Source organism: Barbus barbus, assembly GCF_936440315.1.
Source record: "Barbus barbus genome assembly, chromosome: 27".
In the NCBI taxonomy this organism is placed as follows: domain Eukaryota; kingdom Metazoa; phylum Chordata; class Actinopteri; order Cypriniformes; family Cyprinidae; genus Barbus; species Barbus barbus.
The window spans coordinates 24,258,208-24,378,132 of record NC_136755.1 but is presented as its reverse complement, the minus strand read 5'-3'; the positions used below and the strand labels follow the sequence as shown (position 1 = coordinate 24,378,132).

Here is a 119,925-nt window from a genome sequence, read left to right as displayed (position 1 = left end):
GTGTACATTTGATGATTACTAAAATTTGGGATCCACCTCAGTTTTCCAGCGGCCGGGACGTGTACCCTTGTGCCTCCATCCTGATGCCGCAGATCCAGCTTTTAGAAACCAGGGGGGGGAGACTTTCTGCAAAAACCTACAAACCTACCTTTTCTTTCTGAGTCTTTTCCTGAGAAGACTCCAGAATTATCCTAAGTTTATTTAAGTAAATTATAGATATATAACCATGAATAGTGTATATAACCATAAATAATGCGCTAACTGCGTGACGGCGTCCCCCATCTAGGTGAATGGTACGCTCCAGTGGATAGACAGAGAGCGTCCCGCATCGAGCCGCTGTATTCAGATAGCGGCTGCTGTGAGGTGGGCAGGCCCCTGGGCCCCATCTTTCTCTATTTAGTTTTCACAGCTGAGATCACACATTTCAGTGGGAATAGCGAATTTAATAAATCATCGATCGTATTACTCTATCAGTTGAGCTCAACTGTTTGTTATTGACCAGATTTAAAGGGCCACTGCATTCGGGTGTGTTCACTTCTGGGAGTTCCTCTTTTTTACGCGTGGACCCTGTAATGGAATGACCGACTGCAAACCATGAACAAAATGGAGAACAAGGCTCTAGAAAGCAGCTTTGAAGAAAAACTTACGCTGTCAGACAAAGGTAACGTAAGTAGGCTACAACTGAATTTAAAAAAAATGTCCATGAAACCATGGATAAACGCACGGGTGGTCAACGGACGCAGAATATATTGCTAGAGTATTAATATGTGCGCATATTTTCAGTCATGTCTTAGTGTTTATATTTTGTATGAACCTATTATTATGTAAAAGCTTGTTCATTTAGGTTTCTGTGCCACCTGTCATTAAGAAAACAACAAAAGTAATGGCCCATATGCGCGTGACCTGGATAACGGGTTTTCGTGTTTCAGTGCGCAAAATCTGGCGTTTAATGTCAACACCGTTAGTTTGTTGAAGCTAACACGATTCGTACATTATAATAGTTGTTTTGTTTGATCATTACTATATTTCCATGCGAAAAGCACCCGAGCGTTTTAAGAGGTTGCATGGATATAAATGCAGTATACCGGTGCGCGCGCGCATGTCTAACTATCCGCTACCTGTCTATTGCAGTCCTTATTAATAAGCACCAAATGAAAGCCCACTGATTTTTCGTTGTTGCATGATTAATCCGTCTATTGCAATGAACTCAATGTGATCCAGCAATTAGTCTAGAAACTACAAAAATAGGCTATGTTTTTAATCAGTATTTTATATTGTTTGCCAGTAAAAGAATATCTAAACATCCTTAAAACAAGATGAAAATGCTTTGTGAATACATTTATGCTACTTCTGAGCAGCATTAAACAAACACATGCCACTTCAGCATTAAACAGACACATGCCACTTCTGTGCCACTTTAGTAGTGCAAATTTAACGTTGCTTTATTAATTTTTCATGGGATCATATTTGAAATGTATTCTGTAGTATAATGTTCACAGATCTAGGTTTGAAACCCAGAGGTAGCCCCATGAGGCATAATTTATGATCTCCAGCTATTGTGTCCTTGAGCAATGCATTTAACCTCAGGCTAGTTTTAATGCAATGCAAGCTGCTTTGAAAGAAAGTGTCTCTGAAATAGGATGCAATCCCTTAGGTTTTACTAGAGTCCTCTAATAAATTAACTTTAACGGCAAGGTCAAATGCTGCCTCCAGATGTGTGATTGCAGGTAGAGCAATGACAGTACATCAGTGTGTGTTATGCTAAGTAAACCTCTAGTCATTATCTTACGAGATCTTAGACTGATGATACACTGGGCAACTTTTTGAGCAATGTTGCCATCAATGACACCCAGGTGAGACACAGGACCCACAACTGATCTAAAATATCCAGAAAGATATTTGTGACCCATACTCAGTGGGAAAGTGCCCAAGCAACATTGCTCAAAAAAAGATGCCTCGTGTATCATCAGCCTTAGTCTAAGCACATTCCTGTCTCTTGGTATTTGTAGTTTTAAACCAGGTTGTTTTGAACAGGCAGAATGCAACAAAAGAGGAGGAAACTTGTAAACACATTCCTATGTGATGACTGTGTTAAAGACAGTCTTCCTTCTCAACTCTCTTGACCCGGGCCAGTAAACTACAACCTAGCAAACCCACAGAACACCTTAGCATCATGATGACATTGTAAAGCCTTTAATGTTATATTAATCTGCCCTGCCATTCTTGTGGCTCTTTAATAACCCCATTCCTCCTTTTTAAAAAGACCTTATTAAGTTCCTTCCACATTTTTTCCCTGTGTCAGTTATTCACATCCTGTGAATGCAAAGCTGATTTTAGATCAGTGGCAGCTGTATGTCTCACACCTTGGGCCATTTGAGTCATGGACACCAGTTTGGCATTATTATCAGCTCTGATGGAGGCCTTGTACTGTAGCCCAAGGCTCAGAGAGACAGGTCAGAGAATCCTCTGTACAGCAACATTGATTGCTTTGTAGTGACTAGTGAGTGTTTTGGGCGCAGGACCAAGATTCTCCAAGACTGAACTTGTTCAAAGGGACACTGTTTCCCCATCACAGATGAGTCTCTACAAAGACTATCAGGTTTTCTCTCTCACACACTGCGATATATTTTCTGTATGCTGCACAGACTATAGGATTCTGCCTGATAACATAGAACTTTATTTTGCTTTCTTGTTTATATCTAGTAAATATGCCAAAAAGAACCTAGAGGGTTTTAGAGCCTTTTGCCATACGAGAACCTTTAGGTCATGCAATGATTTAATTTTATTATTTTATTTCCAATACTAGTTGCTAATGTTGTGGCTATAACGTCATACTGATTGCTTTGTAGTTTTTTGTTCTTGCAGTTTTCAATTTCATTATGGTGATGACAGATTTCAAATCAGCAGAATTTCAGTACAAATGTTTATCCACATGTAAGTTTACACATGCATAAAATCTCCAAAAACTAATTTGCCAAATGTCAAAGAAAAGGGTGCCTTGCTGAACCTAAAGTGCTACAGAGAAGCATTAAAGAGCCTTTTTTAAGACCAGGCCATAGATGAGAAAGGGTTTATTTCCTGTGGGATGGGGTTATTGTTCAAGCAAAAGGCTCTTTTCTGTGTTAGTAATGTATGACGTGGATATTCTCATTCTCAGACACTCAGAGCCAATGACGGAATATTTCCTGCTTTTTTTTCCAAGAGGTCTTGGAGGATTGGAAATTTCGATATCTGGCCAAAGTGGCCAGCTCAGCAGACTGCGTGGGATTATTGCGACAGGTTTTAACTAAGAATTTTGTTATAATATTACCCAACAGACTGCTATAAAAAAAAAAAAAGTTTCCTATAAAACTAATAACCTACAAAGCTTCCAGAGGTGATCTGTGCTGTCTCCTAATCATCTTAATCTGCAAATCATACAACTGTTGTGAAAAATATAGAAAATATAGATATAGGTATAGATATAGAAACCAAGAAACCTCATTTTCACTTCTGCTTTCAGTGGAAAATATGAGTTGTTTGTGGCATGTGACCACATTTGTATGATTTTGTGGTTCAAACATCATGGCAGTCGGTGTAGTCCACGAGTAATCGTGACTGTTTTCACCATAATGTCGTTGTATACAAGTAGACTAAGTAATGAGAGAGGATGACTTCTATTTTTGGAGGTATCTTTGGCAAGAGCTGTGTGTCATAACCGTGTGGGAAGACGGAAAAGGAAAGGGAGGAGGAAGGAATAGAGAGAGGAGGGAAGCAGCAGCATGGAAGGATTTCATTTGGATGTGAGATGTTTGTTTCCAGAAGCTTGAATCTGAAGTTTTATGTGGACGGAAGAGCAACAAAATGAGAGAAAAAAACGATCACTAGTGCTATAAAAATCTGCCTGGAAACAGCTTGGATTGTAGTAATAGATGGGAAACAATATGTTTTTAATATTATTGACAGTATGTGCTGAATTGATATCAGACATTGAATTTCCAAGAACTTAGCTGTATAGTTTTCTTGAGTTGCTATATTGTTCTTCGGAGATAAAATATTAGGTAACACTTTATTTTAGGGTCTCTTAACTAGATACTTATTATCATGCATATTACTAGACTATTAGTCATTTATAATATATAATGCCTTATTCTACATTACCTTATTCTACAGCCCTAAACTTAACAACTACCTTACTAACTATAACAAGCAGCAAATTGGGAGTTTACTGAGGGAAAAGTCATAGTTAATAGTGAATAAGTCTTCCTTATTCTAAAGTGTTACCAAATATTATTTTTAATTATAGGATCTTCAGTATTTTGGTTTCTGGGTTCTTCAAAGCACTAATATAAAACAAAAACCCTTTCTAGAGTGTTTGGTGGAATTTTTCTTGGTTAAGAAGTTATCTATATAGCGATGTCCCAAAGATATCCACTAATGATGGATTTGTTTCTTATAAATTTTTTCGTTTCACAATACGTTAGTTGATGGACTGGAGTCATGTGGATTACTTGTAAATTATTGTGATGATTTTATAAGCTGTTTTGAATCTCATTCTGACGGCACCCATTCACTGCAGAGGATCCATTGGTGAGCAAGTGATGTAATGCAAAATTTCTCCAAATGTGTTCCCATAAAGAAACAAAAACTCACCCTCAGGTCATCCATGATGTGTTTCTCATCAGATTTTCATTTTTGTGTGAACTATTCCTTTAAGGAGCAATAGACAGACGATGAAGTCATTTCAACATGGAGAAACACCATAATTTGGCCGTTCTTTCCACTCCAAGCTTTATTTACCCTAAAGCTCAAAATAATGGTGTGCGCTGATGTTTTAGATCTCAGAGGCATTTCTTTTCAAACCGACAGTGTGCACCTTGAAATTAGAGAGTCATCGTCTTAATCTGCAGTTTTGCTTCCATAATGACGTGTGGCGTCTGCAGGGCCGTGGAAGTCAGGATTCAGTTTTTGTTGGCAAAACTGTTTTGCAGCTGAAATGTAAACAAAGTGAGAATTTGCGTGATTAGATCACGTCTTCACTGTTGCACAATGACTCGGCGGCAGGAAAACAGTGGAAATCAGTCTCCGTCTGTGAATTCCTTTTGAGTCGAAACATGAGAAAACAGGATCCCCTCAAGGACAGAAGATTTTAAATTTAGCTGAATGAATATGTGTTTACCAACATACAGATCTGAAAATGAGGTCAAACTTTGAATAATTTCTGAATAATGAATCTCATTGTTGGTGTGCAGAGAGGATGTTTGTAAAGGGTGATTAAATGTGCTAATTTGTGCAGAAATGCAGCTAATTTTTCTGTAATTAGACACAATGTTACATGCCCAGGGTCTAGTTTCTATTATATTCTAGCTTGTGGCATTCTAGTAAACTTTACTCAGCACTTTTAGTTTATAGTTTCATCTGTGTGATTTCTTCCATCCTTTCCACAGACTAAAAGAGATTTTAGAAGTACATTTTTTTCTGTAAGTACATTAGACAATCTCCTAAACCTCTGCAGAAGTTGAAGAGCTTTTAAAGGTCTTGCTGGTATTTAAAGCTTAAGAAGTGCTATATGAACCTTTTGGGCTTTCTTGAAGTTTCTTCTTTGTAAAAGAAGAAAACTTTTAGAGTTTACTCCAATAATTTTTTGACTCCTTGTCTAGGGTTGGTGGTCTCAGGAAGTATGAAGAATCAGCAAAGTGTGGTTGGTGAGGCCCCAGTGTGTTTGGACTATATTTGTGAAAAGAAGATGTGTTCTGTTCTTCATATAGCTGCAGTATTTTTTCAAACAAAAATTATTTTGGTCGCAATATTAAAATATTTATCATTTTTCTAATTATAGTGTCCTGCAGTATTTTACTGTAATGAAACAATAAGCTTAAAAATTATTTTACCAAGTAATGAAGTGTTGTTTGGAACAACATAATGCCCATATTATTATTATTATTATTATTATTAATCATATTACAAATAATACATTATTTTATTAATCAACTGGGTTGCACTTTATTTTAAGGTGTCCTTGTTACAGTGTAATTATACATATAATTATAGTAATATTAATTAACTACATGTGTCTACTTACTATATGGTTAGGGCCAGGATTAGGGTTTGTTTTAGGGTTACTTGCATGAAATTATGCATCATTTATTGTTATTATAGTAAGTAAGTTTAGTGCAAATAATAAATTATTTATAAATTGTATGGTTTTCAGTTATATGAAAATAATTATCTATTCCACATCCTTGAATGGGTTATTGCTTTTATGACATATTTACTTCAATATTAGACTTATATAATATTTACTTCAATATTAGACAATATTAAATTTGAAAAATTAACCAGGATTGGGTGAATTGTAGTGAATTCCTCTGTTTTTTTTTATATATATTAATTTGTGATATTTAACATTTTATAATTTAATAATCTTATAACCAATTGAATAATATATTAATATTTCATAATGTTTTTTCTTTTCTTTTATTTTATATAATCCTTTAGATTTGCTCTTTTTTTCAGTTGCTTTTGCATTTTAATGTTGATTTTGTAACAGCCAACATTTTTGAGTGGCAACATATATGGCTACAAAAATATGTTTTCACAAAGGTAAAAATGGCCCTTAAAATCAATTCAAATGTAAATATATCTGTTTACCTCTGACCCTGGTTTGTATATGTTGAACACAGTATGTGTTAGTGCCTGATGCTGTTGTTTAGTGTATGTTAATGCAGTTAGTATGAACTTTGTGTGGTGCACATATGAAGTCTCAATTTGTTTCCCCAGCAGCTGTAGCCATCAGAGTAGCTTTGACGAGAGATGTGTGTGTGTGTCAGAAAGAGAAAACAGTCATTAGCATGTGCTTGTGTGTGTGTTCACACACCCGTCCGTCGCCTGTCCCGCTCCAGTGTGGTCACAGGACCGGCCTGCTAATATTACACAGCTGCGCAGGCGGGCTTGGACCCCTTTTTCTCAACATTATTACCCCATAACACTGATCTAGAAACAGCTTTGCCACACCTTAAACTGTTTCAGCAGCCGTAATATAATCTAAAACAGATGCCGTGCAATTGCTAAAAGAAACATCTATTAGGACAAAGAGAGAGTTTGCAGCATGTGTTGTAATCACAGAAGGCGTTTCCTGCTGGGAATGAGTCACATGACTCACATTTTCTTGGATTCTTTCCCTGATGTTCTCACATCTGCTTCTGTTGACCTTCAGAATGAATCTTCTGTCGCTACAGCATGTGCCAGAGGAAGCCACATTAACACTTTCCCCCAAGTGTGTCTGAACAGACCTGAAGGTATTCATAGACACGGTCATATGATGAGAGTAATGTTAGATGCTCTTCAAAGGACGCTGCCTGCTCGTCAGTTTATATGTTTAAAAGCAGCTTATTGCACGGTGCGTATGGAGTAATTTGATGTTTCTTAAGTGGTTTGCTCAAGGTGATATGGTGGATTGTTCGCTTTATTCATCTTAAAGTTCACAGGATTAAACCCCTGAGGGTCAGGGCTCTAACCATTAGGCCATTTAATTCACATTCCTTTTCACTGGTTTTCATTATTTTTAAGATTTCTGACAGCTTTTTTATACTGCAAAATGTCAGAGAGCCTTCACCCTTGATACTTCTCTGCAGGATCAGCTCTAATGGCAGGCAGCATCAGTTTGCTCTGTTTTTCATATTCGTCCTCTTCAGCTTCAGTGCACACAGAGATGGCTAGACGTGACACAGACAAACCTAGATACCCTTTGCTATACTCATGTCATACGTTTTCACATTTTTGGGGGTTTATGTGAGAAAATTTTGCATGATTTTGCTGTCTGAGATAAACTTATTTTGTTATAGGGTAAAATATGCAGTAATAGAATTATACTAACTTGGATAATAACATTTAACTTTTTGTTTTGTCTATTTATTTCATTATTCTAAATGTACTCACCCTCAGGCTATCCAAGATGTAGGTGAGTTTGTTTCTTCATTAGAACAGATTTGGAGAAACTTAGCATTACATCACTTGCTCACCAATGGATCCTCTGCAGTGAATGGGTGCCGTCAGAATGAGAGTCCAAACAGCTGATAAAAATATCACAACAATCCACAAATAATCCACACCACTCCAGTCCATCAGTATGAAACAAAAGGCTGTGTGTTTGTATAAGAAACTAATTTAACTTTAACTTTAAACCATTGCTTCCAGCTAAAATACAAATCCATAGTAACTCTTCCTCCAATTAAAAAGTCAATCCCTTGTTGTCCTCTCACATCAAAATCCACCAACATAATTGTGTAGACCTCGTTTGGCCTGTTTTTGCTCATAAACAGTGCTTGATCTGTGCATATTTCTCACCTGATTCAGACGAGATGACGTTTTCACTGGAAGAAGCAATTTATGGATAGAAGACTTGTTTGAAGTTAAAAATTCCTACATATGTTACAAACACACACAGTGTTTCACTTCACAAGACGTTAAATGATGGACTGGAGTCATGTGGATTACATACAGATTATTGTGATGTTTTTATCAGCTGTTTGGACTCTTATTCTGGTGGCACCCATACTTTTTAGTCCACTTTTGTATTATGTTCACTTTATAAGATTACAAAGACAAATATGAATCATGCACATAGGCTTATAGCTCAGACAGTGAAGCATGGCACTAGCAAAGGATAAAAGCATGCAGTACACTCAGAAGCATGCAGTAAGAAAGTAAAAACATTTCATTTGATTTCCCGATGACATTTCATATGCTGCTGAAGGCAGCTGCCAAAACATGCGGACGGATAGATGTAGGTCACTCACTGCACATGTAAACAAAGTCACGGTGCCGACATCCTTCACGTCCACACACATAAACACTCACGGTTTAAGCATGCTTGTGTACATTTGGATGCTCTTTCCATTAAACCTACATTAAAGGCCAACTTTAATTTAGATTGATAAAATCCCTTAATGCGGCTTATCTCATTTTTACTGATCTGAGGCTTTTAGATGTTTGCTAAATAAAATCACCATGAAAAACCCAAACAACTGTTAATATTTTTTGCTTGTTCTCACTGATATCCTTTAAAATATAATGTCTCATTGTGCCCTGAATGAGCTGACGTGTTTATTGATGCTGATTATTTCTAAATGATCAATCTCGATAATCACACACCAAACAAACATGAAGCGTCTCAGTAGGAGACTAATTACCACATCATGCAATAAAGCGCTTACTGGCAGTTTTGTGGTTTGAAACGATTGCCGTTGTTGTGTTTGTTGTGTCTGTAATCGGGGCAACCGTTCAGGCCGTGTGGTTGTTGGACTGGGACTCATTTTTTGTGCTATGAGCTGTGAAGTCAGTATTGCTACTGTCCTACTATCTCACAACTGTATATCAAGATATGACTGTTTCCATTTTTGCAAATGTCTGACTTTAGTGAGTGGGAGAGATGCAGAGGGTTGTTCAAATATTAATGGTGTTTGGATGAATCGAGCACTCCTCTGGCGTACTGTGGGTGTCAATGCAGATGTGGGTAGCCCAGTTTATCCGGCATGTTGATCTGCGAGACAGATTGTTGTCACTCCATTGGATACTTCAGAAGAACCCCAAGAGAAACATGCAATTCTGTTGCTGTTCATTGTTCTGTTTTGTATTTATGGTGCTGTGAATGTACTTCATTTGTATTTAAAGATATCTTAAAGGTTGTGTTTAGTTTTGACACATGACAAAAGCTCTAGAATAATACAGATACTTGCAAAAATGATCACATTACACCACATTAATCACAGTAAATATTGTTTGTTCTTTATGCCAAGAAAACAAAAATCTGTAAAACTAATCAATAGTTTTTCATCCAAAGTTGAACTCTGTGGAGGTTCAAGTGTTTAAGCGTGTTTGAACCAGTCGGAAAAGATTTATAATTATGTAACTGCCCTAAATATGATGAGAAAAGATCCAACCATTATTTTTAATGGAGAATTTGAATTTCAGTAAAATTAGTTGATGTGGTACAGTAGATGCTAATTATCCGATGTTCAGATAAAAAGCTAAATAAAATGTTCCATTTCTTTTGCATTATTTGCAAACATTGTTAAATCTATCAAATGTTAAATGTGCCTCGATGCAGCATCTTGTTAATTATAGCAGCAGTAGGTCATTGGGACACAAATAGTGCACAAATAGCACAGTTCCTTGTGAATGACCTGTGTGAAATAATATGAAGTTTACTGCTTGCAGGACATTTGCAATTAAATTATTAGCAATAGGTATTTGTGGTTGTGGTGCTCTCTGACGGTCATGTGTCTGTGTGCAGATCTCAGGCGCCCTGTGCCATGTTGTGTTCTGTTGCCATCCACACAGACAGTAGAGATGCATGCCGCACATGCCTGAGGTCCAACTGACCCAGATCCACTGAGCCTTGTGCTCTTCTCTCCTCTGCCGACACACATAGACCTGTTATGGACGTGCCACTGACCCACTTCACACCATTGTGTCTGTAAATCCCTTCATCGAGCACATATGCTAATGTAGAAACCACAGATTTACAGCTGTATATTTAAATCACATCAGGGTTTTCAAAGGAAAACACACAAATAGGATATTTTTAAAATGCTAATTATTTCACCTAGATAGGAGTGTGATTGCATAGAGAGCAAATAGAAGTGTCTCCATTTTGTGCTTGTTTTCAATGTAAACACAAATATTTTTCATTAATTTAAAAATGAATCTCGAGTTATACATTTTATAGCCCTATAATCTTAGTTGTTGTTTGTATAAAAGTAGTTGTCTAATTTCTGTCTATATTTGTTCTTCTGATGTTAACTAAAACTATTAAACCCATTTTGTTAATTTAAATAAAGTTAAAATAAAATAGAAATATTTGATAAACTCAACAAAAATGTATGTTGCCTTTTCAAATAAATTGAATTTGAATCAATAAAATTACAGTATAATAAATTACAATAATAAAAATAACTAAATAAAAAAAGAACTGAAACTGAAAAAAAATCAATAATAGCACATAACAAAATTACTAAAAAATATCCAAAATATTTATATTTAATATCATATTTAAAACTGCTATTTAGGTCTTATTTATTTATAATATTGTTATTATTATTTTAATTATTTTACCATTATAATATTGCAATTCACATTTTAATATTGCAATTAATTTTTTTTAGTTTTAGTTTTTACTTATTTAGTAATAAGTTAAATTAAATTAGTAATAATTTTAGTGCTTCAACTTATTAATTTCAGTTAGTTGCCAAGAAAACGTTTCTAATTTTAGTTTGTTTTTCATATTTATTTTTTATTTAACATTTCACAAAACACATTTTAATGGTTTTAGTTTTTGCATAGCAACCCCTTGGCAACCACCCACAGCACCCTATCATTTTTCTTGCAGAAAATCTGCTTTTCTCTCATTGCATTTCATCTACTATATATTTTTCATCTCCTTTTATGGCTGATGAGGGATTGTGGGGTCTATTTTTACTGTTAGCTAGAGGTGAAACTCGATCTGGTTGCGATGGACCTGACAGATCTGTGTCTGTGGTGCAGAGCCCATCATGCAAACTTTTATACTCAAACACAGGTGTGTGCATGTTTAGCTGACTGCGGTCAGATGCCCTCTGCTGTGGCTACAGGACTGGTGGAAACAGGACAGGACTCTGAAACACCAAATGTACTGCAGCACAAAGCCTGTCAGAAAGATCTTTCCCTTTTTTATCCGAAATTCCAGACCTCTCGTCTCTGTATTGAGGTTTTCCCTTGCTGCATCTTAGATAATCTGCCCGGACACATCCTAAACCCTTTTTATGCTTTAGTCTCGGGTTTTACTTCTGTTTTTAGCTCTTTGTCCCTTTGCCCAAACGTTGCCTCATCCCTGGATCACATGCTATTTTTTTCTTTCTCTTTCAAGCTCACAAAACTTTTGTACTGACCTCTTTTTCTGCATTTTCCCCTAGTGCATCTTGGGAGGTTTTGTATTTGTTCCTGTTGCCATGCTGATGGGTAATTAAAGACAGCGTCAATATTATAATTAGTATAATTAATTATACAGTATAATTAATTATACCACAGCACTGTTAAGCTGGCATTACTACCTCAGGTGGTGCATTAATTGATTTTCAATAATTCAACAGTATGTCATCAATTACTCTTTGCATAATATTATACCTTAATTTTTTAATATCCAAAGAAACCCCACTCAGAATGATTTCCCACTCCATATTCTGAATCACTTATAAATGCATCCCATTATAGAAATTATATCGTTATATGTTTTTTTTAAGGTTTTTCTCCTGAAGTTACTAAGCCACCAAGACAAATCAAAGGAATAGAAAAACGGCGTAATTGTAATTTTTCTAATTTTACAAAAGCTCCAGATTTGCCGTGTTCCTTTGTAGTGCTTCACAATTTGGCACCCCCAAAAAAGTGATTATATTTCAGCATGACCATAAAATATATAATATAATAATAATAACAACAATAATAATAATAATTATTATTATTATTGTTAGTATTACATAAAATATACATAAAAGCTATTGTAATATTTAAATGTAAAATAAAAAATTGTATTTAAGAGAAATAATACAATGATCATCACTTTATTTTACAGTTGCACTTTAAAATGAAATGTAAATTTAAGATAATTATATTTTTTAAATATATTAAATAGAAATATTTATGTATTTGTTATATATATATATATATATATTAGAAAATTATATATATATATATATATATATATATATATATATACATACACACCACTTTTTGTGTATTTAATAAATATATGGGAGGGTAATTGCAGTAATTCTGTAAAAGTCGAAATGCAGTCAATGCATCATTAGAAATCATAACTAAAGAGTTTGCACGTTTTTGACTTTTTTGGCGGTCAGGGGGTGTCCTGAAAGATTTCCTAAATATGCTAAATCTCTGTCCTAAATTTGCCGTAATGTTCTGATAACATATCAATGTCTGCTTATGGTATCGCACATCTAACATGCTTTATGTACCAGCCTAATTGCTTCTGTGAAGAACTAATTAATTCCATCTCCAAATTAGAGTAATTTAGCATCTGATTAGTGTGAGCATATCTGTTTCTAAGCAGAAGAAAAATGGCACACTTCTGTGTCTTTCCCGGGACAGATGGCGTTTCTTTGTTAGAGCAGACAGTTTGTCCCGTTGGTCTCAGCAGTGAGACACTGGCCTGCTGCTAACCTTTACGGATGGAACATGGGAACTTGACTTCCTCTAAAAAGAGTACAGAGAGGAAGCTGGGACTTATCATTGGACTTTGATGTGTGGCTCAATGTTTGTAAGGGGTTGAATTGCCAACAGTGTACTTTATTTACTGCCATATGGTTTTCTCTGAGTTATTTACAGTAGCAAAGCTCAGCGATTGTCTCTTTGCACTTCTAAACAGCAGTAGCGTCTGTAGGCAGTCATGAGGTTGGCCCTAAGACGACAACTGCACATTCAAAGACAGAAACCTCATCGACCTCAGAAACAACTGGAGAAACACAGACATGCCCTCTAATCAAAACAGGATGTTTAGACCCACGCTGACCTCATGTTTACCCCTTGAGGTCAGAGGTCAACTGTTCAACATTTTCCGATTTTTAATGATTAGAACATATCAGGGTTATTGAAGTTAACCAAAAAATTAAGTAAAAACGTAAAATTATCATTAAAAATATTTTTGTTACTTAAAATAAATGCTAGCTGAAATAAAATTAAATATAAAACCTTTTTTATTTTTGTTAAATACCAAGGCAACATTCTCATTTTAATTTAGTTTGACTTGATGTAAATAACTAAAACTAAAACCAAATAAAAAAATTATACATAGATAAAATAGACATATTATTAAGACATATAAAAACAAAAACTACTAAAACAGACAAAAACACAGAACACAATCACTAAATCTTTAAAATGAAACTGGAAAAAAGTAGTATTGAAAATACTAATAAAACTATTAGTATCATATCTGCATCTCTTTAGTTGAAAGTTGAAATTGACCATATTGTTTTATATTACAAGTTTTATGAAATGTGTAAATATGGCATTATCTAATTAAACATGCACTAATTGTGCATAAATGAAGGCAGGGCAGGGTCAGAAAAATCAGAAAATACTGTCAACATCCAGGAAAATGTGTTATGAATAGGGATGGGTATCGTTAAGGTTTTAACGGTATTACTACTCTTACCGATACTGCTTATCGTTCCGGTACTTTAACGGTATTCTTATCGGTACTTTTTTTTTATATATATATGACAGATTAGGAGTTGAATTAACATTGCTTTATATTCTGAAATGTAAAATACGTTTAATTAAATGAATATAAAACATCAATTTGTAAATGCACCAGTGTACAGGCATTTTTAGTGTTTTATATACATAAGATAAGATACAGTAAGAACATGAACAAAGAAACAAAGTAAAACAAACTGACCAATACAATAAAACAAATATACAAATGAAATGAAATAAACAGTGCTTTCATTTTTCCATGAAGGTCTACTAATATTAATGTGCAGGTAAGTAATAGCTACAAAAGAAATCTAAAAGTAATCAAATGTAAATGAACACTGCATAGTTTTCACTGTATGTATTGATTAATTCTTATTAAAGCTATAACGTTATTCAGATTAAGAGCTGTGGGTGATTTTCTCTTTGCATTTTGTCTGTCACTTTAAGATAATATACTGACGCACATTGGATTTTCTCCCAACTGTTCTCGTCCACTTAAGACATAAACTGTGTTTAAGTGAATACTCTTGTAGCCGTGCATTTTGACATATTTTGCGCAGGCGCGCACGCACACACATTTGAGCGTGGGGAACATCTTCTCTTGTGCAGATTGTACTTTCAACGTTTTATTATCAAACATGTCCCGCAATTTAGCAACAGTAAAGACGGCATTTTACAACAATCACCGATTGAGCTGATTCTGATGTAAAGTTTTGGTTAGGGAGGAACGAATGCACGCTGCTGTGAAGGGAAGGAAGTTGTGCTAGAAGAAACGCGGCTATAATCCTTAGAAGCCAAAATCGAAGAAAAAAAAAAACTTACCTTAATATAACAGCCACAGGCCTAAAGCATAAGCAGATATTTGAATAGTTAGTTCTCTATCATAGTTAAACAGGGCTTTCATGTTGCGCGTGCTGAAACTCCTCCACGTGAGCGCGATCTCGCTTGTAAATTGCAAATAGCAAAAATGCATCATAGACAAATGTTTGAATATTATTGCACATAAAAACAGCTGGCGAGATAATGTATATATTGCAACAATAAATGTATGTGTGTTTTCTTAATTTCTCCAGTATCGACAGCAGAACCGATAATGTCAGAGCTTATCGATACTCCGGTCTTTCATAATTTAGCCCTGAGACCGATTTAATACCGGGTTTCGGTACCCATCCCTAGTTATGAACTGTAAAGCTTGGCATGTAACTTACAGCTTTTAAAGATAAGTATTGTAATTGAAATCTATAGATGCAAATAGATTGAACTCCTCATGAACCCCATTTTGGGAAATCCTAATATCAGAATCAGAAAGAGCTTTATTGACACGTATGCTTGCGCATACAAGGAATTTGTTTCAGTGATATAAGCTTCCAGTACACAGAGACAACAACACACAGACAATAAAAATAAGATGAGAATTAAAAATACACATATGTAAATATAAAAATAAATTGATAAAATAAATAAATTGTATGTACAGTTGTGCTATAGATGATAGAATGAGATACAGGGATGTGCTAGGATGGAGGTGGTTACAAATAAATATAAGGTTATTGCACATTTTTATTGCATAAGGTGGGGAACATTTAACTGTTCATAAGTTGGATTGCCTGGGGGAAGAAACTGTTCTTGTGCCTTGCTGTCCTGGTATTGGGGCTCTGTAGCGCCAGCCAAATGGCAAAAGTTAAAAAAGGGGGATGACTTGGATGTGAGGGATCCAGAGTGATTTTCTGAGCCCTTTTCCTTACTCTGGATGTATACAGTTCTTGGAAGGTGGGCAGGAGAGCACCAATAATCCTTTCAGCAGTCCGAACTGTTCTCTGTGGTCTTCTGATGTCTGATTTTGTAGCTGAACCAAACCAGACAGTTATTGATGTGCACAGAACAGACTCGATGATGGCTGAGTAGAATTGTTTAATCAGCTCCTGTGGCAGGTTAAATTTCCTCAGCTGGTGAAGGAAGTACAACCTTTGTTGGGCCTTTTTTACAATGGAGTCGATGTGAGTGTCCCACTTCAAGTCCTGAGAGATGATGGATCCCAGGAACTTGAATGTCTCCACTGCAGCCACAGTGCTGTTTATGATGGTGAGTGGGGAGTGCAGTGTGGTTTCTCCTGAAGTCCATGATCATCTCCACTGTTTGAACATGTTTAGCTCCAGGTTGTTAAGACTGCACCAGACAGCCAGCTCCTTAACCTCCTGTCTGTAAGCAGACTCATTGCTGTCCTGGATGAGGTCGATGACTGTAGTGTCGTCTGCGAACTTCAGGAGCTTGACAGAGGGGTCTTTAGAGGTGCAGTCGTTGGTGGACAGGGAGAAGAGCAGTGGGGAGAGAACACATCCCTGAGGGGCACCAGTGTTGGTGGAGCGGTTGTTTGACAATGATTTCCCCAGTCTCACTAGCTGCTGCCTATCTGTCAGAAAGCTGGTGATCCACTGACAGATTGTGCTAGGGACAGAGAGCTGGGTTAGTTTGGTCTGGAGGAGTGTTGGAATGATGGTGTTGTAGGCCGAACTAAAGTCCACAAACAGGATCCTCACATAAGTCCCTGATTTGTCCAGATGCTGCAGTATGTAATGCAGTCCCATGTTGACTGCATCATTCACAGACCTATTTGCTCGGTAAGCAAACTGCTGGGGGTCCAGTAAGGATCCAGTGATGTCCTTCAGATAAGCCAGAACCAGTTTTTCAAATGACTTCATGACGACAGACGTTAGTGTCACAGGTTTGTAGTCGTTAAGTCCTGTTATCTTGGGTTTTTTTGGGATGGGGATAATTTGTGGAGCATTTGAAGCAGGAAGGGACTTCACACAACTACAGAGATCTATTGAAGATCTGTGAAAAGATGGGGGCCAGCTGGTCAGCACATGTTTTCAGACAGGCTGGTTTGACACTGTCTGGGCCTGGTGCCTTTCTTCTCTTGTTATATAGGCTATAATTTTGGTGTGTCACTATAGATAATTGACATTGATCGTTTTGTTGTGATACAGTAGCATGTGATGCTTTTGCAAATGCTTTCTTCATATAGCTAGCATCCAGCTGCATTTGTTAGAGACAAATATGACTTTTTGCCAATTTTCAACTCTCTCTGTCCAGCACTGTCTGTTTGAAGCCAAGATGAGGCTGTTGGCTTGAAACCACCAGCCCTTTAATTGCCCTTCATTTTGCCTCTCCGGAGGGTCTCGCTGCTCCAGCGGACCTTCAGCGCGTCTGAAGCTCTTTTCTGCATCTGATGTGAAGAGAATAAACATATTTAGTCAGCTGTTAAATGAGCGGTCACTACTGATCCTGTTATCTAATAGGATTCATGCAATGATCATTATCCAAACTCATCTGAAAGGCTGCAGTCATGGATTTCTACAGCATAGCGTTCAGTTAATCCTTCAGAAGCCACTCAATCATTATGTTAAGGATGGGGGAGGGTTTAGCACTTGCATTAAACTAATGAAAGCACGAAGTTGGAAAAGCAAGGCCTAGGTACAGTCAACGTTTATCGCATGTGTGGTGACACCTTTATATTCCAAGAAAAGAGATACACAAGAGTCTAATGATTCTATGCTGTGTCTCTCATGTGAAAATCCCACGGGAGGGAGATCACATGTCGTCTTTAATGTATTTTACGTGTGAGTAAAATGTGAACAGGTTGCTAATGCCCTGCTAATGAGGTTGAAGTGCTTGGTTAGCGAGGAAACAGAGTAAGATAATTTATGTGGAGTGAATCTAGGTGAAAATCTGATACTGCATGCTGGAGCATACAAATGACTATATTAACAGTCCTAGAGATTTTGTGTTGATGGACACGAGTCCTTAAAATGATGCTTCAGTTGCCAGGGAATGGTGCTTGAAACCATGAGGCTGGTTAATATATATAATATATATCCAATGTACAAATTGACCATGGTAACCATAGTTTAAGTTTAACATTAATATTTTACAGATTATATAGCTATCAGTTTGTTTGTTTGCTTATTCCACAACATTAATAAAATTATAAATTTTTCAACACATTTTCTAACAATAAATAAATAAATAAAATAAATTAATAAATAAGCTGTACAGAAGGGAAAGTGTCATTATTCAGCTCAGTTTGTTTCAGTGTTCATTCAGTTCAGTTCAATGTCAGTTCAGTGTCAGTGTTGCAAAGTTAATCAGTTATGATTGTGGTTAGTGCCAAATTACCAGAATTATATATAGTATTTTATTTCTGTCAGTTTACTCTTACGCTGCCAAATCGATTCTAATTTGCAAATTCTGCTTTGTTTTTAATGTAATTTAATTTTCATTTTTCTCATTCTCTGTTTCATTTCTCTCACTCCTCCAGTTCTCACATCTCCTCCAGGGACGAGCGGCACGCTTCAGAAAGAGATTGAGTTGGACAGTGAGATCCTGAAAGCTGACGACACAACGGTCACAGACTCCTCCCTCATAACAGACCCGCCCTCAAAAACAGAACCAATCAAATCGAGACCCAGCACACCTGGATCCAACCCCAACCCGCCGACAAAAAAAGGTACAATACACCGCAATACAAGCTTTCAGATGTTGAATATCAATTTTGTCTATAGAATTTTTATCATTATATTGAATGAGAGAACTCAGCCACATAGCAACCACCATAGCATGTATAGATATGTATTAAATAAATATAATTAAACAAATTATATTTTATCTAATTATTAGTATTGTATTTATTTTGGTTTGCTTGGCGTTTTAATGTAATAAAATGTAATAAAAATAATATAATATATATATAATTGAATTATATTAAGTTATTTCATAATATTATACTATTATAATATTTTAATTATAATATTTGATTATATTTATACACTATTTGTAAGATTTATTTTATAATTTTAAACATATAACTTTTGTATTTATTTATTTTTGTTCTATTACTAGTAATTTGTTTTATTTTTATTCCATTACTTTTCATACATATATTAATATTTACCATTTTAATTAAACAAGTGAGATTTCTCAGATTTCACTAGCATTGGTATTAGTTACAAAAAGGTTGATTTTTTAAATTTTGTTTTATTTTATAGTTGCTTTTTCACATATACTCACTTACAAGAACCATTTAGAATATAGAGTAAATTCTAATTTTTGAAAATGTAAAAATTATTTTTTTTGAAAATACTACGTTTAAAATTTTTACAACATTTGTGATAAAACCTGAACAGTAAAAGGTTGAAAATGAGAAAACATATTGGATGAATCCATACACCTTCAGCATTGTAAACCGCATGTATGTTAACATCCATGTCATCAGACTGACCTTAAAAAGACCTTTTCTAAATTCATCCTAATCGGACGGTTGTGGCAGCAAGCCAAGTCATTGTTCATGAAGAGGGCAAGACGCTGAAACCCAGCATGACCGTGCATCAAAGCATCGAGCGAACCTTGGGCTGTGTGTGTGTTTGGGGAAGGTTTGCTGAGTGTTCTCGAACAGTCTCAAGTGTATAAGGCTTAGTCGCGTCCTTTTGATGGTGGGCGCGGGGCGGACTGGTTGCCATGGCAACAGTTTGATTCATTGGGAAAGCATTGCCTGTATATTGCAAGGAGGACACGCTTAACGAGAAGAACAGATAGATGAAACACTGATGCATGAGTCTTAATTGGATGAGCATCCTTTACATGGGACTTTGTGATCAGAATAATACCTGACTCACCACATTTCTCTTCAGTGCCTTGAGTTACAGCACCTCTGCGGTTAAAGAGCTGGAGTCACACTTATCTTGATTGAATCAATGCACTCCTGAGGCTGAGAAGAAAATGGAAAATGTCAGTTACAAGCTTCTAATTTGTCAAGAAAGAGAAACAAAGAAGAAGAGGAGCTTGAGAGACAAATTACTCAGTATATGTCTGTGTCAGAGAGCTCTCATCAGACTAGAAGCGACATACTTTATACTTTTTGTAGCATTTTACAAATCTTCCCCCCCAAAAGTTTAATTAGTTAATTTTTTTTCTGCATTCCCTCTGTATTCCTTAGTATGGAAGCCCATTTCTGCCACTGAATAAAACATTAAAAAGATAATTGCGACTTTTTCTCTCACAATTCTGACCTTTTTTTCTCATAATTTCGTGATACAAACTTGCAATTGCAAGTTAAAAAGTCATAATTGTGAGATATAAACTTGCAATTCTGAGAACAGTCTTTTTCCCCCCTCAAAACTGGACTTTACCTCGCAGTTGCAAGTTTATATCACTCAATTCTGACAATTATGACTTTATAAATCGTAATTCTGACTTTATAACTTGCAATTGTGAGTTTATATCATGCAATTCTGAGAAAAAACGTCAGAATTGTGAGATAAAATGTCCTTTTTTTAAATTTTGTATTCAGTGGCGGAAACCTTAGAATTATAGAGGTTGTTTTTGCTACTATACCTTTAAGATTACTATGTGTGTGTGTATATAAAATTGATATTTAATTTATGTATAATAAAAAAAATTGAATTTGTACTTAATTGCTGCTGCTGTCAAAGCACTGTTTATTAATTAGTATTTTATTCTATGTTAAGATTTATTTTCATGCCATTGCTTTTGTTAATATTTGTATTAATATTTAACTTTTTAAATAAAGATGTTTTTCCCATAAATATCAATCAGAATATCAATGGTATTGGTATTGGCTACTAAAATGTTGGTATTTCATTTGCATTTCATACTTTTGCATGGTATTTCATTTGCAAATGACATACTTATATCAATATTAATTTTACTGTAATTTAAAATGTATGAAAAGTATATTTTAAAGCGTTATCTGCTTTTCCTCAACAGATGGGATGAGTTCAGAGCAACGGCAGAAACAAGCCAAAAAGCGGCGAGAGGAACGGGCCAAATATTTGGGTGAGACTTCATAAACACAGCCTTTGTCCCGGGACACGTTCAGCCCTGTAGAGCTAATAATATGCTTATGCCACACAAAAATATTTATCTAGTAGCAACTGAAGAACATCTCAGTATAAATATATATACAGTTAAAGCTACTGGGACTACAGAGTCGGTGTGAGGCCAAATAATAATTAACCCAATTATATTACTATTCTCATGTGTAATTAGGTAAATCAAACTTTAACTGCTAATACAAGGCCAACCGGTTTCTAATGATGTTCAGCGAGACACATTTCTGTGAAGTCAGCAGCATCATTTAAAGGTAGAAACTGACGTGACTGACAGGTGTGCTTGTGATTTGTGTTTACTGCTGCAGAACAGCGAACCCAGGAACAAGGTAAGATATGTCGCGCGATCAATAATTTGATTAAGTGGATCGTTTCCATTTATTTCATGTCCTGTGCTCTTTGAGTGCTTTTGTTTTTCACCTTTGGTTGTGTCCAGTTTGATTCAGTATTTCTTTGTCCACAGTTTCATAAATCATGATGATTAAGGAATATTATTTTAATTTATATATATATATATATATATATATATATATGTGTGTAATACAAATAAAAACAACAACATTTTTTTAACATTTATTGCAGTACTGCAGAAACGCAGGCCGTTCCATGCTACAAGTGATTATGAAATACATGCATATTTTATCATTTCCATGTGCACCAGGCTTCATAAATCAATGCATGTGTCTCATATTCTCCATTTTTAACTATCTGATAGATCCCTGCAGGCACTGGGTGAAAAAACGTGCCATCATTACAGTTCATTTAGCCATGCCTCTCTCTCTCAGATTAGCTGTAATTAGGTTTGCCATTAGCAAGATTAGCCTGCTTGGATATCAGCTCACTTTCAGCTGTACAGACGCAGATAAACCACAGTTTCTGGCTGTCCAGCTGTTTATCGGTTCGACAAGTCCAGCCTTGCCCCAGAGCAGCAGACTTTACATAAAGGGGTTTATTGTAGCCTGGGACAAAATATCTTCGCTTGACAAATGCTGTGTATACAAAGACATAAACCTGGCTTAGCTGTTAGAACGAAGCGTGCGTTGTAATGCCGGATTGCTGCTACACTGAATTGCATTGCGTAAAATCTATCGCACTGTCATATAGCATATTGTATGAAACTAATAGGATTAGCAAGCGCTGTTTAGCTCGCTAGCGGTTCACTGCAGCTGAGACCCAGTGGTTTAAAGTGAAGGCTGAGATCATCTTACTTTGAAGGATATAAAACAGAATTGTTATATAATTTATAAAGGATTGGAGGATTTTATGTAATTGGATTTAGAGAAAGTCAGAATTACACATAAATGATTTCTAAAAAGATATTAATCAACACAGCACAGCCACATTTTCAAGTTTGAATTTCAGTGCTTCTCAAACAAGCTCATCTCATTATTGAGTCACTGCATTTCCTGTAGTATAAAGCGGATGTGCCTTTGAAATGAAACAGGTTAAAGTAAATACAGCGGGTCGCCCCGCACGGATCTAAAGCGATGTTGTGAATGGAAGCAGTTCCTCTGTGTTTGTATTCCTCAACTCAAATCCCATCTGGACTGATGTGTGTGTAGATTTAGTTATGGTTGAGGGACTGAAAAACAGGAAATTCCACAGTGTGATGTCTTGTGTGTTCCTTAAATCGGGCCTGTGAGCAGAATGCATCCAGCTGCTGCACAGTGTGCTTGGGGTTTAAAATGAAGAGCTTTGATTGGTTTTTAATAGTTTTTTGAAGTGAAACGACTGAACCCACATGAGAGAAAAAAATGCTGTTTTATTAGCAGTTTCATTTTCCTCAAGCACTGGATTTTATAATTATAAAAATCCAGTTCTCAGTGGAATGAGCTTTAATGAATGTAAAACAATCAGTTCTGATGATAGGATAGGAAATTTGCATAAGCGATATTGCTAAATTGAGACTTTTGCTGAAGTTTTTGCTGAAACATCTCAGTGCCTTTGAATATGCTCAGATTTGGTCAGACCAAAGTTTGCAATCAAAAGTCAAAGATGATTATAATCTTATATGTGTCTATTTTTATTTCTCCTAAGGATTTTTAAGAGTAACATATGAGGGAAAGACACTTAAACAAATAGTTAAATAGACAAAGATGAAAATTTGCTGAAAAATTTACTCACCCTCATGTCATCCAAGATGTAGATGAGTTTGTTTCTTCATTGGAGAAATTTAGATTTGGAGCAATGTAGTATTACCATTACATCACTTGCTCACCATTGCATCCTCTGCAGTGAATGGGTGCCGTCAGAATGAGAGTCTAAACAGCTGATAAAAACATAACAATAATCCACAAAAAAATCCACAGGATTCCAGTCCACCAACATCTTCTGAAGCGGAAAGCTGTGTGTTTGTAAGAAACAAATCCATCATTAAGACATTATTAATGTCAAACTCTTCTGGCTAAAATACAAGTCCTATATAATATCCTATCGATATTATTGCTTTTTAAAGTGAAAATTTGTCTAATTTAAATCAGGAGAAATATCAAGCACCGTTTACAAACAGTCCAAAAGAGTTCTAAAAAATATGTCAGAATTTGTCCAAATCTGTTCTGATAAAGAAACATACTCATCTTCATTTTGGATGGTTTGAGAGTGAGACAATTTCAGCAAATTTAGATTTTTGGGTGAACAATTCATTTAGATGAAATGTAATTGATACAGAAGGCAGCATCACTCAAAAACTCTCTCTGTTCCTCTCAGCGGCCAAGAAAGCTCAGTGGTTGGAGAAGGAGGAGAAGGCACGGCGTTTGCGCGAGAGCCAGCTGGAGGAGCGCAGAAGGAAGTTAGAGGAACAGCGACTGAAGGCGGAGAAACGAAGAGCTCTACTGGAGGAAAAACAGAGACAGAAACTAGAGAAGAACAAGGTATGACACCATGTGCTAGTAGTTGTAAACAAAATGTTCACTGAGACAGCATGACATAATTTCACAGAAAGGTCCATATATTATAAATATTTGATGCATAAATCATTTGTGAGCTAAACTCATTAAAAAGCTTATTAAATTTCAAATTATAAAACAATATTCATACAAAATTCACAATATCCATTCAAAAGTTTGTGGTCGGTAAGTTTTTTTGTTTTTTTTTAGAAAATAATTATATTCAGCAAGGATGCATTAAATTGGTAATTTCTATTACGAATAAATGCAGTTTTTTCTATTCATCAAAGAATCCTGAAAAAATGTATCACAGAAAAACATTAATCAGCACAGCTGTTTTCAACATTGATAATAATAGGAAATGTTTCTTAAATTAGAATGATTTCTGAAGGATCACGCGACATTGAAGACTGGAGTAAGCTACCAAATGAATTCCTGTACCAGGAAAATAAGTGATTCAGAAACTTATTAGGATGAAAAAATGAACCACAAGTGGTCTGCTGATTGTCTTTTTCTCTGCAGGAGAGGTATGAGTCTGCCATGAAGAGGTCAACCAAAAAAACGTGGGCTGAGATCCGTCAGCAGAGGTGGTCATGGGCTGGCGGCTTGAACCAGACCTCCCGCAGAGAGAGTAAGTGTCATTAGTCAAACTTTACACCCTCATACAACTTTAAAGTCTAGACTTATCATTACCTTTTAAAACTATACTCAGGAACATAAAGAGAACCTGATATAAGCTTGGAAGCTTTATGTTGACACGACATTGTATTTGACTTCAGCAGTGTTTGTTCTGTGTCCATATATAGTCAGTTTGTCTTCAGTGGTGAGATTTTACTGCTCTAGATGGTTAATAGGCATCATCCTCTGGTTTTGATTTTGTTGACCCGCTTTAAGTTCATCTTGACATCAAACGTGAAGGATGAAAGCCATCTTACGATGGTTTCGCCACCACAAAACTTGCTAATCATTGGCATCAGCATTATTTATATGGTTTATTTTTGTTTTTCTTTTGTTTTTGTATGTTTTTTTATTCTTTAAAACCATTTTTTGTCTGGTGTAGCTGTACTGGTTATTTGTAGGTAGAGGACTGTGATAATATCTCGTTAAGGTGTGATTTATTTCTATATTATTTGACTAAAGAGCTTAAAAGAGATGTTATATTGGGATTTTAAAGGGAAAGTCTTCCCAAAAAAAGAAAATTCTGTCACCATTTACTCCCCCTCATATCGTTCCAAACCGGTCTCACAAAGAAAGATATTTTGAGGAATGTTGGTAACCGAACAGACTTTGTACACTGAGATATTTCTCTAAACAATTATTTTGTGTTGCACAGAAGAAAAAGTCATACAGGTTTTCAATGATTACACAATTTTTTATTTTTGGGTGAACTGTCCCTTTGCGTTGATGTGTCTACTGTATGTATGACATTGATTATAACATTAAGACAAAAAGAAAAGTCTATTATTTTTCCTTATATGATAATGTGTCTACAGTGACCAGTGTGTTACAGGAAGTGATGTCTTGTTGGATCACTCTGTACAGTACTACCCTGTTGAAAAGACCAGATCAGACCAGTATGAAAAGCCTACATGCTGTTTGGAGTTGGTAATGATGGATGACCAACAGGGTTTTTATGGTTAAGCTGGTTAAGAAGCCATGCCATGCTAGAAACCATCATCCATAACACAACAGATGCTGGTGATAATGCTGGTGTTTTCAGTAGGCTAGTGCTGATTTACCTAGATAGTCTAAATATTCAATGCCGTTCAAATGTTTGGGGTCATAAAGAATATTTTGAGAAATTGATACTTTTATTCAGCAAGGATGCATTAAATCGATCAAAAGTGGTAGTAAAGATATGTATAATGTTAGAAAAATACAAAATAGTATCCACTAAAAAATAAGCAGAGCAACAGTTTTCAAGATTGATAATAAAAAAAGATTTTTTTAGCAGCATATTAGAATGATTTCTGAAGGTTCTTGTGACACTGAAGACTGGAGTAATGTTGCTGAAAATTCAGCTTTGCATTGAAGAAATAAATTCTATTTTAGAATGTATTCAAATAGAAACCTGTTATTTTAAATTATAATAATATTTCACAATTTTACAGTATTTTTGATCAAATAAATGCAGCCTTTTTTACAAAAACAAAAAAAATCTTATCAACCCCAAAACTTTTGAATGGTACTGTCTTGGTTAGCATTCACGTACTTTGAAAGTTAGTCATCATATTAAAATGGTGTCAATGGAATTTAATGTACATCTTAAATGTACCATCATCTTACAAGTTGATGCAAGAGTGACCCGCCTCCTCCAGCTCTCCCTCTGAGTCTGCACGACCCTTCCTTCGGGAAAACCAGTATCGCGCTCCCTCCCTCCCGCCGTCACTCAGGGGGTCGGTATGAACGCTCTGCTCTCTGTGTTGCGTTCTGCAGGCAGATGCTCGGCCTCCACGGTCAACCTGCCGCGGCAGACGGAGCCTGTGATTAACAACAGGCTGTCCAAGTCCTCGGCCACGCTCTGGAACTCGCCCTGCAGAAGTAAGAACGGAGCGGCTCCCGCGTTTCACCTCCAAAAACCCCTCCCTCCAAACCCTCGTCTGGTTTTTGGTTCTTCAGTTGTGTTTTCTCATGAACTACTTTTGATTTGCTCATTTCTGGTGGCCTGCTTGCCTGTGCTTGTGCCTGGTGATCGATGGTCATTCTCACACCTTTCCCTACCCCACAACCCCCTCGTTCTTGTGTTGCATCATGGGTAATCTCTTCTTCCGTGCACTTTTGATCAGTGCTCACATTGTTGCATCATAGTCTGTAATGGTTATTTATCTGTGGTCCAGTAAGTGGTGGAAATATCTTCGTTTTTATTTATTTTTTTCTTATTTTTGTGTTGCCATCATCACTTTCAGTCTGGTGTGGGTCGTGGTGCTGGTGGTGGGTTTTTAACCTAAGTGTGTGATTTGAAAGGCTGATTGTTGATCAGTGATAAAACAATGTATTGATAACTAAGTTAGGAGGTGCAATATAGCATGTGCTGCTTTAATTTGATCTTAATCATTTTAATTGGTTGGTTAATATATATGAATAAGTGATGTTGTGAAATGTATCTGGCTGTATTCAGAATGGAATACTTGCATACTGTATACTGCTCATTATGAACTGTATGCTAAGGATATAAACGTAATAGAATTTATTAACTTAACAGCTTCTGGAGTTTCTTTTAACATTTTTTTTTGTGCAATATTATGTCCTTACTAGACTACCATTCAAAATTTTATGATTTTTTTTTTAATGTTTTTGAAAAATATCTTATGCTAACCAAAGCTGCATTTATTAGATCAAAAATACAGTAAAACAGTAATATAGTAAAATATTATTTTAATTTAAAATAACTATTTTCCATTTTAATATATTTTTAAATGTCATTTATTCCTGTGATGGCAAAGCTGAAGTTTCAGTAGCCATTAATATTGTGTTGCTTAATTATGCCAGAATATTTTAGTATTATAGCATACAGTAGTATGCTATATTTTTATCAGTATGTGTATGTTTATTTCTACAACCGGTGTCTAGTCATTGGAAATAAAAACAACTATTTTCCACATTTTTAATTCACTCTTGTCTGTCAAATTAAAGACAAGAGGTCAGAAATCACAATATTCATCTTCAGCTCACATTGTATTGTGAGCTTACATACTTTACACAGCAAAAGTTAGTGTGCCATCCTGATGTTCAATATGGATAATTTACGCGCTATGCACAGTATACATGCTAGAATGCAGAAATAATATTCTGAACATAGCCTCATTTTAAGTTTCCTGTCCGAGGAAATAATGTGTTTTCTAGAATGCTGACATCCACATGCAGCAGAACGTACCAATGATAAGTCAGCAAAGCTGTGGCTATGCAGATGTGTATAAATCAACATAATAATGGCATTGTGCACCGCATGGTAACTGTGGAGCTCATGGTCTGTACTTATTTCCCTGTCATTAGAGTTGACCACTCATCTCAGAGTGCACATCATGCTGAGATATAACACATAATATTTGGGTTAAACATATTTTAGCTTATACTGTTCAAGGTGTATTTTTGCATCAAGCTTCCTGTAAAAATACCATATTCTGTATTCGTTTTTAAAACATGTAGTATAAAAAGTTTATATCCTAGATCGTGATCAAACCTTCTGTTACAGTAGTTTGGGCAACAGCACAGTTTGCCGCAGTGGGGGAGAAAAAAAGGTGGCTGTTGCCTAGCAACAGCCAGTGACCAACCATCACAAAGTGTTGTAAATTTTCTCATGTTGCTAAAGTGTTAGATCGGAGACCCACCTTGTTGGGTCCGTTTTTATACACAGTATCGTTTTAATGTTGTGTGATTGCAAATACGACATTCAGAGTGGGTTTCTGGTTGTTTGTGCCTGAGTGGAAAAGTATGGATGCATGTGTGGGTTTGTAGAAAAGGAGCATGGGAGAAAACGAGACCACAGATTCATTTCTTCGTCACGTCACTTGTTTTTCTCGTGTCTGTAGAGAAACGTCATTCAGTCATCTGTGTGACAGCATAGACTTCATTTTAATGTGCTGTCAGATTATTAACACAGCAGCATCCCATAATTCCCTTAATAAAACCAGTTTTAAACTGTCTTTGAACCCATGAACCGTTTATTTTGGTATAAGAGTTCGTCTAGACATGCCATTAAATCATTTATAGGAAAGAAAATTTATAAATAGTCTCTAAAATATCTAAATGTTTCTCCTAGAGAGCAATGAGATCAAATGAAGAGCAAAATGCCCAGATTTGTCTCCTTTAGAGGTGTATAATATCTCAAATTATGTTCAGAAAGATCTCAGTATGAACTCAAAGTTGTCTCATCATATTTCTTGCCATCTACACCACTATTTAGAAGTTTGGGGTTATATTTTTAAATGCTTTTGAAATATGTCTTATGCTCATCAAGACTGAATTAATCTGATCACAAATACAGTAAAACTGTAAAATATTATTACAATTTAAAATAAATTTTTTCTTTTTGAATGTATTTTAAAAAGTAATTTATTCCTGTGATGCAATGCTGAATTTTCAGCATCATCACTCCAGTGTTCACTGTCACATGATCCTCCAGAAATCATTCTAATATGCTGATTTTCTGCTCAAGGAACACTTCTTATTATTATTAATGTTGAAAACATTTAAAAACTGATAATATTTTTACAGTTTATATTTCAAGATTCTTTGAAATTCTTTACCTGAGTGTGTCCTCGCTGAATAAAAGTAAAAATTTCTTACTGACCCCAAACTTTTGAATGGTAGTATATATAAATTGTCATTCTGTGCTATACTAGTTACTGCTTTCTCGATTAAACCAGCATGAGTAACAGTACTGGTTAAATTCACTAATTAAATTGAAACTTCAACTTCTTTGAAGTTACAATGATCAGATGAGCAAATAAAGTGTTTGAATGTGTGTGTAAATAAGTACAGCAATCACAAAATTCACAATAGTGTCAGTTATGTGGATTAGAAGTCCTCAAACATGTCCAAGTCGTGAAATCACTCACTCAGTGAAGGGCTTGAGGATTCTGCTTCCAGTAGCAGCTGCTCTGATTGGTCAGACACACTGTTACTGGATGTTTCAGCCAGCGCTTCGGCCCTTTGTCGAGTGACCTGCGGTGTGTGTCCACATATGTCGATGCTAACAGCACCCTCTTGTGTCAGCCCGCAGCTTGCGTTTGAGCCCGTGGGAGAGCCGTATCGTGGAGAGGTTGATGACGCCCACCCTTTCCTTTCTGGCTCGCAGCCGGAGCGTCGCCACCCTCCAGAACAGCAGCGACCCCAGTGAGTTACACATCACACACAGTTAACATGTCAGGAGCCTGAGGTAACGGTTATGCTCACCACAAAATACATGCACACCCATATAATGAGTTAAACACACATCATAAATGGGCCTCACTGAGAGAAAACAAGCAGTTAATCTTGTCTGCTGAAATCAAACAAGTGAAAAAACCTTTCTGTCTATTCTATGTACATTTCATTAGCCTCAGTTTAAAATGAAGCAATTTTAATTCCCAAATGGAGTCTATTTATCTATTTGAGCTTAGTATGTACTGTTTTTATTCGATGAAATTGACCGTTTTCTTTTTCTTTCTTTGGGATCTCAAATGAAAGTTCATAATTTTCAGCAAATTTCTAAATGTGCTGATTTTCTTTTTGTTGTTCAGAATAGAATTATTAGCTGAATGCATATTGTTTTGTAGTACAATGAAAAAATTGTATGTAAAATCTTATGCACTTTTACCTTCAGTATACATTTTGAACAGTAAGATGCCCTGCCTCATTACATTACAAGTAAATGTATATAATATCCAATTATCATTTTGGATTATTTTGCATTATTTTATTCATTTTTGTGTGAAAATGCCTTGACTTTTGGCTGTTCAAGTCAAGAAGGATAAAAATCGTAGTTCATGTATTAGATTGGAATATATTATACCTTGTTCGAGGTGCTTTTCTTACACAATACTTCAGAATCATGCTTATATAAATGTTACTTAATGTTCACAGTATAAATACTACACACTGAAGATATTGTAGTATGCTAGAACATTTCCGAATATAACAGATCATCTGTATGTACACTGCTGTTCAAAAGTTTGGGATTCGAAATCATTTTTTCAGCAGAGATAATAATAATAATAATAATCAATGTTTCTTGAGCAGCAAATCAGCATATTAGAATGATTTCTGAAGGATCATGTGACGCTGAAGACTGGAGTAATGATGTGAAAAATTCAGCTTTGTCATCACAAAATAATATTGCATATTAAAATGTATTTAATAGTGCTGGGCAACTAAAAATGTTTACTTTAAAAATCTAAAATAAACGTTTTTGTGTACATAATATATGTGTATATTTATTATGTATATTTAAAGACACACACATACAGTATATATTTAGAAAATATTTACATGTATATATTTATATTCTTATAATTTATATTATATATTAAATATATAAGCATAACATATTTTTCTTAAATAAATAAATGCATGTGTATGTATTTATATATACACAGTACACATACATATATTATGTACACAAAAACTTTTATTTTGGATGCAATTAATCGTTGCCCAGTACTAGTATTTAATTCGAAAACAGCTATTTAAAATTTTTATATTTCACAATATTACATATGAAAATATGGTTTGAACAACAACAACAAGTGTCTCTAAACATGTCACTGTCTGATCTCAGATCAGTGTTCCCGCTCTGCGTCCGTATCTCCTCTGACGCCCTGCTCCCATCATCATCCTCACCAGCACAGCGCTGAACGCTGGAGGGTCTCGGCCAGCACACCAGACATCACACAACGCCAGCAGAGACGCAACTCTACACCAGTAAATACATGCACACAATAACCCACTCACAAATGCAGAATTATTCATATAATAATGCTAATATTCACTAATGTTCAAAAATTTGAAAAGATTTTTGAAAGAAGTCTCTTATGCTCACCAAGGCTGCTATTATTTGCTTTAAAAAATATAGTAAAAAGTTGAGAAAATTATTTGTAATTTTTTTGTTTATATTTGTTTATAAGACATTATAAAAGTCTTTGTCACTTTTGATCCATGTAATGTGTCCTTACTGAAGTTACGTAAATAACAAAAAATTAAGTTTGTCTTGATTTGACTTTGAAATGATCCATCACTGTGTTTACTTAGTTTGAGAAGAAGAAGAAAGAAAAGAAAGACAAGGAACGAGAGAACGAAAAGGAGAAGAGCGCTCTGTCTAAAGAAAAAGTGCAGAAGAAAAGACAGTCCCAATCTATAACCAGAACGAAAACAGAAGCCAGGTGACTCTCTCTCTCTCTCTCTCTCTCTTTCTCTCTCTCTCTCACACACACACACACACACAACACATGCTCTATAAGCTGCAGCAGGTTAAATTACTGTACGCTCATGAGCCAAAGAGAGGCTCTGATCAGCTCAGCAGGGTTTCTAGCAGGCTGTTGGGTCTTTTCAAACCTTTGTGTTCAGTTGCTTTGTGGAAAAGTGATGAATTAGACATTATAGAATTAAGGTTGTACTCTTATTATGGCCGGTCCATGTCCTGCCTGATTGCTTATTTACACTGTTTCTTAAACAGCCACCAATTTTCCAGCATAATTTGTGTATCCTCACTGTGACAAGATCCACAGTCACTACTATTATTCAGCTTAGGGTTAGTAAGTATAGTAAGTATTGTTTTCTGAAAAATTTTATGAAGTGACTTTATGCTTTTAAACAAGAAAAAGTATGTCAGTGGGCTAAGAAAAATAATATTTCATTCAAAGAGAAAATATATATATTTTTCATATCCTGCCGACAGATATTTTTTCTTGGTTTAAGCTTAAACTCAATTAATTTTTATTAGTTTTTCAAGAAAGCAAGACTAAATATCTTAAGTTATTTTTATTCCCAAGTAAATCTTGATTTGTTTTTTTTTTTTGTGGAAAATCGGTTAAGGAAATAAATAAAGAATTAAATAAAAACTAAATCTAAAACTGAATAAAAGAAAACTTGGTAACTTATTAAAATTAGTTGAATTTAAAGCACTAAAATTACTAAATGGAAAGAAATAAAAACTAAACTATAGTTAAAATTAATTAAACCTAAATAGTGATAGATAGATAGATAGATAGATAGATAGATAGATAGATAGATAGATAGATAGATAGATAGATAGATAGATAGATAGATAGATAGATAGCACAAAAGCACATACAAAAAATTGAAAGCTTATTACAAAGTAATGTAATAGAAATTCAGACAAAAATACTAAAGAAGAAAATCCTTCTTTTTTTTGAGATTTGTTGAAATCAGTGTATACTGGGTGTTTTCTTAAATCTCTTCTCTTTTTAGCCCAAATATCAGAGCTAAAAACAGAGTTTCATCACCTGCGACTCCTAGGAGTCGCCCCCTCTCCCCCAATCCAGCGGTGTCCCCCAAACCACCCTCATCTGCGGGCCGGCCTCCTCCTGGCACCAAGACCCGGCCTAAACGGGCTCAGACTCCTGCCCGTGTGCAGGCCCCCGCCGTTGCTGCTGTCGCCATGGAAACCAAGGAGCCCCGTCAGGCTGACCCTCCCAAGGACACAAAGAGTGAGTGTGATCGCCATGACAACCGGTTTGCTCCCAGATAAATCAGCGTGACGGCTCAATGGTTTTCAAGTACTTTTTTTCAGCTTTAATATGTATGAAACGAAACGTAAGCATTTACTCTTCTTGATGGACTTTTCTCCTGTTTTGTTCTGTTTAGCTGCTCCCAGTGTTCCTGACATCACCGTCTCATCTGCTCCGGCCACGCCCCTCACTCCCTCTGCACCAATCACAGTAGCTCCACAGACACCAGAGGCGGCCAATGCGGCAGCCACACCTTCCCGACCGCTCTCTCCTGAGCCGGGCCCTCCGATCGCCAAGCCCACGGCTGGGACCAATGATCCCGAGGAGGCGGCCCGTGTGCTGGCGGAGAAGAGACGTCAGGCCCGTGAGCAGAGAGAAAGGGAGGAGCTGGAGAGACGAGAGCAGGAGCAGAAGAGCAGGTCAGTTGGTTATAGACTGCTTTGGTCTTGCACAGCCAACATAATGCGCACTAGTGTTCCAATAAGCCACTTTGAAACTCTCCTGTTATTTTATTTTTTTGTATGCTATGAACAGAACTGTATGGAAAAACTGGACTTTAACTCGCAATTGCAAGTTATCTAACAATTCTGTGAAAAAAAAACAGAATTGTGAGATAAAAAGTTGCAATAACCTTTTTTTTATTATTATTCAGTGGCGGAAACGGGCTTAGAACTGTGATATTTCAAACATACTTAAAATACATTAGACGCTATTTCATAGATATTTCAAACATACTTAAAATACATTAGATGTTTATGATATCAGTGAGCGCGGAGCGGAGCGGAGCTGGAGCGGAGTGATTATTAAATTGTTGACGCTCCACTCCTCTCACATACTCTGATCGGACACCTCCACACAAATGTGGCTTTTTGTTAATGACTGTCGCAGGGTTTTACACAAAGTAACAGCTCACTACCAGTTACAAAATACACTGTAACAGTCAGTCACAGGCAATTCTGATTGCATTTTTCAATTAATATCTTAAATTATCCTTTGACCATGTTCCTTATGTAGCCGAATCTGTGCTGGTTTGAATTGGCCGCCTCCAGTTTTCGCTTTGTTTTGCCTCCAGCTAGCGCTGTGACGTAATTGTGATTTACATGATTTTATGAAAGATGATTTCCATGACTTTTCCGTTCGCCAGACAGCTCATAAATAATCCATAGGTGTTCTATTCTGAGCAGTGTTATTTTAGTATCGATTTAGGATATTTATTATATTATAATTTAGTATTCATAATTTAAATTTGTATTAATATTTAAAATGTATTAGTTAGGTGTTCTTTTCTGAGCAGTGTTATTTTAGTATCGTTGATTTAGTATATTTACTATATAATAATTTAGTGTTTAGAATTTAAGTTTTAATATTATAATTTTTTATTAATATTTAGAATTTATTAGGTGTTCTTTTCTGAGCAGTGTTATTTTAATATCGTTGATTTAGTATATTATAATTTAGTGTTTATAATTTAAGTTTAAATATGATACTTTTTTATTAATATTTAGAATTTATTAGTTGTATTAGTTGGATATTTTCTATTTTTATTTTTATTTTAGTTCAAGTTTTAGTAATTTTGTTGTGTTTTTGTCATTTTTATAATTTAAAAAAAAATACGTCTTTATAGTTTATTATTATTATTTATATTATGAGAAATGTTTTTAATATTTTCAGTTAATGTTTATTTTAGTCAAATGATTAATCGCGATTAATCGCATCCAAAATAAACGTTTTTGTTTGCATAATATATGTGTGTGTTCTGTGTATATTTATTATGTATATATAAATACACACACATACAGTATATATTTTGAAAATATTTACATGTATTTACATGTCTATATTTATATTCATATAATTTATATTATAAATAAATATATTTAATATATATAAAATAAAAGAATTCTGAAATAGATACATGCATGTGTGTGTATTTATATATACATAATAAATAGACACAGTACACATGCATATATTATGTAAACAAAAACAATTTGTATCTCTCGTTGCGCTAACACTGCCTCATCTTCATTCAGAGCACTGCGTGAGGAGCACGCCAGACGTGAGGAGGAGGAGAGGAGGCGCAGAGAGGAGGAGGCACGCTTCATGGCAGAGCAGCAGCGTCTGCAGGAGGAGAGGGAGGCGCAGGAGAGAGCACAAGCCGAGCACGAGCAAAACCTGCGTCTGCAGAGACAGGTGAGCAGTGCTTCATGGGTAATAAAGAACATTTATGACAAACATCTCAAGTTTTGGAGGATTTTGAAAAGCTTCTGTTAGTTACTAATTGGCTCAAATTGGCTTAAATAATATTCATTTTAATTATATATTTGTGGCATATATGATTTTCTACCAAAACATATTAAAATCCATCTTCAGTCTTCAGTAAAATCATTTCAATACAAAAGACCTTCAAGGCCTCAAGGTGACCGAGACACAGGCAGACAAAAGGACATTGAGGCTTGAATCTCCTGCAGATCTGTGACGTCCCGTGAGCCTGCGAGCGACTCTCATCAGCTGTCCTTCACACAGAGCCTATTTTACCCCAAGCCTGTGTTCTGGTCTGATTTGATAATGCAGGACAGGCCTAATGGGTCTGTCTGTGGCTCTCTGGACGTACAAAGCACATCTGTGTCTGAGCAGCATCAAAAAGGTTTTTCTCAAGATCTAAACTATGACCGAGAACACAGATGAACTTGATGCCACATCTGCACTTATAGGCTATGAGATTAAACAAACTATTTTAATGCATTTATGCCTTTGATTCAGTATGCAATCCATTTATTTTTTATATATGCAGTTGAAAGATACTGTGTCTTGGTGAGAAATATTAAAATAAATCAAACAGAGGGAATTTTTGGCTGCTGTTTCCCCCTTGTGGCAAAGGAGTGAAATTAAAACACAACCAACTATTGATGTGTTCATTGCTGTTGTAGTATTATTGAAATACTATTAAAGTAGTTATTAATATTTCGAAATAGCTTTTATTTTTATATTTTTAATTTTAGTTGTAGTTGTAAATTTGAGTCATTTTGCTATACTTTTGTCATTTTTGTATTTGATATAAATATTTCTGAATAGCTTTCTTTTTTTAGTAATTAATTACTTCAACAAACATTTCTAGAGGTTAAGGTTATCTATTATTTATTTATTTATTTTCAGTTTTCATAAAAATTTTGGTTTAAATTTTAGTATAAGTTAGTTTTCATTTTGTTTAAGTAAATTTAATAATTTATGTGATTTTTGTCATTTTTATTAGTTTTTTTAAATATTTCTATATAACTATAATTTTTCCAGTTTTAGTTTTTTAGCAACTTTTTAGCACTTCAACATTCCGTTAGCTACAAATGCAATATTTCAAAGTTTTTTTAAGTTGGAATATTTTATTTCAGCTTTTAGTATATTCAGCATTTATTGAAAACAGTTTTAATTTTAGTTGTAATTTTTGTTAATGATAAAAACACTACTGTTGCCTTTGTACCAGCCCTTGGTGTCATGTGGGCTTATGGGTAATTTAGAGTTGTTTAATGGGTGTATGGGTAATGAAGTTTCATATGTGTGTCTTCCAGCGAGAGGAGGCCGAAACCAAAGCCCGAGAGGAAGCAGAGAGACAGAGGATAGAGAGAGAGAAACATTTCCAGAAGGAGGAACAGGAGCGTCTGGAGAGAAAGAAGGTAAAACGAGAGACTCTCCAAATGAATCTCATTGCTTTCTGGGAGAAACATATGAGATATTCAGGTGATTTTCCTTTCCTGTGGGTTTCACTAACATCTGTGTTCACCTTTCTAGCGTCTGGAAGAAATCATGAAGAGGACTCGTAAGAGTGACGCAGGGGGAGAGGTGGGACACATCTGTGTTTTTATTTAGTCTGAATTCGTTTCGCACACACAGCAAAAGGAAAATGAACTTGCTTTATTTGTTTCTTTGCAGAAAGATGTTAAGGCTCCGGCTCAAGTGAACGGCAGAGTCTCTGACAGCGGTAAAACTGATTTGTAGTGTTGTGTATGCGATGTTACTCTGTTTACTCTGTTAAAAATGTTGTAAATGAGTTTAAATGAGAAATATAATGCTGTTATTCTCTTGTCTTGCAGTAATGCATAAAAATCTGTCAGAAACTCTGCATAGTGGTGCGACAAATTTTAACCAATCACAAGGAGACATGAAAATTAGGTAAATTTGCGCAATTAGGCATGATTTGAAATGGACTAAGCGATGTTTTGCTAAGGTGACCATACGTGCCATTTTTCCCGGACGCATCCTGGCCAGGATTTCTATATTGCCTAAAATATGTAGGATTAGGCTTTGTTTGCGTGTGCAGACCGATCGGTGTATGACATCGGTTCCTTATGTTTTCGAAACTCTCTTGAGGTACTTTGAATCAAAGCCAGGAAATCCTGGCCAGGACGCGTCCGGGAAAAATGCCACGTATGGTCATCCTATGTTTTGCATATTTTGATGTTGATGAGAATTATATATGTTTCTTGCTCAGGTCTGTGTCTTGGGATGCGGCACCCATTGTTAACGGCGTCCAGCCCACTAAGCATCAGAATGGACTGTCCTCCAATGGAGAGGCAGCAGACTTTGAGGAGATTATCAAGCTGGGCAGTGGAAACAGTGGGCAGGGTCAACCTGCTGACCCAATCATGGCCTTTGAGGGAGGGGAACCGTTCATGATGAACGCGGGACCTATGAAACCTCAACATGTGGCAGGTAAGATTGGATATTATAAGATTAGATATTTTGTTAATACCAAGACTAATGACCATATTACTGTAAAAAAAAAAATGTATATATATATATATATATATATATAATAATCTGTCATATTTTTCAAATGGGGATTTGCACAAAATACTGGATGTTCTGTGATGTAATTTTTCAAAATAAAAGTACAGCTGTATATAAATGTGTAAATTTTATCTCTAATATATATAAATAGCAAGCAATATTTATTTATTTTACAAAATTAGACTAATTATTCTGATTATTATTCATTAGATGTTATTCAAATGTGCATTAAAAAGGTCTTACATTTAATTACAGATAATTTTTCAAAATATAAGGTCATAGCAAGTGTCTATATATAAATGTACGTTTTTTTATATGATTACATTTTAGTAAATAAAATGTAGTGAATAAATATATAACAGATATAAGGTCAAAACGTTTATGTATATAAATGAATGGATTTTTTACCTTTAGAACATTTTATAAAAATGAAATATAGCATGTATTTTATTAATTGCTTTACTTTTTAACAGCATTTAGTTTTATTTATTTGTTAGTTAGTTAGCTTGTTTTTTTTTTTTTTCAAAAAAAATTTTTTATGAAAGTATTATCCAAAATTTTTTTTAATTTACTGCTGTTGCAGTTTCATCAATAATATATTGATGAGTGATTATATAGAATAATTCACCTAAAAATGACAATTGTCATCATTCTCAGCTGATCCAAACCAATATGACTTTCTTCAACTGAACCTAAAAAATGGTTAGCAGAATATGCAAGCTTCTCTTTTCTGCATGAAAATTAACAATTCATTTCTTGAACTTTTAAAGCCATATGCTAGCTTTGTGCAAAGAACATTTTGTTATTTAGTCATTTTTGGGATCTTGACAGTGTCAGTTACTTCTATTTCAGTTGCATGATACGACGTGGATGATCTAGGTGAACAAAACCTTTAAAGGCTGAATCAAATTCTTTTTACATGTTTGTTTCTGTCTTGTTTCCCCTGCAGAGGTCCTGTGAGACAGCAGAGCCTTCTGTAAGAGAAGAGAAGAGAAGCCTTACGCTACCACTGCTTCCACCCCGACGTGTGCCAAACCGACAAACAGACTGCTTTAACTTTAGAAACACAGCAAGACAGAAACCAACGATTTCTGTGGAAGCACTTTGAGGAAGTGAAAGAAGTGGAGGAGAACCTTAAAAAGACACTTATATACATATAAGACGTTTGCAAAAAGTCTCTGTCTATTTCACTGTGTGTCATGGTGCAAAATTGTTGAATTTCTTTAAAAAGTCACCTGCCGATTATGTGGTGCACCTTAAAAAAGTCACTATATGATGAAATTTAGAAAAATACAACTTGGAAATACGCAATGTTTGGCTATCATTATGATATTAATTATTATTGTTGTTATCGTTGTTGTTATGATGTATTGTTACTGTTCTTTTAAGTAGAAACACGTGTGTCTTGAATTATTGCGTTATTTAATGTGTGGAGCATCAGAAGGGGGCGATGTTCTGTATGTTGATGTATATTTGCCGGATTATGACAGACCTGTGGAATAAATCTTTATGAAAGGGGCTATGTGTCAGTTCACGTTTTGTCCGCTTCTGAGAACCCCAGAAATGTGGAAAGGGCTTAACACACTAACTTTTAACTGAAAAACATTGTTACACAGTAGCCATACTTACAGTAGCCTGGGATATTCTACCAGAAACGTACATTTTCACTTGTAAAAAATCTTTTTCTTATTATTAAATCTGAACATTGAGTCATATGGAGAACATGTTAAACTATGAGAAACGCATATCTCAGCATGTTTTTATGATTGAATAAAATACATTTTTATACGCATTTCACCCCTAAAATGTCAGGCCCTGTCACAGACAAATTTGTATATGTTAGAATGGTTACCTAATAAATTTCTTTGATACAAATAGCATTTTCTTATTGGTCACATGTCCCTGATTGTATTTAACATTGTTTTGTAATTCCTATAAGAAATATAAGTAACTTTTCGGTCAACTGTAATCACATACCCTCCAGGCACTCATATAGTTGTAAAAAAAACTACCTTTACATAGGAGATTTTTAGAAGAACATAGCAGTGTATATTTACCCCCACCTTCATCTACACAGTTAAAGAATTTAATTCATCAATATTTCCTCAAATAGTACATTTTTATATAATAATTTCCTGTGTGATAGGACTGGCATTGGCGTGACAGGGCTGACGGTGCTGTGACAGGACTGACTTTATGGATTTCTTTGATGCAGAAAAAGTTATTTTTTTGTGTTCTTAAGTTTTGATAAGCATTCCTATTTTATAAAAATATTAAGATTATAATTATTATTATAATCTTAATGTTAATGTAATATTAAACTGGTAAAGTTACTGTCACACAACCTTTTAACAGTCATTAAAAGTTTACACAATTCAATTACTGTGTAGTTCTATGGAAATATAACTTCATAATATATAAAGTACATTTTACTATGATACAGCAACTGTAACCAATAGGCATTTAACTGAATAGCACAATGTAAAGTAACTGTGATGCCACATCATATTACGGCTCAGTAACAACAGGGCAATACTATAGTAATATCTACATTATTACTTAGGAAATTACTGTCAGCAGATAGACACAGGACTCAGAGATAAGTGCAATACAATCAACAGGTTTATTGAGTAGTAGCAGAGGGGAATGAAACGAGCAGAGTGTCCAGGTAAGCAGGCGGGGAATGGGAATGTCTTTAGGGGCTTATCAGAGTGTGAATGTCCTTTTTCCTTTTCCAGGGGATCCGGAAGTAACAGCGGAGCGTGGAGACGGTGGAGAACAGGGATAGGAACACTGGAGCAACTGGTAAGTAGACAAAAGGTAAGTGGGTCAGGTTAGTCAACATGGAATGTTTGAGACCAGACAGTGAACGGGAGGAGTGCAGGGATATAGTGCTGATTAGTGCTGACAGGTGGCAGTGATCAGAAATCAGGGGATTGGGATCTGGTGAGTGTCATTGGTGGAGACTGTGGTGACTCTCTGACAATTACATGGTAATAACGGAAATTGCATGTCATTTTCTAGGTAATAATGTAGATATTGCTATGGTATCACACTGTTATTACCAAGCTGTGATATGAAGTGATACTGTGACGGTAGCCCTTTCTAACCTTGAAGGCCCTGGCCCTGGAACTGTGGCCTTTCTCTTAAGCCTAGATTTTTTTCTGTTGCTCTCTCCATAATTTGCACCTGTCTTTGGTCTCGCTCATTGAACTCATGAACACTTTTCCTTCTTTCCTTTTTCTGCCTCCATCTCTCCCTTTCTTTTTGAAGATGTTTTTCCTTTCTCTCACGGTCTGCATTTAGTCGTTCACGACATTGCCTTGGTCTCTCAGCTGCACTAACCGGAGCAATCTAACTACCACCTGTATGAACTGGAATAATTACAGTCATCATTACTCAAAGCTAATATAGATGACAATTATATCTATATATCTATATAGGCCTAGGTAAAAGAGGTACAACATTTTAAAAAATTGTCGATGAGCATAAAAAGCTTCAAATTTACAGTGTAATGTCTATTTATTCAAATAATGTTTTACAATGTCATGCGATAAATACATATTGTATAAAAATATGCATATGTATAAAATATATGTAATAAAAAAGAACAATGCCATTCATTTGTAAGGCTGTGTCACAGGACTGTTAGGCCCTGTCACACATGGATGTGACAGGGCCTGACGGTCGGCCACTTTAAACTGCTATTACTCAGCCTGCTAGCATGCTAGCATAAAAACTGTTAACATGCAATCAAGGAATTTCAGTAACCTTTTTAGACATGTTTTGGATTTAAAACATTTTCATTATTTTCTGGGATGTTTTACCATGGCAGGGCCTGACCATTTAGCTTGTCATCTTAAAAAAAAAAAAACATACAAAAACATAATCAAATACAGAACTCATCCTTTATCAGTGTCAGCTTCACCTCAGTCAGATGATGTCATTTCCTCTGAGTCATACCCCATAAAGGCTTATCGCACACATTTTATGTTGAGTTTTATGTAAACGTGACAGGACTGACCGAAAACATGGGGAAAGTTGTAAAATAGCATTTATTTCTAGAATTTATGTTTAATTTCATGTTTTTAATCAATTGATGTGAATGATAACAACTTAAACTTGTTATTGATGGAGATTTTTTTCTAAATAACAGCTGCTAGCATAACAAAACTATGAAATCTGTAGGTCTACTTTGGCTGAGGACAAGGACAAAGACGGGATTTGTAATTTTCAAAAGTGTTTCTAATAAAGAAAAAAGTATCTGAGAACCTAATGAATGACATATTCCTTTACAGAACAACTTTTTTTGGATGAAATCCTTTTTATTCACTGTAAGAAGTCAAGGACAGATTATATACGTTTCTGGTAGAATGTCCCGTCTATATCATGTCTGTGCAGTGAATAATTTCAGAGAGCAGCGCTGAATCTAAACTCATTGCTGAACATTATCTTATCTCCTGTGCAATAACTAGCGTGCATTTGCATTCATCTCGTCTTTTTCCTATGCATATAGTTTTTATGAAGTCACAAACTAGTTCCATATCCTCGCGTTCTCTTTGAGAGTCTGTGCATGCATGGACACCCAGTTCTAGTCATTCAAAGAGATGTAAAAGGAATAGTTAACCGAAAATGCAAAAAGCTGTTTTTGTAAGAAACAAATCTATCATTAAGACGTTTTGTAACTTACAACTGTTACTTCTAAACAAATAAGTTGATGGATTTTGATGTGAGAGGAAAACCTGGAATGGACCTTTTGGTCTGTAAAAAAGCATTTTTATGGATTATGGACTCATATTTTTGAAGTTAAAATGCCTTATTGATGGATTTGTTTACAGTTTTTTACAATCATTTTTGCACTAATAACAGAAGCTTCATGTCATTTTTCAAAACTCTAGACACATAATTCACAACTGATGATCAAAATGCAAATTTTTCAAAACACTTAACACTCTGTACAAATGCATGGATAAAATACACATGAGCCAAAGATCTTTTGTTCATTGAACTAAAATCACTGGTTCAAATTGACACAACTTAACATCAAAGTATTACTATTTCAAAATACAGCTTGCACATCTGAATTGAGTGTTTATTCATTTCATTGCAATGATCTAACTATCAATTGATACAACAGCTTAAAGTGCTACTGTTGCATTACTCGTATGGAAAATTATGAACAACATTGCGAAAGTGAAGCAACTGAGGACTGAGTATGTTTAGGTATGATCAGTTTCAATATGTCTGTTGTTGTGAGAAAAGAAATCCCAAAAAATTCCATATCATTGTTATCAGTATTTGTTTTTCCTACAGTCTTTTTAGAGGTTGATAGAGCTAGAAGCTGATGAAAAACATTCATATTTTTGGAAGAGGCAGGCCATGACATGAATGAATGGTTGAGAGCCCAGCGGTTGAGAGGGGCCCAGAATGATGTTCGCTGGGGGCCTTACCACCCCACACTGAATGTGATTTTGAGGGGACCCATAGCAAAATCAGTGCAATGGGCCCAAAATTCCTAGCGACGGCACTGAGAGCAATCATGGTTTCAGGCCCATCCACAGTTTATCACCTTGTATTTACCCCATATTCCCCTTTCCTTACTGTAACCCGACTGAGGAGTTTTTCTCCATATGGAGGTGGAAGGTTCACAATAGACCTCACAAACAAGTCCCTCTTCTCCAAGCCAAAGATGATATGTGCAATGATATCAAAGTAGACTGATGTCAGGCCTGTATTTGCCATACCAGAAGATTTTTTCCAAGATGTTTAACTAATGAAAACATCAATTATGACGTGGATGAGAACCTGTGGCCAAACCCACAAGACAGGGTTGATAAAAACATAGAAGTGCAGTGAGGGACACTCCAGTTTACATTTTACTGTAGGCCTAAAGTAGTTTTTTCTTATCTTTTTTTTTTCTTGTTTAAAGTTTTTTGAAAAACCTGTTGTGTTGATTATTTCATCAATACTTTTCAAATTTTGTTTAATGATTTACTTTTCTCAATGATGTATGAATGTGTAGAACCATAATGAAAGCTGCATCATGTGTTTTGAACAACTATATTTAATGACTATACTAACAACTAAACAGTGAAACTATGGGTATCTTGTGTGTGGGTGATCTAAAGTAATGTTCCTATGATATTTCATAATAAATTAGTATTTTGAAACAATGCTTCTGCAAATGCAAGGCTTCTTTAAAGATATGAACGCAATATGCAAAGTTTTCAACATTGGATAGCCTGTGATACAAATAATGACTGTTTTGAGTTTTGTGTTTAGAGTTTTGAAAAATGACATGAAGGTTCTATTATTAGTGCAAAAATGATTGTAAAAAAACTGTATTACAAACATACAGCTTTTTTGCTTCACAACGTGTTATTTGATGGACTGGAGTCGTGTGGATTATTGTGATGTTTTTACCAGCTGTTTGGACTCTCATTCTGACGGCACCCATTCACTGCAGAGGATTCACTGGTGAGTGAGTGATATAATGCTACATTTCTCCAAATCTGTTCTGATGAAGAATTCATCCAGGATGACGCGAGGTGTGTAACTTTTCTGCTATTTTTTATTTTTAGGTGCACATATGAAGAAAACATAGTGACAGTATGCCCTTATCGTATTATCTACAAAAAACAAAATAAACTGCTCCAGTTGTTTTAACTCTGGTGGCGTCCACCTGAAGTTGTATCATCACACCGCATTGACATGTTCTTGGCCCTGATAGTCTGAGACTCATCTCAGGCACTGTATTTTTAGATGGATGATAACAGATACAAAGTGAGTTATGAGTAAGGTAGATGCTGCCAGCTGGGCTTTAATTCATTTGACATGACAGGAACGAATAGGATCTTAATGAGTGACAGAGCATGCCGCCTGTGTCCACAAAAACTGGTCTCAGGTTTGCATTTGATTTGAATAAGCCCTAGGAAAAAATGCATTGCTCCAAGGTTACTCAGGAGACTTTAGAAGTCATGCTTCAACTTTGTTTTTGTAGATGTTTCTCCAGAAATTATTGGGGAAATAATGAAAACTAATAAAAAGACGAAAGACAAACTAAAATTAAAATTAAAACTGAAAATATACAAATAAAAGGCAATTCGAAACACTAATAGGCTAAATATATAAATGGTACTAAATTAACACTGGTTTTAATATAATCTCACAACACAACTTTTGAATTGGCCGTGATGGCTGACAGAGCTCTGGATTCAAAGTGCATATTTGTCTCTAACCTTTGACCTTTAAAGGCCTGTTAAATAGTATGCTGTGTCATGAACCCTTGGTGCACTGGACGGACAATATAAAGCCTCACTGGACAGACCCATGAGTCATTGCAAGGTGTGAAGACAACTGAGAATGTGCTGGTTGTTTGTTGTGGGGCTGTTTTGATAGTAGTGTGTATGTGTGGATAAATGTGTGTGAGCTGCATTTATTTGCAACCTCTCTATTTAATATGGTCTTGCAGCATGTTTCCATCAGCTACATATTTGCTTCACACTGTGTTGCTTTGTTTAATGGCTTTATATACCTGCTTGCAGCTTGCAACAAGCGATAAATAATGTTTCCAAAGCAGCTCTTTCTTTGGGTTTTAGAATGTTTAGAGCTTCTAGAATACATAGAGATTCTGTCTGCATTCTTTTGGCTGGTTACTATTGTGGATTGCATTTTTATTTATGTGCTGATGTCATAGTAGTAATGTGAGCCAAGCATGAAAGAGCTACTGGACAAAACTGTGGAGTAAGCAAAACATTATTGAAAGCTTAAAATTATTTTATTTGTTATTCATAATAAAAAGAGATTGTACATATTTTATATCTGCAATACAGATAATATAGACTATATTTTATATAATTGTATTTCATTTAAGGATTCTTACTCAGTTCACAGACCTTTTCCACATTTGCACAATGTTTACACAGTGTGTTTATTAAAGACAACATGTATTTAGTTTAAAAAAGACTGTTTGTTGAATGTTTGATGCAGTTGAAGGTCAATCAAATTTGTTCCCTGCAACTGTATGCAGTGTTTCCATCAGTATAAGTGATATTTTAATATTGTTTATATATTATTATAGTTTTCATTTTAACTTTAGTTTAAGTTTTAGAAATATTATGTGTTTTTGTGTACTTCTTTTGTATGTTATTTCATTTTATTTAAGCTTTTTTTAATTACTGGATACATTTTAATACTTAATTAACAATATTGTTCTACATAGACAATATATTTATGCTAATTCCTCTGATTATAAGGTACATGGCTGAATAAGAGACTTTTGCACACGTGTGGCATCAGTACAGCTGTAAAGGCCTAGAAATGGACAAAGTTAACACCCTGCTGTACCTTCAGTGTCAAACATGCCACTTTTATTGGTATCGAGACCAAATGCAAGCAAAACAAAAACCAGAAAAGAGACTAGGGCTTTAAGATATTGTATGCAGAGCTACTGAGCAAAGAGCGTGGGGAGAAAGAAACAGCACACCCTTGATTTTAGGATGGAAAAATTGTTCTTAACTGAACAGAAAACCACAAGATGAAGAAAGCAGAACATTCCACTGAAAGTGTGTTATTCTATTGAAATGAACTCCCTCTAAATTTGGTTGTGGTGCACATATAGATATTTTATTTGTGGAAAAGCTACTTTTCTTTCATTCTCTAGTTCATTGTTTTGCATGTGTTCATGTATGAGCACCCAGGCAGATGAGATGCAAAATAGGTTTTCATCTACTTTAATCTACACCTAAAATAAAGACTTTATTGGACATGAATTAAGCTAACATTAAACTGGCTCAATGTTACCCCCTAGATCAGTTTGGGAATGTAAACAGTTTGCCAATGTGACAGATAGGATTGCAAGAGTTGTGCTGCGCAGCGATCTTTCATTCTGTCTGAAGTGTGCCATTTAGAATATGATGCATGCTGATAATATTACAGACCTTTTAAATATTTGCATGATTTAGATGTCTTTTATATGATTGATAATTTAGTTCTGATGTACTCATTGCAGATCTGCACCAGAAACTTTCTCTGGCCTTGTTGCAGATGACTATTTTTGCAACAGCAGCTGCCAGCAGTCTTAATACCACCCAGACAAGAATGTTTATCTCTACGTTTTTAATAGGATTACATCATTGGAAGTCATTGTCAATGGCATATAATGTAACACCATGTGCACCAAGACTAGTAAGAATAACCTTAGTTGTGTCTCTCAATCATTACTTATTTCTTCTCAAATGTGAGAAAGTGAGATTAGCGCGTAACTACTTCCTGGAACAACAGACTCAGGAAACACATGTTGCAGAGTAAGACCCACAATTAAAAAAGGCCAATAAGTCCTGACTTACAGAAACACTCCTCTGTAACAATAGTATTTTTACAGACATGTATGAGAGATATTGGCTCATGCAGGCTGACTCTCTGTAGTGTTTCCTCTCTGTGAAATAGTGCCTGGTGTTTGGCAGATTTCTCTGAACTGGCCCTATGGCCTGTGATTACAGCTGTCACTCGGAGAAGCTTTCAACAGGTGTTTGAAATGGAGGCGCTGTGTCTGTTTTACCATGTGTAAATGCTGCAGCAGAGCTCAGAGAAATAAAAATGGCCATATATTATATTAACATGCAGCTATTTTTTTATAATTAATAAAAAAAAGAGAGAGAAAATAGTATTTGTATTCAAATGTAATTCTAAAGGGGCTGAGGGATGGGTAAACAGTATGTAACAGGCTTATAAAAAAATAGTTTTTATTTGTTTATATTCAAGAAAAGAAAAAGAAAACATTTATAAAAGCATAAAAGGGGCGTGTATAACCGTCTGTGTGCGCGCGCATGTGCTGATCAGGAAGCTCTGGGTCGGAGTTGCTTCGGAAGCATCTTGCGTTTCCTGAGGAGACCAAATGGCAACTTCTCAGTTGAATTACTTAGAAACCATACGTAACTGAACTCATATAGGTTATATGTGCGAAATAGATCAGTATATTTAAAATTAGACGTACATTGATCGGTGTTTGTCGTGTAATACAGGCGATTCCTCCGTCGCGTGCGCGCAGCGCCTCAGCCAGAGAGCTCGTGCTTATCGCATCTGACTAGCCCCTCGGGTGAGTCTTTTTTAAACTAATTTTAACACTATAACGCTATTTTCTGTTTATATTTATCCTAAAAATGCTGTTTCTTGTTATTTTGTTGTTTTTAGTTCTGCTCTTTTGCGTTTTAAGTCGTCTGAAATGTGCTAATGGGGCTAGTGTTAGCATAATGGCTAACCGCAGAAATTTTATTTGATTTTTGATAACATTCTGTGTTTTGGTAGCATCATAGAGCGACTTAATTTGTCATTTGTTATCTTACTTGTAAATATCGATGTTATTGTTCAGCTAGTTTTGTATGTTATTCCGAACACGTTGATAAGTATTTGTTATCATTATAAATCCTAATTTGTAATTTTAAAACAGTCCTGAATGAGTATGACCGTATATGATCGAATCAAATTGAAGTTATAGTTGTAATGTTACTGTATTTTCCTAAACTCGTTCTTTATTTCCACCATTAACATGAAAGACGTGAAAACGAAAGTGTTTTTGAATGCGCCTCATAAAATGGCTGTTTCTGGGCTTTTGTTTTGAGATCTTATCATCTGAACATAGTTGAAGAATAGGAATATTTTCCATAATGTCTCAATCTAGTGATCTAGACCAGGGCTCGCAAAATTTCTAAATCCCTGGTAGCCCAGGTACTCTAAAGATTTTGGTAGCCCGAAAATGAATTTAACTAGCCCAAATAAAATAAAGACCATAAATGTTAATCAAAAACATTTTCAATACACAAATATCAATGAATATCAAGGAAAGAGTTTTATTTTACTATTTACAAGGTATCTGCAGAATTCTCAAAAGGCAATTTGAAAAATTATTTCTTATACCATTTAACATTTAAAACTGTCTAAGGCCTTAAAAACTCTTAAATTTAGTTGTATCAAATTTAAGGACCCATGGGAGCAATGTTCCCTCTAATCTTTTTTCTTGATGAGCAAAACTTTTCTCTATTGGTCAGACATTTCGGTCACCTGAGCAAAAGCATTCTTTATACCAGACCTGTACAGCATGCACACAAAAAAGTGTGTAACTTTTAACATTAATGTGCTATTTATATTTGATTTGACCATTGATGAAACTAAATGATGTACATTTTAGGTTTAGGTAACTGTTTTACTGAACAATACACTGCAGTTCAAAAGTTTGGATCAATAAAGTTTATTAAAGAAGTTTCTTATGCTCATCAAGGCTGTATCTATGTGATGATAAAATATTGAATATTATTTCACAAAATAATATTGTGAAGTATTATTGCAATTTAAAATAAACTTTCTATTTTAATATAATTTAAAATGTAATTAATGTGAAGCAAAGCAGTATTTTCAGAGTCACATGATCCTTTAGAAGTCATTCTAATATGCTGATTTTTAATCAATGTTGGAAACAGTTGTACTGCTTTTTTATTTTTTTTATTATACTGTATTTTTTGGGACCTGTGATTTAAAAAAAAAAAAAAAAAGTAAAAAAGAGCAGTGTTTAGTCAAAATAGAGATTGTTACAATATAAACTATTCAAAAGTTTGGGGTCAGAAATTCTTTCTTTTTTAAAGATACTTTAAAAAAGTTTAAAGAAAGTTAAAAACTTTATTCAGCAAGGATAAAATAGATAGTAAAGACTTCTATTGTTAGAAAACATTTATATTTTGATTAATGGTGTTCATTTAAACTCTTTATTAATCAAAGAATCAAAGAAAAAAGAAACAGGTTCCAAAAAAGAATATTAAGCAGCACAACAGTTTCAACACTGATAATAAATCATCATATTAGAATGATTTCTGAAGGATCATGGGACACTGAAGACTGGACTAATGACGCTGAAAATTCAGCTTTGCTCACAGGAATAAATGATATTTTAAAGTATAGGTATTAAAATAGGAAACCAATATTAGAAATTGCAATAATATTTCACTATCACTGTTTTTTTCTGTACTTTTGAAATGAATACATCCTTGATGAGCAAGAGACTCAAAGTCAAAGACTCAAAAACAAGGTCATTATTTATCAGGTTTATAATATAGTCCTAACATATTATCAAATCAAACTATTTAAACTTATAGAATAGAATACAAACTGAAACAAAACTTAAGCTGAGATCTGTAAAAAAACGTGAACACGTGAATTCTTCTATAGCTGTCTAAACATCATTATGAAGTACAGTTTGTACAATACACTTGTGTGTGGCTGTACATGTTTCAGAGTTTTATTACCGTTCTTTGCCCATCCTCCGTTATTTCCAGCACTTAATCAAGCCACTCTTCTTTAATACATGAGGACGTTTTATTTCACGTCATTGCGTTTGTGTTGGCTCTCATGTTGAGCGCACCGCAACCATTGAAGTATTCAGTTTCTACAGCGACTCATTTGGTGCATGTCGTTCTCTTTCTATGAAACCTGTAAACCGCATTCACCGGCTCTAACTCTGTCGTGACATCAGCTCTATAGCGGTTTGCCCCTTTTACTGGCGGCATTCAATCAAATGGCTTCCCCAACTCATTTTTGTCTGCGCGAGGCACATTAGTTCTTCTGTGTGGCCGCGGTGGAAGAAGAGCGTGGTCGCACACGTGCTCAGATTAGAGGGAACATTGTGTGGGAGCCCTGTATTTAAGGTAGCCTGTCGGGCAGTGATACATTTTGGTAGCCCGACCGGAAAACACAATAGCCCCGGGACGTCGGGCTAGCGATTTTGCGAGCCCTGTAGACAGAAAAACAATGCCTAGTCAGCAGTTTGAGCCTGTAGGCAGGTTTGCTGCCTACCTAGACAGCATTTTTGGGTGTCTCAATGTCTCTAAACCTAGTAAATTGGCTATTGAACTTCCCATCTAGTACCTTTGGAGTCTGAAATGCTGTCTAGGTAGACCGCTCACTAGGTTTTGAGACACAGCCAGTGAGTGTCCTCTGGCCTGATGATTTGATCAGTGAAATTTTAAAAAAATTTCCCCAATAGTATTTCCTGAATAGATTAGAAACTAGCTGCACTGGTTGGGTTGGACTGTCTCTTACCCCAAAAGACTGGGTGAAAATTGCTTAGCAGTTGTTCCTGCTCCTGATTTGACTGTCAAATCAGTAGACTTTATGTATACAGGTCTTTCATGCTATATGACACACCCTGATCTCTATCTTACAGAATAATACTGCATATCAATTAACCTAGGCATTTCATGTTACTAAATAAATGCAGCCGTCTGGAAAAGCAGTGCTTTGAGATTTTTAACCTCTCATTAAGTTATAGTTAACTAGCCAGTGTAAGCAATTTTTAGCTATATATATGACCCTGGACCACAAAACCAGTCTTAAGTGTCAATTTTTCTAAATTAAGATTTCTAAATCATCTGAAAGCTGAATAAATAAGCTTTCCATTGATATATGGTTTGTTAGGATAGGGCAATATTTGGCTGAAATACAACTATTTGAAAATCTGGAATCTGAGGGTGCAAAAAAAATCTAAATATTGACAAAATCGCCTTTAAAGTTGTCCAAATGAAGCTCTTAGCAATGTGTATTACTAATCAAAAATGACGTTTTGATATATTTACGGTAAGAAATTTACAAAATATCTTCATGGAACAATCTTTAGTTAATATCCTAATGATTTTTGGCATAAAAGAAAAATGTATCCTTTTGACCCAATGTATTTTTGGCTATTGCTACAAATATACCCCAGCGACTTAAGGCTGGTTTTGTGGTCCAGGGTCACACATTCTTCTGGTCAGAAATGAAAACAAGAGTCTGTTGTATATATTGCAAATAAAGTGGCTAAATGCATCATTCTTTTATTGCCAATGACTACTGCAAAATTTGCACACTATTATAAGGAAGTGTGTTTGTTTTGCATGTTTAAGAATCTGAAACTGTTTTACCCTCTGCTTTCTGGCTCATCTGGTCAGTTTGGTTCTCAATTTTGTGGTTATCTGCTGCGTACTTTCAGAGTTGTTTTCTGTTAATGTTTGATTATCTGATCCACATAGTGGGTCAAGGTAAAAAGAAAACACCGTAAATTTTTATCAGGTAGGAAAGCACGTATGTTTGAAGACAAATAATGTATTGGAATTGCATCAGTTACCGTACACAGGAATGAGTTCAGGTGACCATGATCAATACTGCTGTAGATTACTGAAGGGACAACCGTAATCATTGTGAGCTAGGCCTATAAATAGTAGATACTGTGTTGAAAAACTTTTTTAAAAGTTGATTAAGCCCAAAACAAAGATGTAAGTAAACAAACACAATTCAATAATTTAGAGCAATTTAGATGATAGATTAATACAGTGTAATTACAGGGTGAATATTAACATAATAAGTACTGGAAAATCTCTGTTTTGCGTATGACAAACAGGAAAATCACATGTTTTTTAGCTGGCCTGTTTTTTTAAAAATCTGTTTTAATGTCAGAAAGGGTTAATTGTGTTTATTTATTTTTAGGGGTATTTTCTCCACATTTCTACATTACTGTATGAGTGTGACAGCCTTGTGTTTGTGATTTCCCTTTTAAGATACTGTGAAAGATGTCCAAGCCCCCGAATTCTGCTTCTCGGTCCCGGTCCAGATCCAGGACTAGATCACGGTCCTACACACGATCTCACTCCAGGAGTCGCTCCCGCTCAAGGTCCAGGAAGCGTCGCTACAGGTAGACAAATACAACAGATTACAGCTAATTCCTTTGCAACAAACTGTTAGTTAGAATAGCTTTTTAAAATGTGAAATCTGGTTATTTTAAACTGCTATAATGTTATAGCTCAGCTTAAAAACAGCTGCTTCTGAGCGCTTTAAACTACGCTTTACCCAAAGTGAATGAATATTCAAATAGCACTAAATTCAGTACCATAGTTTCCTGAAGGTTGCTCCTCCTCTAAGCCTTTCTGTTTTTTTTAACAGACCACCCCTTTTTTTTTTTTTTTTTTTTTTTACATGTCCTGTGTGCTTTTCCTTTTGTTTGTCATGACTACCTCTTGCCACTGCATGTGGTTTAGCATGTCGATATGCTTGTAGGTAAACATAATTCTTAACCTGTTTTCCAATGCAAAAGCACAAATGGTAAGACATTTTCTTGTTAGCAAATGTGTGGTTTAGTCTGGTAAATTTGGACCATGGTGCCTGTAGGTAAGCTCTAAACATGTTTAACTTTATGCATCGCCAGATTAAGGTAATGAATTCAAGTTGCAGTTACTTTTAAATGAAATTTCCATATGTAATTTCAAAAGATCATGATGAAGGCATACATTTAGGCGGCATAATCTTTTAGTAGTAAAGGACTTGTAAGAGTAGCATCCGTTGCAGAAATTTACAGGAAGTGATTTTAACACTGTCAAGGAAAGAAGTTGCTCATTGCAAAAAAAAAAAAAACAGTGCCGTTTGTTTGAATATTGATTCTGTAGCGCCATCAAGTGTTCATGAATCATAACTGCATTCTTTCTCTCTTTTTCTCTCTCTAATCTTCCTGTATTCCTCTATCTTTTGATTTTCCATCTTTCATGTCCTTTAGCTCTAGATCAAGATCCCGTTCACACAGCAGGGAGAGGAACTATCCTTCCAGAGATTACCAGAACAATCGTGGGTATAACCGTGGTTTCCGTGGCTACCGGAGGCCCTTTCAGTACCGGGGCAGAGGGCGTGGCTACTTCCCACGAGGTAACTATCATAGAGGTGGCAGCAACTATGGTTACCGTCCCAACAACTGGCACGGCCATAGAGACCACCAGCAGCAGCAGTACGACCACTCGTACAGCCCTAGGAGGGGCCGCTCACGTTCCCACACACCACGGAAACGATCAGCAAGCCGAAGTCGCTCGCGCCATTCCGATAGATCATCCTCTGTGCATTCCAGGCATACCAGCTCTTCCTCCCGTTCCTCATCCCCACATCGACGCAACTCTAGCATTGGACGACTCCATTCTAAAGATCGCAAAGAAAGGGGTTCACCAAGTGAAAGCAAGGGAACCAGCAAGGAATCATCAAAGCCTACAGGAAGCACCCCAGAGGAACCCAGTAGCAAGTGGGAAGGCCTAACTGACTATGATGCCAGCCCCAAACGCAAAGCTGCATCTTCTGGTGGTCCGTCAGAGATCAAAGTGTCCATTTCTGGTGCCGGCAACGGTGGTACACTGTGGCGAAGCATCGGCCCTGCCAGTAAAAGTCCACCAGCAAAGACGTCAAGCTCATCCGGCTTCGGGTTCTTCTCAAAAGAAGACTTGAAGACCGAAGACAAATCAGCCTCCATTTCGACCGCTTTCAAAAAGTATGTTTTTGTTTTTGGATGTTTTCCCTCTCTTTCTTTTGTCCTCCAGGCAGTTTTTAATCAATCATCATTCTCTCAAATGTGTTTAGTCCTTGTACAGCAACAAAGATCCTTGGAAGAATAGAGATTATAATGGAAACCAATTTCAAACTCAAATGTCACAAATGGGCGTTTACCTGTGTTTGCAATCCCATAATTTAGGAGATAAAGTTTTAATGATGTAAGTATGGAATAAAAACCTATCCTGGTTAGTCGTGTCTGCATTGCTGAAAAGTTGAGTCATAAGTTTGCGCATGTATTAACTGTTTGTTGTAAGTAACCTTTCTTATATTGCTATTAAAGGTTATGCCGGTTGGAAATTTTAAAATTTCTCTAAAACAATCTGCTTTTTGATGTACAAAAACCTGATTAACTTGTGATTGTTCACCTCAGGTTTTTGGCAGAAAAGAAAAAGCCTTTATCAGACAGGGATAATGGCAGGGGTGAGACTTTAAGCTTGGGCGACGCGGACAGCGAGAAGAGCGGCAGCAAGATGAGAGTGGTTTTGGACGTGTCTGATTCTGGCTATGATGGCTCAAAGACTGACAAAGGACTTCCATTTCTGGATGCAGAAGAAGAGTATCGCCAGGAAATGAAAGACAGGAAGACTGAGGAAGAATCCAAGTATAAGGACAAAACTCTTGTCACAATGCGGGGCTTAACCGAAGAGCGTTTCGGGAAATGGGATGAAGAGGAGGAACTGGATGAGGAACTTTATCGCAGTCGGAAGCATGCATCTAAAAAAGAAGAGAAGGCCTCCAAGAAGAAAGAAAAGAAAAAGAGCAGGATCAGTCCATCCTCTCCATCACCATCCAGAGTATCAGAGAATAGAGGCAGGCCACTGTTTCCAGCCGGAAGAGAGGCCTCACCCCCTGCTAAATCATCAGCGAAGAAAGACCCACAGTTTAATTTCAGTATAAAGGCATTCACTGAAGATGGAGAAAGGTATGCATTTGAAATCACATTTACTGTTTGTTTTGTTTTTTTTTTTTTTTTGTTTTTTTTTTTAACATCATCTTTATATGACATTTGGGTACATGTGTATGACTCTCACTGCTTTTCCTCAGCTCATCAGGTGGATTAGCTAAAGAAAGACGTTTGTCACGGGATCTTGTGCACCCTGGTAAAAAAGATCATGAGGAGTTTCACTCAATCTTCCAGCATATTCAGTCTGCTCAGCTTCGCAGAAGCCCTTCAGAGCTGTTTGCTCAACATATAGTCACCATAGTACATCATATTAAAGGTAATTCCAGACTAAGCTGGTGGTTGTGTAATGCTTCATTTTAGTTTTGCACTTTGTGCTTTGAGGTGCCTCAGGGTGCAAACCTAGGGCCTTTCTCTTTTTTTTTTTTTTTAGTGAAATTCAAAGAATTTGGCTTCATATTTGAAAATGATGCCATGCAAGAAATGACTCTCTTCCCTTCCTTCTGAATGTAGCTCAACATTTCCAATCATCTGGGTTGACTCTGAATGAGCGATTTGGAATATACCAAAGAAAAGCTGCAGAGATGGAAATGAAGCAGAGGAACAGTCCTGAGATCCACAGGTAGGTGTATTTGTTTTCTGGTCCGCATTCCACTCATGTGACACCAAACGCTTTGTGGATTATTATGGTTTAGATGCCTTGTTCTTCTCTTAATATCTTTTTTTGCATGATTTTCCACAGGCGCATTGATGTGTCTCCCAGTGTTTTTAAGAAGCACTCTCACCTGTTTGAGGATTTCGAAGAGAGCGGCTACAAGGTGACAGAGCGTTTTCAAATCTGAAATTCCTGCCCAAATGTGTGTACCAGCTGAAACAGCAGAAATGTGCTATCAGGTGTATAATGCTAATGCACAAGAACCCCAATCTCAGTCTTGTATTACTGAGCATTACGCTCTCACCGTCCAGCATTTGTCGTATGATTAATCGTGGGTACATACTCGCCCAAACAAAATGGCTAATGAAAAGGAAGTGACAATTGATCCTGTGTCCAAGCCTTTCACTGGACCGCTAACCAATGCAATAGTAAGTATATCTCAAAAATGTGTCTATAAAACAAAAAAAAGTGAGGCTCAGTATTAATCAGCAATGGGAAAGCATGGAGCATGCTGCTTTCTCATGAGATCTGTGCATTTTTTTGTTTTGTCATGAAGTCTCGCGTGTTAATAGACGTCTGTCACGTTTTCAGTGGGTGTCCAACATATCATGTTCTATCACGTTACTTCTTAAATTTTCACACATTTCATTGGTTTCATTAAAACTTGGACAACATCAGCCAAGACTGTACAGTCATAGAGGGTAACTAAATAAAATGAGGATTGAATTTGGGTTATTCCTAAAGATGGCCAATAAATGGAGTTTTCAGCTGGATTTAGACTTTCGTTGTCATAAGTATTTCAGTGTGAAGCAAATATTCTCAGCCTCTTCTTGTGCCTATGTTAACCCTGAATTATAACATATTCATATTTAATTAATGTTTTGGGGTGTTCACACAAAAATTAAATCTGTCTCTTTTTTTTTTTTGCAAATTACATGTTTATCAGAATCTCCCACATGCTGCTTTTGTGCAATGAAAGTAGTCAACGTTCACTTTCATTGTTCAGAAAACAGATTCCTTAAAAGAGATTCTGCTAAACATCATCTTTTATATATATAAAAAAAGGTAATTGGGTTTGTAACAACCACATAGAGTAAATGAGTTCAATTTAATTTTTGGATGAACTGTGCTTTTAAGCTTTACATTTATTTGAAGTCATATGCTAGTTCAAGATGAAATTGAGGAATTCTTGCCTTTAGTTGTTTACACTAATGATTCTAGAAAATATGTTCATTATTTTGGACCTTGTGTCTTTACAGGATCCTGGTAAAAGGCATGAGGGCGATTCATTGGACCTTCGCTTGGCTATTGAGCGCCGTAAAAAGGACCCTAAACGAGAGGGGGGAAAGAGTTCAGCTGGCTCACGCACACCCAGCCATGAACTCTCCCCTGACAGATCCTCCAAACACAAGAAATCAAAGTATGTTCAACTCTGATTCTTAATAATGAATAATGTTTAAATAGCAATCTATTTTTGAGCCTGGGTCAACTTATCTTAGTCTTGTGATCATTTTCTAAACTGCAATGATTTGATGATTGAATGTTGATTTAACTTACCAGTTTTCATTTACAGTGGAACACTTTATTCATAAAACACTTTTTTTTTTTTTTTATTTATTTTTTTTTTTGTTTTTTTTTTATATTTTAAATATTGTATAATTTAATATTCCTATGATTCTAATGTTCTAGTTTAGCCAAATATACAGACTCTATTGACATTTTGTAGATAATTTCAGTGTTATGTGTACTACTCATTTATTTCAACTTTGTACAAATGCAGGTCGGTTTTTCTTAATATGAAGCTCATTATTCAAAATCACAGACCGCAGTGTAATTTTCATGTTGCCATTTTGGCATACTGAATTGTGATTGGTAGTTTTATTACATTTATTTGCATATGTTTTAAATTGCAATTTGGTCTTTTTTTGTTGAACTTAATTGTGCAAAATGTGGTGTTACATTTGTGTTTATTCTCATACAGCTCCCACAGATGGCAAAGTGGCTCTGATGTAGAATTTAATTCACACAAAAGCACAGCCTAACACCTTAACCTAACTTTACCAATTATTTTTTCCTCTGAGAAATGCAAATCTAGTTATATATCCCCATATTTAAGACAGTGCATGATCACAATTCTTGTAATCATAAATAGCCAGAAGATACTAAGTTACACCTTTTCACTAATGTCATTTCAAAACATGCATTAACCGCAGACTAATTATTTTCCAGTCACCAGTCGGAGGATTTTTAACTCTGTTTTCATTTATTCTAAAGGAAAAGCAAAAAGAAGCGAGAACGCTCTCCCTCCTCTTCATCTTCCTCCTCCTCTCCCTCCCCTCGTCAGTACAGAGTGAAAGAGTACCATCCGGAGGAACACATGGAGGGAGGAGGGGGTTTTAACAAGGCCCGTCTGGGGTCAAGGGAGTATCCGGGACCCATGGATCGTGGCCCCCGGGACTATGAGAGCCACATGGACAGGGGTTATGAGAGGGGCAGAGGAGGTTACGACCGAGGAGGATATGACAGAGGTCATGGGGGTTATGATCGGGGATTTGTAAGTATCGTGCAGTTCTCTATGACATTGATATGACTTACTGATAATTGATGAGTTACAGATGGAATTTGTTTCTTTGAGAGACCTCAGTTGGTTCCAAAACTGCCTAGACAACATTTCAGTGTAGGCTTGTTTATGTTAGCTTAGTAACATACTAAATTCTAAGCTAAAATTAATAAGCATACAAAGAAATCTAGGTATGCAGTTCATTGGGGTTTAGGCCCCTATGAAATCCATTTTTTCTCCACAAATTCTGTTTTAATGGTTTGTTTCAAAAATCAAAAAGCATGTCTTACCAATTTAATTCATAACACATTTGATTTATTTAAATTAAGTTATTTAATATTCTATTAATTCTAGCCACAACAATAATGTGGAATGTTTTTTTTTTTTTCTAAAATTAATTCTTCTGGATTTGTTTCATGATTTAATACAAATTTATTATCAAAATGGGGGAAATTAAATAAACTTCAACAATTTAATTTAAAAAAAAATGTAATCAAACTAGTGCTGTTAAACAATTAATCGCTTCCAAAATGAGTTACGTGTGTGTGTGCTGTGTATATTTATGTATATATAAATACAAACACATGCATGTATATATTTAAGAAATTGTTATATTTATATATTAAATATTTTGATATCAAATAAATATGAATATAAATATAAACATGTACACGTAAATATTTTCAAAATATATACTGTATGTGTCTTTATATATCCAAAATAAATATACACAGTACACATGCATATATTATGTAAACAAACACTTTTATTTTGGATGCGATTAATCGTGATAAATTGTCTGACAGCACTAAATCAAACAATATAAATTTTGTTTACTGTTCAGGTTTACTGTGTAAATTCAAATAGTCAACAATTGCTTTGAGAAGTGTGTTCTACAGTCCAATCATTTTTTTTTTTAAGTTTTAGATTTGGGTTTGAAAGTAAAAATTGAGTTTCTATGTGTATGTGACGATCGTTTTTATTAAAGGTGGGTTATGGAATTTTTCAAAAAGCTTTAGAAAACTGAGTCGGGGCCAAGTACCAAAACAAACTTGTAGCCAATCAGCAGTAAGGGGCGTGTCTACTCATGGAGGAGAGAGCGTTCAGTGAAGAGCCGAGCCGAGCGACAGAAAGATAGAGATGGTGGATAAAAAAACAAAAGAGGAAAACATCTGCGGAACGATAAGGCAAGAAGTAGGACCTGTGTAAATATCGGATCAGCTTTCCAGTGCTGGAGAGAACTCAAGGAGCGGATGGCCTGCGATCGGACACCGAGGTTGCTTTGGTACTTCTCGATTGGTTAGTAACACCGTGTCTACACCGGATGTGGTGCGCCGCAGCTGCTAAAGTCTGCCTATACTGGACGCGATAAAGCGACCGTTGAAAATCATTTGAAATATGTGTCAGCACGTCATAAATAGAACGTGGCAGCAGTTTACTGTCGGGGATTTGTCGTGTTGCGGCACGGCGTCCAGTGTAGACAGCGTCACTGATTATAATGACTTCTATAGTATTTTTTTCGCAACTCTCATGTCCGGTGTAGACACGGTGTAACATTTGGTTTTGCTTTTTCATAGAACTAATCGTTGCCTGGGTTGCATAGACTACGTGTGTGTGGGGCGGAGCTATCAAAATAGGGGCGAGACCCTTTTGGGGTAGGGGCGTGTTTGTTTTGGTGAATTCAAACATCAACATTGGCTTCCAGAAATCGCTTACCCCAACTGAAATGGTGAGAGCAGTTCTGAAGTTGAAGTTCATGTGTTCATTGAGACACCAATGGAGGGTTTATTCCTCAATTTTTCCTAAATTCCATGATATTCCACATTAAACAGTGAATTCTATGACTGGTTTCCACAATTCCGTCCTCGTTAGAGCTTTTATATTTGTGTCCCAATGTGTTCCAATGATCTTGAATTTGTTCATCTATGTATCTCTGTTTCTTCTCTATTCTCACTTAATCTGCTCTTCTCTTGTATTTGTTATGTGCAGCCGAGAATGAGAGGAAGAGGATGGAACCGGGGAAACTACCCAGGCGGCAACAACAACAACAACAACCCTCCCAATATGGGTGGCCCTCCACGGCCCCCAGATGAGGAGTGTGACCCTGAATACACCCCCAAGAGTCGGAGATACTTCCAGGTGTGCTAACATTGATCTCAGATACACGCGCCCCCGTAAACATCACATTAAAAACAAAAACTGGTGGTGGGTTGCTTGGCATGTCACTCAGACAGTCTCTTCCTGTATAAGTGAGCAATTTTGGGGCTGTATAAGCTGCATGGTGGCCAGTAGGAGAGTTTCAGTTTACATCTCTCTCATCTAACTGCAGCACGACGACCGGGACAAGGAAGGGGAAATGAAGTGGGTGGATACTCGGGGGCGCGGCAGAGGAAATTACCCACGCGGCAGGGGCACCTACATGGTTCGCAAGAGCAGCGGCAGCCCCAAGTGGACCCACGACATGTTCCAGGGCAACACTGAAGAGGGAAACATGGGAGATGGAGGCGCGGAGCACAAAGACGATGACAAGTCTGGGGAAAACACTGCTTCCAAGCCATAGACTGATTCGTATCCATTTGTGTCTGTTCTTCTTACTGTCTCTAGCTCAGTGAGAGCCCTCGTGAGAAATGCATCTTTGTGTGTTCAGATGTTGGACTGCAGAACCCCAAATAGTAGAGCCATGTCATTTATAGCAACAAACCATCTGCTATTATTTCAGTTTTTTTTTTTTCGTTTGTTTTTTGGGGTTGTGGGGTGTGATTGAAAATATAAATTCAGCCATTTGGTGGCTGAAATTAATTTGATTTTCATTTAAAAAGTGCAATAAATTTATGCACTTGTGCCTTAGATTTAACTAGTTTTATGATTCCTTTTGTTACCGTTTTTTTTTTTTTTCGTTTTTTTTTTCCAGTAGATTTCCCCTTTTCTGTTTGGAATTGCATGTAAATTCATTCATACATGCTGCAATTTTTTTATATTTCTTCCCTTTTGGTGTACGGTTCAGTCTCATTGGTGCATATCTCTTGTGGACCAATACACTGTGTACTGGGCCGATTTTCTCCAGAAAATTGTCTGTTAAAAATTTACAGATTCATTCTTCCTAACCAATTAGTTCTCAGCTATATTTAACATCCAATTTAGTTCATTTTCTTCCCTTAAATTATGCCACTAATGACAAAAAAAAAAAATTGTCCACTTTGTGAAGTGTAATGAAATGTTTTTTTTTTTCTATTTTGAGCAACAAAAAATTGTCAAGTTTTAGATTGTCATTCATCAGATTTTAAAGTGTAGATAATAATAGAACATGCAAGACGAAGCTTATAATGATGCATTTATTGCATTGTGTTAAACTATCAAACAAATTGTAAAATAGTTCATGCTGCATGTTTAGATCATGTGGTTCTTCCATTGATCTCTGTACGCTGCACTGTTCACTTGTGCTGTAAGGATATAACTGGGGGACTCGGCCGCTTTCTTTTCAGTGTAGAAATCCTGCTTTGTGATGACAGTAATGTAATGCTGTGACTCAACATTCTGTTAACATATTTACAGTCTGTTAACTCTCTGCTTTCAGTCTCCATGGTAAATTTGAAATAAAACCCGTCCTCTGTTTGGTAAACGTCATCTTGTTTTTGTTCGAGTTGCATTGGCTTTAAAAGACATCTGTGGGAACAGCTGCTCTCAACAGTTGGAGCCTTTGAGATGTTATGAAGAGGTAGTACTAGTTATGCAATGTGATATGAGCCGTTTCATTAAATTCACAGTTCATATATATATTTGTTCTACTGTACCGCAGGACTGTTTTTACACATTTTAAGTTTGTGTGTTCAATCTTGCTCCTACAAAGCTGAGCTCCAAACTGCTGAAACGCACAAACCTGTAAATTTCTAGTAATCCTGAAGACAATGATTAGCTAGTTAAGATGTGTGTGTGATTTAAGATTAGAGCTAAACACTCCGCAGGAAGGAGGCCCTCCGGAAGCAGAATTGGACACTTGATTTACAGTGACAGATGAAGAGCAGTGAGTAAAGTGCATTTGATATAATTTTTTAATACAACAACTTTACCGTGCTTTTGGTTTGGATGCTAATATACTGTAGTTATCGTTATAAGTGTGAACTGGCATTCGGGATGTCTTCATGACATGAATGCTACTTTCTCATTTATAATGCATGTGTGTCAGAATTGGGTAAAAATCTTATTTTTATTTAAAAATACAATGTATATATACACAAACATCAAGTGCTAAAATGTAATAAAAAAATGCAAAAGAAAAAAACTGGATCCATCAAAACTTGATCATTTAGAATACAAGCAAGGGTTTGTGAAAACGACTTCAAAATGAGTTATGGGGATTAAATGTAGGCCTGCTCTTAAAAATAAAGCTGCTTTATTGGCATCAATGGTTCAGTGAAGAACTTTTAACATCCATGTAAACTTGATGTTCTTCATGTTAAGAAAAAATAAATCTCTGAAAGGTTCTTTGGGAAATACAAAATGGTTCATCGATGGAATCATTGTAGAAACCTCCCTTTGGAAGCCTTATTTTAAAGAGTGTACTCAATCTGTCTAATTTTAAAGGTACGTTACACCCAAATCTGTTGCACAGATAAATGTCCTGTGGCATTCCATATCTGCATGAAACAACTGCGTCCAGCACATAAAACACTACTAGTGATAGTGAACACGTCCGAGTGTTCCTGTGCCGGTGACGAGTATATCTGGCTGTCCATTCCTCCAGATCTCCCTGACGATCCGTTCTCTCTCCTCCAGCCTCCTGGCTCTCTCCAGCTCCTCCGCTGAAGCGAACACGTTCACACTCTTAATGGTTCCATTTAATTGGGTCTGATCGCCCAAGGGACTCACAGTGACCACTGGGACTTCTAAGTCCTCGTCATCATCTTCCTCACTTTGGTCCTCTTCCTTGTCTTCCTCCTCCTCGCAGGACTCTTTAAGTCGTCTCTTGTCTGGTGAGGAGGGTGTTTTTGTTTTTGAACGCGGTCGGCAGGCAATGCCCAATATGAGGAGGACAAGGGCCAGCAGAAGACCTGAACACACACCCAACGTGAAGTACAGCGCGAAGCTCTCCATGTTCTCTGTGTTCAAAGAGAAGGAAAATTGTCAAGAACATGTCCAAGTCATTTCATCCCAGAATCAAAAGAAAGAATTAATAGATATATTAAATATTACATATGAATGTAGTTGGATTCTAAATGATAAATCAATTGACATTTTAAAGTCTATTTGAAATGGGATACTGAATTGAACTTGATATTCTATGCACTGTTCTGCTGCATACTGTACATTTTGGAAAATCCAGGAATTCCTTGCATACAGTATTCAAAATTTGCATCGTGTAAAAATCAAAAGTTTGGATGCACATGAATTTATATTTCTTATGATCTTGAAAACCTCTTGATCCAACTTCTATCATGACAACTCTCTGAAGATTTTAGCATGGTAATGGATATGACAATGTTAATGTATTTGATCTTGGTGGAATAGATCTGCTATGCTGCTGATGGTTATTGCTGTAGTTGTAGATTATTGCTGCTGCCGGAAGGCAAGTACAGGAATTTTCTACAGTCAATACATACACCGATATGGTGCTGTGAGCATTTAAGACATGCTGCTGCTACACAAATAGTATATAAAATAACCCAAAGCAGAGGTGGAGGGTTTCAAAGTAACTCTGAAAGCACGCTGTAAAAAGCTCTAGTGGATTTTAAACAGACATTTAAATATAAAGCAGCAAGCTCATTGGCTGCATATGCAACATGAACCAATCAGCTTGTGCCAAGTAGTTTCATCAGTTTTATCATCATCAGTTTTCATTAACAACCTATCAGCCTGAACCATCCGCTTCATGGCAGAACTTGGCATTTGTAGATTGTAAATATATTTTCAATAGCTGTACTCTACCATTCAAAAGCTCAGAGTTAGAAAGATTTTTAAGTCTTTTATACTCACAAAGGCTTTGATCAAAAATACAGTAAAAACAGTCTAATACTGTGTATTATTATTTTAATTTAAAATATCTGTTCTAATGATCCTTCACAAATCATTCTATTATGCTGATTTCTAGTCATTTTAGTTTCAATTTAGAATTTTTAAATATTTATTTTCCTAGACTGACCTGACACTGAAGAAAAAACCCCATAGAAAAAGAGAAACGTCTTTAGGAACATTTAAGCCATTTCTCATGAAGTCAGACGTGTGAAGACAAATCAAACAGAACACTTAAGTCCATGGAATGGGTTGTTATTTTCTTCTTGGGGTCAGAAGTGTGATGGGGCCCAAATCTATAGAAGTGCCTTTCACCGCTTGATATCTTAAGCTGCACAGTAATGAGTGGTTAGTGTTGAACACTCTTACCTGTTATATGGGCGTAAGTAGCCATGCTGTTACTCAGCAGCTCCATGTCTTTCCGTATGGGGTTCATATTGGCTTTATCTGGCAGACTGATTTTCCTTTCTCTTGCTTTCTTCTCTACTTCACCTTGACCCCTGTGGTAGAACAAAATACATATATTTCAGAAGCAGCAGACATACAGTTAAGAAAAACCCCAAAACAAGCTTCTGGATGTTGTGGTTGGTAACCTTCATGTCACTCTTCAGTTGCTAGGGTGTTATGATTAGTTGCTGATTTTAGGAAGCCTATCATTCATGTTTGTAGCAGAAACAGTGTTGAGTTGCATGAAAAGTTTAATACTCAGTGTTAGGGCTTTTGAAAAAGCAACAGTAATGCTTGCTTCAGCATTGCAAGGACAGCTAAAACAACATGCCCTGCTATTCATAATTAGACAAATAGGCCCTAACTTATTTATTTTGGATCCTGAGGCTGAAATTGCGCTAACTGTGCCATTAAGCAGCATTATATCAGTCTCTTTCCACACAGGCCATTTGTAACCGCTGTTGTTATTGCCATTGACCCAGGTCTCACTCTTTGCTCCTAGACAGACTTTCCCATGTTTCCCACAGGAACTGAGATTCTGTGAGGATGTTCACATGCTGCTCGGGGTCTGCTTGGGACTCTTCCCTGGGAAACTGGGAAGGATCCAGCTTGTGTCACTCTTTCCGAGATGGAAAAGAGGAGGGGGAGAATTAAAGCTGAACATCTGGATTTTCCAAGCTGGAGCGAGAATCTCCTCCGGCCCAAGCGAGGAAACGATAAAAGCATCAGGCTATAAATGCAGTGACTCCCTGTGTGCGTCCACACCATAAAAGCCGCAGACGCTGAGACCATGCCGGGATCACGGAAGAGGTGCCATGTTATTTTCTTCCTGTTTGTTTCCTCTTGGGGCCTGTAATTACAGCAAATCTAAGACATCAAGGCCCAAAGTCTCAGCCGCCCCGATCCCTATCTGCCACACTCTTGGCAGGACTAGGGCACATATTTAAGGACACTAGAGTGAAGCACATTATGTTGGCTGTGATAATTTGTCTTTATTTAGCTTTCCATTGGTCAGAATGTCTGCTAATTATCCTCACAAGTGCCTGAAGTTATGCTTTATTGTGTAGAGGTTGCTGATCTTTCATAGCTCATTAACTTAATGAAGCTCTCATTTACGTGTAATTTCAGTTATAATTTCAGATGTAATAATCACAGTAATAAATAGACACAATTAAAATTTAAGTTTCAGTATAAAGTGAAATCTCATTTGTTTGCTTTTTCTCTCTTTGCTTCAGAAATAAAAAAAAAGACAGAAATATATTAAAATTTTCTCAATTATTTCCACAAATCCAAATTAAAATCAGATTTTCATCATATTTTTTTCAATTATGTTTTTAATTTAAAATATATATATAAATGTTATTGAATATACTACTATTACTAATTATTATTATTATTAATATTAAATGTAATATACAGTATTATTTAATAATAATAATAATAGTGGTGGTGATGATGATAATTATATAATAATAATATTGTTTATTATTATTATTAAAAACATTTCTGTTATAATAATGGTAACAATTATAATACTTTATATATTTTTTAGCATACAATCAAATTTGATGATCATACAAAAAGATAATATAAATATTATTGAACATAATAGTAATAATTATAATAATATCAATTAGCAAATTTGATCAAAACAAAGAGCATATTTTAAACAATAAAATGTTCATGATACTTGAAGTAATTAAATGTTTAAATGCAAAAAAAGAATGAGCTTTTCCTGTGGCGTCTAAGTTTTGTTATTCTCTGCAGTCCTGTAAAGCCCCTCCAGTGTGGTTTAGCAAACGCAAACTACATTCCCTTACATAAAAGACAAACAGGAACTAGGATACCAGGAATATGAGATTACACTTGAAGCTTGTAAACATTGTCAAGTCCTGCTCTAAGTATCAATTAGCGTGGGACGTATGCCACAAGTTCCAAAAATATTCCTGTTAGTGACACAGCATACCAGACAGCGGCTAAATGACCTGCGTTCTGCCCCACAGCCGTGAGTCAGGGACAGTTCGACACAGGACAAAACATCTTAAACATACCATCAGACACCTGTCAGAGCCTTTCCCAGAAGAGCAAACCTGCAGAAGGGCATGTAGCAGCAGAACCCGCTGAACTCATGCTTTTCTGCATATTCTCCCTTCAGCAATCTTTAAAAGCATCTTTTTTTTTTTTCCAAGCGGTATTACATGGTTACATTATTAACAACGTTAACTGCCAGACCACAAAAACGGTTTTTAATGCATGTTTTCAATGACTTTTTTTTTGTAGTCTGTTCCAAGAGGTTTAAGTATTCAGTCATTTATAGAATGTAAGAAATTTGGTTTGCAAAGAGTCACTGCCTTTTTATGTATATAGTATTTTCTTGATCAAATAAATAACTGCATAACACACAAATATATAGTTGCTAGGGAATTGTGGGTTGCTAGGTTGTTTCTACGCAGTTGCTAGGGCTTTGCTAATGTGTTATGCAATGTCTAGGCTGTTGTGAGTAGTTGCTAGGGTGTTGCTATGGAGTTCCTTAGATGTTGTGGGTATTTGTTTGTATTATCTTGTAGTTGCTAGGGTATTATGGGTGGTTGCTATGTTTTTTTTACGCAGTTGCTAGGGTGTTTTGAGTGGTTGGTAGGTTGTTTCTTCCCAGTTAATGTTTAGGGCGTTGCTATGCAGTTGCTAAGGTGTTGTGAGTGGTTGCTAGGGAATTGCTATGCGGTTTCTAGGCTGTTGTAGGTGGTTACTAATCTGTTTCTACGCAGTTGCTGTGGGTGGTTGCTAGGGCATTGTTATGCAGTTGCAAAAGTGTTGCTATACAGTTGCTAGGATGTTATGGGTGGTTGCTAGGGCATTTTTAATGCAGTTGCTAGGGTCAGAAGAGTCTGGCCTTATAAGTCTCTGTGATATTCTGATTTTTAAATGATTTACAGTGTTTGGTGATATTGTGGTTTTTAAATGGTTTATATGGTGATGTTCTGGTTTTCTGGTTGATAAAACTAGAGTCACTCCTTCAGTGTAAATCTGTGGGATTTTTCACCTGGTTATATTTTTTGGCAGACAAAAATCTACAATTGAAACAGCAAGTTTTTTTAAACTAAACTAACCCACTCATATTACATTTTTGATACATCAAAACAATTTCAGAAGTCAAAGATAGTTTTGATGTTTTATTCCTTTAAAAAAAATGAACTATTTGATATCTTACCTTTTCTAACGAACCATCAATTCTATCCAGATTGTCCTGGTGGAGGAAAGATGAGTCCCGTATCCAGAGGCGCAGTGACCTCACACACTGTCAGATGAAGAGGGAACACAAAACGCTGAGAGGTGCTTTAGCTCCAAACACACGCTCTTTCTCTCTCTACTCACACTTGTCTGTGCCTGACATCAGGAGAAGCAGCAGAAGCAGCAGCCCTCTGTACTCACACATACACAGCGGCTCTCTCACTGGGACCAGACCATAGAAAAGCAGTTTAGGCAAAGGGAGGTGTTTCCTGTCAGAGGGGAAAATAGAGTCAGGGAGGGGCAAACGATATGAGACTACAATTTACACCCTCGGGATGGCAGTGCGATCCAGGCCACATTTCACGCCCGCTGGTCACCAGATTAGTGGAAACCTCTTCTTCAGGTCCACACATGTATATTTGAGTGTGTTGTGTGGGTGTGTAAACCACTGAAAATCACACTCAGACAGACTATAGATGCTGTCTGTAGTAGCTCAAAAAGTTTGTACGTATGGTCTAGTATTGTAGTTTATACATTATACAGTGGCCTCAAAAATATTTTTAACGTTTTAATTTCAAGGACCCAAAAATATGATATTCCCTATATGCGAAAGACCCCCTTTCTAATAATTCAAGCCCCATTTATACCTCATACTAAGAAAAATTTTATGAAATAATGAAGATAATTTAAAAAAACGGTACAGTTTTTGTTGTACTAAATCATTCAAATGTTATCTTTACTGTTAGATGTATAAACCTGAAGATAACTCAATTCAAATGTATGTATATATATATATATATATATATATATATAATGCTTTTCACAACAAATATGGGTACAAATCAGTTTTACAGAGAATACCAGTGAGCAGCTAAAGGCAATAATGGTGAGGAAAAACTGTAGTAAGATACAAAACAAAAGCGAAAAACTATGAAAAAGTGGCTTTTTTTTTACATTAATTTCTTCATTTATGTCTTTATTTGTTACTGATGAAAACTAAGGCTCTCATTGAAATAATTAATCATATGATTCATGAAATGCTAAAATCTGAAAAAGTGAATTTACACTTTTTCCCCCTAATTTTTAAGCCACTCTAAAATTAACTAAATTAATCAATAAATGTCTTTTGCTTTATAAAACTAAATATTAAACCTTTACTTTTTTTTGTCATTTCAAAGCACAAACACAAAAACATTTAACAAAAATAAGTGTCATTAGTTTTATATTTTCTCATACACACTACTGTTCAAAGTTTAAGTAAAGTAAATTACACTAATATAATATATTTTAACACATGGATGAAAATGAAAAAGATTGCGAACTTTATATGTTACAGTAGTAAACAGTTAAGCTTAAATTGTAATAATGTTTCACAGTATTACTGTTTTAGTGTATTTGTAATGCATTTGTCATTTTAAATTAAAAATTTTTCCCCCAAAATTAAGAATCAATATTGTGCACTTTGCATTTCTGAGAACATTAAAATCTCTAAAACGCCAGTTGATTAAGACTTTTTTTGCACAATCAAGCCCTTCTCACTTTTTCTTCAGAAAATAGTCTTTACACTATGAATATTTAAAAAGGGAGCCAAAAGAAATGTCCTGTACCACATGCAGAGCTCAAAAGTAATAAGTACCAAATGTAAAACTCAACCCAGCCTCTTTATGTTTGTTTGTCTTCACTTTCAACATTCAAACACGCCCCTAAATGATGTGTCTTTCAGCATGTGTAGGCTTGAATGTCTGTATTTATGTAGCACCGTGGTCCTGCGAGACACGACATTTCGTTCCACTATATGTCCCCACATGTAGCGGAATGACAATAAAGCTCAACTTGACTTGACTTGACTTGAATAAGGCTGACCGCTCAATCTCTGGGACAGGCCACGTCGAGCATGCCAGAAAGATCTCTATCTGTTGAAGGGTTAACCCTGTGGGGTGGAACAGGAAATGTCTGCAGTGGGCACAGTGCCTGGTGCTTCAGGCTATGGCTGGATTTAAAAGAGCTCTTTGTGTTCCCGTCTGACGAGAGTTAAACACCTGAAGCGACTCTTAACCGAATGGCGTCCTGAGCTTAGCAACAGCCAATGAAAACCTGTGAACCGTGCTCCTCAGATAAGTTGGAGATAAAAGGACATAATGTGGGCAGCATGCTGGGAAAAAGCTAAATACAAGTTGAGTTGAATTGTCCATTGAGATTAAACACCTTGAACATCATGCACCAGCATTTAAATCCTTAAAAAGGATTTTCCCCTAATTGGGACTCAAGTTTTTCATAAGCAACATGTGTAATTTTCATGTTGTGCAATGTTTTTTACCAGAATATTCCTGTGTCCGGACAGGAATGAGGTTTGAGTCATTGCAAGGACGATGATTATGTGGTCACTGAAAATCCTGCATCCTCATACGCAATGCCAAAACATATGTAGCATTCTGGAAGCAAAATAACATTGTTCCAAAATAAGATGTAAAATCTCTTGCCATATTGGCTACAAACTGAGACAAAAACAGAAGAATGAGACTATTTAGGAGACAAAAGCATTTGAACTATTCTGTTTGTTAGTCTAATTTGAAGGCTCGGGTTAAAAGAATGGTTCATTCTAAATTTTAAATGTGTAACAGAGGCGTTTATTAAGGTGTTTTATACTTCAATCCGCTGCTTCTGGCTAAAAAACATGTCCTCTATCTAGTATATCGCTTTCAACATTGAAAAAAGTATTCTGAATCAGGGGAGAAATATGCACAGATCAAGCACAGTTTACAAGCAAAAAGTTAAAAACTGTTCTAAACAAATATGTTGGTGGATTTTGATGTGAGAGGACAACAGGGGATGGACTTTTTCCACTTCATGGATTAGAAACACTAATCTAAATTATTTAATCGGAAGCAACGGTTGAAAGCTAAAATGTCTTCATTTTTAAATTTATTTGACCTTTATTTAACCAGGAAGCCTCATTGAGATTTAAAATCTCTTTTACAAGAGAGAACCGGCCATGGTAATAGCCATACAGTAAGACAATTTTAAAATAATAAAATACAACAAGTACACATTCCAAGAATATTTAAACATATCCTCTCACCAAAAACAATCACAAGCTTCCAATAAATTCATTTAAATTCACAAATAGACATATTTATCTAGTTTTAGATCTTTTTGCAAATTATTCCATGCCCAGGGTGCATAAGAAAATGCAGTTTTCCCCAGGTACGTAAAAAAGCAAACACTTGGAAGAGCATAGCTGGTAATTGCCAGAACAAAGACAAAGAAGAGTACAGAGATAAGCTGGAAGTTTACCTAACATTGCTTTATAGATAAAAATGTACCAGTGCTGTTTTCTACATATAGCTAATGATGTCCAACCCACCATCTCATATAGAATGCAATGATGAGTACAGGATTTTGCATTTGTAATAAAACGTAGTGAAGCATGGTAAACCGAATCAAGGCTTGTTAAGATAGAAGAGACCGCATGCATGTATAATTTATCACCATAGTCAAGCACAGTTAGGAAGGTAGCTTCTACAAGTTTCTTTTTGGCATTAAAAGTAAAATTAGATTTATTTCTAAAATAAAAGCCAAGCTTTAGTTTGAGCTTCCTGATTAGATTAGCAATATGTACATTGAATGAAAGTTTATCATCAATCCAAATGCTCAAGTACTACAACCCGAATTCTGGAAATGTTGAGACGTTTTTTAAATTTGAATAAAATGAAAACTAAAAGACTTTCAAATCACGTGAGCCAATATTTTTAATTCACAACAGAACATAGATAACATAAATGTTTAAACTGAGAAATTTCACACGTTTATCCACTAAATGAGCTCATTTAAAATTTGAAATGGTCTCAAACAGGTCTCAAAAACGTTGACATGGGGCAACAAAAGAGCTTAAAAAGCAAGAAATTTTGAAAAGATTCAGCTAGGAGAACATCTAGCAACTAATTAAGTTGATTGACATCAGGGGCCTCATTTATAACCATTGCGTACACACAAAACCTGCTCTGAAAGAGGCGTACACCACTTCCTACGCAAAAGGTGGGATTTATAAAAACAAACTTGACGGGAAAATTTGCACACCTGCATGCAAACTCTGACCCATACATACGAACCCTTTTTCCAGGAGTGAGAAAATGAAGTAAACAAAGATTTTAAACTCTGTTTTCATGTCGATATACACATTTACATTAAACATTCCACTCTCATAAAGTAAATAAGCACTGAAATTACATAAAGTCATTATGCAGATTTTTAAACAAAAATTAGGCTATATGAATTTGTAGTGGATGCACTTCATCACATTTCCTGTGGCATGCTTTGTTTTAATGACAGCGAGGAGTGCTGTAGGTGCACACAGTAATTCATCTTTAAACTGCAGATCTCATGTTATGAGAAAATATTTTTAGCGAGAAGAATGATCAATGATGCGCACTAACTTCGATATTATGGCGGACGCTGCTAGATACTCGGTGGTCGAATGGTCCATTGTCCAGTTGAATAGGTCCAATGATAATAACCTACTGTAAAACCGCAGCTGCACGAAGGTGTTAATGTCGTGTGAAGGCATCGCCACAACATTATGAAAAATACCACTTTATTTGAAGGATACAGGCATTAAATTTGAAATGAGCTCATTTTGTGCATAAAATTGTAAACATTCGTAATGTTATCTATGTTCTATAGTGAATAAAATATTGGCTCATGCGATTTGAAAGTCTTTTAGTTTTCATTTTATTCACATTTTAAAAAACGTTCCAACATTTCCGGATTTCGGGTTGTAGTAAGAAGGTACTTTTTCAATAATTTTACCATCAGATGTAAAAATACCAAGATTATCAAGTACTTGGGACTGAGCTTTTGAAAAAACCATAACTGTTTTCTGTGAATTTAAAACAAATTTTAAACTAACCAGAGCATCTTCCAGTGACTGAAATGCAATCTGAAGCTCTTTCACCGTCTGTGTCATAGATGGAGCAAGTGTATAAACTATAAATAATAGTATCATCAGCATAAAAGTTTTTTTTTTTTCCTTGAATGTCCTTACCCAAATCATTTATATAAATAGAAAACAAAATAGGTCCAAAACGTAACCCTGGGGGACCCCTTTATATATATATCAAGAAAGTCAGATTTGAGATCCCCCAAATGAACACACTAAGTCCGATCTACTAAATAATTTCTAAACTATTTCAATGTCCCAGAGGGGCATTGCACAAAAGGGATTAAGCTGGAATTTTCCAGTTATCCTGGTTGAATTTAGCCCTGACTAAATTATATTATTATGGAGATTTATTCTTTGCAGCTAGCCTACTCCAGAGCAGGCTAACAACCATTGGTCTAACTCTGACCAATAGGAACGCATCGATATTACCGTTGACACTCTCACATCCAATTAGTTGACTTTATTATTAGTCCAAAAATAAAAGTATACAGAAAATATAACTTAAATTATTAAATAAAAAAATAGGCTACAACCAACTGTATTTAATGTATTGTACCCAAAATGTAGGCTAATGACCTTTTTTAAGATATATGAAAACATTTTAACATAGTTGCCACTTGTGCATTCAGTTGATCAGCAGTTTCTAGCCATGCAGCTTTTCTCTCTGAATTTCAAGTCAGGTTTTGGACTTTAATCCCCGCTTTTCTTAGTGTCTTTTATGAAACAGCCCTCTGGTCCGAAACCAGTATTGCTAAGTTTGTTTAGCAGCAATTCACTGACTCAAACGCCTTGGATAGATCCTTAAATAAGGCTGCGCAGTACTGTTTTTTTTTTATCCAGAGTACCAATAATTTAATTTAACACTACCGTAGCAGCAGTAATGGTAGTATGGCCAGTTCTAAAACCAGACTGAGAAGAGTTTAAAATATTATCAAATAAAATCTGTTTAATGATGGATTTGTCTCTTACAGACATGCAGATTTTTGTTTTACAAGACATTAGTTGATGTACTGGAGTGGTGTGGATTACTTGTGGATTATTGCGATGTTTTTATTAGATGTTTGGGCTCTTATTCTGACGGCACCCATTCACTGCAGAGGATCCATTGGTGAACAAGTGATGCAATGCTAAACTTCTACAATTCTATTATGATATAGAGACAAACTCATCTACAACTTGGATGGTCTGAGTATATTTTCATTTTTTGGTGAACTACTACAAACTAGAACTTATTTGATGGCTCATTATACTGTATGTTTATAATTCAAATTGCTATGTACTTGTATATCTTTATCCCCAACAGCTTGCCATGTTAGAAGATTACTGTCCAATCCAATATGGGACTGTTCTCTTAATTATTTATATGATCGTCTGAAATTATCACCAGTCCTGATCTTACAAAACTTTTGCAATTAAAAAACATGAACTGAAACAGTCATTATACTCCAAACAATGTTTGAACTGCACAAATAAAGGCTGTAAAGTACCAATATTTGCACACAAACAATTATTGTGATTCAAATATAGTTGTGGTTGAGAGATAACTGACATCGCAATTACGAGACAGAACAAATATTAAAAGTAAAAAGATGTGTTGTTTAAACAAACACAATGTCAACTTAAGGAACTCATCGATCAATGGTTATTTCAATGTTTATTGCTTTTTCTAACCACTAGAGTAGTGCAAACTAAACAGAAAACTTTTCCCACACTTTTCCTATAGATGATCTTCAGAGCTCTTTCAGTCTACAACTAGCAACATTTTCAAAGTAAACTATGGATTACATTTTGCTCCATGATTGCATTAGGCCTACTTAATGAAAATCAATACTGCACATTACAAAACCATATATTTGCAAGACAAACATGAGTTTCTCATAAAAACTATTTTTTCTTAGAGTATTCTTTGCGTCCACCGCTTGCTCCAAAGTTTCGCACGCGGTGTATTTTGGCGAGCTGGGTCTCTATTGTCTCTATAATGTTCATGTGGTCTGGGATGTGGACGTAACGCACGTTTCGGCCCGTGATGAATAAGTCATCCATACTGGACACACGTCCACGTCTGTCCCTGTACAGAACCTTCTCCAGCCGGATGTTCATGAAAGCATCCACGTTAATAACGCGTCCCCTCGCCGTGCTCTCATCTCGCAGGTCAACTGTGGTCACCTGGCCATGCAGCCCCTGCAGGAGAATCACCAGACTGTTCTCAGCGATGGTGCGTTCACGAATGGAATGGCTCACGTCCATGTTCACCTGTGCACAGAGAAGTCATTAACATGTGGACAATGTCATCTGTCTTACAGTGTGAGTAATTTAACAACCCTGCTGACAGACAAACCACACATTGCATAGGAAATATGCAAATTAGGTTTGTTGTCTAACAAGGTGTAATCCAGAATGAAAAGCAAAAATGTTAAATGCAGTAACTTTAATGAATAAATATGGATGTATTTATCTAATATTACAAAATATCAAAGTATTTAAAGCCATTTTAAAGCACAAAAACATACAACAAAAAGTAACACAAACATAAGTTACATTCAACATATATATATATATATATATATATATATATATATCTGTGTGTGTGTGTGTATGTGTTTCCTGTTACAGTGCACAGTTTGGAAGTAACTTAGTATTGAAATAGTGTCTTGACTAACCTAGATACATGCTAGAAAAGTACTAGTAACGAACAGTCACGAAAACAAGTTTGCACATATTAAGCTTTCCTGCTTTATCTTTAACGTCCTTATTGAGGCACGCGAGATTTGTATTCATTCAAAGACGAAATAATTACAAAATCGTTTAATTTTGAACCCAGAATCAGTCATAAATTCCACTTGAGGTAAAAGTATTCGTTTTATTACCTTGCTTTGTGTTGTCTAACATGCTCAAAACATCATGTTTACGTCCTTGAATGGTTTCGAGCGCCACGCTTTGTCGCAGAGGAGAGTGACGTCATCAAGAGGTTCCTGACCGAATCGCGCTCCCTCTAGCGAGTTACTAACCAGTTATCATCCTTTGTCAGTGATTATTTCTCAGGGTAAGTTTATTCTTGAAAGTTGATCAAGGAGAAAAAGGTTTACTGCTGTACCGGGGCACGTTGTCACATGTCTGTATTATATGTTATTTAATGGCTAAATCTGAACAGTAAAACAATGATGAAACAATAAAGCAGTAAAAATGCCAAAGATAACATGCAAAAATACCAAACTACTCTTGTAGTGGTTTGTAGTAGCTAATTATTTAAATATAAAAAAATAATAATAAATTATTCCCCCACACCCTTATTTGTTGATTTTTATGTGAAAACCTTATTGTACACAATATCTAGGCTATACATTAAAAAATGTACTTCGTTAAACGTGTTGTGCTGACTTGGAAAACATAATATAGAGAATGTCAATAAATAGATAGATAAAAATAAATCTACCCCATGTGACATCTTGCCCCAACCTGTCATATAAATTATCCGGAGAACACAATTCAACATTTCAGTCTTTTTATATTGAAGGTGATATTGTCAACACTTGTCTGAATGTATGCTGGTGTGGTTTTCTGTCAACAGAATTAAACTCTGTTCCACTGAACTCAAAATGCTTGATGTTCATTGTTTTGCTGCAATTAAACTAGATAAACAGATCAATCAAATAAGACACAATAAACTGACATTATAGATGCAAGTGTTTTTTATGAATACAAAAGAAACATTCAACATTCATAAACAATTTTTTCAAAAGGTTTAAAACATCACATAATTTAGGAAATCATAAACAACCCGTTATAGTGCGATTTTTGCTTCCAGCTATTTCTTAATCATTTTTTTGAATGTATAAATGCCAGGCATTTCCAAAACTACCATATTTTTCTGTAATCTTTCAGAATTACCACATGTATCCTGACTCACAGTCTACAGTCACTGACCTTTAGAGCTCATCCATCATAGCCAGCAAGTCGCCCCCTTTGTTCCCGGGTCCCTCTGTCAGGCTTCCCTCTTCATCAAACTCTCCTGCTATGCGTGCCAGCTCAGTACTGGCCAGCTGATCCTGAGAATACCAAGGTAAACATTTTTTCAAAAAGTGATTCATATTGAGCCATTTACTGAAACTTAGAGTTTGGTGTTAATAAATCATTAGTAAATGTATGAGAGTGTTAATAATGTTGTCAAAAAAACCTATACATTCTAATGATGTTGTTTGAGATTACTACAAACTCAGTATGTACTTATATGTACTTAACTGTCTAGGGCAGGTAATGCTAAAAGATTATTCCAAACTCATAAAAGGGAAAGAGGAAGTGGTGTGTGGCCAAGTATGGTGACCCATACTCAGAATTTGTGCTCTGCATTTAACCCATCCAAGTGTACACACAGTAGTGAACATACACCCGGAGCAGTGGGCAGCCAATGCGGCGGCGCCCAGGGAGCAGTTGGGGGTTCAGTGCCTTGCTCAAGGGTCTCACCTCAGTCGTGGTATCGAGGGTGGAGAGAGTGTTGGTTATTCACTCCCCCACCTACAATCCCTGCCGGACCTGAGACTCAAACCCACCACCTTCAGGTTACAAGTCCAACTCTCTATCCATTAGGCCACGACTGCCCCAAACATTCCTGAATTAGCAGGAACAAATTTGCGGTTGCATCTTTTGGTGTTAACTTCCCAATAACTTAAATTTAAAAGGAATTAAAATCACATGCCAAAAACCTCTGCGTTAAGCTCGCTCTGGAGCAATGCCGGAGTTTCTTAGTTAATGATAGTAGATTTTACTAGTAGCATTCCCAGCCCTGAGCAACAAAATATAGTAAGACGAGGACATGAGAAGATATGTAAAGTGCATGACACAGCACCTGCGTGGCTTGTATGTTAACGACTCGAGATGACTGATGCGCCGTTCCTTCTGAAATTCCTCTGAAAAACATTGAAAGAGATTGGTTAGTTACAATAACAAAAATGTTTACCTGTGATTTTCAATCAGTGGGGTGTTCCAGAAAGCAGGTTATGTGACACACCCGGGTATGCTTAAGGGTAAGTAAGCAGATAACCTCAACTTTCGGTTCCAAAAACAGAGGTAACTTTCAGGGTATGTAATTAACCATAGCAACTTGCTCTCTGAAGATAACCTGCTCCGGAGTAGGTTCTGTTTTAGGGTTAGCTTACTTCAGAGATATCAGCGCATGTGTGCATGACTTACTAACAAGACTCCAGTGGGCGTGACAGATAGCGCACAATATTATATATTATTACAATAAGTTATATATATATAGTATGATATGTAAATTATAAAGCGCTAATATAAGTAAAATATAAGGTAATCTATTATAATATGGTTATTATATTTATTGTATTGGCATAATAGTTATCTGCTTAAATTATAAGGTAATGTTTATTTTATTATATATGTTTGTTATATTTTATTATCATCTCACACATCATGGATCTGCATTTTCTATAATGTATTTCTATAATAAAAATACATATCTGATATGACTTATTATATAACTAGCATCAAACAAACAGACCTTTGAACAGAAGAAGAAGAAAGAAGCAGTATGGGCACTTTTGGTTAGCATCCGTTTCCATAGTGACTCGTTGATTCATGCTCTATTGAGAATGTCTTGCGTGTTAACCAGGAACATACTCTGGGTTGAATGAACTTACTCCTGGACTCGTTTTTGGAACCACATACCTCGAGTAAGCAAGGTTTGGGCTGATAAACTGAGAGTTCAGGGTTTAGCAGATGGTAAATTAACCCTGCTTTCTGGAACACCCCCCAGCCCTTTGTGAAAAAACAACAAAACAAAACTACATACTACCCAACTTATTTATTTCTCTATTCTTTGCAAGACATTTGCACGTTTTTTCTGTATTGGACTGTAGGTAAATCCAACTCACCCAGCATCTTTTTTTTTTCTTATAAAATAAATCATTATTATTTCGCTGAGAAACCACTCACTAATGAATCAAACTGAATTGCAAACAATTTCAGACCTTTACGAATCTGGCAACACTAGTTCTTTTCTGAACAACTGATAGAAAGAACACATGACTTGATTATTGAAATGTTTCATAAAAATTATTCTCAGGTCAGTGCTAATTCACATTCACATATAAAGATTTACCAATATTGGGGCTTGTACCCAAAAATGTCTAGCAACACTCCATATTGTGTGTATGTGTGTCTTTGTCAGCCGTTTTTTTTTTTTTTTTTTTTTTTTTTGTATGTATGCCTCTATAGTTTTTATTCATTTGTATCTTAGTTTCAGTTATTTTAGTACTTTGTTAAACCAAATGAGAACCATTGCCTTGGCAAGTTTTTTTTCCCCACCATTATTATTATAGTTAAAATTCTGAATAAACTTAAAATGTAATAATGTCAATTTTATTTCACATATATTTATATTTATATATATAAGATCCAAAAAGCATAAAGAAGCAACATAAAAGTACAACAGAAAATCAATCATGCCTTCGAGGTTGTGTGTGGCTTGTTTCAGGATTATGTCTGGATTAGTAATGCTTACATGCCCTCAGGTTCACTTTGAAACCAGCATCCACATTCGAGAGTTTCTGCTCCTCCATTCCACCCATCAGTTTAGCGAGCAAGTTGAGTTCCTCTGTGGCCAGAGGATTGGGCGTTGTATCTGCCTGTCCTCAACATGTTCAGATATTCACACAAAAACATAATGGCATCCAGAGAGCATTGAGTTGCAACAATAAGCTATACTCTTGGAATCTTGTGTGATGCCTGCAGTGAGGGTGTTGGATCCATTTCTTCAGATGAGGGTGTGCCGTACCTGCACAAACGTCAACAGAGATTCACATATACATACAAACATTCATATATATACATTTGTGGTTGGTAAGATAAAAAAAAAATGTTTTTAAAGAGTCTTAAAAGTATCTTTGCTCACAAAGGCTGCATTTATTTTATTGGAAAAATAAAGTAAAAACCATAATTATGGTTAATAATTATGATCGCGATTAATCATTTGACAGCACTAAATTTAAATATATGTAATACATAAAAAAATATATGTACTGTATTTTGTTTACATGTGAACAATATTGCAATTTTAATTGACTAATTTTGATATTTTGGTGCCCAAAAATATGACTCTGTCTCCAGAAAGGTGAAATGAGCCCTGGCGTACAACACTTGTGTGGCTTCCTCCACTGGGAAACCTTGTCCTCCTCACCTCTCGGCCTTTAGCATTAAAACACCTGTGAGACGAGAATGTTTAAAGGAATTCTGAAGAAACAAAGTGACTGTTTGCGTATGGGTGTGTATGACTGTCACAATGCGATCTTATTTCCATGAAGCCTCTGTGTTTTCCAGTGAAAATCCACTGATGAAGAACTCTTTATAAGAATATAAGGATCCTGCCTGTGACCCTCGACCTTCATCTGCCTTATCTGATTAAACCAGGAACCTCAAATCCGTAAGGCACCGGCCCTGCGGTCTGCAGTACAAAATGGCCGTTTGGGTTCTGGATTTTTTCTTTCAAGAAATTGGAGACCTGATGAAAGAACATAATACAAAATCTCATGCAATCAGTAAGTGTCACTACAAGCGCATGACAGAATGACTTCGCTTGAATGTTCTTACAAAAAATGTCATGACACGGTAATGATTTGCATACAACCGTATGATCTCGCAGCAATCCATTTCAAATATTAATGACAACAAACCACTTACCCTGATTTGCATATCTTGAAAGAGAACTAGCAGCGTATGTCGGATGAGTTGAAACTCACCATCAGATAGAGGTGTGTATACCTTAGAAAGAGGTGCTTTTTTACTGGAAATATAATAACAATAACATTGGCACAGAAAAGAAACTTGATATGCCATGGATTTTAGATAGAATTACTTGACAACAACAACAAAGTTCATCTTTACAACATTTCTTAAGAATATATATTTTTGCGCATAATGAAACAAGATGTTTACACCACATTTAGAAACTAGGAGCAAGCTAGTTCTTGGTGGGCAACAGTGGACTTTTACCTCAATAAGCTGCCTCTGGGCTTTGTTGATCTGGTTAACAAGGCTGGGATTATCCCTCACCAGTTCCTTGATGGTGTCCGTGTGGTTGAAGGTGATAAGCAGTAAATCTTGTGGACGTGGACACAGAAACGATCTGATACTTAAAGGTCATAGTCATCAAATCGTAAAGCTACAATAAAGGCAACAACACAAATTTACATAGGAAATTGATAATAAATGTAGACTGTGAACATTTTTGTGCCACATAAACTGAAAAATGTGCTTTGATGAATGATTCCCTTAAGCATGGCAAACTGACATTTTAAGTTCAGTTAAGACTTAAATGTAAGAAGCCATGCAAACTGTTGCCTTAAAGTATTGGTGTTTTTCAAGGAAAAAAAAACCAAAACACATTTTCTTTTAAAAAAGCTGGACAACCAGTCCTACTTCTGGCCTGATGCATACTAGTACAATCAAGACCATTCATTTGCACTATATTTATTAAAGAACTTTAAGGAAGTAGTCTTAAAATGTATTTAATTACTGACACTATAATAAAACTCAATGCAAAAAAAAAAACAGGAATGTGATTCACAATTGTTTTTGCCTGGGGAGAGGGTGAGTTCAAACCTTTTCCATGCTTGCCGGATTTAGACGCATAATAGAGGTGTGTGCTAGCTGTGTCAAAACTGCCCGCAGGGCTCGGTGGGAGTACAGATCCTGCGGCCACAAGAGCTCTTCTAGAAAAGCCTTATTGAACATAGTGGCCACTATATCATTCATAACTACAGAAAGAGCATGAGAAAGATGAGTAGGAAAAAGAGAAACATTGAGGCAGGAGTCAAAACTTAAATATCCCACAGAAAGAAATAGACAGAATCTGCTAAAGTTTACATTATGAAAATGATTTTATCAGTTTATTATGGGTTTGGTTATGAAATACAGACATTATATTAACCTTAATATTGGATAATAAAATGTAGTATGATATGACTTTTTCCGATTATTGTTTGCTTTTCATACATGTGCTCTGTGTGGGTGACTTGTATAATTATTTATTTTTTAAAGAAACCCCTTATAATTTCACAACATTTTATTGATTCTTCCACACATGCTTTTTCTGTTACAAATAAGCTGCATGTAACATACATCAAAGATTTGGAAGGTAATGAATAAAAGAAAAAAAACTTTTCCTGCATGTCATCATCTGTCCAACGACCTGCAACAGAGCATTTAACCTGTGTTAAGGCCAAATTTCTGTTACATCTGAGCAAGCACTTCTCCTTCACTGAGTCTTACAACAGGACATAGTTTAGTGCAACTGAAAATTAGGCATGGTATGAATCTGTCAGTTAAGCAAAGTACCTTCTGACAGCAGCTGAGATCACATCAAATCATGCATGCAAATAGATATATTTCTAAAACAGTCATTATTTATAGAGATGGACAAGGCTACCTTTTTAAAGTAACTTACTAAATATTACCAAGATTTGCATAAGTCAAATATGCACAGTTATTGGCATGACATAATGGGAATAAGAGGGCTGGCAATCAATGGGACATCAATTGTGGAAGTTGTTTTTTTGGCGCTGATTATGTCAACCTTTCATTATTTGCTTTTATTTTATTGTTTGCATTTAACGAGTAGCCTGGTTTTCCCTTTTTGCAGCATTTGAGAATCAAATGAATTCATATAACATGTCTTTTTTTGTCTGTACTTTTGTTTTTATTTTCATAAAACAGACTAAAACGTCTCATCCGAAAGACGGTGTTGGCCCAGATCTGGCCCACATCTGGCCCGTGTGAAATCCATGTGGGCCGGATCTGGGCCAACACTGCTTGTTGTCTGAGCCAGAATGTAGATAATTTCTCCACCGAGGTTTATGATGAGCAAAGGAAGAGTTCTTTGAGACATGATGAAAAGAGCTATTGTACGGTTTTATTAGCAGCTCACTTCTTTAATAAATCACAGGAACAAGTTACTGCAGTTAGCGTGGCGCGTGTTTTTTTTTGCTGTTCAGTGTGATTTTTTAATGTTCAAGGACTCATGCTTTTTGTGTCTGAACAATTATAGACAAATCTGGAAAAAAAAATCTAATGTAGTTTGTGCTTTAGGAAGTTATGAGGCTGTACTGTTTATCATGGTTTCCAGCTGGTGTGCCCTCTTTAGCCATTAGAGGGCACTCTTCTCCATTCAGGTTCATTCTGTTATGAACTCCATTTCCCAGACTACATTACTCGAGCCCATTTGAGATGATTGGTAACAGCTGCTTCCATTTGAATCATTTGGGTGCTGCCTATATAAGCTTTGTTGTCTCTATCAATGTCACGGAGGTTTTGTATTGTTACACTGCTTTTGAGTTCTTTTGCCTTGTCCTCTGGAATTATTTATCTTTGTTGGACTGTTCTTGGACTGTTTACTTGGGTTTTGCCCTGTTTCAATAAAAGCTGCACTTGGATCTGTAACTTATAAGTCTCGGAGCAATTCATGTGACACTGTTAGCATGATGTTAGCTCTAAACTGTTGATGAACTGTGGATGATAAGTTTGTTAAAATGGTAGGAGTGGAATTTCTCTTTTGATATAGCAATGCTGAAAATGTTCAGTTTTACTTCAGCATAATCAGTGGCACAGTTTAACTCAATGTGTCTCAACTTGCCCTCATAGGCTCAATTTACCCCTCTTTTTTTTTTTTTGGAAAGCTATATTTTTAAAGCAGCTTGTTTTAGATTCAAAGTGGTTGTTCCCAAAGATGCACCACATCCTGGAATGTATGTAGGCTACATATTTAATTTGGACCCATTACGGTCATGTGCTCACTGTAAACAGACCGTAAAAACTGGTGTTTTTCAACGCAACCACTCTCCCCTATATTCTGCTGTATTATTCATTTATACATTAATTCTATATCGTTCTTTCATTCAGTTAATATTCTGTTAATTAATTTGAGACAGCAGGTGTAATTGTCATACTTTTAACTAGTAAAAAGAGTCCTTTTATAATTAATACAGTATGTATTTCCATTTTTCCAAGTTATGAAACAACTGTAAAAGACTAACATTCAAACATTTCAAATCAAACTTTTAGCTAACTGTTTTTTTAAATAAATGTATAACATTTAAAATGTGACAACTTGCCCCAAGCTGACATTTAAAAACATCCTGCTGCTGAAAACAGTGTATCCATTCAGTTAATATCTACCTTCCTCACATAGTAGGACTATACAATACCTTGCCGTTATTTTAAAGGTACCAAGATTATATTCTTGCTCTTAAAAACTTTATTAAACTTTAAACTGACAGATGAATTTGAAGATTTTGATATGCCGTCTGTACACAATGAATGAATGCAAACTATTACAGGGCTCATTTTACATTGTCTGTTTAGGCAAATGTAGTCAAATGCTGTATAACTGCCTCAGTTAAAGATGTAAAGTATATGGCAAGACTGCAAACGTCACCATTTTCTTTGACTTCTTGAACTGTCTGATGCCAAGGTCAGAAAAATTCAGTGCACGCTAATTGTAATCTTCTACAAATTATATTGCACTAGTAAGTATAATTATTTTTTGTTGTTGTTTGAAAATCTTGATCTATCACATTCCTAAATATGAAATGCATGTTTTGTGTGTTTATTTAGGCATGGTGGCTAAATGCAAATTACTTTTACAGGGAACTCTTGTAAACATTTGGAACTGTTGAAGTTTGGATTTCTCAAGGTATTATAGGTGATATTTGCTGTCAAGAGCAAGAAACTAGCTTTTAATGATTGCAAACATGTTTTACAATAGCAATGTTCAATAAAGTGACCAGTGATTTTAGCTCTTTTGAAACATTCAGAGACTCAAGATCAAATTACAGCCTAGATAATTATAAGCATTATAAATAACTCTTTTCATCTATATCATAAGATTATAAGTTTTATAAATAATTAACTGTTCATCTATATCAACTATCAATTTTTCAGAAGTATACTGTTGCTGAAGGAAACTAAATATAATGGGAAATCTTCAGTACCTTTCTGTGTTTATAGTGTAATAGCATTGTGGTAAGTAAGAAGAATATGGCAAACATAAAAGCATTTAGACTGATTGATTCTGAGAGTAAAGTATATGAGTGGCATTATATTTCCATATATTGAATATATTATTTTTTTGCAGGGTGGCTATCTTTACATGTGAAGGTAAAAAACGAGTCAGCACCTCTGAAACTCTCAGTTACAAGTATGTCAGTCACAAATGGATGAAGAAAATAGAAAATAGCACACTTCTATCGGCTATATCAATACCTGGAACACACCAAAGCAACAGATACTTAAGAACCTCCACACCAATTTTCCAAGCTTGGGGATTGCACAACCAACTGGATGCAGGCGTGCGTTTTTTTGACTTGCACATGTCCTCTGACAGCATCAAGTACGTTAAGACTGGAAACGTCCAGGAATCAGAGACCCTTATTTATTTTTTAAAAACTATGCTGACATTCCTTGTAAAACAGAAGAAAGAGACACTGTTGCTTAGAGTGAAGGGTGCTGTTGATCAAGTCACAAAATTGTTAAGGCATGATGAATTGTTAAGGCATGTGTGAAGAGAAAAAGAGATTCCAACATTGGGTCAGGTGAGAGGCAAAATAGTCTTAATTCAGAGTTCAACATTAGAATTAGGACTTTCTGCTCACATCACAGAATTGAATGCAGGCATGGATACAAAAGAAACACAAATGAGAGAAAATATCAAGTTAGCTTCACAAAAGTGTGAGCAGGAGATGATGCTCACATACACTGGGGCCAACGGAGAATCAGAGGAGCCACTTGAAATCGCAAAAAACACTGAATAAACAAGTTGACAATTGTCTCCTCGATCTTAAGGGAGACGCAAATAGACCACATTGTGTAGGTATTATTGCTATGGACTTCCCTGGTCCAAAAGTCATCCAAACAATCATCAATTTTAATGGAAAATTAGGGGAGGGGTCACAGATTATAGGTGACTCAGGTAGCAATGAAGATGTTGCTATGCCTGATTCTGACATTTTTGAGGAAGAAGAAACTTCAGCACAAAAAGAATCTCAATCCGCAGGAGAGGAACATCATGCAGAAGGTGGAGAAACCTCAGCACAAGAAGAATCTCAATCCACAGGAGAGGAACATCATGCAGAAGGTGGAGAAACCTCAGCACAAGAAGAATCTCAATCCACAGGAGAGGAACATCATGCAGAAGGTGGAGAAACCTCAGCACAAGAAGAATCTCAATCCACAGGTGATGAACATCATGCAGAAGGTGGAGAAACCTCAGCACAAGAAGAATCTCAATCCACAGGAGAGGAACATCATGCAGAAGGTGGAGAAACCTCAGCACAAGAATAATCTCAATCCACAGGAGAGGAACATCCTGCAGAAGGTGGAGAAACTTCTGCACAATAAGAATCTCAATCCACAGGAGAGGAACATCATGCAGAAGGTGGAGGAACTTCAGCACAAGAAGAATCTCAATCCACAGGAGAGGAACATCCTGCAGAAGGTGGAGGAACTTCTGCACAAGAAGAATCTCAATCCACAGGTGAGGAACATCCTGCAGAAGGTGGAGAAACTTCTGCACAAGAAGAATCTCAATCCACAGGAGAGGAACATCATGCAGAAGGTGGAGGAACTTCAGCACAAGAAGAATCTCAATCCACAGGTGAGGAACATCATGCAGAAGATGAAGAAACTTCAGCACAAGAAGAATCTCAATCCACAGGAGAGGAACATCATGCAGAAGGTGGAGAAACCTCAGCACAAGAAGAATCTCAATCCACAGGAGATGAACATCATGCAGAAGGTGGAGGAACTTCAGCACAAGAAGAATCTCAATCCACAGGAGAGGAACATCATGCAGAAGGTGGAGAAACCTCAGCACAAGAAGAATCTCAATCCACAGGAGAGGAACATCATGCAGAAGGTGAAGAAACTTCAGCACAAGAAGAATCTCAATCCACAGGAGAGGAACATCATGCAGAAGGTGCAGAAACTTCAGCACAAGAATAATCTCAATCCACAGGAGAGGAACATCATGCAGAAGGTGAAGAAACTTCAGCACAAGAAGAATCTCAATCCACAGGAGAGGAACATCATGCAGAAGGTGGAGAAACCTCAGCACAAGAAGAATCTCAATCCACAGGAGAGGAACATCATGCAGAAGGTGAAGAAACTTCAGCACAAGAAGAATCTCAATCCACAGGAGAGGAACATCATGCAGAAGGTGAAGAAACTTCAGCACAAGAAGAATCTCAATCCACAGGTGAGGAACATCATGCAGAAGGTGAAGAAACCTCAGCACAAGAAGAATCTCAATCCACAGGAGAGGAACATCATGCAGAAGGTGAAGAAACCTCAGCACAAGAAGAATCTCAATCCACAGGTGAGGAACATCATGCAGAAGGTGGAGAAACCTCAGCACAAGAAGAATCTCAATCCACAGGTGAGGAACATCATGCAGAAGGTGAAGAAACCTCAGCACAAGAAGAATCTCAATCTGCAGAAGGTGGAGAAACCTCAGCACAAGAAGAATCTCAATCCACAGGAGAGGAACATCATGCAGAAGGTGGAGAAACCTCAGCACAAGAAGAATCTCAATCCACAGGAGAGGAACATCATGCAGAAGGTGGAGGAACTTCAGCACAAGAAGAATCTCAATCCACAGGTGAGGAACATCATGCAGAAGGTGAAGAAACCTCAGCACAAGAAGAATCTCAATCCACAGGAGAGGAACATCATGCAGAAGGTGGAGGAACTTCAGCACAAGAAGAATCTCAATCCACAGGAGAGGAACATCATGCAGAAGGTGGAGAAACCTCAGCACAAGAAGAATCTCAATCCACAGGTGAGGAACATCATGCAGAAGGTGAAGAAACCTCAGCACAAGAAGAATCTCAATCTGCAGAAGGTGGAGAAACCTCAGCACAAGAAGAATCTCAATCCACAGGAGAGGAACATCATGCAGAAGGTGAAGAAACCTCAGCACAAGAAGAATCTCAATCTGCAGAAGGTGGAGAAACCTCAGCACAAGAAGAATCTCAATCCACAGGAGAGGAACATCATGCAGAAGGTGGAGAAACCTCAGCACAAGAAGAATCTCAATCCACAGGAGAGGAACATCATGCAGAAGGTGGAGGAACTTCAGCACAAGAAGAATCTCAATCCACAGGAGAGGAACATCATGCAGAAGGTGGAGAAACCTCAGCACAAGAAGAATCTCAATCCACAGGAGAGGAACATCATGCAGAAGGTGGAGAAACCTCAGCACAAGAAGAATCTCAATCCACAGGAGAGGAACATCATGCCCAAGTTGGCCAACATCCCAGAAAAAAAATTATTAAAAAGGTAAAGGTAAAGGTAAATTGCCACATAGTTCACGCAAGACCCCAAATATCCCCTTTACTTTAAGCATTATTAGTGGAATGATTCTTAGTGGAGTCTTTTTTATAAACAATTACAACTTAAATATTGAATAGTTATAGTTTTTTTTTTTTTTTTATCTCTCTGAACTACAACCTATGTATAAGCAGCACTCAAATGTATTCTGTCAGTCCAATAAAATATACAAACATACAATACATCATTTATTATTTGCATATCAAGTAGAAAAAGACTGAAGCAAGAAGGCAGGTGAGAGGAGACTAGTTGCGATCTATGCAACTAACTGTGGTCTGAGTCGGTGTTCATTTAGGGTTTTCCCTTGTTTTGCAAACCACAAGAGAAATGGCTTTTAACACGTACCAAAATGTTCATGATTCTGTATTTGTTGTTCTTTTGACATTTGCGTTTCTTGATCCCAAGATAACATCAACCAAATGTGATAGGGTGAAAATATGTGGAGGTCGGCGAGAAACTAATAACCTGGAGTAATAGTGAAAATTTAAAAGAGCACCAAGATTACACCCTCACTTCTCACTGTCCTATGCTGTATATAGATAGGGGAAGTGAAATTCACAAATGTACAAATGTAGAACATGTGAATTAATGCTTGCTCAATAACTTCTTGCCTGTTTCAGTTTAATTGGAGAAATTCTTAGAACAATTTCTCATATTGTTTAAAACCAATAAATATATAAAGTTCATGTTGTTGTTATCATTAATAAAATTAATTAAAAAAAATAATAAAACAGACTAAATATATACTTGGTCGATTTTTTGCAAGTTAAACAAAGACCTTTCTTATTAAAATAGTTTGGATGTTTCATTAGGCTATAGTTTCTTTAGATCACGTGGGTTCAGGGTTTTCTAGGAAATTAAAAGTGGAACTCAATGTTCTCATATGACATCAGTTCTCCTATGATGTGTAAAACACTTGATTCTAATGGAAACTTTTATTTTTAAAAGAGTTAAGAAGGAAAAAAAACAGGTACTGTAGCATCAACAGAATTCGTTTACAATTTACATGCAGCTAGTGGGTACATTATGACTAAAGACAAATATACAAAAAAGCTAACATGCCTACAAATACATTTTACAACGCCTTATTTTTAAAGTTAATTATTTTTAGATTTATGTATCTATTATTATTCTTAATAGAGGAGGAAGACCGATCAATCGGATGTGTCCTCCTTGACTTCATCACGTGCTTATCTTGCTTCCTGGTTTTGAAACTTAAAGGTGTGCCGATTCTCTCTCTGGTGGGTTACTGCTTTGGGTTCGACAGGAGCAAGACTTACGAGCTTATCAACTTTATTACAAGAAGACAGCAGCTCGAAACACAAAGAGAACGGATCGAGTAAAGTATGACTTTTATTTTGTTTATAACTTTTCCAACTACTATATTTGTACGAACACCAAGCGATAGTTGCCTATATTGAGGGTTCTATTAGTTGACATAGACATTCATATAGTAACCTGATCGTAAACTGTTTAATATCTACTAATATTGTGATTTTATGTAGACATGAACTTTAAAATGTTGGTAAACAAGTGGTGCGGTTAAGTAAGGGGACAGCGCGCGTGCATGTGTTGGAATGCGGGAACGCGCCGCAAATAAAGAATATGGAAACAATGAAATAATGTGATGTCGCTGTTATAACTTAATATTTCATGATCTAAAAAGACTAAATGAGTAATGAGACCTGCTCATTTTAATGTTTGGCAGTGAAGACTAAAGTTTCACGTATCAAAGTTGCATTTCCTGTACAGTAACAGACTGTAATTATTGATTTTATGATTTTTGTTTGTTTATAGCGATTTACTACATATGAAGTTTTTTCTTTTTTTTAAAGAATTTATTTATTTTATACGTTTTAATATAAACGCAAACTCATGTTTATTTATTTTTATAGATTTAATATATTTTAATAAAATATTGTTTATTAAAAAAAATATCTGTTGAATAGTAGTTTAGTCATATTAATTGGTTTAAAATTCATAATTAAATGCGGAAATATAAAAAAATATTTGCCAGATTTGTCAAATCATCTAACTTCATTGTCATATGATATTTATATAATTAGATGTGTTGTAATGTTATTTGAGGCTATAATTAACTATGAATGCTTTGTTTATCATATCTATTATTACACGTTCTCTAAACAGGTGACTGACAAAGACCTTTTTCCGGATGAAGAGATGAGTGCTGAAATCGGCACCATCCCCACGTTACAATTGTATTTGGATTCCTTTTGGTCTTCCAGTGTTGGATCCCCAAACTCTGACGTGAAAACCACCAACGGATGGGTAACAGCACCCACATCTTTGTACCGCCCTCCCGTTTCCAGCAGCATTAGAATGGACCAGGCCCAGTCCAGCCCAACTCCAGATGAAACCTCAGAACTAGGCTCTGAGTTTCAGGCCCAGCTCGACCTGTTCCTCAAGCTGGGGTTTTCCCAAACTCAGGTCCGCGCCGCTTTCCTGAAACTCGGCCTCAACGCAGACACCAACAAGGTTTTGGGTGAGCTGATACAGGCTGCTGGGGAATCAGAGGAGAGAGAGGAACCTACAGCCTCCCCTGTGCTGGTTTCACGTGGGGATGCTTCCAGTAAAATCCGAGGTGCCCAAAATCCCTGTCATAATGCTCCAGCAGTGTCAAGCGCTCTGGAAGAGCTGGTAGAGGATGAGGACGCACTCAGACCAATAGTCATCGATGGGTCTAATGTAGCCATGAGGTAAGTTTACTGTAAACATGGCATGCGATAAGATTTTTTTTAAGAAGTGTTTACAGGGACATTTACGTCTCCCTTCTACCACTTTGCTATTGAAGTTGTTTACAGTAAATTTAAAGGTGATGTTATGTTGAAGACCTTTTTCTTTGTGTAAAATGTTTAACAGTACGTTTTATTTTATATTTAAAAAAATCACAAGATGGCACTTTCTTTGTAAAAGTAAAACTGAACATAAACTTTAAATTTGGAATAATTAGGATTTAAGGTTGCGGCTGAAAAGTCAGCTTTGATATCACATGAATAAATATATTTGAAAATGTATAAAATTAGAAAACTGTTCAGTTAAACTGCAAGAATAATTCACAAAAATTACCGTCTTGTAGTTTTATTAAAATAAAATGCAGGTTTGGTGAGCATGAGCAACTTTCAAAAACATTTTTAAATAATCTTACACTTCCATTTAATAATATATAATACATATTAAAACTGAATTGTGCAATTTTGTGCCATTAGCATCAACAAACAGAACATCAAAAATGGCTGAGCAGTATGTTGCTGTGTTGAGCTAATGTTGTGGAGTAATATTTTAATGTATTTACATCTTTTGGCTTAATTACACTTTGTTATAGTGGCAAATAATTATGATGATAAAACAATCAAGGAATATTCATTATGTTATTGTCAAGCATGTTTGTTTACTGTAAAATAGATGTATGGAGTTTTAAAATGTACACTTTCTATTTCTGAGGAACAGCTTTGCCAAAATGTAAACATTTTACCTTCAGCCTTCAGTAATTGTGTCATAGTTGAGAGGTGATTAAACTCAGTATTTCCTCATACATTTCAAGTTAATGTGCAAATCAAGTCCATTTCCTTCTTTTTCTTTTCCTGAAAACAGAGATGGATTTGTGTTTATGTGAAGGCGTGCAACTTGACTGAATATCAGGTTTTTGTGTTACAAAAAACGTTATTTGCTATTCATTGGATAGTATTTTGGCACTTTTATTATTTCTACACTTTTTACACATTGCACAATATTATTTTTCTCTTCAAATGTGTTGTGTAGGATTTGTTGAGTAATTCATTCCAAATGTCAGACCAGAACATCAGGAAGTTATTTGGAGAAGTTAGGATCATATGTTGCCAGAACGAACTACATTGATTGACAATTATTTTTATTTTTTTTGTGAGAGGACTTATTGAAGAATTTCACTGCGCCTGCGTTTTTAATGGTCTTTTAAAACCCTCACTTTGTATTTCACCTGCATTTGCAAGTGGAGTCTAGATTTGCCCCAGCAGGCTCCTGTATCTGTCATCACTCCAGTATGCAAATAATATTATATGCAAATCAGCGTCGTTTCCCCTCCTCAACCTTCGATCTCTTACTATTCTGAAGGAGAATGTCTGTGAAAAGAATGCTGTGTAATAGAACAGGCCCGACAGCATTGCATCACAGAGTCTGAGTTTGAATTAAAATTGACTTATTCGTCCAATTAAATTGATTTTTAACTCTTTTGTGGTGCTAAAAATCCTTTACCTGATTTGGTGTTCCCTGTCAAAAATGACCAGGCAGTTAAAAAAATCTTTGTATATCTCTCATTATGCTAACTTATTACCAAATCTTGGATTCAATCTCTGTCAACTTCAACAGTTTTTGAGTAAAAAATGTTATTTGTGCAAGAGATGTTGGCAATGTTCATTCAAAAACGAATGAGGCCTACGATCAGTTAGTGCCAAATAGAAATACAAAAACTGCTAATTGAATAAAAACATGTTGATAAAAAGATTGTATGCAATACTTAGCAGTACTATAGCATAACAAGAAATTCATAAGCATTTTTTATACCCTGTTATAATCAAAATACATAGGTCAAAATTAACACAATTTGAGGGTTAAACAAATCTTGCACGCCTTTTTAAAAAATTAAATAAAATAAAAAATCTGTTTGTCAGTAGATAAATATATATATCAGTAATGGTGCTGTATGTAGTAGTAGTTTATTTAGTGATTTCACTGGAATTTGAAAACATGATGTAATTCAGCCATAATATTTCTCGCCATGAAAATAGCCACAGAAACTGGAATGGCGTTAAACACAAACAAACAAACACTGGAATGTGTATTACTGCCCATTGTCCACCTGTGACTAAGAAAGGAGGATAACAAATTTCATTGTAATGACCGTAAATATTTATAACAGGAAACAACCTGATATCTTAATGCAGCCACTGTTTCCAGCAAACCTGAAGAGACATCTCATCTCAAATATTTTCAAAAATAAAAATCTTAAACAAGGTTAATATGATATTCCTTATTTGGACAAAAGTGTCTTCTAAATTAATGTCTGTGCATGCAATAAAATATCCTTATGCAAATTGCAAACTAATTGAAATTTACAGGTAAAATGGACTTTTTCTGTTTTGTAGTCACGGGAACAAGGAAATTTTTTCCTGTCTGGGAATTCAGTTGGCGGTGAACTTCTTCCTGGAGCGGGGTCACGTTGACATCACAGTGTTTGTGCCTTCCTGGAGAAAAGAACAGCCGCGACCTGATGTGCCTATTACAGGTAAGGAAAAGAGAATGCACTGTGTGTCAGAACCAATTCCTGCTTTCCAGAAGGAATCACATTCCCATAAGCAAGGTCTGTTTCCTCTTAGCAACAAAATGGCTAAAAAGAGACCTGCAGACCTGTTCAATTGGAAGCCGCTTGAGCAAATGATGCATGAATGTTCAACTAAATTGCACATGGAATACAGGAAATACAGTTCTGGTTTTGTGTCTGGTCTTCAACGTCAGGTCTCAAATAATAGAACTGGAAGTATGGGAAAACCCTGCATTGATTTTATTTGCGTAGCTGTTTGAATGAAGGATGACATAAGATATAAGTACCTGGGGTTTTTAAAACCTTTGTTACTTCCTTATAACATAATGAAGGCCACAGTGGAATAATACAACCGCTGCGTTGGCCAGGTATGATGTATCAGCCTATTTGATCTGCATTGGTTGCCAAACCCTCCTAGGTTTGACCTAGCTAGAGTTAAATAATGCAACCCTGTGGTTAGTGATAATTCTGTGCATTCAAATTGTTGTAATGTCGATATGTTTTAACAGTTGATATTTAACTATGCAAACATGTGTAAGTATGTTTGAATTCCTGCTTCACCAGAAATAAACTGTCTATCTGTAAATGGGCACTTGTCCAATGAAAATCACAAGCAAATTAAAATGCCAAGAATCTTTTTTCCCTTGGGCTGTTTGTTCCGGCTGGTACAAAGTGTAACTGAATACCAAGAAGACTTTGTTTAGTTTCAACAAAATAGATACCGTGTTCCAACAAGGTCTGTCAGTCAATGGTAATGTCAAATTAGTTAATCGCATGTCTATCGATATTTTCTTAGAAAATACATTTAAGGACATTACATAATTGTGGCAGACAAAAACATTTCATTTGATATTGCAAAAAGTGCTAGTAAATGTGAGTATATTGCTTGTTTTATTTCCATATCATGGACATAAACCTCATAAATCTCTAGTTTTTCAATCTGTCCAAGGTTAGCACTAAAACACCTGCGTTATTTATCCACAGACATCTTTAGCCATTGAATAGATCAATGTTTTGTTTTAGCATATTGCATATTGAATTTTTAATCAAGGTAAAAGTAGTATGAAAAACTAGTCATTTAATGCAAGCATGCATTTAGGTGTTATTGTGAGTTTAAAATGCATGACTAAAGATGTTTAATTATTGTACAGATTATTAATAATTGACTTAAAATAAAATAAAGCAACAATTGTAAACATGACTCGGGAAGTCGTGGCCTGATGGTTAGAGAGTCGGACTTGTAATCCAAAGGTTGCGGGTTCGAGTCTCCGGCCGGCAGGGATTGTAGGTGGGGGGAGTGAATGTCCAGCGCTCTCTCCACCCTCGATACCACGACTGAGGTGCCCTTGAGCAAGGCACCGAGCCCCCAACTGCTCCCCGGGCGCCGCTGCATAAATGACTGCCCACTGCTCCGGGTGTGTGTTCACGGTGTGTATGTGTTCACTGCTGTGTGTGTGCACGTTGGATGGGTTAAATGCAGAGCACGAATTCCGAGTATGGGTCACCATACTTGGCTGAATGTCACTTCACATTAAAACGCCAACAGAATTTACATTTCATGAATATTTTTCTCAGATCAGCACATTCTGCGTGAATTAGAGCGGAGGAAGCTCTTGGTGTTTACACCATCCAGAAGGGTGGCAGGAAAACGAGTGGTTTGCTATGATGACCGTTTTATCGTGAAGCTGGCATACGAATCCGACGGCATCATTGTTTCCAATGACACTTACCGAGATCTGCAAGGAGAACGTCCTGAGTGGAAGCGTTTTATAGAGGAGAGGCTTCTGATGTATTCGTTCGTCAATGACAAGTAAGTGCCATTGCATTTTGGTCTTCGCAGCATAGATCAAGTTGTTTGATAGCCCAATTTGATTAAATTCACAATGCTTTTGTGTAGGTTTATGCCTCCGGATGACCCTTTGGGAAGACATGGACCCACCCTAGACAACTTTTTGAGGAAAACTCCACGTATACCTAAGAAACAGCCCTGTCCTTATGGTAAGAATAAAAAATAAAAAAAAATTCTCAACTTTCATGGATGATTGACATTGTACTTTTACTAGTGGGTTCATGCGGTCTTGCAGTCACATGTTGGTGTAACTATTAGGGTGTGGCTTGACGTTTTTATTTGCCTTGGCCCATATAAAAAGTACAACCCAGATACAAGGAATTAATAAACAATATACACTGCTGTTCAAAAGTTTTGGGTTGGTAAGACTTTTTTTATGTTTTGACATGTAATTTATTCCTGTGATGCAAAGCTGAATTTTCAGCAGCTATTACTCCAGTCTTCAGTGTCACATGATCCTTCAGAAATCACTAATAATGCTGATTTGCTCCTCAAGAAACATTTCGTATTATCGATGCTAAATACAGTTGTGCTACTTAATATTTTTGTGAAAGATACAATATTTAAAAAAAATTATTTGAATAGAAAAATGAAAATAAACCACATTAATTAAAAAAAACACACTCTTTTGTAACATTATAAATGTCTTTGTCACTTTTGATTGACAGCAAAACTTTTAAATGGTAGACACCCAAACTTTTGAATGATAGTATAGACCATGTCTTTTCTGACAACACAAGGATAGCATGTACTATGTGAACAAGAATTAAAATCTCCTGTTTTCAATGCAGGAAAGAAGTGCACTTATGGAATCAAGTGCAAGTTCCATCATCCAGAGCGAACCAAGCAGTCCCAGCGTGCCCTGGCCGACGAGCTCCGAGACAAAGCCAAAATTTCATCCACACCGCACAAACCTCAGCGGGTTTCCAGTCAGAGTCCACCTCTGGAGGAAGTAATGGAACAGAAACTCTCCCTGGATGCTGGATCTCTTAAGAAGAGTTACGCCAGTGAAAATGTCCTTGTCATTAAAGCAGCCCCCCAGCCAACTCAAAGGAAGTTTTCTTTGAAAACAGAACGTCGGCATTCGCCAACAAGTCTTGATTCCTTTCCCAGTGGATCTCAGGAGCGTTTGGATTCTGGCTTGGGTTCCTACGAATGCCATTCTCCTGAAGCTTCCCATTGTGATCGCTACTGCGACCACAGGAAGTCCAAACCATCCAACAGTGGGCGGCATCGCTACATTCCACCCAATAGCCAACCCTGCAGTTGCTGTTCCTACCAATCCCCCAGCACCAGTGGAGCCGCTCATCACCATAGCATGGGGCTGCCCAGCTCAACAAACCCGAGTTACACTCAACCCCGGTATCACTCCTATGGAGGAGGTCCAGTTTACCCACCTGTTAACATGTCCCAGTATTCATTTCCACACAGCAGAGGGCCTCCTCCCCAACAGGGCTACTGGTCCGACCATTATGGTGGCTATCCTCCAGCGTCCCACAATGCCATGCAGCCAGAGAGAGGACATGGTCACTGGTCGCCCTCCAATCACAATCCTCAGTGGTCCGAACGGGAGCAGGTGCGGAAGAAATTACTTGCCATTTTCAATGCACGTTTGGTGGACAGAGCCATGGACATGTTCCCGTATCTCCTGGACCCACAAAGATTGGCTGCAGAGATTTTAACCCTTCAGTCTCAGGATGGGGCTTTTTAATTTATCTTTGTTGAAGGACTAGATGACAAGACAAAGATTCTGGCACCAAAGGTGCTACAATAAGTTCTCAGCCGCAACCACAAGAAGTGATTTCACTGGAGTTTGTTGCGTAAAAATAATTTTTCTATCACATAATGCAGTGTAGCTCCAACTACGGTGAATCTCATTGGTCTACAGTATACATCAGATATATTATGATTGGCTGTTTGTGTCAAGTCATTGGAGTCTGTAGATGTGGTGTAGCTCCGCCCACAGTAAATTCTCATTGGTCCACAGTTCTGCTTCACATTAGATTTAATGTTCTGATTTGCTGTTTTTGTCGAGTCATACAGTGTTTTGCTTTTAGCAAGGACAGAAAAAAGACTTCCTAATCAGGACACGTTTTGAAATAAGATTTGAAAATAGATATACTAATGTCTGCACAGTTTTAAAAATAGTTATAATTTAGTAGATGTTTAATTTTTATGATTTTTGAGTCAATTCAAACCATTCAGAAGATTTTATTTGCTGTATTTTTAATATTGTTATTTGACCTCTAACTATGGTGAATTCACTAGTGGTTATATTAACCAACAGTGCATTTTCCATCTTGCTGTGGTTCTCAAGAGTTTAATATCAGTTTTGTTTCATTGTTTTTACAAAATATGCAATCATATTTGATAATGGAATGACACATTCTCAGATTTATTTGTGGGAAAACTAATGTTTTTTGTGTTTCAGGTGTTATTATTTGTGATTCTGCACGATTTGCAGTACCGTGTGTTGAATGTGTTGGCACCGTGTGCCGTAACTGACATTTGTTAAGCAGAACTACCACAAAGGTAGAAGAGTACGCACCCTTTGGTGTATTTTTCCATAACTTATAAAATGTCCTCAAGAATGCAAGCATCACCAGTGTAACGTGGCGTAAGTTCTCAAAGGTAATTGCCAAAAGCATGCAAAGTTGTGTAACTTTTGGTGACTCTGTTAGTTTGTATTGAAGCGGTTTAGAGTTTAAAAAGGGAGTCAACAATACTAAGTAGGCAATTTTTTGCCTTTTTTTATTTAGCTGTATGTTCTTTGCTCATTTAAATATGTATTTGCTTTTTATTCTGTATCTCATATTATGAAAATAAAATATTTATATGCGCATATCAGACTTTGACTTTTATTTGACTTGCTTGTGTTGCTCCTGTGTGAATTTATGACAAGAAAGAGCAGACCTGACCTTTAGAAGCATTCGTGCTGCAGGCGGCGGCCTCATTTTTGAAAGATGCATTCCACAAAAATCACTGTTCCCTTCTAGAAAGCACCTAATGTATATGCTTAGATTTACTGCACTCCACCTGAGCATAGAAACCACATGACAGGCATTTTGACTCAATGGCAATTAGCCTAGTAGAGATCTAATCCACCAACATCTGAAGTTCTTTAGTTTTCAGAAACCTTTAACTTGCATGGAATGAGATTTCATTTTGAAAGAGCAAATGTTTATTCTCCCGGAAAAGCTAATGGTATTTATTAACATATTGACATTAGTAGTCATACAGGACAGCTTTACTTTTTTTCTTTATTTACTTCACAAAGCAAGGGATACTTGTAGTAAAATTCTCAAAATAAAAGTTAGATAAAACAATGACATGAAATACAGATCTTTTTAAAATAGTCTTGTTATTTAGTACTTTGGCTTATGTTCTAATTCCTGAGTTTTGATCAGGAACAAGAACAAATAGTCTTTTTAAAACATTTATATTGAAAAAATTAATTAATGAATACTATAAAAAAATTAAATAGAATGATACTGTTTATGTCATACAAGTAATATAACAAATGAAGGGGGAAATGGCCAATTAGAAAAACAATGCATTATTTAATAACGTTAAATTACAGAATAATGCCTTTTCTATGGGATTTCTTGAATATTTGGTTTTACATTTTTAATTTCAAATGGAAAAATACACACCTCACCACACAGCAGCACAGGCGTCTGAAAAGACAGTGTACAGGAAACACTGTAGATGCCCTTAATAGATAGATTTTATCAGAGGAAGTGGTCTGTGGGGGTGAGGATTTTAGAGGAACTAAAGATATTATGAGGGGGAAAACCGCATGAGTTATTTTCCTGACTAACCTTTGTATGCTTTTTATTAATGTTATCATATGACAAAGCTACTTTCAGGAGTAACAACCGTCATGTGGTGACGTGATGATACATCTGATACAGCATCTTTCTGTGGTTCAGATCATGTTTCCAGTGTGCATGGTCAGTGGATTTCCCCAAAACTGTGAAATTCATCTGTAATCTTACATTTTTTTTGCCTGCTATTAGGGTCATATGCCGAAAGATGGAACTCTAAAATGCAGTGAAAATACCACGGTGTAGAACACACTATACTGTCTGTTTCACTTCCCCTGGTTTGCTGCGTTACAAAATGTCCCAAACTTTAACTATAGCCTACAAGTCTCAACTGGTGAGACTACATCAACTTTTGAACCAAATATCAATCACTTTAGATACTTGTATATTCAGTTAGTTGATAAACCTTTTAATTCAGAACTATTTCTTTAAACGTTCATTGATAAAATAAATGGTAGAAAATAACACATTTTTACATTTAAAAAGTAAATTTATTCACTGAGTGAGTGAGTTAAGTACACTCTAAAAATGCTGGGTTAAATACAACTATATTGGATATTGGACAGAACACATGCTGGGTTGTTTTCAACCAACAGTTGGGTTAAATGTTTAACCCAGCCTTCTGGGCAGTAACCCAACCCAGCGTTGGGTAAAATATGGAAGAACCCAGCGACTGGGTTGTATTTAACCCAGCATTTTTTTTAGAGTGTACTTATCTTTTTGATCTTTCACAATTAAGATCTATTAGTTTGTAAAAATGTATTACCAAAACCAATTAGGGAGACCGGGGATGAAAGTAACACTTTTTGTTTGAAAATCAGTAACTCAGTGGTTGTTTGTGCTAGATCTCTCAAACTTTAATATACGGTAGCCACATTTGTCTACTACAAATAAAACTCACTTGGACATGTACTGGACGTGTGTGTGTGTGTGTGTTTTTTTTCTTTTTTTAATTGCAAAACCATATGCAGTCAGAGCCATCCCCTACGTGTCTTATCAGACATCATTGTTATGAAACAGTGTGCTTATCTCCCTGCGCTCACTAAGAAGGGGATGTACCGAAGTTTCCTCTGAAGACCATTTTGATCCTAATCATAATAATTTTCTGTAAACAAAAATGCATTGGTGGACAGAATTTTTTAAAAATGGTTTCTGCTATTTCATTTCTGTCTTTGACATTCACAGGATGGAATTTTGCAATTATCAAAGCCAAAGAAACAAAAAATCCAAGCATCACTATTACTTACAGTATTACTCATACCCCCGGTTTCACAGACAAGGCTTAAGCCTAGTCCTAGACTAAAATGTAAGTCTAAGCTGTTTCAACTGAAATAAACTTGCACTGACTGATCTTAAAATATATCAGAGCCTTTGTTTAGTCTCAAAATGCACCCCAGTAATGCTTTTTTCTAAGCATGTTTATAAAAGTTATTTAAATGTCCTAATTGAATTATGGCCTAATCCTGGCTTAGTCTAAGCCCTGTCTGTGAAACCGTGCCATAGCCTACATGTGTGTGTGTGTGTGTGTACTTGCTTATGCTACATTATGTGTATTTATTATAATCTGAATAATAGTAGTAGTATTTAAGTAGTATTAACATGCATAATAATAATAATGCTAAATATGGTGCTGATAACAATATTCTGTGATGACGGCAACAGTAATATCAATAATAATAAAAGTAATAATAATAGTAACAATAGTAATGTAATAATGGCTCATACCCAACACATACCACACCTATCTATTTACACTATGGCCAATTTAATGAATGGAATGGAATGATTTTGAGATTTGTCTGGAATGGTAGAAGACCTAAGGTTTAAGACATTGCAGTTGGCAAAAGATAAGGGTGGGAGGGCCCTATACCTTGAAATTACACAGATAGATACACCTTTGCAATCATTACTTGGGAATAAAAATCTAGCGGGAACTACAGGAAATTCAATAACTGGACTGTATTCTCAGTGAAGTTGTGGTTTAGAGTTTTGAGGACATTACAGTTAGAAAAACAGGCTGGGATATTAAAGTGGATAGTATGAGCAGATTTTGAGCCAGCTATAGGTTGGATGAAAGATTTACACAATGAGTCTGGAGAGGAATTACATCTTATTGCTCAGTCACTTCTAATAGAAATGTACTGAGTTTCCAGGCCATGTCAGACACATTTGGATTAGAAAAGCAGGATTTTTATATATACTTGCAAGTTAGGGATTACTTTAATAAAAAAGTCAAATGTATAGTAACGAAAACCTGATCACAACATTTATTAATGCATATTCAAAAGAAGACAATATGAAGTTGGTATCGACATTATCTGGACATATACAAACCAGTAAAAAATATACGTCAAACTATGTAAAACAAAATTGGGAGAAAGAATCAGACTCTCAAATAACAGCGGGTAGATATATGTGTTACACAGACAAACACAACGAATTCTAGATCTTGGCGGGAGTTTGGATAGAAGAATTTAATTTGATTCTTTATAACTCCCAAATTAACAGCAATACGCACAGGTGAACAGAGTCAGAGCCTTTGTTGGAGGCAATGTGGAACCTCAATGGCTAATCATTTTCATATTTTCTGGGCGTGTTCAAAAATACAGTCTTACTGGCATGAAGTGGCAGCTGAAATTGGGAAAATAGATTTATTTTTTAGTTGGATTTTTCATTCATTATGCTGTACCTAGGAAAAATACCTACAACAGTTCTAAACAGTGACAAATACTTATTAAAAATACTTTTAGCAAAGCAGTCGGAAAGCCATAACATGTCAATGGTTTCAGGTTGGCCCTCCAACAAGGGACCAGTGGTTGGGAATTGTAAATGAAATATACTGCACGAGAGACTTACTTTTACTGTTATACATTTACTGTTAGCCTTAACTTGGAAAAATGTATTAAGTCTTGGGATAAATGGATTGTGTACACATGCCATTGAGGATAAGTGTAAAACTATACTCCAAAGAATGTATGGAAATTGTATTGTCTTGACTTTGTAACATCCATGATGACCTATTTGTTCCTTGTTCTCAATAATAATAAAAAAATATATATAGTAAATGATGTTTGTCTGAAAGTGTAGCCATACAAATAGGTTTTCTGAAAGGGATAGGTTTAGAGTTAGGGGATAGAAAATATAGTTTGGTCAGTATACACAGCCCCACAATTCACAGAAACCTAACATGAGTGTGTGTGTGACGTGTGTGTGTTTTCACTCTCACTCTCCTGGAATGATTGTGTGCGTCATCAATTAGCAGTGTCAAACGAGGATATTTACTGTTTGCACATCATTACAAGCATTGGTGGATCTGTCCTGCCTGTGGCTATACTGGGCTTCAGAACAGTACGATGTGACTCATTTAATATTGACTCATGACTTTATTTTCTGCACACGGATGCAAGTCTGAACTTACCTCAGCACAGAACAAACAGGCGACAGGATGACACGTCTGCAGAAAACAACACTGGCGTTTTTGTGGCTTCTAGATTGAATCTTGTACTAGATTGTCATCAAAATCTGCTGTCAAATAGAGCAAATAAACTTAGCAGATACAGCCATAGATAAGATAATAATAAGAGTCATTCAGACCTACTCAAGTGCACAGAGACGTGAACAATTCTGTCAGAAGCTCAGATTTGTGATTCTTATCTGTAGCTCTTTGCTAAATATTAGCGGCTTTGAAGGATTAACCTGAAGCAACAATTGTCATATAGACGCTATAAGGTAGCACAATTTAATATAAGGAGTGAAAAGGAGGCTGTGAGGATATAGGCTAGCCTATAGTTAATTTTGATTAATTTCATGTTTAGCACAAAATGTGTTTGTTACTCAAGTTTTGTCAGCAATAACAGATGCTGTGATGTTAAATATATTAGGGCTAAGTATTCCAAGGCCTTTACGGTAATTCATCCTCAGATGGTTTTACGCTTACTGAGTGTTTAATTTGGATAAAATAATGGGACAAATAAAATAGCCTATATACAGTTGTGTGAAGAGCATTATAATATACATGTTGCTTTTATCAAAAGGTGGAATTGCGAAAAAATGTTAAGCTTATCTCTCTGATGTATAAAACAGTAGGTTGTTTTTACATTCACATGCCACTTAAATAACAAAGAAATTCCCTTTAATGGATACTCAACATCCAAATTAGATCACAATAATAAATATGGCCAACTCCCTGTGTGCTAGACTGAGTAAACAATAATAACCATACAGTATGTTCTTAAGAGCAACTTTCAAGAATCCCAGACAATAACAAGAGCAGGTGTGGCCCCTTCACATCTGATAACAACAGTCATTGTGAGACAACGGCAGCCTCCACTGGAGACTTTTGGAAATGCTTATTATCCCTATATGTGATGCGAGAATGAAGATGTTTCCATTTTTCCATTTAGCAGTAGTTTGCAGATAATTATGGAAAATAGCTAAATAAATAAGAAACTACAGCAGATTCATTATGATGCGCCAGATCCACTGAGGAGGCCAGAGTATCAGAAAAAGTGTGGAAAACGATGATAAATACTCCACAGAGTTGTTGTGTGAAAACTTTGAAAAGCACTTATGGGTTTTATAGCCGTGTCATGCCAGTTTGAGGTTCTACATACCTGTGGTTTGGGTATGTCAAACTATTTTTCTCCAACAGAAAGCCTAGTGGTATCTAGAAGAACTAGTCCTGAGGAGCTCTGGCATCACTGTACACTGTAAAAAATAAAAAGAAAAGTTGAGCCAACTTAAAATTTTAAGGCAACCAACTTCAGCTGATTTTTGAGTTTTCTCAATTTGTTGTTTTAAGTTTATACAAAAAAAGTTGAGAATCTCCTACAAAAATAAGTTGAGAAAACTCAAACATCTGCTGAAGCTGGTTGCCTTAAAATTTTAAGTTGGCCATTCAAAGATGCTTGTGGACACGTCTGAATCTGATACTCACAGGAAATTGAGATTGTCCGGAACAGCTTTCTAATGGAAGTCGTCTGGTTTAGTACGGGTTATGTCAAACTGGAATACTCAAATACTAAAATCACTTATCACTTTAACTTCATTCTTGGTTAGGAAAGATTTAATATACACTTGAGTGATCAAAAATATACTCATTATTACAAGAAGCAAATGGCCATGATTGATGGTCATCAGTTTATTGGTCCATTTCTTTTTTGTTGTTGTCAAAAACAATGTATTTTTTTCTTGAAAAGAGGTGAAGAACAATGGCAGAATCTGCATCGACATCAACAAAAGGAAGAGAAAACAGAAGACTGAGTATAGATGAACCTCCATGTAAGTCAATAACCTGTAAAAAATGAATTAGAGCATTAATGATTTTCACTTTATTCATATGAAATATATTATTTTACTTATTTATTAAAGACGTACAGTCTTAGAAGAAAAAGTTCTATATTAAACTTTAAAGGGTTCTATCAGGCATTTCATATTTGTAACAATATCTCTGACTGTCTCCATGCAACCCGTTATCAGCCAGTGACACTGACAATTTTGATGTGGGGGCTTGACATCCTGGTTGGAGAAGCAAGTCATAAAAACATGTTCTCTCTAAAGAGAGAATAGTGCAACTGAAAACAAAAAGATATCTCTCAAAATTAGAACTTAAACCGTGAATCTGAGAGTATGGTGTTGTCACGAATGAACACAACCAAACAAACGATTCTGCACTCCAGCCCAGAACTTTCATTTTTGGGTGAACTATCCCTTTAACTGTAAATTTAGTTATAATGATCTGTATAAAAATGTTTCAGATAAAAACACGACGTTGTACATAATACTTAAAATGTAACCTTGAAGCTTGTATACAATTGAACACAAAATATATCAAAAATCGCATGTTTTATTGTCATGTGTCTCTACAGAGCTGAAGTGGATGCAGCAGTATGCAGGTACAGTGCTGTCTGAACTACACTAGTTTACATATAGGCCCTGTCCCAATCACACCCTAAACCCTCGCAGTCTTCTGAGTCCACACTTTCATGGCGTAATGCCACTTTGACTGTCGGGTAGAAGTCTGCTGCAGAGCTTGCCTCAGTGCGCATAGAGGGAGCATAGCAGCCACAAAGTGGGCATTCCTAGCACCCTTCTGAAAGCTAAAATGACAAATGGGACACCCTATGGTCTCGTGGACTTAATGGACACGTGCATACTTATAGCTTCATTAATGCATTACAATCTGATTAAAAACTTGAAAATATCACAAAATATCTGTTGTGATTCATATTCCCTGTTTTCTCAGTGGATGTGACTCTGGATACTAATACAGCTCATCCATATCTCATCCTGTCTGATGATGGAAAACAAGTGAGAGATGGAAACACTTGGAGCGACCTCCCAGTCAACTGGTGTACATGTCCTGGGAAAGGAGGGATTCTCCTCAGGGAGATTTTATTCTGAGGTGCAGGTGAAGGGAAAGACTGACTGGACTTTAGGAGTGGCCCAAGAATCCATTAACAAGAAGGGATCGATCAAACTGAATCCCAGTAATGGATACTGGACTGTGTGGCTGAGGAATGGGAATGAATATGAAGCCTGTGCTGATTCCTCTGTTTCTCTGTGTCTGAGAGTGAAGCCGCAGCAGGTCGTGTGTTTGTGGATTATGAGGAGGCTCTGGTCTCCTTTTATGATGTGGAATCCAGCGCTCATATCTGCTCTTACACTGATCAATTTTTCAATGGGAAACTCTATCCATTTTTATGCCCATCCTTAAATTATAAAGGTAAACACTCAATCCCACTAATCATCACACCTGTCAAATACAATAAATGATTTTAATCTCCTGATATAAAATACTAAATGTGAATAATGCTTATTATTAAAATTATCAAAGCTTTAAATGTGTGCTCATATTCAAAAGCATCATTACAAACATAGTTCAACGATTCAGTGTTTCTTAAAACCTCTAGTTCCAATGAACATTAGCAAATAGCCTCATAGTGGGGGCCAGTAACGTGCGGTGAAATCTTGTCATGGGTAGGCTGTGACCTATCAATGTGGCATATATGTTCATATATTCATTCAGTTAATGTAGCAACCCAAGTTCATATCAGGCATCATCACATCGCTGCCTGCATACAGCAAAGTCAGTCATATGTGAGGCTAATGCACAATCAAATCTAATAATCAAATTAATGGACACATCTATCTTATGATGACTTATACAACAAACAAATGTTTTGTGCGGGACACAGTAAGAGAGGGAGGCGGCACGGTGTCAGCGAACCGACAAGCAGCAGTCACTCCTTCAAAATGCGCAAACGCGCACAGACAGCCACACACGCTATTGGTCTGGTGACGGCGCACCAGGATTTGAATAGGCTACAGTCAGAAAACATTGTGTCAGCAGTACAGCTTTAAAGTACAAAAACAGCTTATTCGCTCCTACAAACTGCGCTAGGCGCACACACCGACACGCAATGAGCATCTGGCGACAGCGCACCAGGATTAAAAAAAGAGAACTAGAAAACAGCATTTTAACCCTTACGAAATGCACCATAATCGCACAGATAGACATACAGTACAAATGTGGCAGAGGTGATGGAAGAGAGAACATTTTGGTGTCAGCGCACAGCAGGTCTATAGCCCACCATCAGACAACACACACAAAGCCAATATACGGGTTTTAAAAAAAATTATAAATAAATGAATAGTTTACGTTTTAAAGGGGGTGCTTACTTTTATTTGTAGACGAAGTCCATACGTCTATCCCTCTGGACAAAGCTGTCAATTACTTTGTTGTAAAAGTCCTCTTTGTTGGGTGTATTACTCAATTTCATGAGTTGACAGCCAACGCTAGGCGCCGCTAGATGCTAGTATCGGGAAACGCGGATTGAGTGAGAGCGAGTGGATCACGTGACATGAAGCAAGCTCGGTCTCTGCCTCAAATGTTGATAATTCAAGACAGCATGAGAACTGATTGCGCATGCGCAAATCTACGTAAACTACGTTCTATGGACCAAAGAGGCACTGCTAACCTCTGCCTCAATGGCCATGGCCTTGAATTTCCTGCATGAAACAATGGTTTTTAGGAGCAAACAATGGCAAAATGAGTATATTATGTGTATTCCTGAAAAACTTTGTTACAAAAAATAATATTTGGAATAAAATAAATGCAATTAATAATGTGGTTTGAGGTTAATTAATAAAGCTCTTGGAATTAATAAATGTAATGTCAACATTGGTGAGGCACTGCCTACCCTGCCTACCCTGACCGCACCTCCCTGGTGGGGGCATTTGTCAGAGCATCCGACTCCGACAGGACAAGCCGCTTTAAACCATACATGCTCCCTATTGAAAGGTAACTCCCGTTGCGTCATCATTTTCTTGATGACTGCGTATGGGGAAACTCCTGTTTACTCTGCTACTGAAGCCTGATTTGTTAACGTTTGTGTAGCTGCACAAACCAATGGCGAGGAGTCGGCCCAGCACGCCATTTCATCAGAATCTTCTCCTTCAGCGACGAGACCATCTCTTCGCTGACTCTGCAATTAAGAAGCCGAAGCAGAAGTACAGCCTGCAGCTCGCCGCCGTCGAAAAAAGCCCCCGGCGGCGGAAGAAGCGAGAAGCCTTCCCCTGCGGCTATCTTATGGCGTTCCGATCGGCTCTTTAATATGACTTTGCTACATGCACTCGTCTCAATGAACGTCTCACTCAACGTCTTATTTTTTTTTTCTTTCTGCTATTTATTCCATTCATTTTAAGACGCAGACGTGACGCAGACGTCACGCAGACGTCACGTAAATCACGCGTGGCAGTGAAGTGTGGAGTCAGACGTCACGCGTCATTCACGTGTGGCAGTGAAGTTATTAATTATTTTTTTCTCTAACACGTATTTAACACTCTACTCAACATGGCTCAGTGCAGTGTGCCAGCGGTTGCGATCGGTTCTTTAATATGACTTTGCAACATGCACTCGTCTCAATGAACGTGACACTTGCGTCTGTCTTATAACGTGATGTCTGCGTCTGTGATTTATATATAGGATATTGTGTGTGTGTTGTTTAACCCACATTTTGAGGGCCAAATGCCCCCACAAAGATAGAAATATGAAGAAACAAACTTGATATAGGCTATTGCATTTTTATAGCTTATTGTTGGGGTTGTTATTGTGTTTTTTTTTATATAGTTTTAAAAGGCCTAGGCTACAGCACTTTGGTAGACTAGAAAACAGACAACTCGATCGCGTTTTCTGTAGATCCTTTAAATAGAAGAATAGAATTGAAAAATAGGCTACTATTTTTTATATATAAGTCACCTGTGGTGAAAAAAAAAACGACTGTAAACTTTTTTTTAAATAGTTTGTAAACTATTATTTGACTTTTGTTTATGACGTTTTGCCCCTTTATTAAACATTTAAAATATTCACAAATTAATATGGATTTTTTTTTTTTTTTTTTTTTACTGGATTTCTAAGGCCAAATTATTTTCCCGCAGTGCTGAATGAGAAGACATGAACATTTGTGTAAATTCATTACTATTTGGAATAAAAGCTATACAGGTAAAATCACTTAATTAAATACAACTGAAGATCAGTGGGAAAAAATAATAAAGAATGTGCTGGAAACCGCCCTTGCAGCAGACTATGGCAGACGCAGACGTCACGTTCGGCAGACGCAGACGTCACGTTCGGCACACGAACGAGTGATGTGGCAGACGCAGACGAGACGTTCGGCAGACGCAGACGTCACGTTCATTGAGACGAGTGCATGTAGCAAAGTCATATTAAAGAGCCGATCGGAACGCCATACTATCTGGCTGGTAAGAGCAATTCCTGAGCAATTTCTCTGCTACGTTTTTGCAGAAGGGCAGTGAGTGAGTCACCTGTCTGGGCAGCCCCCATGCAGAGACTGTATGCTCATTGAGATGCATGCTCACAGTCCTTTCCTAATAACGTGCTAGTTAGCAAGTTTCACGATGAATGCGGCTAAAGTTTACAGTCTCTCAGAGAACTGCACATTACCCCATGGAAGGAGTGAGGCGGGGTCATTAGCATTTAAAGGGAAATGCACTGAAACGCTTGCTGTGAAAAGCTGTTTTTGATCGGGTAAAAAGTGCTTAATTTCTCAATGGTAGTGTAAAATTACAAAGTATGTTATAGACTTTTCATTAAGGTCCTAAAGAATCACATCAACTTGTGGAAAATGGGCATCCGATGACCCCTTTAGTAGAGTACAAGTTTAGCTATCCAGGGCAGTTATTTGTTCAGACTCCATGCGCAGTTTACACAAATCAAGATGCGTATGAGTTTGCTCAGAGTCAAGAATATAATGCTAGGTCTGACATTTCTGGGTACCTCCACTGCACAGGGAGTACAAGGCAATGAAAAACTGGACAATCGGGCCAAACATGCAGTGAAATATATAGACACTCAAATTTAAATAACACAAGGAAAAGCAGAGATAAAAGGACAAATTTATGAATTCATGAATGTATAAAAACGTGGAACAGGGAAACAAAGGGCAGACACCTACAAAAAACAAGAAGAGACACTGACCATGAATTATTACATTGCATGATTTTTTTTTTTTCTCTTTCTATATTAATTTCTTATTAATGCTGCTTCACACTCCAATCTAGTTGATGCAAATACACACAAAAAAAGAGTTGGTTAAATCAAAGTACACGACACTACAGTACCCACAAGTCCACGCGGCGGAATGGTAAGTACGAGCGCTTCCGGGTCATCGTCAGATTGATTGTGTTGTTGAGGCTCGAGTTCGTCGTTTTCTCGTTCTTCTCTTTTCTCTGTAAATGGCGCAATAATGTAGATAGAGAACATTTGAGACTCTCCATGACATGCGTTACCGGCCTCCGTCCCCGCGGGATTCGGCGTGAAGACTGAAGCGTGACCGTCTGTAAGTCTGAACATAAACAAACACTTCCGTCTGCATGACTCACGTTAGACCCAGACTGCTCTGCGTATTAGTACAATACTGATATCACACGTGCAAAAAGATTTATGAGTTCAGAAGATCATAATATCTGGGATTTCTACACTTTTTTATTATAACAACTATCATGGTATAGTTCAAAGTATCATAGTATTACCATTTGATACCATACCTGTAATATAGTACTGTCTAAAACATAGTAATACCATGGTACATTGATTGCATTGTTACATTGTAGCTTTTTATAGTATGACTTAACGTATAAATATACTGTGTATGATTTGCATTTTACATTCACCTTGCAAAAAATTTAAGATGATTTTTGTTAAATGATTACACTAAAATATAACAAAACAGTAATTTATGCTTGTGGATGCGTTTGTGTAAATGCAGTAACTTATGTTTTAGTTAATGCTGAATTGTAAAAAAAATGAATAGGACGTAGTTTATGATTTACAATAGTTACAGTAATACACTATACATTAATATCAATAGGTTGCATATTCTGATAAGGTACATACAATTCTGAGCAGATATATTTGATCCTATGATTATGCATTTTAAATCTTTACCAGATGTAATGTATTGGGCATGCAAATCGTGTATACTGATATGATGTCAGACATAATTCATGTGGGTCCTGAAGGGATTGTGAGATTAAACATGGTGAGCTTATATAGCAGATGTGAAGGTGTGTTTGTTTATTAGGAAAGAAGAGGAGGATGTGGCAGAGTGTTGGTTTGACCGTGTTGGTGTTTGTGGCCACGCTGATATGTGCCCTCCTCTTCATGCTCTTCGGTAAGTAGCTTCCAAACACCCTGAAAAAGGATCCTGCAATCCTTCATCTAATGCAATGCCATTTTTAAGTGTGACTCTATTTGTCTGAATACTTTTGGGGTCACTGTAGCTTAACTTAAACTAGAAATTCAAGGAATTGCATGGTTCTGTCACAATGGTTCTCTGTGATCTGATGGCGATGAACCATGTCACATTTCTGAGGGAAAAGCCACACCTTCAGTTACAGGATTTCTCTACAGTGACTTCACAGCCTTGAATTATGGGCTCGTGTGTGAGAATGTGGCCGGTTCAGTCAAGCACCACAAAAATAGAGCAGATTTGCTGACTGTCAGTAACAGACGTCTCATTTCCAGAGTTCACTGAGAGTTGAGTGTTGACTTTAGTCGAGGTCTCTCTGACTGACTCACATCTGTTAAGGGCACAGGAGCAGTAAAATGGTTTTCTGGACTGTAGAAACATCTCAGCTGTTACATAAGTGTACAATGGCCAGTATGTCACTTGAGAAGTTGTCATGTCAGACGCAGGCTTGGATCAGATCTTTTGTAGGTCACTGCACTGAACACTTGAGTGTATTGCTAGTCATGAGGAAGATGCTTTTTCAGAATATGTTATGAAATAACATAAAATCTACCAAAAATGAGCCTAGGTTATATTTTACCAATAAATGAATGCAAAAGCTAAAAATGTTTTTTTTTTTTTTTTTTTTTTTTTCATTTGTTAATCTTATAAAAAATATAATTGTTTGCACATGATGCATTAACTACTGGTAAAAAATGCAACTTTTGATTTTAAAAATGCATTTGTAAACGTTTAAATTTACAAATTCTCATTTTAATTATTTCATTGTATCCCAAAATCAAAAGACAATTTGATAATTTTATTTTGCATAAAGAAAATGAATATTTTAAATTCTGATGTTATTTGCATGACACATTGTCATTACCATAACGCATACAGATTTTACATTTTTATTTGTATGAATTCATATTTTAAGATTTCTTTTTTCATACCTAAATAATCGAAGAGGGAAAAAAAAGAATTATATTTTGCATAAAATTAATGTTGAGAAAAATTTGACTTTCACATCAAATTCTCATTGCCATAATGCATCCAGATTACATATTATTCATATTTCTTTCCAAAGAAAAAGATGATTTTATGATATTAGGATATTTTTCATTGACCTTTATTATTTTTCTAGTAAAGTCTTATTACCACAATGTTCCATATGTTTTACAGTTGATTCTATTTTTCATTCTTATTTGAATAATTTTCATATTTTACCCAATAATGAAAGGGAAAACAATTGTCATATATTGTATTTTACATAAAATTAATATTGAGAGAATTTTGACATTTTCCCACTAAATTCTTATTACTATAATGCATTCAGATAATTTTACATTTGATTCTCATTAGATGTATATGTTACAAATTTTACATTTTTAGTATTTATTTTTTTGTGAGAAATTTTGATATTACATAGTTGGGTCACAATGCAGAACCTTGAAGTTTGTAACATTAAGCTTGGTTGGATTAACACAACTTTTAACTGCTGACTACAAACGGCTAAACATTTATCAGCAAAATGAAATGTAAATCAAATTTGTCAGGCATCTGAAGTGCATTAGTTCACTTAATTTAGCAAATAGCAGCTGAATCTGTGCGTTATCATATAGTTAATGCAAATGCTTCAGTCTGAACCAGAGTCAAATTTGAGATAGAAATGCAAAGGCATATCATCTCTCTCCTAGTTCCAGTGTACTTCTGACAGCCAGATGTTGAAAGTGTCTTTGTGTCCTGTTTGTAGGGTGGTACGTGGTGTGGCAGCTCTTCCTGTCTAAGTTTAAGTTCCTGCGGGAGTTGGTTGGAGACACCGGTTCTCCTCAGGCTGAAACCGAGCCGTCCGAGAGTGAACTCAGCTCGCCCCCGACGCCCCGCCACAGACCCAAAAGCGTTCGCCAAAGGATCGTCCCTCCTGACAACACTACATAGAGCCCTGAGCCAGATCTCCTCCAGGTCACCGTCATAACCGTTATGCCGTTTTAGGCTGGACGTGAGGTCATTTCATGTGTAACGGACCTGCATCAGTCACTGTGCTCTCCTTCACATCTACTCATCATGGTTACGTGTTCGCAGCCCGTCTGAATGCACGGTTTGGTGTATGAACCGGCTCAGCCACACATTCATGTCCCGACTAACACACTGCTACCCTCCACTCCGGATGTATAGTATATTTACGTGAGCGTATCGATGTATTTGTTACCGTTTAACCAATCGGTTGACTCAAGCTCACAAAAAAACAAGCTGATGACCAAACGTCCAGTGTTTTTGTGAGCTAACAGCAGCTCTATCCACACTGACACCACACTGGTTCTGACATGTATGGAAGCCGTTTCCACCACGAAAAAAAAAAGGTACTCACGACTGATGGGAAAACAGAATTGAGAGAGAAACCTCTCATAATTCTGAGTTTATATCTTACAATTCTGACTTTTTTATTTTAATTTTTTTTAATTCCATGGCAGAAACGGACACAATTGTAAATTTACTGTTGTGTGGAAGAATTTTTTTTTTTTTTTCCAGAATTTTTTTTGAACAGTTAATTTTTTTTTGAGAAAAAAAAATTGTGAAGTTGGTCACAATTGCATTTTAATTGGATTTTTTTTTTTTTTTTTCTCGTGACAGAAACAGACTTCCATACAAATTTGTCCAAGTGCAATGAAAGCTTCTTTATTTGTCACAAAGTAAACAAACATTTTGACAGGACTGCACACCCTAGCAATGTTAAGAATAGGCACATTAGAATGTTTTTGTAAAATTTCCTTTGCTCCCAACACAGCATAGTGCTTTATGATGGCTGCCATCGGTCGCCTCTGCTCCACATCCTTGTGCCTCTGGCTTGGGTTGAAGTCGTCCTGTTTGAGCGACTGGATCTCGGATACTCCTGCTGTTCCCAGCTTTAGAGAAGCATTAGAGCTAGAAATGCTGCACAGACCTCAGGTCAGCTGACTCTGCCTGTGTGTGAAACTGTCCACAGGTCAGCTTCTGAAGAAATGCCGTTATCACCAGTGTAGACGGTCAAAGTTTTGTTACATGTTCTTTTTCTTTTTTTCAGTCCCTTTTATGACCGTAGATGTTTTCCCTTCATAATAAATGTATTTCATAAAACACTTAAGTTATGTGAACTCTGACTTCAGTGCACATTTGTATTGCATGTTTTAATCATAAATTTTAAAACTTAACTCTGACCGTCTCAGGAGGCTTATTGCTGTAATTTAAAAGCCCGTTCTTTTCTCAGGTATTGTATTTACTCATAAAACACCTGGGTTTGTATTTTATAAGCAATTTGTTGGCCACATGAATTTACCTGGTGCGACTGTAGTGATTTTGCTGTAGTACAAAATATGTCCAGTGGATGTCAGTAAAAATGCGAATACAATAACACCGTAGACTAGAGCCTAAAGTTGTCAAGTGTTTTCCAAAAATGTAATTGCCCCCACCCCAAAATTAAATTGGCTTCTAGTTTATAATTTAAACTGAGTGGTTTTATCAGTCTTAAAGAGGAAAAAAAACTCAAATGAATACTGCATATATTAAAGTAAAAGTCGTGACGTATTGTCAAGTATGGTGACCCATACTCGAAATTGGTGCTCTGCGTTTAACCCATCCAAGTGCACACACACAGCAGTGAGTAGTGAACAAATGCACACACACACACACACACACACACACACACACGCACACACACACCGTGAACACACACCCGGAGCAGTGGGCAGCCATGTAAGTAGTAGTATAAGTAGTATATATTCCCCGTAACATAAGTAGGTTTGCCTAAACCCTATTTTAGTATTAGTAAGTCCTACTTTTGCCATTTTAAAAATGGTAACAACTTTACGTCAATCGCATTATTAATATTATTATTAAATGCAAAAGCACTCTGATCACATTTTCTGCATCAGAAAGATTTAGCTGCACTACTGAAAATATCCACAAGGTGGCAATAAAATGCAAATAAAATAATACTGAAGGGCCTCAAGGTGTGAACTTTTTCAACCGTTCTAATAATAATAATGCGTCTAGATTAGAACTTCAAATTAATAATAAAACTTTTGAGTCTGCAGTGTAACTTAATATTGTGCTCTTGCTTCAGTAAATATAAACATGAAAAGTTCAGCTGAAATACATTTGCTGCACTACAAAAAAAAAAAGTCCACTAGATAGCCTGAAGGCGTGATATGTTCATAAAATAATTGAATATCACATTAACTGTTATTAAGAAATGCAATAGCACTCTTTTGTGCACTTGCATCTGCTTATGAAATGGCTCAGAGGCCCGGGAGTTGCCCCTGACGTTGAGTCTACATTTTCCTACTTTAAGACTAACGTTTTGTATCGTTATTAACTTTTATTACTGTAATTTCTCAGGTATAAAATAATATACACACAGCTACTGAAGAGACAGATAAACATAGTTGTCACGTCATGTGTGTTACTTTTCTCAGCGCTGATCATAATGGACCGATCAGAGTCGTTTGTGATTACTGTACAGGGTATTTTATTTAGGCCTAAATATTAATAGAGATTGCTTGGGTGGTATTATTTAATTAATATGTTTGAATAATTATAATTGCAATTTTGGTGCCAAATATCTAAAGGGGTCATCGGATGCCCATTTTACACAAGTTGATATGATTCTTTAGGGTCTTAATGAAAAGTCTATAACATACTTTGGTAAAACATTCTCAATGGTAGTGTAAAAAACACCTTTTTAAACCTGTCAAAATCAGCGCGCTGTCCTAGTCCATGTCTCTTCATATCCTATTGAGCTCTGCTGACTCCGCCCCTCTCTTCTGTGGAGTGACGAGCAGACCATAGATATGTGTAGATTCCCTATTCGACCGCTCCAGATAGCCATCTCTCATTCACCATAATAATCAATGAATATTCAAAGATATACAAGCGTATAACTTGCTGTTGTAGACGCACACAGTCAATGCGCTCAAAGATTCGCAAACCGTTCCAAAGATGGCGGGTGGCTTACATATCGCAGCCCATAGAAACAGTCAATAACGAGGCATAGGTATATATATCTATGGAGCATACTAAACTTCAGCCGCGAAACTAGCACATTATTAGGAAAGGCGATTTGCAAAGATTCACAACCTTTATACTCACTTCTTCTGTAGATAAAGCTGGATCACGAATGATTCGGGCGAACATTTAAGATCGGGGATTGGCGCATTCACTTCAAAGTAACGTTAATCCTCTGCATCTTCAGCAGCTCAGATGTCGGGAGTAAAGGACGACTGCTATATTCATTATTACATCCAACAACTAAACACTTCAATTGGTTAATTGGAGACATCTTGTCTTCCCCTGCACTGGAGGCGGACAGCTCTCAGCTCACTCAGGGCAGGTCTAAGGTACGACGTCTTGTCAATCAACTATCGTGGGAGTGGCCTGTACAGAACTACATCATTCTGACAGGAATCTCAGGACAGCCTGATTTGAGAAAGGGGATTTTAAAATAGGGAGTTAAAAAAAAAAAAACACTGGGTGGATTTCTATCATTATAGGATGGATGTGTACACACACTTTTATGTTCAAACAACTTGAAAAGTGAATTTTGCATCCGATGACCCCTTTAAGGCAAAAAAAAAAAAAACTCTCCATATTGTTTTAAAACATGGTAAAAATATAAAATATACGCTGGGTAAATGTAATGAAAGAGCTCAGAAAAACTTTGCCAGCAGTGTTTGACCAGAAACGCAAGATGTCAAGCACTTATGCATAAACTGTCAGAATATATTTTTAAAGCGAGGTGCCTACCCCTTTGTCTGTCCACAACGTTTTAAAATCTATTGAAATATATGCAGCATTTACGAAATAAAAGAGGTAAGAGAGGCTTTGCCATGCACAGAAGCTGTAATTTTGAGGCCTTAGAATACTTCACAGGAAATGGTTGTGGTCGCCAGCGCTGCTCTCTCTACCAAACCCCCCCACCGCGATTAATCGTTTTTGTTTGTGTGTACTATGTATATTTATTATGTATAGATACACTCACATAGCATATATTTTGGAAATATTTACATGCATATACATTTATATTCTTATATTTTATATCATATAAATATATTTAATATATAAACAACATTTTTCAGAAATATATACATGCATGTGTTTGTATTTATACATAATAAATATACACAGCGCGCACATATAATGTAAACAAACAACTTTTATTTTGGATGCGATTAATCTGACAGCACTAATTCACATCTATACTAGAATACTGGACATGGAAAAGTAGGTATACTTGCATATTTGCATCTTGGTACCGCAGACTCCTATATTGTGTAGGCTACTTTTTGTATTTGTATGTAATTGTAAACATCTAAATAGAAAAATGTTATTACATCCTGGTGTGTTCAGAAACTAGGCACAACTCTAGGGGTTAAGATGTCCCAAAATTGGTTTCCGTTTAATTTGCCAAAATAATTCTACTTTAATAATACCCCAAAGACTCTATTATAGCTTGTCAGTGACTAAATATATAAAACGTGAAAAAACATTAATAACTGCCATCTATTTTTAAGGATATTTCTACTATGTTAGGGGTTAATCTGACTTACATATGCATTTAAAATGAGCTGTTCTGACTTTTTTATTAAAATATATATATATATATTATTATTATTTGTTTTACGTGATTTATGTATTTATTTTTCTGTGCTAGTGTTAATAGTAGTAGTATTTATTTTTGTACTTCCTTTGTCTTTTATTATGTCTGATTCTTCAACCCTTGGGAGGGTTAAATGGGGTTTTCCACACTTCTTTTCAGTTCTGCAACTGTCTAGTAATTGAGCTAAAAAACAAAAACAACCAAAAAATAACCTTTGACAGATTTTGTGACTGTGAAACTCAATTAGATAAAGAAACTGTGAATTTTTCTTGAGTGATTCAGAAGACGAGTCTCAATGTTGAGTAAACTTTGAGTCTTTCATATTTTAGTGTTTAACAAGTTTTTGCTTTTTTTTCCACTCTTTAGTGTTTTTCAAAGTGTTGATTTTTGGCAAATTACTTGAAAACCGACACAAAAATGGTTACAGTTTGTAAAGATTTTCCATGTGTCAACTTTGCATGCACATTCATGACCCTAAATGAGAAATAATTAAGAAAAAAATAGTTAACCAGTATTTTAAGCAGATTGAAAAGTGAGTCTGGGTCAAATTGACACTGCAAGAGAGTTTTAAAGTCAATATGAACTCAAAATGTACTAATTTGTTTTTCTGTTTTCACATTTTGGATTATGCAATTTGCAAATGATGCTTGTGCTTTTTGAGCTTCCTGAATACTGAATGAAATATGTTTCCATTAAGTTCACTTGAAGAGGAGAATATGGTTGGTTGACTTTAGTGTGAGCCATGAAGCAGTGACTGGACTCATCCGTCCCTCCTCAGGCTCTTTAATTCAGTGCAGATCCAACTCGAGACACATCCAAGACCGCAGAACTCCCCCTGATGCCATTATAAGAGTAAGATAAATCACTAGGAAAGGGTCTGGAGAGAGTGATGGGAAGAATTTACCGCTCTCTCACCATGTTTAATGAAAGTTTTTTTCAAAAGGCTTTCTCTTTGTTTCCCCGAGGAGAACTTAAGTCCTGAATGCGGAAAATGTTTAAAGCGTTAATTACGTGTAAATGCCAGTCAGTGATGCTGATGCTTTTACGGAGATTTGCGAGTTCCTTGGTTCCCAGCAAGCTTGTTAACATTCGTTACCAAGCCTAACATGTTCTAGAAGCACAAAAGAATGACCAACGACGTACAACATTTGATTTCAAGATGATTTATGTGGTGTTTGAAGATGTTTTGGAGGTCTTTTAGTTCAGAATAAATGATGATCCTAAGTGATTAAATAATAAATATGAAGTTTTAACCCTTGTTAATTTCCTTAAACATTAATTGTACAACACAAATAGCCTATGTGTTGTTAGATCTGTAAAGTTGCATAGAATGTCTTTTGGGACAGAAAATATATATATATATATTTTTTTTAGGCAGGTGAACCGTATATGTATAATTCCTTTGAGTAGAGTTCGTGTTGCATTGCTTCAATCTTTCTTCAAGGCAACCATTGCAAAAGTAATCGGTTTTACATTTGTAGCTGGCCATGAGTTTATCGATTGGATTTGCATAGACGTTTGCTTCAGTTTGTATGATGCTTTTTTCAAAATAACTCACAGTGCATTCAAAGTATATATTTACATGTTGATAATATTCTCAAAACCACATTATAATTGTAAAAAAATATGATCATTTAAGGCAGCAACCGAAGGAATAGTTTAAGATGTTCTTAGGAATAGGTTTGGATTTTCTCACCAATGCATTGAATGGGTGCCGTCAGAATGAGAGTCCAAACAACTGATAAAAACATCACAACAATCCACAAGAAATCCACACCACTCCAGTCCATAAATTAACGTCTTGTGAAAAACTTTGTGTTTATAAGAAACAAATTAAGGTGTTTTAACTGTAGCTTCTGGCTAAAATATGAGTCCATAATTCATAATAATGCTTCCTCTGGTAAAAAAAAACTCCATTCCCTGTAGTTCTTCACATCAAAATCCAACCAACATATTTGTTAACATGTTGTTTTTTCTTATAAACTGCTTGATTTGCGCATGTTTCTCTCCTGATTCAGAAGAGGCAACTATTTCACTGGAGAAAGCAATAGGATGGGGACTCATATTTTAGCCA

The 119,925-nt window shown here is 36.2% G+C and overlaps 6 protein-coding genes, 1 long non-coding RNA gene and 1 pseudogene across 12 annotated transcripts; 4 read left to right on the top strand and 4 right to left on the bottom strand.

Annotated features, from left to right (window-relative positions):
• The first annotated feature begins 309 nt into the window (after positions 1-309).
• LOC306847592 (uncharacterized protein) lies at positions 310-39,487 on the top strand. 3 transcript variants are annotated; one of them, XM_079381627.1, is made up of 18 exons: positions 339-661; positions 18,548-18,736; positions 21,013-21,081; positions 23,841-24,004; positions 24,542-24,650; positions 26,456-26,560; positions 29,735-29,854; positions 31,278-31,420; positions 31,748-31,878; positions 32,927-33,165; positions 33,323-33,605; positions 35,220-35,379; positions 36,750-36,854; positions 36,970-37,020; positions 37,111-37,159; positions 37,272-37,350; positions 37,670-37,890; positions 38,918-39,487. In XM_079381627.1, exons 1-18 carry the CDS (start codon positions 595-597, stop codon positions 38,926-38,928), a joined length of 2,295 nt encoding a protein of 764 aa, XP_079237753.1. In that variant the 5' UTR covers positions 339-594; the 3' UTR covers positions 38,929-39,487. The 3 variants fall into 3 exon arrangements, with proteins under 3 accessions (XP_079237755.1, XP_079237754.1, XP_079237753.1); XM_079381629.1 differs by lacking the exon at positions 26,456-26,560 and having other exon boundaries at positions 310-661; positions 32,975-33,165; XM_079381628.1 differs by lacking the exon at positions 26,456-26,560 and having other exon boundaries at positions 310-661.
• Positions 39,488-47,787: 8,300 nt separating this feature from the next.
• Positions 47,788-62,087, top strand: LOC306847661 (thyroid hormone receptor-associated protein 3-like). Its single transcript, XM_079381739.1, has 11 exons — positions 47,788-48,064; positions 52,545-52,678; positions 53,534-54,286; positions 54,719-55,270; positions 55,393-55,568; positions 55,763-55,871; positions 55,992-56,067; positions 57,164-57,324; positions 58,179-58,458; positions 60,454-60,603; positions 60,794-62,087. Exons 2-11 carry the CDS (start codon positions 52,557-52,559, stop codon positions 61,022-61,024), a joined length of 2,610 nt encoding a protein of 869 aa, XP_079237865.1. The 5' UTR covers positions 47,788-48,064; positions 52,545-52,556; the 3' UTR covers positions 61,025-62,087.
• A 405-nt stretch (positions 62,088-62,492) lies between these two features.
• Positions 62,493-68,369, bottom strand: LOC306847660 (protein eva-1 homolog B-like). The gene is made up of 3 exons (XM_079381738.1): positions 68,126-68,369; positions 64,840-64,970; positions 62,493-63,560 (listed from the first exon to the last, which is right to left on the bottom strand). Exons 2-3 carry the CDS (start codon positions 64,904-64,906, stop codon positions 63,136-63,138), a joined length of 492 nt encoding a protein of 163 aa, XP_079237864.1. The 5' UTR covers positions 64,907-64,970; positions 68,126-68,369; the 3' UTR covers positions 62,493-63,135.
• A 5,161-nt stretch (positions 68,370-73,530) lies between these two features.
• LOC306846757 (U7 snRNA-associated Sm-like protein LSm10) lies at positions 73,531-76,044 on the bottom strand. Its single transcript, XM_079380349.1, has 2 exons — positions 75,952-76,044; positions 73,531-75,337 (listed from the first exon to the last, which is right to left on the bottom strand). Exon 2 carries the CDS (start codon positions 75,329-75,331, stop codon positions 74,969-74,971), a length of 363 nt encoding a protein of 120 aa, XP_079236475.1. The 5' UTR covers positions 75,332-75,337; positions 75,952-76,044; the 3' UTR covers positions 73,531-74,968.
• A 966-nt stretch (positions 76,045-77,010) lies between these two features.
• Positions 77,011-82,982, bottom strand: LOC306847463 (protein OSCP1-like; annotated as a pseudogene). Its single transcript has 8 exons — positions 82,904-82,982; positions 81,698-81,852; positions 81,089-81,257; positions 80,777-80,857; positions 80,494-80,597; positions 80,196-80,301; positions 79,618-79,725; positions 77,011-77,130 (listed from the first exon to the last, which is right to left on the bottom strand). The product of its transcript is annotated as a protein OSCP1-like (transcript).
• Positions 82,983-89,669: 6,687 nt separating this feature from the next.
• Positions 89,670-98,480, top strand: LOC306847310 (endoribonuclease ZC3H12A-like). Its single transcript, XM_079381187.1, has 6 exons — positions 89,670-89,821; positions 90,626-91,194; positions 93,619-93,758; positions 95,370-95,604; positions 95,692-95,792; positions 96,435-98,480. Exons 2-6 carry the CDS (start codon positions 90,659-90,661, stop codon positions 97,352-97,354), a joined length of 1,932 nt encoding a protein of 643 aa, XP_079237313.1. The 5' UTR covers positions 89,670-89,821; positions 90,626-90,658; the 3' UTR covers positions 97,355-98,480.
• A 3,230-nt stretch (positions 98,481-101,710) lies between these two features.
• LOC306847309 lies at positions 101,711-108,151 on the bottom strand. Its single transcript, XR_013782147.1, has 5 exons — positions 107,151-108,151; positions 104,407-104,763; positions 104,084-104,177; positions 102,889-102,992; positions 101,711-102,101 (listed from the first exon to the last, which is right to left on the bottom strand). It is a non-coding gene; the product is annotated as an uncharacterized lncRNA (long non-coding RNA).
• Positions 108,152-110,128: 1,977 nt separating this feature from the next.
• LOC306847308 (small integral membrane protein 13-like) lies at positions 110,129-115,366 on the top strand. Of its 3 annotated transcripts, none has more exons than XR_013782146.1 (4): positions 110,129-110,329; positions 111,074-111,163; positions 112,974-114,764; positions 114,992-115,366. XR_013782146.1 is itself a non-coding variant. In XM_079381186.1 (4 exons), the coding sequence occupies exons 2-3, from the start codon at positions 111,088-111,090 to the stop codon at positions 113,156-113,158; spliced, it is 261 nt and encodes an 86-aa protein (XP_079237312.1). In that variant the 5' UTR covers positions 110,132-110,329; positions 111,074-111,087; the 3' UTR covers positions 113,159-113,182; positions 114,006-114,699. The 3 variants fall into 3 exon arrangements, 2 of the variants coding, with proteins under 2 accessions (XP_079237312.1, XP_079237311.1); XM_079381186.1 differs by lacking the exon at positions 114,992-115,366 and having other exon boundaries at positions 110,132-110,329; positions 112,974-113,182; positions 114,006-114,699; XM_079381185.1 differs by lacking the exon at positions 114,992-115,366 and having other exon boundaries at positions 110,302-110,333; positions 112,974-114,406.
• The last annotated feature ends 4,559 nt before the right edge of the window (positions 115,367-119,925 follow it).

Bases quoted from the DNA above. Each gene is read 5' to 3' on its own strand.
- LOC306847592 (XM_079381627.1), top strand. From the start codon at position 595: ATGAACAAAATGGAGAACAAGGCTCTAGAAAGCAGCTTTGAAGAAAAA. The intron at 21,082-23,840 runs GTGAGACTTCAT...TGTTCCTCTCAG, and splicing joins GGAACGGGCCAAATATTTGG to CGGCCAAGAAAGCTCAGTGG. The intron at 31,879-32,926 runs GTGACTCTCTCT...TTCTCTTTTTAG, and splicing joins AGAACGAAAACAGAAGCCAG to CCCAAATATCAGAGCTAAAA.
- LOC306847661 (XM_079381739.1), top strand. From the start codon at position 52,557: ATGTCCAAGCCCCCGAATTCTGCTTCTCGGTCCCGGTCCAGATCCAGG. The intron at 55,271-55,392 runs GTATGCATTTGA...GCTTTTCCTCAG, and splicing joins TTCACTGAAGATGGAGAAAG to CTCATCAGGTGGATTAGCTA. The intron at 58,459-60,453 runs GTAAGTATCGTG...TGTTATGTGCAG, and splicing joins GGGGTTATGATCGGGGATTT to CCGAGAATGAGAGGAAGAGG.
- LOC306847660 (XM_079381738.1), bottom strand. From the start codon at position 64,906: ATGAACCCCATACGGAAAGACATGGAGCTGCTGAGTAACAGCATGGCT. The intron at 63,561-64,839 runs GTAAGAGTGTTC...CTTTGAACACAG, and splicing joins TACTTACGCCCATATAACAG to AGAACATGGAGAGCTTCGCG.
- LOC306846757 (XM_079380349.1), bottom strand. From the start codon at position 75,331: ATGGACGTGAGCCATTCCATTCGTGAACGCACCATCGCTGAGAACAGT.
- LOC306847310 (XM_079381187.1), top strand. From the start codon at position 90,659: ATGAGTGCTGAAATCGGCACCATCCCCACGTTACAATTGTATTTGGAT. The intron at 93,759-95,369 runs GTAAGGAAAAGA...TATTTTTCTCAG, and splicing joins ACCTGATGTGCCTATTACAG to ATCAGCACATTCTGCGTGAA. The intron at 95,605-95,691 runs GTAAGTGCCATT...GCTTTTGTGTAG, and splicing joins TATTCGTTCGTCAATGACAA to GTTTATGCCTCCGGATGACC.
- LOC306847308 (XM_079381186.1), top strand. From the start codon at position 111,088: ATGTGGCAGAGTGTTGGTTTGACCGTGTTGGTGTTTGTGGCCACGCTG. The intron at 111,164-112,973 runs GTAAGTAGCTTC...TCCTGTTTGTAG, and splicing joins CCTCCTCTTCATGCTCTTCG to GGTGGTACGTGGTGTGGCAG.